The sequence below is a fragment of the Necator americanus genome, chromosome I (assembly GCF_031761385.1).
Source record: "Necator americanus strain Aroian chromosome I, whole genome shotgun sequence".
NCBI classification, from domain to species: domain Eukaryota; kingdom Metazoa; phylum Nematoda; class Chromadorea; order Rhabditida; family Ancylostomatidae; genus Necator; species Necator americanus.
In genome coordinates, this window is record NC_087371.1 from 17,937,146 (window position 1) to 18,064,418 (window position 127,273).

A 127,273-nucleotide genomic window follows, 5' to 3' on the forward strand; every position below is an offset into this window, starting at 1 on the left:
ACTCTTCTGGTCATAAGTTGGTGTTGTGAAGACGGATCGTTACAACTTCATTGTTCATGCGCATACAGATGTTAAGGTTTCGATCTAAAAAGGATTGGAAGAAGGATATGCGTTGTTGACGGGGAATCACAGCACGAGCCATCATGTCATCGTCACGTGTAATCCCAGGTTGTTGTTGAGTCGCAAGCAGGCAGAAATGAGTCATGCACGACTAATTCTTTTGGAGACGAGTTCATGGCGAAAAGCCAGCAGTGTTCTGCTCAGCGACAGCGGCCTGCTTGAGATTTTGAATTACTGCCGCTTGATCTACGTACTCGAATACGTTTGGAGCTGAGAACAACACACCCATTGTACCACCGGCAGTAGCTGAAAAAAGCTTTATGAATTAGAAATCTTTCTGGATAATTTAGAGAAATAACAATAAAACTCGAAAAACTATATAGAATCGAAACTGAAACAAACTGACCTGCAAAGAATATGTATAAAAGAAGCCGGTCCAGCACCATAGATACATATTTCCACTCGTCACATTGCTGTAATCAAATAATGGAACTTGGGCGTTAGAAGGAAATTGCAAATGTTGGTTTCCTCTAAAGGTGGGTTAGGGATATAGATTGTGAATGACCCTGAAAAACAGCGTGGAGAAGGATATTCATGTACGCTTTCCTACGATACATCTTACACCGCTACCTCTGAATACGCGTCAGTCCCCTTAGCAAACTATCTATTAGTTTTGCTTGAATAGTCTACTGGGAAAACCTCATTGATTGTCGTCCGCTCGCCTGTAGACGTGGCGCGTGCACAGATACGGCTCGTTATAAGGTGCTTAGTAGGAAAATTCGCGCAGAAAGTCGGTTTTCCACGTCATTTTTTCAGGAAGACTAGGGAGAATTGGGCGTCTTCATGCTCACACCTGTGATCTGCAATCCTAACTCAGTCCTTTCCTGGGGGATTCTAACATCGTCAATTTTATTATATACTTCAACTTCTTTTATGAATAATAAAATGAATAGTTGTTGAAAAGTCTACTGTACGCACCCTTTTGTAGTCGTTATCCCTCGTTAGATGACGAGTGATGTATTCAATTGCTTCCATTGCTTGAGTAGCCTCATTCGATAGACCAGGATCCTCCTCTTGACCACGTGCGTCGAGCACCTTAACACAGAGAATTCTCACATCCTAACCACATTCGAAGCTAGTGGAGAGGAAGCAAAGAAACAGAGCTTTTGAATGACCACCAGAAGTGATACTTGATATTTTCACTGCACTTTTTCTCCGTCTCTCCTTCTTCTAGATGATGACAGCAGTTCATTTTTAAAACGACCACAATTAAGACAAGATTCTTTTGAAAAATCGGTAGAAAAAATGACAACTACCTCCACATCTCCTGACTCAGTAGATGGTACTGATTTCAACCGCTGGCGTCGTATTGCGTTAAAAACACCGCGCATGCTTCTCCGTTCTCTTTTCGCTTCTCGAGCTCGTCTCATTTCTTGCTCTGTCGATTCGGGACGGCGCATTATTAAAAGCATGGGAAGATGCTATAGACTTATTTTTGAGTTGTGATAAGAGTAACATCACTTTAGAATAACAGTTTACCTTCAAAAATAGGGTTCTCACCCAGTTAGGCATCGTATGCGTGGCAGGTCCGCGGAAGTAAACATTTATAATAACGACAGTCACCTGCATATGTTCAGATTAAAAGAAGCGTCTTACACTGAAACACCGTCGGCAAATGCTCTTCGTTAGTAACCAACACACCATTATTGTGATCATGTTCATTACAAAAGTCATCAGCAAGTATTTCGCCATCAGTGGAATGGTAGACGACGTCGGTGGTAGAATCTAAACTGCTAATTTTGAGCCATCTAAGTACGCAGCGTTCTGAGACGTGAACTCTTATTGATTACTGAGCGAATGAACATTGTGGATTTATAAGAACGCAGATTGCAGAAGAAGATTCTGGATGCACGTCGATTGCTGCTTGAACTACTTACAGCACTTGTTTTAGTAGAAGTTTCTCCTTTTCTTACTTAAGTGGATATGTATTTTTTGCAATGTAAACATTATAGCAAATGGTGGATATGGTAAGACTTCCACTGATTATAAGAAATTAGAATGAGATACAAATGAATTGCTAGAAAATCTCCAATTATTTGAGAGGAAAAATGTCATTTCAAGAACTCAGGTATTGGAAGATCTCTTTCAAAGGACTCGTTGTCCAGAAGTATTTCCCCTGAGAAGAATATATTTCTAATTACTAGCACTACACATTAATATTTACAAGAGGCAAAAAGTTGGAAAGCTACTTCCACAATTGCCCCTCGCTCAACAGCGCATACATATAACATATATGCAACAACAGTATGAAGAAAACTTGTCTAGGATGGCAAAAATAAAAAAGTTTCACTGTCGCAATGGGGTACAGCAGGAATGATGATTCTTTCACAGAAAACGAAGGAAAAAAACTCGCAATTTTGCACTTTTTCCTTCTCTTTCAGAGAAAAGTTTCCGTTTTTTTATTGTGCAACTCGCTTGAACTTGATCACTGTCACTGGATTTCGGCATCAGTCCATTTACAAAGGCAGGCTCCATCGGCTAAGTTTACACCTGCATCTTCTACACGACTTTACCACGTTCTTTCTTTGTATCAATATATCACCACTATCGCCGCGTGCAAATCGATCCATCATCTTTCTCAAACCGTATTTCAGAGGATTACATATTGTAGAGTGGACAGGAGAAGAACATCCACATTATTTCAAAAAAAAGTCATCAGGGTCTGTAAGTGAAGCCTCTGTAAGGAAAATACCTTCGAAACCAGCAGAAGGAACACCACCAAGGCAAGAAGAATGCTTATGGCCAATGTGATTTTTTCCGACGCTTCACAAGGTAGATAAAACACCATCATGGAAAGAAATGCCATGAGTACTGTTGGCATGATTAAGATGACAGTGTAGAACAAAGTCTTCCTGAAAAGAAAACAATTCAAAAGTTCTGATTTTATTTAATTTTGATCTTCAGCTAATCGACCATTCCACTGTTTTTCACAAGTATCATCTTTCATCTAATGTCATCAACGGCTTTGAAATTTTCTCATGGATATGGATAATCTGTGGACACAAATCACCTTCTTATCCGAATCTGATAAGATATCTTCGATCTATCTTCGATAAGTAAACCTGGAACTTCCATCACATCCCATATACCACTGAAGGAATAGTCATTTAATTCTACCTGAAGACATCTGAGGTTATAGAACTCCTAAGTAAAATTCGCTGCTGTGAAAGTTTTTCATCAGGGAAGGTAAATGCAATAGTTGGGTCATAACAACCTGAAACCTAGCGCAGAGCTGCCCCGAAGCGCTGTGGTGGAGCCAAGGGTTGCGATCAAGGGGGAACCATCGCCGGCCCCACTCGGACACTGAGTCCCACTCGATCGCCACTGCTTGCTCCGCCGCGCAGCCGCCTACGCAATTGCAGCAGGCTGCAGGTTGCTTAAGTGGGACCATAACTGTCTTGACTCATAAATATACCTGACGTTTTCCCATGTGATATGAAATTTGCACCTCTTCTTTTCTGAACGTCCATGATCCGAATGTGAGTGAGCAAACTTGCTCTGGAATATTGTTTAGGTAGAAAAAAAATTTTCCGTAATTTCTCTTGTAGCCTGGATTAGATGAAATATCAAATGCAGATTAAACTCACCGTCAAATGGAAAATATTCAACATCAATAATGCAACTCGACTTGTAAACAGCAGGCGGAACCCATAGCATTTCCCCGGTATGTTCGACGACCACATTCGAATAAAATGATACGAGGTAGTTGCCGTCAGCACTGCAATTTTGTCCTCGTACATTTCAAATCATAGTTTTTCTGCTCTAGGTTTTAGAAATCGAGAAGCAAAATCATGCGCTGCAGCATCTCTTTACGATTTCGCACCATTATATTAACACTCAGAGGTTTTTTTTTCCTAAATTTTCTTTGAGTCAATTGGACAATAATTTTATTTATACTTTTCACGGCTTTTCACGGTTTTCGATGGAAAAATTGTAGTGGCCGCACACGTTCGCCCAAGTCGTTACTGTGCCTTTTCAGGTGGTCCACATGATAGCCTGACATTTTCTGATGCAGATCACTTCTCAAAGAACCAGCATCGTTGCTAGCACTCTTTGCAAAACAAGGATCAACAGCCCAAAATCATGATTGGTCTGCTTAGTCTATTGGAGAGCAATCTCTGGAAATCCTTGCTTTGGAACGTTTCCTTTCTGCTCTTGTTTATATTTACACGAACTAAGTTATTCACTGCTCTCACTCGTGGAGTCCACTGTATTTTTCTAGCAACGTAGTGATGTAAATGTTATATGCAATGTATACTTTAATACAATACATATTTTCACTCACTTGTTGAAAAGTACGATGTCAGGGAGCCAAACCTTATCTGGAGGAACTCGAATAGTCTCTAAAAAAGGAAAACTTATTGTTTTTCCAAGCGTTTGATCTGGCATTTCGCCAGTAAACGAACCAATATTTCCATACATTCGAGGATCCCATCGCATCTGATAGTCTATCCATCGCTGCAAAATGTCTAAGTATAATCGTTAGGGTCAATGTGGTGGAGTTTGCCAGTTATGAAGGAACGCTGTTACACAGAAAAAATTCCACAGCATGTGCCAAGAAAAAAAAACTCGTGTAGGCATAAGTGTCTCTATCTACGACTATGGATGTGAAGAGAAAACCTGTATGCATGCAAATATTTACAAAGAGGTACTTAATGTGAAATTTCCCCAACAATACTGATAGACCGTGTAGGTCTTTAAAACAGTGTTCTTCTTAGATCCCTTTGAAAATTCCGCACAAATACATATTTTTGAGGATGACTTTTATTCAACATACCATTGTTGGCCACACATTTGTATGCATAATTTGATTCTTTTCGTCGATGTTTATGAGCAGCACGAGAGCAAGACTGAATGCCACCTAAAAAGTTAATTTATTGTCGCGTTTGTGAAGTGACTGAAGGAAGAAGTTGAGAGACATATGTCTAACAATGCGCTAGTCTTTACTGTATTTTTTGGCTGTTCCTGAAGAAACAATTGCAGTTACTGTCCACAACGGTATTAACCTCGAGGTTTCTGTTTTTCTCTTCTTTTTCTTTTTTCTTTCTTCTCTCTTTCTTTCTTTTCTTTTTTTTCTTGTTTTTTTTTGAATAGTCATAAGATTCACCTCAATGGGAGGTGATGTGGCATTCGGAACAGGTCTTATTAGCGAGTTATATCCGTTGAAGAGGTCACCGACTAAGCGATCTTCATCGAAGGATGTTAGTGCGATGGGAATGAGAGCTGAAACGGTACCACAACGACAGTGAAGAGTGCGAATTGATGGAAAAAATCACGTGAATCAGGAAGAAAATCTTGCAACCAACGGACATCTTAGTTAAACAGAGAGAGCGGTTCTTGGTTTCTGTGAATCGTTTTTTCTTCAAAACAGCATGTTTCTGCATATTTCCTCCCCATCTGTACATCTAATTTCAAAACAAGAGGAGCAAAAAGTAGAACGAATGAGAAAAAAATACGAATGATATGGATGAGACTCTGCGCCAAATGAAACCCAATGTTCAACTCAAAATAGTTCTACATATATCCATTTATATCCCAACCTGCTGTTGAAAAAAAAAATAGTTTTGAGACACTGTAACGAATCCAGAATTGTTGTTTATTGTGGTCTTCCAGTTCTCGAGTTAAGAAGAAGTTAGATTCAGTTGGATAGAAGCTACAGGAAGGAAAATAGAGGAAGCCACGTTTCTCGCTTCTTGCTGGACATCCTTGAAGTCATAAAGCAGTTAGCGCATTGTCGTAATAAGGGAACTCGACAGTGCAATTTCCTGGCCCTTTTCCTTGAACGTGTCTTACGATTCGTGCAAATTTGATTTGTAGGGCCGTTGGCAATTGCCTTAAATGTGATGTTAATTAATCTTAATTATTCCATATTAATTAATCACTTATTCTGGTGGATTTATCCAATGATTTGAATCAATTACCACGTATGGATCTCATGATCACCTTGCCAGGAAATAGTTCCTAACACGTTGCCATTTTTCTTCGCTTTGGATTCGATCGATCTTCTTTCATCAGTCTTGATCCATCCACGCGTATTTCTAGTGTGTCTATGTTCCTTCCGAAATATTTATTGCAGAACCCATAATACAATCGCTCAAATCAAGAGATCAAAACGTTGCTGGAACTGTGAGGAGCCCATCGTTACTGGCATTCATATACTTTGCATTGAGCTGCTTTATGATCTGGAAGAAAAATTTATGCGTTGTGGAAATACGGAGTGAGAATTTATGAATGGGGATGAGGCTGTTACGGACCTGAAAAAAAAAGAATGAAGTTTCCGCAATCTTTAAAAGCTCGAACAAACCTTCTCCTGATCTACAAAATCGAAAACATGTGGAGCGGAACAGATTATCCCCAGTGTTCCACCCAACGTTACACCAAAGAACAACAACAATAGAAGTCTGTCGATAACCATCGCCACATATTTCCAGTCATCACGAATCTGAAGAAAGGGAGTGTGTTTTTTGGATTAAAAACATTCTTCAGTTTACTATTATATTATATTACACTATACCAGTCTGAACGTCCGGCTAAAGCCGGATCGCAATCAAAAATGAGATGTTGACGAGTTGAGTTCATTGTTAAATTTCGCTCAAGCATGGCTCTCATCACGTCTCCATCAACAGTTGTATTTGATGCCAATGGCGGTATCACGCAGTACACCCTAACCAATACTGGACAAACAAACCTCATTTACAAAATTAAATGCACCAACTTCGAACGTTATCGATTTAACACCTTGGAGGGATTTATTGCAGCAGGAGAAACGCAGAAAATTGAAATCAAACGAATGGTATGCTTACTCTCATTCTTTTACTGCTTTAAAACTCATGCATCTAATATGTCTTAGAAAGGACCTCCAGGAAGAGATCTCTTCTTTTTACACTACGCAGTCGCTCCACAAGGTTCAAAAAATCCACAGGAAGTATGCACTTACGTAAGACCAATAGCTCAAATATATGTACCCATGTATGCGTATCTCTAACTGTTGCATAAAGATGTTAGCCGGGCTTCAGACCTTCTGTGATGTTCGCTCCGCTCGCCATCACTGATTAATGAAAATAAATTAATAATAGTGACATTTTCTGTAAAATTAGAATTGCGTCTTTCTAACAACGTTTTCTTCTTTTTCTTAAAGGAAATTTAGGCTACAGATTCATAGTTTTCTTTGTAAACGTGTCAGTTCTACATTTCGAGAACATACAAACTTCACCTTTAAGCACTCTTTCGATACCCATGTAATATAGACACGACCTGGAATCATTACTCAAAGTATTGGTTTCCCTCTTGTTTCCCCCAACAGTTATCACAGAATGATGTTTCACGAAAAATGAAGTGAATGACATCATTGTACTGATAAAGATAGCGTTCCACATCAGATCATGTAAACAGTTGGCTACTATATAAGCAGCACTTAGCATTCGCGTTTCCTCTTTCTGAAGAAAAAAGGAGTCTTCGAGGTGAAAAGCAAAAAGTGGATACGACTACGAGATGCCCCACTAACCTTTTGCGACATGCACACGAAGTTATTGCGCACCATTTCCGCGGGATGCCGCGGGACCCTTCGCACCCACCTCTCTAGGTATCTGGTGCCGGCACACCAACCACTCCATATTATAGCTGCCTGGCCTCGGCGCACCAATCCGAAGCCGGTGGATCCGTCGCACAACCTTCTCTAGGTATCTGGCGCCGTCGTGCCAACCCGACGCCGGTGGACCCGTCGCACCCCCTTTTCGAATTTCGTGACTGACACACGCATGACGGAATAGCCCGTTATTATACATCGTGATCATGATCATAGAATTTATAGTAAGGAAAATGTTGCTCAATCCTTCGAAATATTCACTTGATAAGTACGTGATGTAACCTAATCGGTGACTCTATTCTTGAGGTGTTAATTGGAAAATTGTCACACTGTCAGCTCACGATATTATAGGTCGAATCTGATATTTAGAATATCTCTCAAACTGGGATCTTCACATAATGGAGCAGAGTAGAATCATTGATATTTATAAGAACACAGACTAAATTCATCCTCTGCGTAACCGAAGCGTTCGACGAATCAAAAAGTCAACTGTTGCTTCCAGAAGCCACTTAACAATTTTCCGACTATTCCGATACCAGCGGAAATTTCGCTGTACCATTCTCCGCCTATATGGACTGATCTCAAAATACAGGACGAAAACTTTTGATCGTTTTCTAGATACCTGTATAAAGTTAACAGTTAGAGAAAAGAGAACGTAATGTGGGAAAACTTCTGATTTGTAGTTAATTCTACGCTTGTAATAGGATTATCCAAATTGAAAATGAGCATTATTGATCCTGCTAAAGTAATTTCCTTTCAAAGTCTTGTTTTCTTATATATGTTAATTTTTGTCCACCGGGTGCAAATCTTGAACAGAACAGAGGCTGTTCTAAAATCCACACGCCAGTTGCCACTCGCTTTTTTAAAGGCATCACCCCCCGAATCTGAGGTGGTACAGATTTCAGGTGGAGTATTCGTATACGGGATGGGAGACTATGGAGAGGGGCTGATTCCGTCCATTTCTTCCTTATTGCCGTAAAAAACGGCCCGGAAGATGCAGCGCCGCACAAGGTAGTAGTAAGCCAGTCATAGTTGATATCGATTATCTGACCTGCCGAAAGATCCTGATCTCCCTGCGTAGTTTCAGACCGTTGTTCTTGTCTAAATATTTGAAACCGCAAGAAAAAAAAAATAAATTGTTGGGACTTTCGCAGCTTTGCAGCAGGCAAATGGCGAAGCTGCTAGGACGTGACTATCAATCGCAGGGCACTATTTCTACCTGTACCATTTCTATTTACAACGCGAGAAAACACGGAGATTTTTTTTGGAGATCAATGTTTAGCAACTGCAGAACCCACCATGTTTTAATAAATAAAGTATTATGATTTTTTTTGAGAGATCAATGCTGCCCTTAAAATGCATATTCTTAGGTACACTTATTGATTTAATGTATTGTTGCTGCAACTGTGCACAAATCTCCAAGACAAGATATAATTATTGGAAGATTTGTCACTTGAAGTAATTAACTATAGATTTTGACTGAAAATTTTCCATTTGACTTTCACCTTCTTCCAAAAAAAAACTCTGCGAACTTATTTGAAGAAGGAAAAAAGCTATGCTTTCTTTCTTCTCTATCAGTGCGGGGATTTCATGCTTAACCACTGCTATCAGAGATGAAATTCCTCGCACATGCACGGTTCTACAATGTCGATGTCAAATCCCACCTTTTTGTCACTCATTTCCGCCTTCATATGTTCTGCAATGTAAGCGATTGCCTCAACGGTAGTCTTCATCTCTCGACTGATCTTCGCAGCATATGTCTCCGTGTTTTCATTGATATCCTCCATGCAACATTCTTCTTGAGTCCCTTGCTGAAATTGTGGAAGCATACCATCAAATCATTGTGGAATCATACCACGCTGTTGGGATCCCACCACGAAAAGATGGGGTCAGTGATATAGTTCACGCACGACTGCAATATTCAATATGAACGCGACTGCACTTAATTCTCTCTAATAGTTCTGAGATACAGCGTGGGAAATTGACTTGCCTTTAAACATTTCCCTACGAGGCACCTTATTACGGGCCACATCTGCGAGCACAGGCGTGCGCGCCGCGTTTAGTGGGCGGATAGACATCGCACCAACCTACTGATTGTCTGCTCGTTCGCAGACGCAGCGCGCACGATTCTCTTCGCATACGTGACAAGTTGTTAGGTGCCTCGTAGTCGTAATTCCGTCGACCGTCCCGTTCCCGTCCTTCAGGACAATTGGGGGGTTTGAGCGTGTTCGCTCTCATACTCGTGATTTAAACGTCTAATATTGTCGTTTGGTGAAGGGTCCACACCGTCAATTTCGTTGTATGCTGCCTTCGATTTACTTCAGTCGTTAACCAGGAGCAATTCATGATTGTTTTATAAGCAACTGTAGAGCGAGGGAAGTTTGCCACTCACTTCAGCTGTTCGCTTTCTCTTCATTGATAATTTCCTTGACAATGAGCTTCGCCATTTGGAACAATTTTGGTGATGATTCTGCTGTAAAACATTAGTTTGTTGTTTACGGTCCGAAATCAAGGAATTATTAAAAGCGATACTTGCGTATCGATGGCAGAGTCTCGTCTTCGTGAAGAACTTCTTGCTACGTGTAAGAAAGGCACCATCGTTGCAGTCATTGATGGCATGACAAGACCTAAAACTCGCGCATTTTTGAAGCACAAAAATCCTTTGGCCGAGAACTTGTCCGACCATCATTCATTTGTCCGTTCAAGTTTTATCTGAAAAAATCGAGAAGCTACGAATTCACAAAAAAAAAGCTCCATAGGCTCCCTCTGATTGGAGGTTTAACATGACGTAGGATTTCATGTGGGTGTGGATATGGTAAAAAAAAAAGGGTAGAAAATAAAGTGCGAAGCTTTCTTTCACTTTCACTTCAGAACCATCTGTTGTTTAAAGATGAGTGTACATCCTAAACAGTGACTTGCGGGAGGAAACCGATGTACAACGTCAGTGTTTTCATCCTCTCGACGAGCCTGGTGCCGATTCATCAACTTTGAATTGCTCGACTGGCATTAGGGCGGTTGATGGCGCAGTTACAATCGCTCCTTTTGTTCACTGCGCTACTACCGCGCCGTTAATACAGTGTCACGGCGTGGAAAATATCAAAATTCTGTTTATTCTTTAATATTGTAGAGAAAGCAAAAGTCTTTTCCAAGATGTTCTGAGGATGCTCTTAGATCCGCGAAACTGGAAAAGGCCATCTGGTCGGGAATGAAAGTTCTGAACAGATGAGGTGAACGAAAATCTACCGATAAAGGCATCCGGCCTTGATGGGCACTTCAGGAGAGACATTGAACTTACCAGAGCATAACAACAATGAAAGGATTGATTCTATTTGAGGATCTGATGAAGGTCGTGCAGGCTATTTAGGTTCAGCTATGTTCCAGGACGACAAACTAATTCGCAGATGCCCCTCCAGGAGGTCTAATCAGGTAAGTCGCCAATTTTTCGGCTCCAATGTCCCTTCGAGTTCTTGTACTTCAGAAATAAAACTCACTTGCGTCGAATATTTCCGATGCACAGTACTCCTCCACGAAGTAACCGTTGAATATTGGTATTCTTTCCGGTCTTCTCATCATAAGCACTCGAGGAAGAAATTCCAGGAATATTTGCCTCACATAATTTGGCATTTCATGTGATATAGGGCTTCGAAAGTACACGTTTACAATTACAACAGTTACCTGAATAAAAAGTTTTGATTCTAGTTCCAAAAAAATTCTTGGAATTATTTCTTCTTCCTAGGATCAAATCACTAACCACAACTGTTGTTATGTTTAGCACAAAAGCCATCAATAAATATTTTCCCATGAGGGGAATATTAGAAGTTGGAGGTAGAATCTGGAAAAAGGAATGCTTTGTGAATGCAGTGAGAAATATACAGAAACGATTATTATACCTATATTAAAATTTCGGATTTAGAAAGAAAATTTAAATACTCAATGTTGTAGCCTCCTCACCTTTGATACCAGTAACAGGAACACAACGAGAGCAAGCAGTAGGTTTATAGTAAGCGAGATTTTCTCGGCAGAATCCGCCGGTAAATAGAATGCCATCATTGACAAAAAAGCCATGAGCACTGTTGGAATTATGAGAATAACCGTGTAAAATAGCGTTTTCCTTAAATGAAGTACTAATGTTTTGGATGTTAACGAAAATAAATTGTAACTACCTTCGAATAACAACATGAAAGACGATCTTGCTTTCTTTCGTCTCCCTTTTATTGATGAGATATCCGGGTACGTCTGAAATTCTTGGCTAACACAAAACGAAGACGTGAAATTTACAGCGTGGCTGACAAACGTCCCCCAGGGGTTCAGTCGTTAGACGTCGAGCAAAGAGCGCGACGTCTTAAAAATTGCGGAAAAGTTTTAGCATCATTCTGTACAACCAGAAAAAGGAGAAGAGGAATTGTCTGGAAATCCCCGAGGAAATCAGCCACTGGGTTTTTAACGATCATCTCAAAGCTATTATAAATCGAAGTGGTCAAATATGGAACGGGAGTACCGTTAGTTCTCTCAAGAAGTCTTCGAAAGGAGAAGTATGAAATATTATAAAGTAGTAGTATAGTTCCAATGCTAAGTTGGATTCGAAAAGCAACGAGACAAAGGATGTTTCCTCATCGGAATTTGTCCAGAAAAGTTCCCAGTGGACTAGTTTTCCCATGAAAGAGGAACTGTTTTGTTGTAAACTTCCAGTTAGCAGAGCTTTTCTTGAACAGAGATGTAAAGAAGCGATATAGACAGGATAAATAATTCACAAACCGATTACATCCCAAATTCCGCTGTAAGAGTAATCTGTTAATTGAACTGCTTGTATGTTGTTGTACCAATTAAGCACCACCTGAATGATAGAAAATAAAAAAGAAAAGTGATGAATTATGCTATCATATTCTTTTCCGCAATTATCTCACTTCGTCGGAGTTGTACGTCCACGAACCGAAAACAAGTGTGCAGCTCTGCTCGTCGAAAGGGAACCTGAACGAGCAAATCATACTGGGGTGAATTGTAGTGTATGTGAAGTACGACTGAATTTAGTCTATTACATTAGTTATTTCAGTCTGAGGTAATACAACCTCAACAGGGCAACCAATAAGGAGAATATATACGAAGATTTTACACGCAATTTTCTTTGATATATCTTTCGCGTTGTTGGCGATAGAAAAAAAAATAGAGAAAAATTGTCCTGAACGTTAAACACTCATATTTGCTGGAATTTTCAAGCTCTTTACTTTCCAAACGGTAGCACTTTCCAATTTTTCAAACACATCTTTATATGGGAACAGCATTTTTTGATCTTTTCAGGTTTTGTTTTTAGGAGAGTTGGATGAATTTAATACATCTCAGAATCGGCGACAAAGCAGTCGAGAGAGCCCTTTACCAGAATTTTGAACCACTTGCACCTAACGAACTTACATGCTGTATCAGGATCCAGAGAAACTCCAATACACATGTGAAATGATGAGAAAAAGCACTTGCTTCTCATCTGGGCCCAGTATTTTTTTCAGGATTTTCTAAAAGTTAGCATTTCTTGCCACGCGATTTCTGTCGGTTGTTGCAAAAAGGAGAACCCTCGTGAGCTTCGACGAGGCATATTTGTTATCGTATAGCAATTTAAATTGCTTACCATGGAGGGTCAGTGTGGAAGCGATCAAACGCTCCTATTTTGCTTACGTTATACACCAACCTAGCACTGTCGTTGATTTATTGAATTAATTAACTAGCCATTCGACATCTATGCGACAGCTGCTCTTGAACATCGCTGGCGGCACCCAGATGACATCTCCTGTCGAATCGACGAAGACATTGGAACGAAACGACACCTCATAGTTGCCGTCAGCACTAAAAACGACAGGCTGATTTCTGCTTAGATTACTACGGCGAAAAACGAGCATGATCCATGCAACTGTGCCTCACGCTTCAACTAAACGTGATATAACTAAGAATTGATCAAAAGTTCCTGCTACGATAATATGTGTGAGAAAAATGTTAGTATAAAATTAATGCGTAGGAGGTCCGAAAATAACGGAAAGGACCAAAAATTCTACAAAAAAAATCCAATAAAGATAGAGTCAATATAAGATCCAATAAAAAGTTTAAACTTGTCACATCGCGCTCAAGGAATGTGCATATTTGGACAGACACTTAACCAGTCAACTCAAATACACTACAAGTGAATCTCTCTACTAGAACCTTAAATGTTCCAGAATCTAATAACTTTGTGAACAAAGGGCGATTCAAAGGACAAGGAATGAGAAGGCCTTCAGCGTATCAATCCACTCGGATGGGTCAACGCGTTTTACTGCAATTAGTAATTGTTAGGGTTTTGGGGCGCGTTTTGGCCTATAAAATGACTTGCGGGGCCAGCAGATGATCAGGTCAATGTTTTTATCCTCCCAATTTATGAACCTCGGAGGGATGAAAGGTTTGGTTGACACCAAGGCGGTTTCGAACCATTGCGCGGGCACAGCGGTACTCTTACCCGACTGCCCTACACCTGCTGTGAAGGACGATTTTTGGCACCTAACTTTTCAAAATTATCTAAACTCAATTATTCAAATATTACAAACTGTGAACACACGCTTCTTCGAATTTACTAGTGGTTAACTCCTTCTGAACGTTTGTCTATGTGGCGCATGAGTTGTGCAACGATTCTGGATTAGAATTTGCTAGAACTTTTCGAAAGTTCGAAAAACACAATTCAAACTCAAAAAGTTCCGGCCATTAAAATTTCTCAGCATCTACTCGAGTAGTGATGTTCCTTCTGCACCATAATTCTCACTGTCATTGCGAGTATCTTATAAAGAGCGAGAACAATGAGTACATACAGCTGGAAGTAGCCAATCTGTCGCTATTTTTCGCGGCGAGAGTATAAACGAATTATTAGGGAGTCCTTTGCGCGGGATTCATTCACGTCGAAAAAAACCACAATAGCGCTCAACGCAAATCCATGGTAATGGAGAGATCTCGTATATTAGCCTTTCAAGATGCAACATAACGATTCTTTGCCAAGATTTTTGAAATGTATCCTCTTAGTTCATTATAGGTTTATTCGTAATAACCATTTCTTTTTCTCAATACATTTTTTCGCATCATTTTCACGAAGTTATATTCGCTGTTTGTGAGGAAATTCTGCAAAGAATGGTAGTAAATTCATATCCACATTCGTAGAAATGATTCCCGACTGAGTGGAAAGACGTTGATCCGTCGCTTCATTAAAGTCTAGGTGGATAAAAACACTGAAATTGGCGCACAATCGATTGGAAGTTCGAACCCGTGACAACCGTCCCTTCATCCCTCAACAACGTCAACAGATTAGTCCGGGCTCGTCTAGGTGGATAAAAACACTGAAATGGCGCATCGGCTAGCCTTTGCAAGTCATTGTAGTTACAGTTACACGTCCGTAAACTTCAAACGATTCTGAATTGATGTGAACATGGGCGCGCATCCCAAGCGGATTGGTCAACGCCAGACACTTTATCTTTTATTCTAATATTTCAGACTATGGGGAACTGCGGGAGTGGACTGCTGCTAATTTATCAACCTACTCTGAGATAGTGACATAATTAACAATCGTAGATCCTGTGCTATGACTATGGTCCACAAAATCGAACACTTTTTTCCACGTGAGTGTTGTCGTCAGCTCACCAGATCATCACACTTGACATCTAATAGTTTTTCTCTAATATTTGTAAACCAAGCTCCTTTGCTCTTCAAATTCCTTAGTTTTATTTTTTTCAGCTCAAAAAAATGACTAGAAAAGCAACAGGACCAGAACACGGAAGGACAACATTGAAGACTTCGTCACCGCTTTTTAATAATCAATCAAGAGCCTGTTGCTCTAGCCAAAGCCAGTAGAAACCCTTCATTTTCAGCGACTTTTCCAACGGGGGGCCGAAATTCTTTTCAAGGCTACCAGAAGTCCTTTCGATCAAGACGGCTTTCTTCACGGCACACTGCCACCACATCCACAAGCATGCTTTATGAGATTTCGCCTGCTGCCTGATTGTTCCCTACGGAAATTCGTCAATTTGCACATGCGAAACTGGCATGTCTCTTTGAGTCGTTGATTTGTGTGGGACAAAGGACGAGAGACAGAGCACTTCGCTAAGTGACGAGAGATAGGTGAAGAGAACCTGCACTGAATCTACTTGAAAGTACACTTACTTGTTGAATAGCACGATGTCGGGCAGCCAAACCCGATCGGAAGGCACATGAAGGTTGGAAATGTTACCTACAACTACGCTGAGATTATTTTATAAATTATTCACTATTTGGGTCCATATTTATATCTATAATTTTTTTATTCCGGTAATATACCTAAGATGATGTTTCCTCTCCAAAGAGGAGCGGAGCGGAAATAAAAGAAACTTCAAAGGTGTAGAACAAAGTAAAATTCTTGGCGTTAGTGATTTCTCATAAAACTTTGGTAGAATATCTTTTCCGGTAAGTCGAGTCGTTTGCTTCCAAAAATTCAAATACGATCATTTCTTGAATAAACAAGCAAATTTTCAAAAAAGGTGTCTGAGATGGGGTACTCTTCCAATCATTTCAAGCGACGTTTCCGTCATTTTGCTCTTTGTGGGATGCCATTCAACGGAGTTCCACATCAAAATTTCACTAAAAAGTCGAACCAAATAAGAATCTGCATCACTTTTCCCTATTGAAACCTTCCGTTGGTTTTCAAAATTGTCATGCTTGCGTGCCAGCTAAATTGAAAAGATGCTCGAACAGCATTAGTTTAGAAAAAGTAGAGGGAGCAAAAAAAGACGTAATGGGATGACATTCTACAGTATTGAAATACAGACTATCTAACTATATGATTAAAGAACACTTCTGATGATATCAGAATTTTTTTGGAAATGTCGCTCTTATTTCTAGAGAGTTGACCAAACTACATTAGGTTTAAAAATCCCGGTGACATTTTTCGAAGGATTAGGATGGATGAAAAAAGGAGATAATATCTTACCATAGTCGAGTGGATTCCAACGAAGCTGAAAATCGTTCCACTTCATTGTAAGCCATACGTTTGTTTGTAAAATCTGATTCTTCTCGTCCTTAATCAACGATTCACTCATTCAAAAAAGGAGAAAAAATTTTATCCAATGCTATCGTAATTATCCTTAAACAATCACTTAAGAAATTCAAGAAATTCTTTAGAAAAAGTGAAGAGGGAAATTTAGTCGAAGATTAAGGAATATACGACATATTTCTTTACTAAAGTGTTTTAAAAAAACAAAAACTGGAAAGTACCCACCACGTTGATAAGAAGAATCATAGCAACGCCGAAGTCAACCGTAACCGGAGGACTGTAATAAGTTTTTCAAGTTTCTTTATTATTAATTTTCTTTCACTTTTCCACCAAATACAAGGAATTCCGCAAAAGGAATGAAAAGGAGACTCCCCAAATCCTTTTCGATTTCAATAATTTCAAAGTCTATAGGGGAGGCAGCATTTCCTTCTATTATAGAAATTATTTTCCTCGCAACGCTAAGCGTTTTTTCTTAACTAATCCCCGAAGCCAACTATTAGTTCGGAATTCAACACCCTTTCACTGCACTTCTAAGACCTCTTCGCTCAAAACTGGCGTCGGAATCAATGGAAACAATGGACCACGATGCAACACAATCCAACTTCGCAGAAGAAGAAGCGTAAATCCACTGGGACCATCGCTCCTCCGCATATTTTATGCTCACTAGTTTTTTTTTGTGAACATTCCATCACGAAAGCGTGAAAGTGAAGGTGGTTTTGTTTTTAAATTATGATCACGCACACAAGGCTACCTCATTTTATTTTTGTTGAGAATAAAATGCGAATAAAGCAATTCCGTTAAAGGCGCCACCCCACGAATCTGAGGTGGTACTGATTTCAGGTGAAATATTTGTATACTGGATCGTAGATGAGGGGTGATTCCGTCCATTTCCAGGAGAGAGGGGTGATTCCGTCCATTTCTTCCTGGTTGCCGTAAAAAAACTACCGGAAAGATACCGCTTCGAGCGCTCGGGTGCGCTACTTTCTACGACGAGTTCGATTGGAGCGCGCCAGCCTTGTGCACAAGCCGCATCTTCCGGTCCGTTTTTTTACGGCGATTAGGAAGAAATGGACGGGATCACCCCACCTCTCCATAATCCACCATCCCGTATACGAATACTCCATCTGAAATCCGTACCACCTCAGTTTCGTGGGGTGATTCCTTTAATCAAACCAGTTTGATCAATTCATCGCGAAAATCTTCAGACATATTTTTCTCAGCAAATTTACAACTGTTACTTGATTACCAAAAGATTGCAAAATGCGAAGGAAACATCAACTTATCTATCTACCTATGGATTACTTGAATAGATCCGTTGGTTGTTCGATATCAGTGTTGTTCTTGATCTACTTGCAACTAATTCAGGCCTTGCGATCGCTTGTTTGGGACAAATTTTACAGTTTTCAATTCAACACTAAAAGAAGCACTGTGCTTCAATGTCATCGTGCAATATCACCATTTAACAAATTTCACTACGTCCTCAATCTATAGAAATAACTACTCGCTATTTCAAGATGAAATTTTGAAGAAAATTATTCAGGAACGTTTCAGTACATTTGGAAATCTTTCTTTTCTGTTTGCTGATTAAACGAACACAGTCTTTTTCTTTCAAATTCTTTACTCTGTATGCTATTCAGTCGCTTATCAACATGGTTCAATCTTCGTGGCAGATCCGTGACGTCATGCTATAAACGATGGCTCATTATTTTAACATTTTGAAAAGAAAGAGTAGATTGAAGAGTAAGACCTACTTAGATATGTATTTACACTGAAGGACGCGTTACAGAATGTGAGGAATCAAATCCGTTTGAGAGAACCTAATTGAGATCACTTTTTTGAAGATAAACCCTTGAACTAATTTTATGAGGGTAAAGCTCACGAACTTACGTCAATACCATTCAAGTTACGTCAAAGGCTAAATGATCTCCATGTTATACTCCGAGATTCTATCGAACAGAGTGTTTCGTGATGCGTTGACAAGTTAATAGACTCTCCCACTCGCTTTCTGAGGAATCATTCCGCAGGTCGAAGAAAAATGACAACTTTTGTGAAATAGCTGCACGTTTGCAGCTTTAATGTCCGGTTCCTTGTGATTTTAAGGCCCAAAAATGTTTTGTGCAGCTCTCTTGTCGAGGGATTCTCCAGCAGAATTCCTTTGCTAGAAGTGATTTATCTCAGGTTTATCAAAAATACATATTTCTTGCTTAACATCAGCACTTTTTTGCTTAAATAATCGAGAACAACCTATACTGGGTCGTTTCAAACACGATAGCAACATGTGATTCTTCGTGGAAAACAGAAAAAAGAAAATCCATCACACCGCTAGTTTTTTTTCTCTAAAATCTTCTTCTCTTTACGACATAATAAGATCACAGCGCTTCAATGATGCGCATTCAAAAACAACATGCAGTAAGGTGCAATCTTATCAAAACTCTTCCACACGAAGGTATTCCTCGGCACTTCTGGGTACAAATCATCGCTTATCACTCTCACATCAAGATGAACAGAAATGCGATAAGCGACGGATTGTAAAGACGAAAAACGAAGAAATGGTCCCAATTTGAAAAAAAAAACAGGAAATCTTAGAATCCAGGAAGAACAACTTTTGAAAGTCGTAGTTAGATGCTAGATGCAGGCGGAAATATTTGGCGTTTTGACAAGTGTCATTTCAGAAGTTTCTTGTTTGTCGGTAAGAAGTGCCTGATTTCTAATTTTTTTTTTGCATGACTTCGCTGCACCTTCTTCAAATATCACATCACGGGAAAAACCAGTACGTGGAAGGAGATAAAAGAAATTGTTATACTTTAAGCAAACTGGAAATCTGAAAAATGCAGGTTTTTCGCTCCATTTATACATACATTTCACTCCAGTGCTCGTATAGTGAAACACATGCAACTCTCAGGAGTTCAAGATTTTAAGGCTTCAAAGATTTACGAAATAAAAATCCCGAGTCCAATAGTTCAGTAGTGTCCTTGACTGACTTTACCAAAGGTAATGCTAGCAACTCCCAGCGCTTGAACATCTTAAGACGCAAAATTCTGGGCTCAGAATGGATAGATCAGCACAGATTTTCCCCCGAAGTAAAATTATTGATAAATACTCAAAACTCGTCGTTCCAGGTGACCTTCTCGTACATCTTAGAAGAAAATCAGGAAGACAACACGAAATAGGTGAGATAGTACGGGGCTAAAGAAAATGGACTGAGAAGAAAAGCGTTGCAGAAGAGATAACTGAGAGATTAAAGGTTAGTACTGATCGAATATGCGCATTTTCAGGTTCTCAGCGATTTTCAGACAAGGATCCAAAAGGGTCCTCAGAAAAATAGAGACGTTGAAAGGAAAAAGAAGTTTCGAAAAGAGGTTCTAATTAAAGAAATCGCGTGAACTGTCGTTGAAACGAGTACGAGATATGAGCGCTAGTATGTACTTATGTCTGCACGGACTACCGGATCGTGCGTGGAAGAGCGGAGGAGTGCAAAACCGAACGGATGAGTCTTATGCACAGGCCTCCGGTATCGCTCGTGTAAACAGAAGCACCGTTGACTATATTTATAAGCGATGAAATGTTCAACGTGTCAATCCACTTGGGAACGACTTTTACTCGGAATCGTTGAGGTTTTTGCGGCGCAGCTTGGCTTATGCAACAGTGGTTAGCGAGTCACTATCCTCCCGGACGAGTCTGGTGCCAATTTATCTACCTCGAAGTTGTTAAACGCTGGTTGACACTGTTGGAACCATCAACCGGGCGACCACAGCGGACATCTAACCGACAGCGCGACACCCACCCTGGTTATATTTATGGTAGTAATAATTCTCAGTGAAGGCAGATTCCCGTGCACGAATCAAGTATTTTGGAGTTATCCTTCTTTCGCAAAACAAACAAATTCTAAGTTCACTTCAATTCAATTTGATGCCTCTGATTTGAGCTGTCGAGTTTTTCTGATCTTGTGCAAAGGTTTAATTCACTATAAAACCAGTGCATTTGAAGAAATTAAACAATGTCTAAGCTGTTCGACTAAGCAGAGCTGTGTTTTCAGTTCTGACGGATCTGCACTTCAGACTTTATTTCAGTACACTTCGTCGAGATTTTTTGCTTTATTCGCGCTAACGATAAAGAGAAGTCCTATATCTGCAGTATGAAATTTCTTAGAAATACACCTGATACAACATCAGAAGTGTACTTTGATAAAATATCCTCCGAAATAGTTGTGAGGGCAAAACCCGCCATCAACACTATTCAGTGCACAATATTTTCGCCCACAAAAAGATATGTGGTTCCCTAAGCGGTTCTACATAACAAGTAATCTTCCAAATGAATGCAAATCATCAAAAATTAGCGAGTTCAGCAATTGATTACCACCAGTAATTATTTAGTAAAGTAATTCGACTAGCACGAGTTTTGAGGACATTTTCGTTCGATTGCGGCTCACCTGCTCACATTTTGCACTGGTCTAATCAAAGAATTATAGTCTCGAAAGAGATCAATCACCAGCCGCTCCTCGTCTTCACCGATTTCGATGTCCGCTGGAAAACACGAATTTAGTGAAGTAACTTGTTTTATGAGTGCAATTTTTAGCTCTTGTCACGACAGAGTGACAATACAGGTCCAGCAGCGCGGCAGGTAAATCTGACATTATCTTCGCACATGTGGAGTACGGTGGTTCACCTTGTCTAATTTGTTCCTTTCTTCTTTTCACAGCAGAGCAAACAACAACCTTCCTTCAAGCATAGCGGTTCTTACAACAATTTAAAGAATAAGTTAAGACGAACATGACTTTTCAAGATGTTCCGGTGGTTCACCTTGTCTTATTTTGTTATTTTCTCACAACAAAGCAGAAAATAAATAAACTTATTGGTCCTTACAATAATTTTCGAAATAAATATTTTCTTCCTAATATATTTGGAATATAAAAGACAAACCCTTGTACTCACAAGGTTCTGCCTTCTTTATTCTGAAAAATGTACTTTGAAAAATATGAATACAATGAGAATGAGGAGATATTTTACATCAACGATGACGCTACCGATTAGGTATCCCTCCTTTTAACAGCTGAACCTACATGCGCTGAACTTCGTCATTGAGTCTTCAACCACTACAATTTTTTCATCGTTAAAAGGTGTTTGCTGGATTCGTGCAGCGTTCGACGAATTTAGCGGATACGAATCGCAGTGTACGAGTCGAAAACAGAACAATAAAGGCAGAATTGTCAAATGCAGCATCAGAAGCGTGCAGCATTAGACGAGACGAGGAGAGATGACAACGCCAGATATGGAATATTCGTCTGCAACGCTTTCGGTCGACTTGAACTGAGAAAATCGTGTGGAAACTATGACACGCCCACTCGGTGTGAATTTGGTAGTTTTTTCGCCTACGAAATGGGCGTGGTCGGGCCCCCCAGTCCCACGGGGCTTCGGAGACAAACGGACGCCCAGTTGACATTTTGGCGGCGGCCGCTCCGGAGCAGCGCTCGTGATGGAATTCATGCGAAAAGGAAAAAACGTGCTTGGATAAAGAGAGCCTGAATTGTGGTAATCTAATCCGGTAGAGAGTTTCACCTCCATTGCCAGCAAAAAAATAACAATACATGCAAAGCATAGAAATGGAATTAGTTTAGGAAAGAAGTCATGGTGGAGAAAGCAACTCCCTTCATATTTTGTTCAAATCACACCTTAAATGAACAAGATACTGCCGTTTACAAATCGAAAAAAATTCCCCTAACAAGGAGTTTAAAAATTTTCCTTTCTTCAGTAACTTGTATGTTTTTGTTTTTGACTGGATTAAGACTTCATGGAACAAGAGATTTCTTCTAACCAGCCAAAGAATAAGCAGATAAGTTTTAGAAGGTCCGCCTTTCTTTTATTTTTTTTGACGTAGATCTACTCATTAGATTTATGGAACGACATTGTTCATTAACATAGAAACAGCTGTGCCCTACACTTCTATAGCGCATGTGCACTGAATTATGAAAACGTTGCTGTCGTCCACGAAACGTCGTCGACATCCTTTCAACGTTACTGACGCATAAGGAATGTCCCAGAAAACATTGACATTCCCAGAAAATGTAAAGAGCAAGGAGAGGTAGTGGTGCTCTAACACTTCTATGTAGTATTTTTGATATAGTGGGTCTCAAATACTGAAAAAAACTCTTTAAATTACACTTTATACTTATTCAGTAATGGCTAGTAGACCGCTGTAGTTAACTGAGCTACGGCAATCCACTTTTCTTCAGAAGTTACTACCTGAGATACTTCTTTATAGAGCTTTTCTTTCGGGATTTTTCTCCGTTTGCACTCAGCAAAAAAACTGATTCACCTATGGGAATAGAACCAGTAGCCTTCATTATTTCAATAATTGTTGAAATTTTAAGATACTGGACACAAAAAAGTAATTAGATTCTGCAGAAATCTATGAAAAAAGTAGTAATGTAATTAAAATATGTGAAATAATTCATTTGAAGGGTCTTGGATTTTCTGCGAAATGTGGAAATCGTTAGAGAAAAATTATTAAGCGTATATATACATATGTCCAAATTAAAACTAACTTCGGAGAAACTTACCATGAAAACGACAAAACAGACTTCCATTTTAAGGTACACACGCGTATATTAAAGAAAACAGTTAGGGTCTTTTTTGAAGTCAACAGAATACGAGGGTTGGTTCATGATTCATTGCTCTAAATTGCTTAACACATTAGCTTTCTTGGGGACCACCTCCGTCCGCAAGTTTTTCTGTTCACTTGTAGCAGATTGAAAGCAGTGAACCATGTCTGAGTTTTGTTTCCTCGCATGTCTCTATTTTCTTCAGTACGAAAACGTTACTCCTGGTGGAGGTGGTTGGATTCGCAATGTACTCCGATCAAGGGTGTAGCGCTCCGCTCTCGCATCTCGGAATATCAAAGTCCTCGATATTCTTTGTCTGTGATTGCATTAACCACAAAAACACTACCACTAAAGAAGTAGAGCGAATTTCCGGAGAAAATTTCTGTGCTATGCATGGCTACGGTTCCTCCATTACAAAACTGAGCAACAAGCGGAAGTCTTTCCTCTTGATGTTTTGAGCACTTTACGGACTCCGGTACTCAATCGCCTCATCTCCGCCGTTCTTGTGTTTCAAAGCGATATGAACGGAGGAGCGCGAGAACGGATGCAGAAAGGTGGTGGTAGATAAAGAGGCCACCAATAATGCCAATATCAATTGATCGAGTACAAGATCAACCTCAAGCGCTCTCTTTACTCGAGAATTTCACCGAATTCATAGTCATTCCTGTACAATTTTGTACATTTCGGAAGATACGCGTCATAAAAAACTCGATCTTCACAGAACACCAACCGAAAGTTTGACTCCAGAGGTGGCCTTGGAACTCTTGCCGTTGGACGGATAAGGTTTTTGCCTTCATGCATAACAATCACATCACAGGGTTACGTGAGAGGTGGATAATATTACGAAAATCAAAAGGAACAGTTTCCAGTTTGAGCAAACTAACTGTGATTCTTGAAAAAACTCTTTCCTAAGAAAAATTCTATCTTGTATAGAAATACTACTATGAAAAAAAAACCTTAAAAAAGCGAAGATTTCAGATTGCTCTTTTTATGTCATAGTGTGAAAATAAAGCCGGTTGAGATCACACCCTAAAATACTTAACATACTGAATTATAAACAATTATCACCCATAGGAAAGTATTCCACATTTGATAAATTTTCAAAAAGAAAATTCTGTGGAGCGGTCGTGTTAGGACCAGTGCACCGACCTCAGTGATGTTTTTTGCGGATGGCCGTCGGGTTTGAAGACACTTCTACGGCAGTCGTTGGTCCAGTTCTGCTACCATTGCTGACCGAAAGCCGTACGGCTGCGTTCAGCCTAACAGCTATCAATCGGGAAAGTCTGAGAAATTACTCAGCTCACAACTAACGGTTTACGATAGTGCTGGTAGGAGAGCAGTTTAACGATGATGTTTAACAATTCTCATTGCATGATCAGCAAATTTAGCGAAATTAGAGAATCATTATCTGCACTAGTTGTGAAATGCGATACTTTTCCCGAAGTAGAAAATGTCTGGGGATCAGTTTCCGAGGGTTTTTTTGAGAGCTGCGTTCGCACAACTTTGAGGTTCTAAGTGGATAAACAATAAAGGGAGACAAAGATGTGAGCCAATAATTTTCGCAACCTCATGAGTGCCAAAATAATGCAAACATTCGTCGGTATGTAACAGACTGTAACACATTACTTGAAAGAATAGTATTTGAATAAACAAGAGTGAACGTTGAAAAAAATGCATATGGTAAGAAACTCTTCGAACTGTGTTAAGCAAGTAGTTGCAGTAAGTATTTGAAGAATAAAATGATCACATTTCGAATGTACCCACGTTATTTTACCGAGTTTGTTATTGATTCTTTGGATGTTTGATAAAATGTGTACTTACAAAACATTACTCAGGATACTTACCTACAGAGAAATATCTGCCTCATTGATAGGTGCTAGAGTCGCCTCCTGCATTCGGGAAAAAAAGAATGCTGTTTATTACATCAGTTCAGAAAATCCGGTTAGTTATCAGATCCTGGAAAGTGAAGTAAAAGTGGGATTCGTTCTTATAATGTTCAGTTGTCCACAGATGGAGAACGACAAAACAATAAGAGTTAGCGATAATCTGAGAGTAAGGCGTACATAGATAATAGATCGGCTGGCCTGGAAACATTTTGTGAATTACACCACTTACCTGTTGATGGAATGACGAACTCCTCAGAGATCCTGCTCAACCTTTGCGAACGATAAGTAGCGAACAAACCAGGAGTGGAACTCCGGATATTCAATGGAAATCAAAGAAAAGAAAGCACAACGAAAAAAATATCCAGAGATGGAAGAGGCAAAAGAGCCGAGTTAAAAAATCAGTCGCGCTCGCGCCTATGCCAGTCGAACTGTGCGGATCAACTCGTTGAATTCATGGCGTTGCGCGATCTTTGATATTTCTACTCTACGATCTTTGGAATACACTCAAATTCTCTGTTTCTCTCCCAAGAACCTGAACTCGACTGTACGGATGAAATGAATTTGAATAACATGTAACCAGTGGAACTGAGACATCTACAGCGATTCGACCTCCAGCAAAATTCTTTAATTGCGGCAGAAACGAATCCAATGAGTGGATTGCGAGGTATTGACCTCGAGTATTTGATTTTGTAAAGAATTGGATGCTTTCGGAGGAAGTTATAACAAAACCCTGCAGGAAGCAGGAATCAACAACCACGTATAATAAACAAAAATAAATCAAACATTGCTCGACTTCACTACATTCTTCATTCCGCGTTTTGATTGCACATATAACAGAATGGGAAAAATTACTGGAACCATCTATAAATTACAGGAAAGTAATTTTACTGCTGATCACTCCACCGCAGGTTCAAATCCCACTAGAATGCGTCGAAGTGGCCATACCGAAGTCACAGTATCTTATTTCTATGCGTTTGCAGCAAAATTTCCTTTCTTAGACCTATTTTTGTGCGCTTACAGCAATTATCCTTGTTTCCATTGGAACCGCCATTTCGTTGAAGCTCTCTTTCCGTTGCTGGACCACTATCAATTTTCTGTCTTCATTTCATTTCACGAGAATTTGTACATCATACATATACAAAAGAATTATTCACTGAATTTAGAAGTTACATATTTTATCACTATATTTTGTTCTTTCAGTGTGTACATAGAATATGTGTTTCTTGGTATGGTTTCACTCATTTTCGATGAAACGTTTTCCATGAATCCTTCAACCGTTCAACGAAGACTCAAATTCTACTCTTTTCTCTTTGAATGTTTTCTGATCAGGTGGGAAAATTAGGCAAAAAAAAAACTCACTAAAGAAAAATGTGTTTCTGCTCTCTTTTTTGCAGAGGATTAGATTCGGTGTAAAAATCTTCAATTTCATGTTCGAAGAACCCAAACAGTGCTTCATTTTGGTGGTTTCTTGATGTACAGCTTTGTGTTACGGTGCAATAAAGCTCGTCTGAGAAAGACATTATTGTTTCTGTGTTCCTTACAAGTCCTTATGCTAAGACCGCTTCTTTTTACCGAGGGAGTATTTCGCTGTCTCTTCCTTTTCCTTTTTTTTCCTCACAAGTGAAATGCAGTGTCCCCAGTGGCTGCATCCATAAAATTATGAAGAAGGAACTCACAACATGCAGCGATTGTCGCCCACAGCATCGTCTCCTGCAATTAACAATAAATACAATTAACAAACAAACAATTAACGTATTCTTCTATTCTAAGAGGTGTTATGCTTGAAACATGAAAAAAACGCGGATGGAAAGGAAGGGTTTTTGGATGATTTAACTTAGATGATTGATAACCTTTTGCTAATATGAAAAATTTTTCTAAGAAGTTTCCGATGAAAGAGAAGCATCAGAAAGAGAATGTTTGTCTATTCAGCAATGATTACTTTGACGATCGCGAGCGGATCTCTCGCGGTTATGAATAACAGTAACCCCTAGAACGAGAAACCTTCAATCCTCTATTAGGATCCGTTAGCTAGCCGACCGAAAGATCGAAATCGATGGCTGGAAGCGAGTGCACTTCGATGAAGAGATCAACGGTAGCAATATGAGTGAAAATTTCATGACTGCACGGTTGTGTGGGAGGTGCTCAGATATTGTCTGTGCAATCAAATCCGCGTACTCTTCTCTTGCTCATCCTGTTGTTTTCGCTTCATATTCGCTATTATTATTACATTTTTTCATAAAAAGTAGGTAGAAACACAGTGGTATAGTACTAGTAAAAAAGGGGAACTACAGCATAACTTCTCTAAATTGATTTTCTTGCTTCATTTGTTTTCTCTCACATAAATACTGTGTCAAGTCCTTTTTTTGTTGAAGGTGCCAAGACTTAATATAGTCTTTTTGCTCCCTGCGGTTTCTGTACGCACCCTTTTCATTATGTCAGCTTTCAAAGGATTATCCTCGCATCCTCCACCACCAATCCACCCCGTTAACCATCTTTTAATCTCTTTAGAAGAAGGTAGATGCTAAAAATCTACTAAATCTTAATCTTGTGCACTGTTTCCATCGCGTTAATAGGAAAATAAGAATTCTGTCGTCATAAACAAACAAAAAGCGGTGCTCTTATGAAGGCTATAGCCTTTCCTTCAACGAAGAAAAGTGCAGTCTTAAGCAGCTTAGACCTTGACGACGATGAAAAGTGGACCTGCGCCTTCGGAAATCCCCTATTTCCGAAATCTTCTGGAGAATGAGTCGAAATCGCAGTCAACCTCGGGGCGTTTCGAAAACTTGGAGGTATCGCAAGGGCACACACGCTCTACAAATCACCATCACAGTGCAGAACATGCTAAAAATACATAATTGTTGCGAGATATCAACTCATTTTGAGTCTATGTGAACGCCAAGTCACATCGCTTTTGATGTTCTGGTACCGAAGAAAATTTCAACTTCTATTGAGCTTTTCATAAACTACAAGTGTGAGCATTCCGGTGAAGGAGGAAAAAAACGAAAGTTTTAGCATCCTTTTTCGACGCTTCTAGGGAAAATAGAGGAATTTTTTTTAAAGTATTCAGTAACATGGAAACAAAACCTTAGTGGAGACTTAGTTGACGAAAAAAAAAACGGTGAGAGTAGAGTTCTTTGACTGGTAATTGTGGATGTCGTTCGTGATAGCATAAGAAAATCAAAATTCAAATATTCATTGTTGAATGATAAGTTGTTTCCAAGTGAAATCTGTTGATATGACATATCTGCGCAGGAACTGAAGGACTTCTATGCTTATTAACAACTATGTACACGGCGAGCTCACGACGCGGGATGCGAACACTCTATTTTCAAGTCCCTCATCCCCGATAAAATCCCTTTTTCAAAAGAACCTCTTAAAAGTTGGTAAATAGTATCAAAATGCAAGAAAATTAGCGTAAAAGAGAAGCAAACTCTACTTTTGCATTCCATCTGACATTATCAAGAAGACGTATATGTAAATCATCCGAAATTGCAAATCTCCTCATCGAGACTGAACCTTTGCAGATTTCATGGTGCTCAGAACGCTTTAGGAATGATTCCTACATTAAATGCACGCAATTGTTCTACTGTTTGTTAGTTTTAGTAGTAAAAAGTGCTGTTCACCGTTCGCATTATTTTTCGTCGCTTTTTCGGAAAGTATTTGTGACATGACCTTTTTGAACTACTCAACAAGTATTCACTTACCGTTAAATTGTGCGATGCGAAAAACCTTACACGGGAATATTTGCCTATAATCTAGAACGGACTATACGTAGGAATATATCGCAAATATTGGCTTAATCCATAAATAATGCAGTTTTTTCCACGACGCTAGAGAAGTATTTTTCATATGGATGAATGGACTTCCGAAGAAGGGAGTTAGAAGTCTACCAGAATGAAAAGGATTGTATAGAAAATAAAGAAGTATATTCCCAGTTTAAGGTTTTTTCAATCTTGATTTCAAATTTGGAAGAAGAGGAGAATAACGTATTTATTATTCGTTAGACGACAAAATGTAAATCCACCCAGATCTCTGGTAAACGTTCGATGGCTAGAGACGCAAAGACAACAGTTCTCCTGTCACTTTTGAAGAAAAAACCGAAAAATTTTCTGTTCAATGGTACGTAATTCATGAAAAGAAATGGCCCTGTCATCGAAAAACCAGAACGCAAAAAACTGGAACGACGTGGAGACGCATTCCGCTAAGTGGCTGCAGAAAATACTCACTGGTGAGCTGTGGGAAAGCACTTTTCGATGGAGCCCCTCACTGTGTGCCGAACGATCCACTTTCTAGCACACTACACAACTGCAAGTTTACCAAGTGTCTGTCTTATTTGACTTTTCAAAAATGGACTCAGAAAATCCAAAGTTAAACCTGGCACACACTTTGAAGTTGTTTAATACGAGATCAACTAATATCCTTCTATTTCTGTTCATACTGTAAAGGTGTGAAGATCCTCCAAAAATCATGGATTTAAAGGAAGAATTAAGCCCCAGGAAGAGCTGCACCTATAAGGTGGCTCCTTATTTGTTTTATAATATTTTATTATCTATATTTTTAATCCACGTATTATTTTACTATTCAGTTTGTATTTGCTTATAATTTATTTGATAACCAGTGAATATTGCGGTATATATAATATACATTTCATTAGTCAACGTCACAAGTGCCGCATGCAAACGTCTACAGAAGACGAAAGATATCATCTACTTGATCTGATTCGGACAGCGTAACTTCTTGTATTTAATATCTGATAACTTGATAAGATAACAATAGCATAAGCGCTTGAGAAAAAAAAACTTTTTCTCAAGCGCTTATGCTATTGTTTATGGGACATTTTGAATAAAACGTCACTCTACACAGTCGCTTCCTGCTTAGATCACTGCTTCATGCGCCCAAGCCTGGTGGAACCATTCATGACGCTCGTTCGCATACGCCAGCTCTCCTGATGAATTCAATTTTAATCTTTTGTCAACGTTTGGAAATATTCGATAGATTTTCTCGTTAATAATTCCTCCTCACCAAACTACAGAGACGTTTCTCTGATTTGTTAGAAGCAGAAGACTGTTTCAGTCGATTTCCGTGGTAGCCGAAGAAAAAGTCGTATCCACCCCCCGGGTACGCCTTTCAGCAATTGCTAATTTTTGATTCAGTTCTATGGCTTAGGTATTCTTAATTTGCAGCTGTTTTACTTATGTCTTAGCATTATCATGACACAAAAAAATCTACCGAGGTAATTCGAACACGTAGTCAGACAGAAATTCTAATTGAAATTAGTTCCAAGTTAATTAACGCGCTGTGTATTTCTGCCTCGCAGTCAGTCCGTAATCCGGAATAGATCCCAAGTAATCCCGCAAATACTTCGAAACAAAACTAAGTAAGAGATATGAAATTGCTTTACATGCAAAAGACCATGGAATCCAAGCACATGCGAGGCGCAAAATTGTCCCTCCGACGCGAATCCCCACGGTTCATGGATCAAAAGCACCTCAATCTATGGCAGTTGAACCGACCCAGTCCATAACCTGCTATGGCACCTGACGGCCACTGTCTCAGACCAGGCATTCCTCAGGGAAGATTTTTAGGAAAAGAGTTTCAAGCTTGGGTCTGTGACCAAATTTGAACGAGTGGCTGAAAAAGCATGTTCGACGGCGCTGTTGTTAGCGGTGATGAGGATCGAGGTGAAGAGAGGAAAGCAAGGAACAGTGCCTGAGGAAACGACTGGGTTTTTCCTCTTGTGTAGTATGGAAAAGAACGAAACTCAACCTTAGGGATAATAGATGATACCGATCGCAAATGTGCGCAGATTTCCGTAAAAGGTTATCTCCCAGCAATGATCTTTTAAATAATTTTCCCCACTTTCGCTACATACCCAACGCGTACTACGATAACTGCGAAAATTTTTGATTGTGGACATACAGATTTGCAATGTAGACGGTGTAAAAAATACATTCTTTTTACGCGCTGATCTTAATTTTAACATCTTCCAAGAAATATCCGTTCTTTCTGAAGTTCTGTAGATTTCTGAGGTGGTCTTCAGGAAGAAATATCTAGGTATCTACACTTCTGTGAATACATATCTAGGTACCTAACGAGGATTCTTGGTATCTGTGTTTGTAAAACACCAGAGAAAGGAGAAGCCGGCAGCTTGCGCAGTTATCATGTTATATAATAACGCGCTTAGTCCGTGTGTATGCGTGTATGTGTGTATGTGTGTATGTGTGTATGTGTGTATGTGTGTGTATGTGTGTATGTGTGTATGTGTGTATGTGTGTGTATGCGTGTATGCGTGTATGTGTGTATGTGTGTATGTGTGTGTGTATGTGTGTATGTGTGTATGTATGTGTGTATGTATGTGTGTATGTGTGTGTATGTGTCTCAGTCAAGAAATTCCAAAAAGAGAGGGAGACGGGTACCACGGCATCGGATTGGTGTGCGGGAGCCCAACGCGGTGAAATTGGGTGAGACGGGTCCTACGACGTCGAATTTGTGCCCCGGAGCCAGATAGCTGCAAAATGGGGTGGGATGGGTCGCGGGGTCGGAATGGTGCGCGGGAGACCCTGCCCAGTAGAATGGGTTTCTGTGGCTCCATCACATGTCTATTTCCCAGCATGTCTCCATGATGCTGCAAACATCCTTTCTTCAAAAAGAGGAAACACACGTGCGAACGGCTGCCTAAATACAATGCATAGTAGCCAACAGTTTACGCGATCAGACGTAGAACGTAATTTTAATCACTACGGTAGTGATATTCACGTCTTCATGTTAGCACATCATTCTTTGCTAATAGTTAAGAACGGAGGAGACTCATACTTTGAATAATGTTTCCAAACTGTAGAGATTTGAGAGAAACACAGATGTAAAATCAAGTTTGATGGTTCTCCAAATATAGAACTGACGCGTTTAGAGAAAAACCGTAAAATCTTCCATCCATGCTTGAATTTTCGGGTAAAAAAATTGAAGAAAGCGTTGATAAAGCAATTCTACTCTTACAAAAAATGACGCTACTGTTATTTCCTGTTGATCGGTGAGGGCGAGCGAAGAGAACACCAAAAAAGCCTGAAGTCCGGCTTTAGCCAGACGTTCAGGCTGGTTATACATAAGCAGTGAATCCTTCGAGAACACAAGCCTATCTCTCCTCGTTGTTAACGCTTGGGAATTCATTTGCAAAACATGTGTTACAAAAGAATATGAAACGCTGCTGAAAAATCTGACATATTACACATAGCCGCGTTAATCTGTTAGGCGAAGGAAAAATTTACTAACAGAGGACAAAGTAAGAGGAAGCGAAAGGGGAATTGCTTGAGGTGGAGCAAATCCATTATACGTTGCTCCTCTTCTGGTAATGGAAAGCATACTCGATTTCAAGTGCTAGTCCGGTCGCACACACATCTGCGATAGGAAGATAGGCTCTTCAGACGGCAAATTGGAGCTCCTGCACTTCTACCCAATTTAATCTCAATTCTAACATTTTCGAACTGTAATGGTCCTCTTTAGACACACGATGGACGTTACGGCAGTTCACAACCATCCCTTCTTCAGAGATCCATAAAAACCATTCACAAACTCTTTTTATGCAATAGCAGAAAGAACAAGGAGAGAGGAACATTCAGAGAAAAATTTATTGTTGAACCTCCCCGATGAACTCATGCTGGAATTTGATTGGGATGAGCCAAAGGCAGTATTGCAGGGTTTTCAATTTACATCCTCTGGGATACAGAAATCAAGGCGTGGCTACATCCCTTTGCTTCTTGTTGTCACGGGATTGTAATCTAGGAAAAGGTGGAATATCTTGAACCTTAGGAAGAATAGTGATTAGTGGTGGCACTGTTAATTCACTCACTTTTCAGCATACCGGTTGGCTACGGTATGCGAAGAGAATTTTCTAATATAGAGTCCTGCACAGCTTGTTATGGATCGGAATGATTAATCTGTCGATTTGTTCAACATTTGTACTCTTATGGTGAATCTTTGATCTGTCCGCCTGATCTTTGACAAATTTACGGTCTGTGCGGATTAAAAAGGTTTGTCCAATACGATTAGGGTTGAAAATTTGTGAGATTTCGTCTACACAACTTCGTGTTCATCCCAAGCTTTAAAAAACTTCCGAACTTTGAACCTCCTCGTGGTTTGGTAGCTGTTTTTTTTATCTTGCCAGTTGTTACTTCGTGTATCTTCGTAGTTATCAAACATTCGCATCCACGGAATGCTACCGCACTCGCATGGCAGGGTTTCTAATGTTTCTTATACCAGCACCTCTCATTTTTCATTCAATATTTGTTCGCTGACAACCGGACTCGACTCTTAATGTAGCTGGCCCAACCAGTCCTAAATCCTACCTATTTCTGAATCCGTCACTAGAAAGTTGGTCTTAGACACACTTCTAATCCAGTGTGATAGGGTCCACGTCTGTGGGAGCAGACGCAGGCGCCGCAACTGCGAGCGAACGGACAATCAACGCACGAAACCCGCGTATTTTTCGTGAGACCCCAGCACCTTCAATCTCGACTGCTGCCTTTAACGAAGCGTGACTACTTGATGTCCCAAATGCTGAATACCCACCACCTTTCTTTTCTCTCGGAGTCTATTTTCGGCTAAGAAAGGAATAAAATTACTATAATTTCTGCTTTGCAACTTCAGTTACTTTCCTTTGAAATATTACTTTACCTGCGGGAGTGATAAGGTTAATCGGTAACGGTTACCTCAGTAATTATACAGTTCATACTCGGTGCATATAGCCAAAGTTTTTTCTCAGCTCTAACAAATGGGAATTCTCAGAAGTGTTAAGCGTTGCACTTTGAATTTCCTTGATTTGGTTCAGAAACGGGGAAGAAAACTTTAAAAAATGAAACTGGAACACTACTATTCTCAACAAATTATGATCTGATCACAAATGAGCCATTTGGAAGAACTCATTTGTTCCATTTGCATAATAATAAATGGGTATGTTCAAAGATTTAGGACGAGTGACTGCCTCCGTCCGTCGCGATGCCGAGGTCACGTCGCGGAGTAGTCGTCCGCATAAACTACTGTTCCCGACGTTGTTATTCAGTCCTCAAGTCAAGTTGTTAACCGAAGACGCACCCTCTCTTCCTCCGACTCCCATGGAAGAAGAAAAAGAAACCGTTTCTATGACACAACGAACAATTGTGGGCGGCGGGTGCCCACAGAGAGATTCCGTGGCTCGAGGCTGTCATAGAGGCCGTGAGTTCCCTACCAAAGCGCCTGGCATCAGTCAAACTTTACCTTACTGTGCATGTGGTTTGTTCTCCTGTGCTAGCCACTTGTTCCCCATCACTGAGTATAAAATAACTCTAGTTCTAGACCTCCTTAGTTCAAGGTTCCGAGTTGTTAGTACCTTAAAGTAGAGCCAGACATACATCTCCTCTTTATAACAATATATTACAGTAAGAAAATAGACAATAATGTTTTCTCTTGTGACTGATGAGCTACGTAGACTGATTGGAATTCTTTTACCAAATCATTAACAAAGAATAAATAACTTCTTCCGTAGAAGTGACTGCAAAGTTGCGGTTCTTTCCTTACAATTGAACCAACAGCGATCTTTCTAGTTGTTTACAGTCTGCTCCTTGGAAGATGTAATCAGCTGTAGTATAACAGTTACAACCAAAATGCATCCGCCCAGACACAGGTGCCAATTCATTAAAGGCACCACCCCACGAATCTTGAGTGGTGCGGGTTTCAGGTGGGTTATGCCTATATGGAGCCGTAGATTATGGATAGAAGGGTGATTCTATACATTTCTTCCCAATTGCCTTGAAAACGGCCCGGAAGATACGATTTCAAGCGTTCCGGCGCGCTATTTTCTACAACGAGTTCGATTGGAGCGCACCAGCCCTGTGCACGCGCCGCATCTTCCGGGTCGTTTTTTGCGGCAATTAGGAAGAAATGGACGGAATCACCTTCTCCATAATCTACGACTCCGCACAGGAACTCTCCACCTGAAATCCGCACCACCCCAAAGTCGTGGGGTGATGCCTTTAAAACAGAAGAAAATGTTCTTCGATGTTGCGAACGTGGAAGTTCCACTAGAAACCATCCTCTCCAGTATTCCATCCGTTGCTTGCAACATGACGCTCCACTGTCTTGGTTGAAGAGTGCAAAAAGTACTTCACACTAATACATCTTAATAAGCAAAGCTAAGCCGAGGGCTTACACTGTTCGAAGGCAAATTAAAAAAAGGAGAGGATTAGTCACAGGGTTTATGTCGCATCTTTATGTTGTAGATCTTTATTCACGAGGAACTGAACGATTAAGGGTGGAAAGCTTGAAATCTTTCCCTTGAGATTGATGTCGCAACTTTACGTGGACTACAAATAGGTTATAACAACATTTTTTCTGTTCTCTGTTTCGACTTGGAGAAAGAATGGTTTCGTTATTTTAGCGGGTCATTCTTTCTTCAAGTCGCTGATAAATGTGCATTAATAAACTAATAATTACATATAACTTCGTTAAAGAAGGCGATCAAGAGGTCGTTATAGAGCACTTCACTAATGAAGGAAGTAAATAACTTCATGATTTTACCAACTTCTCATGATGAGATCATGGTCAATATCCACGCTCACGTCAACATCCATTTTGACACCAACTACACGGTCTTAAGACACTCTGTTGTTTTTCTTTTGTTCACAGTAACTTAAAAAGAGACGTTGAGCTCACGTTCAATGTCAAGTTATCAGTTTAGAACGATTTTATTATAGTTCTCTCTTATAACGAATCATTTTGTACAAACATTAAACAAAGAAAGCCGCGGCGGGCGAAGAACAATAAGTAACTCTCACCACCACGACGATATGACAAAATCTACTCCTAACTATTTCAAGAACCTACATCGAACAAATAATAGCGAAAAGAAAATAGATATCTTCATCGAAACAAATAGTTTCCTAGTATCGATTCAAATAAACAGCGTGTGTGGGTCGTAATATTGTGAAGTTTCACCGAATAATGAGCAGGTTGAGCAAAAATATGAAAAGCCTAAGATCGAGGGAGTCATTGGAGGGTATAGTTTAAGGCAACGTGTGTTATGGCAGTGAAATGTTTTGACATTGTTGCATTTTGGTTAACTAGTAATGGTTAACTAGTTACAACTGCGACTCTAAGGATTTCATGGTTGTTTTTTTTTTGTCTCCGCAAGAAATGGAATAAAAATAGCTATTGATGACAGAAGCTCCAGCGGTTGCGCGCGCACGGTCGGAAACGATTCCGAAAAATTCCAAGGAAGAAAACGATGAGAAAATGGCAGAATAAGAAAACCCGTGGACGTGACCCTAGTGGAACAGAATGTGAAAGGCAGATTTCAAATGGCTTTGGAAAAATGCCATGATTCATCGGAATTCGCGGCCCGCATCCAGCCGGCACACCGCTTTTTTCATGCCAGAGGTACCGTGGTGTCATAAATCGAAGGTGCTCGAGCAATGATAAGAACAGTGCCGAGCGCACAAGCGAATGTGAACAGCAACAGAAATACCCGATCCATCACCACTGAGACGTATTTCCAGTCTTCTATTACCTACAAAAAATTTCCCGTAAACTGAAACTGAAAATTTTCCGTAAACTGAAAGAATTTAAAAAAAAACGTTGAGGAGATGACAGAACAAAAAACCTCAGTGCTAGGAAAAATGAATACTGGTTTTTTCAGTGTATCCAGTGAAAATAGGACCGCACCTGTTTGTCGTCTTCCTCGTTCTTTAAGTGATCCGCTATATAAGCCACACTTTCCACAGCAGATCGTACAGGCGAGACCTCTCTGAAAAGAAGGGAATAAATTAGTTGAAAAAGATGCTGCATTATTTTTAGGATAAGCACTCAGCCGAGGTAATCACTTGAAGTATAAAAATAAAAAAGCGTACCGCTGGAACGAGGAGTACGATGTCTCCTCAGCGGATCCTGCCGCAAATGACGTTCGAAATGTTGGTGACAAAAGGTCCATATTCTAAGAAGTAACAATTTTAGATAGTGAAAATTAAGGATCACATCATCATGTGGTCCCAATTTGCATGCCTGCCTTACTTGTTCAGCCAATGCGCTCGCGAATTGACTGTTTCCGTGCGGTGTGCTGAAAGTTGTCCGCGAGTCCTTCTTTTGCTGAAAAAAAAACATATGAAGAACGAGTGAAATTAGTAAAATAAAAATGAAGAATCTCAAATGATATCCCAAGCGCTACCTTATTCCCAGGTTGAGGAGGTCGTTTCATCAAAAGGTACTTGGGAAGAACTTCAATGAAAAAATGCCGAACGCATTCTGGCATGTTGTGAGTGGTTGGCGATCGGTAATGGACATTCTGAAAAATAAATAATTGGAAGAAAAAGCTTTTTACTCCGCTCAGGATTTACATAAATGTAAATCTGCGACAAACAAAGAATAACTACCAAAAATAACCACAAAGATTACAAACTCACCAATGTAACCACCGTGACAACTACACTGAGAGTGACCAGCACCATGGTGAAAAGAAGGTATTTACCTATCAAAGGTATGACGAGAGATGTCGACGGAATGATCTCGACTGAAAAAAGATTCATGGTTGATAGTATAGAAACGTCTAGAATAATTTCGCATCTCACCCAACAACAGAAAGAACACAGTAAGGGAGATGAGGATGGAGATACATAACGATATTTTTTCCCCTCCGTCCGACGGCAAATAGAAGACGAGGGCTGTGAGAAAACTAAAAAGAAGCAACAACAAATATAGAAACCAAAAAGAAAACAGCCTAGAAGAAACCAAGAGAAATAGCGCTCAAAAAACCGCTTACCTTATACCTACTGAGGGAAAAATCAGATTCACAGTATAAAAGAGCGTTTTTCGCCGCAGATGAATTTCATAGGTGATATCTATGAAAGGACTCTCGCAACAAGGATAGCTGTAAAATGCAAAAATAACGTTTTTTTTCGAAAGGAACACAGAAAATGTAATTATGCATGACTTGGAGTGGATTTTCATCACATTTGGACAGTTTCGGAGATAGAGGGAGATTATTTTTTTTAAATAACGAAGTTCGAGACCGAGTTCGGATCAGATGAGATCTTTCTGAGCACGGAAATTATTAGAAACATGGTTACATTCTACGAAATAATGAGCATTTTATGTCCTCACAGCACGCGTTGTTCTGCTAAGCTCCCGAAATGAACCTATATGCTTCCTTCTGTTCACCACCTTTTTGTCTTCGAGGGCCTGGGAAATGTCCCCGAAGACGACTAGGGATATAAAAGTGCTTGAAATAAAATTTATTCGACAATATGAGGTGTATTTTTTTACTGAGATAATTGTACTATGGCACGAGGACCGAGTGCAATCCATATAGAAACAAAAACTAGCCAGAAAAAATGCAGCAAAATCGGAGAAGTGGCGAGTTTTTGAAAGCATTTCCATTTACTTTTTTTTTACTAACAACATGCTACGGTCTCTGGATCGAACTTCGACCACATCCTAATCAGATGTTGCAAAGAAATGAGGAACAGCGAGCCGAATCTGCGATTCGCGAGCATCTCTGCTCGGACAAAAATATAGAATAGAAATGCTTTGATCGAGAAGGAAGTGCAGTTCATCATCACCCTCCCCTGCATGTCCCCCGTACGTCAATCCCCGGATTATTAAGGGTCACGACGGGCGGGGGCATTCTTCGAATGGATGTGTTCGTTGACTCGTCATCTTGTTTAAAAGACGATTCGCCGCCGGCGGACGTTTGACGGAAAAAATGAATTCATTGCGCGGTCGCGAAAAATCATTTCGTTGCCGTTCTCTGGAGAATTCGACCCTATCGGCCGTTGTCCAAACGAACACCCCCAATCGATGCACGTGCACATCATATTAATATTGTTTCGGTGAAGCTAGTACAATAGTAGTGTACTTGCCTGGAATACTGAAAAGTGATTACGATGGAATGAGATAAATACAGCACAACAGTTGATAGCAATTCTTTCTTAAGACTGATTTTGTAAGAACTATGCAGAAAACATCATGGGTGGCAGATTTCCGGAAACATTTTTCACAAAGATCTTGGCTCTGGCTGTATAAATTTAATGATCCATCACAAAAACCGACAGAATGCATAATAACTTAAGGTATACGAATTTTATGGGACTGACTTATTATGGACTTTATGTTTGTGAAGCTCTGGATGAATGCGTAAAAAAGTTTTGATCCATCTGGTTCAATTTGTTATGAGGTCAATGTTTGTTTATTGGATTGTAACGAAGGAGAATTTCTTGAGCTCCTCTGGAATCAGTGGTTCTGCTCCGACTTTATTTGGTTCTAGATTTTTCGAAAAAAAAGCACACGCAGAATACCCTATCCACATATGACCGAGAGATGAAGTTGTTGACGGTATAGAAAATCTGTGGTTAAAACAAAAATATGATTTGTGCCAATCATCAGTCACACAACCCCAGCAACGAAAGTTCGCAGGAATTGATTCCTCTTGAAGGACTTAAAATTTATCACCACTATCTATCTTTGTCAGAATTTATAGGTAGCAGAGGCTTCAAATGTGCAATGACTATGAGAAACTTCGTGATTTCATCTAAAAATAAATTTTGACTACTAAACGTCGCTGCACGAAATTAAAAAAAAATTCGTTAGCCTCCTTCGGCGGCGTCACCTTCACGTGGACAAATCTGTGAACACATCGAGATCAGTTATCCTAATTTGCTTCGGATGAGGGACCATAAAGCAAAGCTGCTGAAAAACGTTTCGTAAAACAATCCTTCGTTTTTTGTGTTCCCGTTCATTTCAGCTATATAAATGCACTGGCTAAAAAGAACTAGCATTTTCATCGTTTCATAGAAATATGATATGAAATATATGTGGGAGAGCAGACGTTTATTCAAACAGGAACGCGTTTTGGTCCCTTTTTCGCAGCTTTGCGAGCGATCGAAGGCAAAAGCAAGAAGGAGAGATTCATATATTCATTTACTTATTTATCTATTTCATTCATTTATTCATGTATCTATAACATTTTTCCGCCTTATTACGCAACTAGATTCCGAAGTACGTAGTTTCGTTCGAACTCTTGTGAAAACGGAAATAAAACGTACCGTTTAGAGTGTCGCTTGCCCGGCACTTTAAGGATGTCCCATTCGACGCTGGGGTAATAATCACTTAGATCAATACCTGAAAAAAGATATTTCTTATCGGAGTTTTGACACAAGGACTTTTAGCACTATTTCACATCAGCAAACCCCATCAATGTCTTAAAAGCTAGGAAAAAATGAGTAGAGTACGAATGAGAAGTTCTACGGAACGCGATCTATCATTTTTTTCAAGGCATAACTTCATTTGCACATTATTACCTACGAATACAGTACTTGTATTGTAGTCACTAAATGTGTTTGTATATGCTTCAGAATCTGATTTTATATTGTTTAATCCGATTACCTTAGGTATTAGTCACGAATATGAAATCAATTCGGAACTATGGCTCTGCCTTAAAACCTTAGCTACAGAAAACCACGACGGCTATATCTCGAATATCTTTCGTCATGTCCTTTCCGGGATCTACTTCATTATTGTTCCAAGAACTGAATGCAATTTTCTTGCATATTTGTATGCCTCATCCCAAGAAGCATACTGATGTGCATGGTTATATGATGAAGACTCATGCCTTATCCAGCTACTTTACAGGATCTCTCAATGATTCCTCCATGGAACTAATGTGAACACTCTTTCTATGTAAACCAAAAAAGGAAAAGCAGAAGAGGACAGCATCCATTGCATCTTGATTAGAGACATAGGGAAGATTTATCGACGTCAAGAGGAAGAGGAACTCAACTTCAGCAAGCATCAACTGTTAACGATTTTTAGGAGTTTTAGGATGTGAGAGAGTTCCTCACTAAAATTCCATGTCATTAAGATCACAATTCTCATTAATGCTGGCTGCAAACTGGTATTGGTATTATGGTAGTTAGCACTGTAAATAACATCAAAAAACATTCCAATTGTGCACATTAAGGGCACAAAAAATCCTTTGTAACTGATACAATTCAGTGAATAATATGTTACTATGTAGAATCGCGTCAGACTTCAAAGAAAAAAAGTAAAAAGAAAGCCCCTGTAAAGCGTGATCCACTTCCTCTTCTAGTAGGCCTAAGTCGTACACAGGACTGGTCCATGTTCGTTGTGTTCTCCTTGTTATATGGTCGGGTCAAAACGACATGAAACATGGACATTTGCGCAAGCGGCTGCGCTCAAAGCGGAGCGGTGGAGCGTAGCGGTTGGGATCGTGTAAGGATCCACGCTACCGCCACACACCTCTGCAGTTCGCCATGGTCCCACCTCGATTCCAACCGCTGTCTCCACGACACCGCTTCCGAGAGCGGCCGCTTGCGCAACGGTCCGTGCTTCATGTCGTTTTGACCCAGCTATATTTTCAGCATTTACTTGCTGGATCTGTTTTGTATTCCTTGCCACATCTTTTTTGGAACGCCATTCAGTGCAATAAATGAACAAAAGTCTCTGGCGTCGCAATCAGCTTGGGATGCACTAAGGCTGCACGCGGAGCTGACAGCCGCGCGGGCGGCCTCGCACGCCCGGCTCTGCGCTTGGTGGTTATTGAGCGTTCACAACCGTGCGCTCAATAACCACCAAATAGCAAACCGCGCGGCAGTGAACTCTGTGGGCAGCCTAGGGCGTTTACTGCATTTCGGCATAGTTGAGGTTTACGAACGCGTGCCAGGTTCCGAACCATCGACCGTGCGGCCCCAGCGCACTTTTCACCGACTGCGCTGCACATACTCCATAAATAAATAAATATGTTCGAATTCTCCTGAGCTATTCATCTTTTCTTGACGAAGATTTTAGTTAAGCATCACTTATTTAGTTCATCGGACTGCATGCACTCATTGTTAAATGCATAGAGTACTTTTTCTTCCGGGGATTTCTGGACAAATCCTAAGAGATTACGGTGGAATTTCGTAGAGACAATGCAACGCATCCCAAATGTATAGTTATAGTTTTGTGCCGACAACAAGAATAATGCGACGGATGTGTTCAGTTAATGTAGCGAACAAAGTAATGAAAAAAGTATTGAGGAAAGAACGTCTTAAGTTTTCGAGATTTTTTTTCTGTACATTTCTCTGCAGTACGTGAATCCTTTCCGCGCTTAAGGACAGTGCAATTTACGAAAATAGAAGTGTAACACTTTATTATTTCAACAGCCAAGCAACGAAAAAAAGAAAAGAAAAAAGGGCAGAGTAGCGGACGAGATCACCGGTGACCAATAGCTCAAACTCAGACACAGTCGGCTTATAATAGATGCCAGTCTCGACCTTCATAGAAGAAATCCAAAAGTTTTTGAATCAATTCACGAAGAGCAGCAAATTTTGGAAAACAGGTTCCAAGGAACAATTTCTCCTTGTTGGACGCTAAATTTTTATAATTCATTTGCTTCAGAGGAGGAAATGAGGACAACTGAATCAGGATTGTAAAGCACTTGCGCATAGACAGATTACAAGGCACTAGATATAATTAATGGTAATTAATTTGTTTAACGCTAATTGTAATTAGAAGTAGGGGTGTTTCTGAATGAGCAACAATAGAACAATGGCAGATAGACAAACTAGGAGCGAATTTAAATTGTAAAAGTTTGATATACTTGAAAATTTCACTTACTCTATATTCGAAATTGTTTAGAAGCACAGATCTGCAAGAAACTCGAGACAGTAAGGAAGGTCTTTCAGTGGTTATTTTTGAGAATGCACGATAATCTACACATCTTTCGAGAAAATGAGGACAGTATAATGTTCCAAGAAAATTTTTAGCGGCAAGGTGTGAACATTGGTTGCTAATGGTAAGTCCCCTTTTAAAGATTTCTTAGCAGACTCATAAGGGCATTACTAATTGAAGAAAAGTAAAAATGAAAATTTTTGCCAGTATTAAATTTTATTTGTTTAATTCATTTGTCTTTGCGAACATAGAAACGACTAAACGTCGTTGAAAAAACAAATGTCATAAATTGCTCACAGAAATTGTAAGCGCAGCGATTTTTCTTAGAAGATCGTTTCCAGAAGTTTTTTTTTACTTGTTTTGCACTTGGTTGTCAGATATCCGTAACAGATAACGATGTTGTCAATAAGCTTTTGCAAAACTCATGTAAGATCCCATGGGATATCTACGGATAGGACAATATAAACGAAAAACTCTCTGCAGATGTAGCTATGGCTTTCAACATTCGCCGAGAAAATTGCACGGTAGGCATATTTTCGTATGTGCACAAAAGAGGTAGAGAAGAAGGAGAAATAAAAAAAAAACATTAAAAGTATTGTATTTCAATGGTTGAATGTAAGAACTGCAGATGTGAAAACAGCATGGACTCTGGTGGTGAGCAAAGCATTCGTTCGCAAAACAGTCGCTGGAGTGTTCTTCGGGAAATTTTTCTGGTTTTATGGATAGAATATATCAATAATATTGTGACAAACCAACGAAAGTTCTATTTGAGCGATATGTACTTACTACAGTAGGGGAGAATGTTGTACATGTGGTAGGATGCGAGAGTATCATTGTCTTTACCTATGAGATTTCAAATTTTTACGAATTAAAACGATAGGACGTTGCATTCGCGTTCGATCAAATGAATCCACAAACCTTCGTTAACTATCCAGACCGACTCTTGTACAGGGCCATCAACGCCTTCGACAATCTCAATGGTTTCCTCTTGGAGATGCTCATCCTTATGTATTAAATCCACCTCCAATCCACCATATGTCCAAGAGCCTGGAAGGAAAAACCTCTGGTTTTAATCGTTGCCTCCAATAGGAAACAGCAATAACAGTAGGTCAGATCGTATCGATTAGTGCATCTCACAGTACGGTCAACAGTAAAAAAACGGTTAAAATCCAAAAATTTACTAAAATAGTCATTCCATTTGAACACTTCACCAAACGCCACCCGTTCGACCAAAATACTACTGGCTACTCCTCATAAATATTCATGACCTTGACGCATAGAGTAAATATGGACTCGTATCCATACGCCTAGGTTCCAAAAGGAGGTAGCAACATCTGTCGAAGACAAATGGAGCCTTTTGGAACCTAGGCGTATGGATACGAGTCCATATTTACTCTATGAGAAAAAGAGCTTTTGAAAAAGTTAAACCAGCGAGGAAGGCATCTAGTCGGCTGTCGAACTCACCAAATTTCATTTCACATTGTTGTCGGTCGAAGGGAAAAAACTCGACATCTATTTGGCACATACTGCAAACACGTGTTGATAGTAATAGATGAAAACAAATTAATACTTGAAGATGAAAACTTGGTTTCAAAAATAAAATAGGAGGAATGCAACATAAAATTAACCTCTTATAAATAGCTGGTGGAGCCCATTCAACAGTACCATTGTAAGAAAGCTTAGCTTTAGTCATAATGGTAACCTGATAGTTTCCATCAGCGCTAAAAAATTACTTGTACTTGCTTTTGTACTTACTTCTTGAGAAGAAAACTTGGGAAATAAAACCATCAACAGTAACCTAAACCCTAGTTATTTGTACAATATAAGAGCAAAGCTAAAAAAAAATACACTTTGGTACTCACTTATTATATAGCACAATATCAGGCAACCATATCGTATCGGAAGGCACGTAGAGGACGTCTACACCACCGTAGTCATCAGGATTCCACCGTAATTTGTAATCTGTCCAACTCTGAACATATCAAATTCAGAACAGTATGCACCAATACGTGTGTTAGCTGAAATTAGCACATATTTCTATCCTAACGTGGATCTGCTCCCTCGAAATTCAAGGAAAATTAATAAAAATCGGGAACTACACCAAGGCGAGTTAAATGTTTTCTAATCTCCTCAAATTAAAAGTAAAAAGACGAAAGGGAGCCGAAAGGGGAAAACTTCCAGTCTTATCTTTAACAATTTTACATTCTGAACAAAAATCACGGACTTGACGATATTTTATGTACTTCCCAAGACTAAATACTACTGAAGGAGTATCGTTAAAAAATTCTTTGGTTGCCCACATTTTTAGAGGTTAGTACAATTTTTCAATGCTTCAAAGGTATGGTTCGAAAAGAATCAAAACAGTTCCTACTGTTATTTCATTTGTTTCTAAGAAGAATGACAATAAATGCAATCGAATGCTACAGATATTAAAGGTTGTAGTTTATACGTGTGCGAAATATGAAGAATAGAGCAAAATGGATGCAGTAGAAATCATGTTGAAAATTCCTGGAAAAGGAAATTGGTTTGAGAATTACAAATTTTTTGAAGAGTAGCCATATTTTTTTAATGATAACGATGGATCATCTTAGCAAAACCTATAATGTTTTGTGATAGTGTGCCTGCGCGGTTTTTAGATGAAACCCTTTTTTGCCTGACGTTTCGGCCTTTTCTCAATGTTCCGCGCGAAAACAAAATTTCTCTTTGTCTTCCTTATCTCTGACAGTGTCAGTGCCGCTGTTCAGCGCAGCATCATCCAGGCCCAGTTACAAGATGACGTGATCTCGGTAAATAACCCAAATGCAAACATCAAAAGCCAGCCTGTTAGAAACAAATTATATGATATCTGTGAAAGATGTGTTCTTTGTCCTTACGAAAAAACAGGCGACTGCGCACAAATGGGGGTAACATATGAGATTGAGTGCTTGATGTGCGGTGCAAGGAAAATTAATAAAAATCGGGAACTACACCGAGACGAGTTGTTTACGTTGGGGAGACCGGCAGGAATGTTGAAGTGAGGATTAATGAACACATGGCAGGAAAGCGACGAAAAAGTTTGATAACACCACTAGGAAGGCGCAGACATGAGGCCCAAAATGGAAACGATTATGATGTGAAATGCGTTGTACTGGCTCACGAAACAGAAATATCGGCAAGGAAGACGTTGGAGGCGTTTTGGATTAGTAAGAGAAACCCTTCAAAGAATAATAGGATTGAATGCTTGTCGATAACGAATGAGTTCTTGCCATTTGTACCGCTCTGTGACCTATAACCGCCTGATATTCTGTGTGTAGATCAAATCATCTGTATCGTCGCTGGTGACCTACACGCAGCAATACTCATTCGCTGGTACACTGAGTGACAAGTGCGTGCTACCAGCCGCGCCACATCCGGTGGAACAATACGCAAGACTATTTTCAATGCATATGGGTTCTGTTTTCACTACCTTGAACGACTATCGAAACACTGACCCAGGGTAGTGTGGCACTTGACGGGATAAACGTAGAATTGTTCAAATATTTAAGCATCTGAAAACGGCGAAAAACCCAAAACGTTATGCAAAAAAAGGTTCCATCTAAAAACCTCGCAGGTGCACTATCACAAAACATAGACAGAATATGCCGAGGTTTCAAGACAAGAGGACATTCGAACTAAAACCTATAATTTTAGTTAACACTTATTTTTACCCAACTATAAATCAATGATGACCCCAGTGCAGTGATATCAGCTGAACTTACCCGCTTCCTTGGGAGGTTTTAGAGAGGAAAGCGCCGACTATCCGTTACCGGATCGTCTAGTGTGGCCTCCGCTAGTTTTAGGTTCTGAGCACATTATCCGAAGGAAGAGTTTGAGTAAGTACAAAATTATGGACTAATTCCAACAGAAGACCCAAATGTGTAGAACGAATCAAACATCCTCTTGAACGAAGCGGAGGAAGGTGGAGGGGATGTGAGTAAAGTAGAGGTAGATAGCGAGGTACAACAGACGCGTTTCATTCCCTGGGCTGAACACATTAAGGAATATTTGCTCGAACAATCTTCGCAATCAGAGGAAGTCCGTAAAAATCAATGTTTCTCAAGCTTCTTCTCATTCTCTTTCAATAAATACAACAACTGGTGATAGAGAGCTGGTATGCTCCACATATCAGAAGTTGGTGATGTAGGAAAATGTTCTTGAAATGGCCACCTTAGGTTAGTAATGCAAGTAATGTAATGCAATGCATGTAATGACTAAGAGTGATTAAGTACAAAAGCGACGACAAGGAATTAGATAATTTCGAGGGAAACCTTCAGGATTACTCTTATGAAACTACATAGCAAAGGTCCCATCTTTTTTGAGAGTACAGAGTTTCATTTGGAAAGGGGCTAAAGAAACCAGGGCTGACACGCACGTACAAAACAGACGTTTTGAAGGATCTTGAAAACAGAAGTTTAACTTCTTCCGAAGACTTTACTTATTTTCACATACGAAGAGCAGTAAATACGTGAAATAAACGTATCAAAACTACTGTATTTCAAGAGCAGCAATACTGAAATAAATTTATTCTTTTCCTATCCCAAATAATATCGCTTCCTTTTTATCAGAAAGGATTTTTGGCAAGAGGTTCTGTACGAGTTGTTCACGGAATGTTCTTATGTTCCCAAAGAAAAGAACTGGTACATGCAGACATTGCAACATTGGAGAAGCAAGCAGGCTTTTTTTTAAATTGTACTTTGTTGTGAGCTACATAAACTCACGTTCATTAGGAATATCCAACAAAAATCTTCAAAGGATGAAAGTTTCCAGAATTTTCAACAAACAGAATGAAAAATAAGATTTTACGTGTCATTTGTAACTACAGTTATGATTTCCTGGGTTCATGAGAGGAGATTTAACTCAGCCACTAAGCGTAGTATCGGTAATTTAAAAACTAGGAGGAAGAATTCGTGTGTCAAAAGTGCGATAAACAATTCTAATTGGCATCTTCAGCCAAACTAAAGGATTTGTCCTTTCATACCCGCATCATTTTCACATACTCAATTTCCCTCTTGCCTAGGGTTCAAACTCCAAATTAACAACTTTCAAACGCTGTTTTATGCATGTCTTCCCTGTCAAATCTGAGAATTGGCGTTTTTCGATGACAAAAGCGCTGCGTTCCGAGCATTTTGCGTTGGAAACAAGTAGAAATGTGAACATACTGGTTGTAAAGCCTATTCACACAGAATCTACAACATGCTTTATTAAATCAGTGTCATATCAAAAATAAATCACTTAAGAAGCATTCACAAGATAGTCCGAAGAATGGTGATTTTCAGGAATATTTGAATTAAAAGAACGTAGAATGAGCATGGGTTTGAAAGTTTACGTCTTTCCAATCCGACCAACTGAAAATTTAGAATCTGCCGGTGAACTGGCACCTCTTCTTAGACCTACGCTCGAGCGATGCTATCGTTTGCGTTCTGTTCGAGGAGGTCACAATGTCCCCTGACGAATGCGTTCTAAAGCGCTGAGCTTTGTTTCTATGACTGCGCGCAAGTCACTGGTGGATTGAATCCCGACCAACGACCACTTAGTTGAACGCAAACTATAGCATCATGTATCGCTGGCAAAGGCAAGAAAAAGGGTGCCGGGCCACCTTGAAACTCTAAATTTTCTGTTGATCAAATTGGAAGAATCCCAACACCCAACGTTATGCATGTTCTGTTCCTCTACTTCAACTTTCTTTTTTTTTTCGAAAACCAGAAACTTTGATGCGAATCCTCTCCCAGTGATTCAGATATGACAGGTGATTTAATCAGCTCCTGGATGACAGATTAAGAAGCTCGTCTTCTTCTCGAATCCTAATGTCCTTCTTGTTAGATCCTAACGAGGCATAGCTTGTTCTAAACGAAGCTTTGTTCAATCGTTTCTTTTCTATAAGCAAAAAGTTTCAGCTCAAAGTGTTGATTAGCTTCGAGAAATCTGCCGAAATTATGAATTCTTTCATCACGTCATTCATCATGATCAGGAGATGGTGGCAAAAAGAAATTGAGCAAAAGTTCTTCATAATTTCAAAAAAAAATACGATGATTAGGAGAGAAACTATGTATTTATTCGCATTCGTTAGGATGTTTTGCTTCCGAAACGCACCAAGAAACTGTACTGAACATTTCCCACTTTTTTAGAACGGAGTTTCTTCCCTTGTGAACAAACGGGTCAAATTTGCACTTGAAAGTTTCTCATACACCTCCAGGTTGTTCCGATGACAGAAAACAATCCGATTTTTCTGTTTTCTCGATGAAATACTCAACTTTTTCCGTATGTAACATACGTCAGAACGAAGGAAAATTTTGCAAGCGACGACAACGCCTGGATTCACGTTCAACCGAAACAGCGCATATGTCACGTGCAGCGCGCATTCTCAATTAGGTTTTTTTCCACGTTGGTTTGGACGCTTTGAAAGCAAAATATAAAACAGAAGCACTAAGTGAGTTGAAGCAACGATGCATGAACGCACCGGATGTTCTTCTGCTAGGATTTGACATCCGAAGATGGAGCACGAACAACCGGGGAAAGAATTAGAGTTGAGGCAAGTGATGCATGGCTGTTTTTTCATTCAGGAAATCCAGGACATTTTCTGACGAATTCGCGAAAGAGAGGGAGATAGCTATTACAAGATTAAGACTAAATAACTATTAACCAAACATATTAACTAACAGCATGCTCAGATTATTAGAGATTACTAATCTTTGAAGGTCCCGTTATGCAACGTTGCTTTAATTAATAGAGCTCTGTAAAGAAGAGAAAAGAGTATTCGAAAAATCGCCTTTTTCGAAGATCCATGTGAGCTTTCGAATAACTATATACCCAAATATTATAAAGTACAAAACTCAAGAAACGCACAACTGCCCCATATATTCAAATGAATAAAAATAATTAAAGCGTTGCAAAAAATAAAGTACTAGGAATATACATGAATGCTCACATGTTGCAGCCAGACATTCGTCGTCATGATTTGATTCTTCTCATGCTGAAAAAAAGCGAATAAAGACAAATTTATCCGGGCATCCGAACCCTCACTCAAGTCTCGACATATGATCTTGGCGGCTAATCACCGAAAATCTCTCAACGCTGACGCAGGAGTACAAATTGGCAGGCGTACGGGAAGATTTGAAGAGTGCTGTCAAATCGTCGAGCGCGCCAACAGCTTCACAACCGCATATGAACGATCATACGACGATTGATGTCACGAATTAATGCGATCCAGAGCAATCCACTCATAATTTCCTTCTGGTACTTGAAACGACCTCACATTGTTGCGTGTGAGATGCGAGCCAAGACATTTCCACCACGAAAAAAAGAGGGCACTTACCACGTCGAGCAGTTGGCTGAGTTTCAACTTAAAGCGGACGACGAGCGTATCGCTATTGTTGTCGACAGGTCGGACGAGTTTGTTGTAGTCGGCCAGCAAGTCCTCGAAAAGACGATTTGCGTCGCGATTCGCGTGCGATATCGCGTACATCGCCACCGCCCACGCTATCACGAACACTTGTCGCGTCAGCATTCGGCCCCATCCACTAGAAATGGAGTTAGACAATGGATGGAAGAATGGCGAGCTGCTGTCGTATGTGCTCACCTTCTATCTGTTGGTGACCGGTCGGCTACATGTGGCCATCAACTCGCCTGAATTTGGGTCTAATAAACGAAGTTGAGCGCTGAACAGACGAGGAAATTAGAAGAGGAATCAATAGGCATAACACCCGATGGAGAATACGACACTCGAAAATTTCAATAGACGTCACGCGAAGGGTCTGCACCTTGTGTAGAGTGGATGAAATTGATTTTTCCCCATATGGGATGAGGTAAGCAAGCGAATAGCACGAGGGAGAGGAAAAAAGAAAGATTGGAGGATCTAGGAGTAGTTAGAAGAGAAGGATTCGCAACAAGCAGAAAACCATTTGCCGTATGAGAGTGCGCGTAAATAGCGCAATGGTTACTCCCAGGAGACAGCAATCAACATAACGCTTTCAAAGGAGGTCTTCATGAGAGTGCACTCACTACTTCTGCCGAGCACGAAAAACGACCCGTGTATTAAGGAAAGGTGGAGCTCCACGAGTGACAAGACGACAAAGACTTCCGCGCTTGGATTTCACATGTCAATTATCCTTACTATCTGCCCAAAGAAAAATTTTACTCCCAAAAACTTGAGGAGGGTTTACTGTAACATCTGAAGTTATCAGTCTTACACTGAACGAAGATACAACAACATGTCTCTTCTTCTTTCACAGTACCTAATTTTTAAAATTGATTGTTCAGCTCTTTTTTTGCAGAAAGAGAAGAAGGAAGATTGAACTTAGAAATCTCTCTGAGCGATGATCAGAGGGATTTTTCTCACGCTGATTGAATAATAAACAATCTTGGATAGTCTTAAATCAACTACACAAATCATCAAAGATTGATCAATTGTTCAATAAATTATGACTAGGAAAGAACACATTTTTTTCGGGCTCAAGCCAGATATTCTCCACACTACCATCATTTCTATGTCTCGTGCCGTTATTCATATGGGACCACTAAACAATTCCGGTTACTAAGGCAGTAGCTTCGTTTCTGCTATAGCAAAAACATACTAGAATTCAACGATTATAATTTGAAAGCGATCAACATTTTCTCTCCTTTTTTGACTTTTACGGTGGGATCTCGAAAGCCTGGTTCTCCTAGGAAAACCAGTTAAACAAATATCTTGACAATGTCCCCTTAAAGAAATTTCTGAGAAGAAGGAAAATTCCAACCAATTCTCCGTATTTTCTTGACCGACTCTGTTAAACATCGGGGAGCTGTATATCTTTCTTTCATGAATCCGAGCGTTGTTTTTCTCCCAAATCGTTTAATATTTCAGGTTTTTTTTGTTAATTTATTGAACTCGAAACTCAGCGAGATTTCTTCTGGAATGAAAAGAACCATAATTCTGTTGGATAGGAAAGGCGCTCAAGGCGCAAAGTGTTCTGCGCTCATAAAATGTTGAGGAAAAGGTGATTTCCATTTTCTGGGATGAGTTATTGTCTAAACTACCGTAGCTACGTCTAGTGGCTAGTCGCGTCATCGAAAATGCGAACCAAAAGGATTTTGCAAGTGATACGGCAATATTGGAATGGATGATATTTATTTACTTTGAGAAATAACTGAATAAAAAAGGTACTGAAATTTGAGAACCAGCAACTGACACTTAGTAGAGGGATTTCCACTGTGAATCCCTACATCCACTGCTCTTCCTCTCTCTTACTAAGAGAATGTGGATGAGAAATGAGAATTCAATGTGAAGAAGACGGTATCTTTTCGTTGCAAGAGTGTAAAAGATGGGCGACAACGGGACGCTGTTTAAGCCCTGAGTAAGCCCGTTAGGCAGGCTTAGTTCAGTGGGACGTTGAAGACCAGCGCGCATCGAGTCGTCGAAGTAAGACAAAGCATTCACACGAGAGCAACGAAACGGATCTCCTGTTAAACAGGGGACACTAAAGAATAAACGTCAAACCAAAACATACTTACTGTACTTAAAAAAACAATACTAGAAGAAGAGAAGTAAGAATAGTAAATTTGCAGCTTTTTTAAAATAAATATTGGAGAAAGTGCACGACGTCGATCAATCCTTATAGGGATGCGCCCACGCATTCAACTTAAGTTCAGAACCGTTTGAGGTTTATGAACGCGTGTGGAACTTCAGAATGACTTGCGGGGCGAACCAAGCTGTCAAGTCAATGTTTCTCTCTTCTCAGACAACTTATCTAGTACCAATTTAGCGACCTCGGATGGATGAAAGACTGGTTTGGCACTGGGACGGCTCTCAAATACATCGACTGAGTGGTCACAGCGGAACATCTTACCAACTGCGCCACATCTGCCCCATTTTATTTTAATATATAAGTTTTTAAATGAAATTTTCCTTGAACATAGATTGATGTTCAAGTGCCCCTAAAATACTGCAGACTAAATCACAATTTCATAAAAAAAGGAGTCTTTAGTGACGATGTGCTCAAGCAATGAAATTCTGCGAAAAAAATAGCCTAAGGTCTGCCAGGCTTATCTAAAACGAAAACGAGCGCTAAAGTAAATACTAAGTCGATTTGATAGGGAAAGACCTCTAGAGGTTAGTCGCATCTGTGTATGTGCACATGTGCACATGGTTTTCTACAACGTCAGATCTAAAAGCTTGATCATCACGTAAAGTCCTACAAATAAGAATCAAGCTCCGGGTAAAGAGCCTTCGAAACCTAACCAATAACTGATTCAATTATCTGGATAGATGAAGGTGTACATGCTTTTGCGAAATTTTATTCGCAAGAGCCTTCGGAACATTCAGTGAGATTCCTTGTTCCTTTCCCCTAGCCTCAAAATTTTTACTGATAAACAAAAATGATTGTGGAAGATTTATGACGAAGCAAGAGTAATAAATTCCAAATTTCTTAACTTTATGGTTTCTGGAGTTGGTTTTTGGAATTTCTTAAACACATATTGGAGAATTTGGACTGGAGCATCATTCTTAAACTTCGCAAGATTCAAGATATATATATATATATACCTTGGATTATAAACGAAAAATAACTGTGTTCATAACTGTTAAGGTGTAAATTAATAAATTGTAATTAATGTAAACTATTTTTAAGCTATGAATACAAAATATATAGGTTGGCTTATATTTCTGCTCGCAAATGGTCCTTCTTACACATATGAATAAATAACTTTGCAAATGCAGATCATCTTCCATACTTAAACTTTCACAGCTAAAAGCAGACGGCGAAATTATTCCTATGGAGCACACACCCTTCTGAGATGTTTAATCCTTAATTTCTGATCACTTCATATACTACTGTTACCAAAAACCCACAAAAAAGACAATAAACAAACACTAAAGAGCATACTGAGCGCCAAGAAAAAGGTGCTTAAAACGTTTAAAAAATTTCGACAAAAAAAAACACGGAACAACTCCAACAACTGTGGCGTTTGTTTTCGAGGTAGAAGGCAGCAAAAAAATTCCGAGTGTTCCCCGCTGAGCGAGTGTGTTGCCATCTGTCGTCGCTTAGTGCGCTTCTCCATCTCGTTTCGCCGATCATTCACGTTATTTCCCCAACTAACCGCTGACCAGATACTTCTGTGTGCTCCGTCTCTTTCCTTCCATCATTCTCATCCCCTCTTTTCTCTCTCCCCGTTTCTCATACCCCAACAGCAACATTCCAGCTAATTCCCACCAACAACAGTGTCGTCGTCACAGCCGCCGCCGCTGTCCTGTGCTTAGCATTTAATTTGCGTTTCTTTGTTGACAGGAGGGAAAATTTGGAACTCCTGAGGGAGAATCCACGACGTCCACGAGAGCTAAACATGGATGTCGCCCACGCGGACTGCATTCTGCCAAAGACGACATAGCCACAGGACGACTTCTCAGGATATCTGATGTCCCGGTATCAAAAAATCACAAGGCCGCAGGAAAATGAGAAAAAAAAACAATTAAAATTTCACGGTCGAGAAGAGACCTATACTCATTCAGCGATCTTCTGAATTCAAAATAAATTTGAACTGACGGAAATTCTTTTTACATTCCATACAGATGAAAAACTGAGAGGATACGTGATAATAATTAGTTGTTACATCCTTTGAATTGCATCCACCTAGTATTCTGACCCATTTCAATACACTACATTCATTAAAGTCACTAAGGATTCCTAAATGGAAAAAAAAGATCGAGAAGGCACAAAAAATGATAAACAAGCGGTATACCTTTCTTTCAACGTGTTGCTAATTGCAGCATTGCATCAAGAAGATGCATTTTCAACAGTCAGAGTCTTGAAGAATAAAGGAAGTGAGCGGTTTTACCTGTATATTTCCTTTTAAAATTGCTGATAAAACCGGTAAAAGCACAACAAAGACAGTGAAGAAGCCGAAAAGGAAAGAAAAGGAATTAGAAACCAACACAAAAATTGAGAATCTCGTCCGAAAAACCCAAGAAGGGGAGCCGGAAAATCTCGGAAATCGAATAAAAATTGGAAGCGCCGACTTCTGGGTCGCGCCATCGCTCACAATCGCATTAAATCAGTTAACAGCAAATTTCACTATACAATATACGTCACATTCTCCAGTCCAGAATTACTCTTCTCGAATGTTTCCTCAACTTCTATGGTGTTTCATGATTCCTTAAGAATTCTGGGAATAGCATGTCCACCTAGTTTTTACTTTAGAAAACTATTTTCTACACGGAAATGTGTGTTCACAGAATCAAGCAGCATTAAGATTTATTCTACTGTAGCATATAAGAAGCATTACTCATTCAGGAAAAAAGAATTCGCATTTACTTAGGCGGAAATCCAAAAACGAAATGCGTCATGCTTTCTGCAAGTTCTGCACGACGCCGATACCTATCCGCGAACAACGGAAGCCGAAGAAACAGGAAACTATGCTCAAATGAGCACAAGGATGGATAGGAAAAGAAATCGCTAGCTAGCTATGAACGACCAACTGATTCTAAGCTGTGACGAAGTCTTGTGAAGGCAAAAACTGGAAATCAGGTCAATTATCGGTTAGAAGAAAGGAAAGCAGCATCGTCCTTTACAAATCCAAAGTGCAGAAATTCTTCCTGTGGTCAATTCCTGTTCCTGTACTTTCTCGCATCCTTTTGAAGATTAATGGCCACCAAAAACGACTTATCGACGATACCCCCTATTTTCTTTGATGATTCCTATGATCGAAATTGTTGAGGTGGGCCGGTCGCTGCCACCAGCACCATCACCGCCGCTCGAATGTGCGAGCGGAGGGGCACGACTAGGCGATGCTCATCGAGGACTCAAAATCGATGACGGCGGTTCTGGTCGCTACGCCAATCGCATGCTATTTCGCACAATGAAATGCTGCGTAAAACGTTCTGTCCCTGGAATTTTTCGTACTACTTCCTGCAATCCTGGACGACAACGAAGCTGTTCAGTATCCGGATGAAATTCTGGGAGCAAGTTCTCGATTTAAAAGATTTTCTAAAAAACTAGTATCCACTGCGTTGCATCCATTATGACAGTCACTCGTTCTTCACATATAGATGATTTACACTTACACGCGCTATAACGCCTTTTTTGCTTGATCAGCAACAGCTGAGTCATGTCAACATGAGACAACTTCACTCAATCCCTTATCTGACAGCACGAACAACGACAAGCAACTTAAGTTCAACTTTAAGTGCATTGTACGTTCACATATCTGAACTAAAAAAGAAACTAGGTTGTAGTCCTTTAGCGCTTTTGAATTACACTACGGTTAATGAACTCTCAGACTTGTAGTGAAAAGGGATAAAATGAGGTGGAAGTTTTAATGTTATTGCTAAGACCCATAATGGATGCCATGAAAAAATTCTATGGTTATGGGTTGAAGGGCGACATAACGGCGAATTCTGTCCACACACAAATGTGCAATGCTGAAAAATGGCACATTCTGTGCAATGGGACTCGTTTGTTACAACAAGCAAATCCCGGTAATGTGTCATTTGCTTTTGGGAAAGATAAAAAAGAAGTTATATTGGACTTATTCATTGCATCGAGCCAACAGTCCCAAACTCTTAATAATGAGATTTTCCTAAGAATGGCTAAATGTACTTCACACACAGTTTTAACAGTAATAGAGCAACAATATCGTGACATCCTGACTCAATAGGATGATTTTTTCTGTTAATCATAATCTTGACAAAAGCACTGTACTTTTACTTGCAAACTCTGAGTCTTCTTTTCATTGGAGACTGTTCCAAAAAACGACAGAAGGACAAACAGAAGGCACGAGAGAACCGAGTTCCGTGAAGAAAAAAATACAAGAAAATCTGGAACTATTTCCGCGAGATTTTGTTGGATGTTGCTTTCAGAGCGAAGTAAAAATGATTGACGGAGGAAACAAGAGATCAAAAAATGAAGCCGCGAGTAGAAGGAATACATCAGACAACTATTTTTGACCATGGAGTGAAACAAATGCGAATTGAGGACTTCCATAAAAACATCCTAGCTTGTCACGAGACGGGATAAAAACACTGAGGTTCGAAATAGTGGGATTTTTTGTTGCGATGTTGCTCTACAAGGAGAGAGTTATTGGAGAGGGAAAGTTATCCACAGAAAAGAACAAAGACTAAAATTAGAATGGGTTGTAAGAAATCCTAGAAACCACTTCTGTATGGTCATGATTTATTAAGGTTCCAGCGGTTCCACAACGTCCCGCAGAAATCAATATTGTACGATAATTTGGTTAGGAGAACCATGAAAAAAGTCCTGACATCATCAAGCAGAAGAGGAAAATAAGCGAAATTTGTTTACCCCATGAACTAGACGAAACTAATTTCCTGGCCACGAAAAATAAAAGCCTAAAAACGACTGAAAGAGTTCGAATGGCAGCCAAACACGTCCGTCATTTCTGTCAGAATGGCCGAACATGCGGAAGAAAGCCGTCGTGGCTAAGATCGAAACGTCCGCCCACTTCCAGCGGTGGTGGCGGAGCTGCTGCAGCAGAAACGCGCACGCACACATCCGAAATGGATGATTTCCATTTGGGCATGAGAGCCTCAACCTTCCATGTAATTACTTATCTCGACGACGTTACCATACGCACTTGTGCGGAGCGTTTATACTCGCCGAGCTACTCCTAAGTTCAACCTCACTTCACGAATTTCGCTGTAACATTTTAGTGGGTGGGATTTAACAACAAGTTTCAGGCATACTGGATCTCGCTCCAGAAATATAAATAAATAGATGAGCCGAATTTGAAAGGAAATAAATGCCACTTGAAAATACAGGTTTCACCTAGACTTGACCTCATTTTAAAAACTATAAAATCTACTATCTAAAAAAAAAAGAATAAACCATAACTCAAAATAGACGAAATGTTTTCAGAGCAAGATGAAAACTTCGGAAAGTATTTTTTTTGCTCAGGCGCATCGTACATCCTACTTATACAAATAATATAAAGGATGATAAGATAAGTTGATGATGAGCACTGACTATCGCTAAACATTCTGAACGCATATTGATCTTAACAATTGAACTAAACTAATGATCGATATTGATAACTGCTCCATTGGTAACATAATTAAAGTACAAGTAAAGTAAGGGGAATGGGATAAGGGAGAAAATACCTGACTGGATCAAGTAGCCAATGTAGCCTGACCTTTCCTATATATTCAAGAAATTAAGGGGCTTTCACGAGGCCTCAACGTCGATAAGTGCTTTAAAAAAGGCATCGGCTATTTCATGCCTCAATGAGTTTTATAAGGATTAGATTTTTCCAGGGCCAGAATTCATATTTAGGATCAAATTGCTTAACTGAAATCGGTTCGCGTTAGAAACTTTTTTCGCCCCCGTAGCACTCAAACTGCGGGAATGACCGGCAGGCGAAAGCACTGGAGTTTCTCGAACGGGAATATGCAGAAACAAATAGTTGTGAGGGTGGCGAAGGCAAGTGGTTGTTGTTGTTGTTGACAGTGGGAGGTTTGGCTTATTTCCTATTTCACAATCGAGGGACGAGTGAAGTCGACTACGAACAATAAGATCAGATTGAATTGATGCGGTGTAGTCTAGGTGGATGGGCTTTGTAGATAGAACGAAACTGCCATTTAGACTCTATTGTAGAAGTAAATAAGTTACAGTCAGCAATCACCTTTTAGGGAAGGAGGGAGAGAGACCAAATACATATGGATTCCGTCTTAGATGCAGTGAAAAGTCCAAGTTATTCTAGTTCTGCGGGCACAATTGCCGATGCAGCGACGGCACGAGAGATAGCATAGACTAGGACAGAAAGAGGGGATTTAGGAGAGGTTTCCCTTGACAAGTAAGAGTAATTCAGAAGAAGAGGAGTAGAATAACTCTGTATTCGGACGTTGTAACTAAATGAATGTAGCGATAGCGAAACACTTAAGGTCCAGGTCAGTCGCAGGACATCCATGATAAACACAAAGGATAAGAAAGAACTTTTAGCAGGAATGGAGCGGACATCAGCCAGGAGAAACTATTCAAAAAATGCAACACGCTCTTTTTCCCCGTGAATATGTTTCACGTGCTCAACGTTCGCCAGCTTCTTGAGTTTTTTAAGACATGGCTCTGTCAAAAAAGGATGCAGTCGACATTCTGGTTCCTCCCACAAATCGTAGAATAGAACCAAAGAGAATACCTGGAAACCTCATGAAGTTGACGATTTTGATTTTCCACTGGTTGGTAAATGAATGTTTTCTATTTCACAATTAGTTCAGAAGTTAACCTGAATCGATTTGAAGCAGCAAAGCGGAATTCATAAAACAGACAAAATTTGACATATAGAAGAAACCTTTTAACTGAGTTATCGAAAAAAGTACTGCTAGATGTATTATGTACTTTTCCAAAAGAACTCTAGTGCTGAAATAGCAGCTGAGCAGTTGCGTGAACGGCCACTTTCAACTGCACAAAAAACTCTTATAAATAGAAAGTGAAGTCCCTTGCACTTCAACATGCAATGAGGTTAGCTGGTGGAAACGATGAGAGATATTGAAATTTTGCATGCCGCATTTATGGAAGTGGAAAAAATTTCTACGTGGGGATGTCCAAGAGTTCTTTCAGGTGCATGGTACTCGAAAGCTCTCTAATGCATCAAAAATAAACTCGAAAATTCTGTGAAGACTCAAGTGGAAAGTCCATGGTAGAGTTGAAAAATAAAAGAATTTCTCGTAAAATACGACCAATAAGGCGATTTCAGTGTTCCATACTACTAAAAGAGCTCGTCTTCTGAGAATGGGCATAAATTTGCCCTCCACATTTCTACTAATAGTCTTCTGGAAAAGTAGGAGCGGATAAAATGTTCTACAATGGTTTGATCGTTCTGAATTGCTCTCTAGTGTGTTTTGTCATGGAATTATAACAGAGAAGTGTGGAAGGAATAATTTAAAAATGGAAAGAAGAAGTGAAAAAAAGAAAACGTTGGAGTAGCTACTAGTTACAAATCTAGAAGTGCTATAGAAGAACTACTAGCAAAGAAACGTACATAAGTAAAGTTTCAATGAAACTTTGAACCTTTTCTTCAGATCCTAAAAATGCAAGTGTACCGTGGAAACAAACGCTTAATACGAAATAATAGCTGCACTGAAATTTTACTTCGTTCTCAGGTTGTCACGATATCCATCAGATACCCAATTAGAAGTGCACCAGCCATTTTGAATCGCTTAAAAAGTCTCATATTTGGACCAACCTTCTTCGCATTACTAGTCATTAGTGAATGGGCTCAAAATTTCGGAGAAATATACTCTATGAAATTTTATCCCGACATGAATTTTATCCAATATATACTTAACTCGTTCCCTCTTGGCATAATGAGTACTTATCTTGCGTGGATAGCCAAGGTGCATTGAGGAATACGGTATCTCTCAAACTGACCAGAAAATTGTAATTGATGGATTTGCAATTGAAGCAGGATCGTAAGCATAATCGTTAGATGACAATATTCAATCCACATGGCGCTACTAACCTTAGTCCTCAAAAATTGGATTAAAGTCACCTGAGCACGAGCAATATCCTCATAAAGGATTCGGCAAACTTGAGTTGGGAAAGATTATTTTAATTGAAACTCTTCAGACCCCATTCCAACAATTATAAATGGTTACGGTGCTGAATCCCTATTTATTGTAGCCACCACTAATCAGAAACCGGAAATGGGCACCGGAATCGGCCTACTTATGCAGAACTCTCGCACATATCCCTACCACCACTTAATATTCTCCTGATTGAAAGGAAGATCACTAACCTCCAGCAAAACGAACTACTTCACTACTCTGGAACTATGTACTCTGGAACTAATTAGACTGCATGAAAGTCTAGTTGAGCCTACAAAATGCAGCCTTTCTCCATGGATTTTGCATTCTATTTCTTTTTTTGCTATTAACGGGTTTTACCTCCATTTTGAAAAAAATTAAGGTAAAGAATCAGAGTTAAATGCAGGTCTCCTTTGTTTTGCAGGTCGAAATTTCCCTTTCTCACTATGATTTACTAAAAGATGAAGGTCTGAAATACTACCTACATAACTTTATAAGGCAATAATTTCTAATACAATAAAAACAAAATAAAGCAATAAATTCTTAGCACACAGGTGAAGATAGCGTGTACGACGAAATCCACTTGTTTCTATTCCTTGGAGTTCTACATCTTCCACCCTTTCCCTTACTAATCAGTAGAGGAATTTTTTTCTGTTCTCAGAGCGAATTTTTTTCTTTACAGCGCCACTACGTCACACCCTCGCATCCCTCCTTCGCTTCCACTCCGATCATCAAAGATTTTAAAATGAGAGTTGGCGGATCATACGAAAAAAATCGCTCCACTTAACGCTTGTTGTGAAATACTTAGGCTTTCATGATTTGATTCAGGGAGTAGATTTACAGTAAGTAATGACAGCGGAAGTGGTTCATTGATGCGGGATTGTGAATTTTCCCGGATTTTGAGAAGTTTCAAGGGAAATAACAAGATCTCACTACCCATCTAAAATTATCGGATTATCACTATCCATCTGATCCACATGAAACTTAGACATTAGAAAATAATTAGGAGTGAATAGAGTACCACGAACGTCCAAAGCAGTGAGTGGTCATAAATAAAGCACACGCGATTTTTACTAAGACATAAAAACGCGGCGCTCCTACCAGAACAAAATCATAACGTTTGGATCTTAGATGAGACATCTACGGTTCGAAGAGGCGAGTTTTCTTAGATGTGGAACTACAAATTACTATCAAAACAGCAAAGATCACAAATTATGTAGATAGATACACTTACAACTGCTTTGTAAGGCTAAAATATTTGAAGAATTCGGAAAAATCTAGATAGGTGCGACCAAGGGAAAGAACATATGCGCGAAGAATGAAAATTTGCGATCCATCACACTGCTTTTTAGTGTAACAAAATATTAATGGAATGATCTCTGCTCGACATTTGTTTTCGATAAAATGGACGTCGGCGCATCGTCGAACGGTCATCGTTGCCTCTTTCCCAACTATTGATCACAGTGGAAAAAAGGTAGATCTCATGATACTGCTTGTGGTGAGCTGCCAAATATTGTTTCACCATTATCTGTGTGGCAAGGAAAATTTCTTGAAAGGATAGAGCAACTCAAATGCAAAAATGTCTGCACTTCTTGCAGACATTTTTGCATTTGAGTTGCTCTATCCTTTGAAGATCCTTAAAGATGCACCAACAGTAGAATCGCTAACTCTTCGACAAAAGAAGGAACAGCGTAGATCCGCTTCTTTTTCTTCTTTTTTCACAACACACCACAGTGTGATCTCTATTATAAAATTCATACACCAGTATTCACTCATTCATTAAAATTCATACACCAATCTCGCAGCAGCTTCTAGACATCAGTAGGTGTGTCATCAGGACCGGTTGCCCTGTACGACTTCATTTTTACGAGGGCAGCACTGAATTCGACTGCAGTCATTGGTAAACAGGACCCTCGACGCTGGGAACAGCTGGGATGGGAAAATGGCACAACTCTTCGTTACAAAATTGATTCTAGTACTCTCGCCACCTCTCCAGGATCTGACCAGAACGACGCAGCACGGCGCCATCAGCTCCCTTAACGATTTTTGTGTGGTCCATATCTAACGCTGAGCGGTGACGCGCTCTGACTAAACGATACCCTGCCCGCTCGCCTCCTCTGGTATCAATTTCGCACACAGCCGTGTAGTGGTTAGACTTCCCCTTGGAGACGGCCTTCTCAGCCTTCCGCTTCGCCGCTAGGTAGGCACCACAATCTTCAGGCTGACGTGTCCTCCACCAGAGCTTATATTTGGACTTCTGCAAGGTCCGACGGTTGGGCGTCCTTTCCCCTGCACGGATTCGAGTGCTGGCCGACGACGAAAGCTTTGAAAAGAGTGTTACATGTTATGGAGATGTGGATATAGAGGTGGACGATAGGTGTAACGCTAAAAGACAAAGTATCCAACGACACTTTGCGCTCCGTCTTCGGCGTCGTCCCGATAACTGAAAAGACGAATGAGGCGTGACTGAGATGGTTTGGTCACGTCTCGCGGCGAGAGGAAAATTCTGTTGCAAAAACCGCTATGAAGCTCGATGTTTCAAGCGTTAGGCCGCGCGGGAGCCCCAGGTTTCGCTGGTTGGACTGTGCGACGCTGGATATGACAGATGCGCTTGTGTACGGCTGATGCGATGGATCGAACCAAATGGAAGACAAGAAGCAGAAAAGCGGACCCTGCAACAACGCGGGAAAAACGCTAGGAAGAAGACGAAGGAGACCTACCACCAAAACGTTTTTTTGAAGAAATTATCTGCAGCTGCACATTAGCATGGCTGATTCCGGAATAATTGCGCTCCAAGGATACATGATTTTTGATGTGAATATATTTTCGGATAAGTAAAATAATAGTAACATATCTGTAATCTACATACTATTGCGAACAATTTGATATCTCTCACAGCTGTAACATCATAACTATGAAGATGTTAAAAAATGGACAAAAGTTACATGCTTCAGATCCATGAACGATCGACATTAGTAGCTTGAAAATTATTATTACTTCCTACGTCATTTGTTTGCTCCAATCCAAAAAAAAAATCATTCAATCATAATTATTTCCTTGACCTGATGACTTTACCTTGATTTCGTAAAGACATACTGTAGAAAAAGTCGGAACAATTCATAGGAGAAAGACTGCATTGCATTGTGCCGACAGAAGGTAAACCGACTTTGTTAGGGATTTACCAGCTGCCAAAAATCACAATAAGTAATGTAGAACACCGAAGATGTAACTTTAGCTGCAAGAAAACAACAAATTCTGTTGAGCTGGAAAGTCGAGAGACAAGGACATCCTACAACAAGTAGTTTTCTCGCAGATTTTGTAAGAAAATAATTTTTAAGCCACTAATCTCTAAGTCAATCGTTTCTGGAGTTGAAACTTGTTACTTTTGTCAATTTTTCAACATTTTCAGAGGTTTGATATTACAGCTGTCAGAGATATCAAATTGTTCGCAATTGTATGTAGATTACAGACATGTAACTATCACTTTACTTTTCGAGAAATATATTCACGTCAAAAATTAGATATCCTTGGGGCGCAATTATCTCGGACTCAGCCATGCTAATGTGTAACCGCAGATAATTTTTTCAAAAAGTATTTTAGTGGTAGGTATTAAGACTTTTAATTATATCCAATCGATGGAGCTCGTACACACGAATCTATTGGTCGATGAATTTTATAACAGAGATCAAATTGTGGCGTTTTTTGAGAAAAAGACCGAAAAGATCCACGTCTTTTCCGTCTTCTGAAGAATTAGCGATACTACTGGATATGCACATAGTTCGAAAGCGCAGCAACCACAACACAACGTGATGCGCACTCATCAGTAGGTCACCGATGAACTTTCTGCAGTTTTTTTTTTGGTAGAAGTTTCAGTCAAACCTTTAAAGAGTTTTTTCCTCACGAAATATGGATGTGCTCAAACTGAAACAGCGTGATTTGTTCATCAGTGCAGGACTATGAACTTGTTGGGCGGATAAAAAGTAAAACACTTGATTGCGGAAAATGTTTTCTCTGCAGCCGCGTTTCGTTGATGATAGGCTGATCGATGTAGCAGCACAAATTCACTCAACTAAAAATGTTATTGTCTATGGTACTAAATCAAATTCAGATGAGAAACTGAACCCTGCAAAGGAAGATGAAAAGGAACAAGATGAACAACTCGTTCCAGAGAAAGTACCAGTGGAGTGATGCGGAGCGAAAAATAATAAGAAGGAGTAACATTAATTAAACTCGAAAGCTATGTCATCAACAGAAACATTTCGAGAAGGAAAAACTGAAATCACTTCAACTGAGCATGCCGCAGAGCTTCTGAAGGAACGACATCGTTAGCTGCCACGAATGGACTGCGCCAGTTTTTAAGCTGAAGAAATTAAATGCGAAATTTTTTTTGCTCGAAAAAAAATGTTTTGTTTTTGAGTGCGAATGATGTAATTTAGTAAATAAATAAATAAGCAATGGAAAGGAGTCATAAAAAGCCAGCCGGTACTTGATACTGCGAGGATGATGCGACCGGCTGACACAGGACGTGCATAGAATATTCTCGATTTCTGCTCGGGAAATACAGAAGCTCCAATTCCATGCGTCTCTGTGGTCTCATTCACCAATGCAGTACATAACGAAGATGCTAATGGTTCACTTGATCATTCCTTGTAAACACCGATCACAGCCGATATTAGGGTTGGTGCGCTCGCGGTTATTGTTTTTCTTTGTCCTAGTTTTGCCACTGTTACTACATCTTTGTTCCTCATACTTTGGACACATAAGTTAATAAGTAAATAGATTTCGTTTTTGTCCGAAATGCGGAAATTTCCTATGGCTAAGGATACCTTAGGATCTGTGAACGTGGATCAATGACGATTTTATAGCTACGACAAGAAAACTAGTAACAAGAGAAAAATTCTGGTTATTAACATGCGTTTGAATTACATAATTTCTCTCACAAACCAAAGTATGAAATGCGAGTGAAATACAGTTGAAGAACAAATAAAAATCATAGAAATAAGGTGAAACTGTAGGACGTTCACTCGATCGATAATCGACTCAAGCACTCAGGGATAGTTGTAATTGTGCAGGTTGCGAAGCAGCATGAGTGGAGTGTATGCGCCTCGAAGGTGTAAAGTAGCAGTTAGAGAAGCAGATGAGAAAGACAGAGAAGATATCGGATCGACATCCAGTATCAGGTGTGAAAATTAATGAGTTAACTGTTGACTGTTGAGTAATGATGCTTAGAAGGGAAAGAAAACATTATTACCGAAGTTCTAGCGAGAAAGATGAGAAATATGCACTTATTTTCCGGATAGTTTCTGTAAAAAAGTAGTCTTCCATGTTTCATGGGAGCTTAGCCTAGAGGAGTTCTCTAAATCCATTCGACCAGCTGTTTATAATCGCCTAAGAAGGAGAAAGGCGTTAATAATTCGGCAACAGCGCAGAAACACAATGTTTCCACTTTTTCTGGAGAACGTAGGAATGCGAAAAGCATTTCCACCAGACGACTCAGTCTTCAACAGGGGAAATAACTGTAGTATCGAGTAGAACGCACCAACGACTTTTTCCCAATAATTTCTTCTGATACATGCTAGATTCCTGCTGAATTCCTATCCAATACATTCGTATAGATTCGTGCAGTTTTGATCCATGCTGTCTTTCCTGTTTTATCCAATGTTGTGAAGTAGAATGAACACATTAACAAACAGATAAACACATACATTTCGAAAAATTAAGTTTCATTAAAGTGAAAGGAGAAGATGTTTAATCATTTTTTCCGTTGTCGCTAGATTGGTGTACATCAATTGATTTTCTCATTCAGCACATGAGTAGATTTTCGTTCCTTAGGAATTTTGGAACAGTCAGAATTATAAGAGATCATTTATATTATAAGAGAGTAAGTAGACACCAGGGAAAAACACCAGAACTCTTCATGAATTCTCTGAGTTATAAGAAAGTAAGATGCTGAGCATGTACCTATCGCCGCACATGACCTTTATTTGAACACACCAAGGAGTGCAAGCCCAGCCGCACATATATGTGCACCGGGAAGGGAACGTCTACCTTGTAGCTGTAAAGCTGGAGCATTCAGGATTCATCGCCCAAACTTTGAGGACGAAAACCTCTCAATTATGATTTTACTTCTCAGGTCAGTACCACCCTGACACATCTCTAGATCACACATCCACCCAATCGGAACTTGGGTAGGAAATTCGGTGCAAATGAGCTGAGCTTAAAAAGAAATCATGCGCCCTTGGATTGTATAAGTCATTACTGAGCTAACAGGTAGTACTGTAATGGTGAATGTCAAAATGAAAGAAACGTCAATGGGTCATTTATTCCTGACAAAGTGTATTGCACTTCTTGCTTTTTGCTTTGCTACATGGCTAAAAATTCGCTTACATTACCATGTCCTTTGTGGTAGCAACGCCATTCAGGTTTATTGTTGAATTCCAAAGAAGAAAGCTTTGCACTTGTGGTGCTTTTCAAAGGAAAACAATGTGCGGCAAAATAAAAACAATAGAGCTGATCTAGAAGAGAGCATCGGCGAGCGTCGCGTGGAGTCCCTTAGGGAATGACCGGAGTTCTGAATAATTTCATGCAGCAAATAATGAAGTACCAGTCGCCACTGTGATTCCTTAATAACTATAGCTTCGCAAGTTGCAGATTCTTTACGTTTGCTTGCGCCGAAGTATCGCCTTACATCCAAACTTTACTGGGATTCCCACTCGTCTACTATGACAACGAGAAGCTAAGCGGTCGCTTGGATTATCCGTTTTTGCCTGGATTGAGAAGTTCTGATACCAAGAAAAAAGTATTTGTTGGGAAAACTGCACATGAAAGGCTGGGAATTAATCGAAACAGATAAAATGAAAAGAGTTTAATTTTAATTCTGACTTCAAGAATTTACTGGAAATAAATAAGTGAAATGGAAGTGAAAAGTTATTGTGCTCTAATCACCATTATTTCATCAGACACCGATGAAATATTTTAGAGAAGGATTTAATTCCACAGTCCGAAATTCAACAGATAAAACAACTAAAATAAATGGAACAATAAAGAATAACAAATTGAACAAAACAAAACATATTAAAATTATCTTCTTTTCATACGTTTTCATTCGATGGAAAGATGAAATAGTTTTACAGACGTTAGAAAAATAGGAAATGAAGCAAACCGACTCCGACTAGATGTTTACATATTAATTTACTTATTTACTATAACGCTGAACTAAAACAGATAGGTTTTTGTCCAGAACAATGAAATCCATTAGAAATTACATTTACATGGATTAAATATTGAATAAACAAGGGTTAAATTAATTAATAAGGATTATATAATAAAAAAACTTTTGCATTGCGCAATGAGTTGGGTCGACCTCATCTTTCTCAGTAAACAACATATACTTCCGAAAATTTGTTGGAACACCGAAATAAATAAATCCAGCTTGTTAAAAAGTAGTAGTACGTGAAAGACGTATACATATAATAGGTACTAGACGGTACTTCTGTTTATAAGTATATAATTTCAAACTTTTGAAATTGAAAACTACAGTTTTCATTCTGCAAAAAATCACCCAGAAGAAAGTCTGTGATAATGTTGATTGGAAGTAAAAAAGTATTAAAATTTAAAAAAAAATTAAAATAACAAAACAAAAGGAATGGTGACAAAATAACAAATTTAAAAAAAAAACTCATTAAAATCACCTTTTTCCATATCAATGAAAAATGGCAAAGTTTTCCAGTACCTCTAAAAAGTCATATACTAGGACCTTGTTATGTGCTGTTCTCAAGGGAAAGATTCATCTAACGCATTGGATTTTTTCTAAATATGAGAAATCGACTTCATTTTTCCAAGAAATATCCATAACATAAAGACTGCGCGGCTGCATTGGTACAAAGTCCAGAATACACATGGCTGTTCATCACAAAGAACGTCCAGGTTCAACGTTCACGTAGAAGACATCTAACTATGTGGACGGTAATCGGTAGTATATCTGCATTTTTGAGTGCATAGAGGAAAGGACGGTGCCTGATTAAGGAGCTAGATAACAGCGTGCAAAGCTGACTGTCTCTTTAGTAAGGAAGAAGACCTTGGACGTGGATGGATCGAGAAATAAATCGATAAAACAGCGACGGAAGTGAATGTTACTGAGATGCTGAGTGCTGAGTGCAGACAGATGTTACCGATGTTCGAAAGTTGACAATACGTGCTGTCATTTGGAATCACATGTCTATCATGTGAAGAAAACTCGCTGAACGCAGAATCCCACGAATTTATATGTAATAAATCTTGCTGGAGTATGTCCGAGAGTAGTTCTTTTTGATCTCGCACCGGGACTCCTCAATCTCAACGAAAAACAAACATTTTCAGTTCTAGTGAACAGAAAGGATAATGTGCTCGGCGTTGTTCCCTTTGAAATGCGTCATTTGCAGCCCTAATTTGTACTAATGAGCCAATTAATAATTAATAAATCATTACACAATCATATGCTAAATCAGTATGGTAAATGTATAAAAAATTTAAGGTAGGTGAGACATGCAATGAAACCACTGTTTTTTTCTAGGTGGAATATCTGTGCAGCCAGCTTTATAAAAAGTTGATCCTGAGTATTGCCCATGTTCGACTGTCTTTGAGTCTCGGCATGTTGAAACGTAGTTTTTAATTGATTTTCTTGAGCTGTAGCCAAGATTGGTATTGATCGTCTTTGTTAAACAACAGCTAACGTTTCGGCGTTATCGCCTTCGTCGGAGCCTGAAAATTCAAAGCCATTAGTGATTTGTCCTTTCAAACGCCTCATCACCCTACAGGAAGCATCCAAACGGTAGGCAAACAACTCAAACAGCAACACATTGGCAGGTGCTTACCTCATTAGCTAGACTTGGTAACACAGCAGACCACCACGTACCACAAACACGAGTCACAAGGGTTTTATATAGGGACCTGATGGCCCGCCCCGTAGATCAAATCCCGGTTATCCAAAATGCCTCTAATGTTCTGCATGCTGTGATCTCGGACTCGTAGGATAATATACGAACTTCTACCTCTACTTCGGAGTCTGGATGACATATTCTACGGTGTGCTCCAAGTGGGGTGAAGGTTTTTGATTTTGCGAGTCCATCTAGATGCTCCTTGACCCTAATACACAGTGGGCGTCCCGTTTCCCCTATATAATCGTCACCGCACAATCTGCACGTGATACGATACACCACTCCTGATATCATGCAATCACCCTCTCTGCCATACGGGCAAATCACGCAGCTGGGAGTTGTGCAGAGTCGATCATACCCACAGTTACGTACTAGCTGACCCTTGAGGTTCGATGAAGGTATTTCCACAACCCTTAAGTCATTCTCTAGACCCGCTTTTCTTAGACAGCTCCGTACCACTCTGCTCATATCATTAGATATATAAGGTAAACAGAAAGGGATCTTTTCTGGGCCATCCACTACGTTGGATCTTGTCTTGGATGTCGTGCTTGTCGGGTAGCACCATCCCCAGTTGGATACCCATTGGATATTGCCACTTTATGGGCCAGATTTACAGACCATGTTCTTTCCTGGCTACTCGCAAGTAAATGTGTACATTCAAGAAAGCCAACCAGTTGTCTATCGGTCTCTCCCTTGTGAACTTAATGTGCGGACACTGCTGGTTGAGAGGATTGCAGCACGTGTCTAGTTCTGCTTGTGTTGAGTAGACGACGCAACAATCATCTACGTAGCGATAATACAGCAGTGGTTTGCGGTCTATTATAGGCTTTTCGATCTTGGCCATGAAAACAATGGCAAGAGCGGGTGCCAGCCTTTGTCCCATAGCTAGGCCTCTACATTGTCGGTGGTACTGTCCCGACCATCGGAAAGTAGAGCAATTCAGGCATTCATTTATCAGTGTCATGGTCTGCCTAATGCTCAATCCATACATGTTCAATGAAGCCTGGCGCTGCGTGAGCAGTTCGTGAACAGCTTGCATCGCTGCATCGTTTGAAACGTTCGTATAGAGTGACGTAACCTCAAAGGTCTCTACTACACATTCACGCTCAAACGAGGTACTGCGAAGATGTTTTAGGAAGTTGTACATTATAGTTATCTGGCGATAGCTATAATCTATGGAGTGACTGCTGAGGTGCGCAGGGACATATTTGAGCAGCTGATTTAGGATTATGTTGAGCAGCCAGGAAACTCTATCCCATTTCTTTACGGCAATTGGGAAGAAATATACGCAATCACCCTCCTCTCCATAATCTACGACCCCGTACAGGCATAACCCGCTTGGATCCCGCACCACCCCAGATTCGTGGGGTGATTCCATTAGGATGAAGAGAAAAATTTGCCTCTAATGCAAAAAGGAGGAGTTCGATAACGAATCTCAAATGGTCAAATAATCTCGAACGGGTTAGCTGGATCAAGTATCTTCTGGATAGATGTGGTGGCGGATGCGCATCGTCACCAGCCTTTCTACCATTTCATTTCTACAATTCGACAGTGAAGCAGGTCTAGCATATATTATATCAACAACATTATCCACCAGTCTATACATAATTATGAAGAAAACATTTTTGGAGATAAAGAAAGCATACAAAATAGAAATCGGATAAATCTCGCCAAAATCCACAAAATACGACGAATTTAACGACAGCATCTGCTTTTGGTGAGTAGTGAAAAAAGAGAAGACAGGGAAATACGAAAACAATGTGTGACAACGAAGAGAATTGTCTAGTTTCTTGAGATGTTCAATATCCGTTGTTAGTGTTGTTAGAAATTTGTTAGTGACTGGCGCTGAATGCGAATACTAGAAGAGTACGGTGGAATTCTAAGCTGCAAACGAAAACGAAAAAAGCTGGGAATAAGGGAAGCTTTTTGTAACCTGATATGAATGAGATGGTCATCTTATACAAAAAAAACAACGGTAGGAACAGAATGACTACGAAAACGAAGCGCTTCCGAAGAGAAACAAATCAACGTTTTAGACCTCCTCCACGTAATGGTATTCTTTCCTCATTTTCTCCCTGATCCTCCTCAGAGAAATCGACCCAACTGTGTGCAAACCATATATAGAACCCATAAGGATAGGAAGAAAGGAAGTAATATCCTCTCGGGAAACTGCTACTCAATTCTACGAGGGGTTTGCCAATTAACCATCCATTAATGTGAGCGAGGAATAAGGATCTGTATATTAACCAGGAGCATTAATACCATTCTGTCATTTCGTCCAAGTACACAGCGCTAGTAGTCGAAGCTGATACTATGTACTGTTACCGTTTCGTTAGTTTTTGGTGGATAATTTTAAATGCAAGGAATATGTAGGATATGTGTATTAACCAAGAGCATTTGACCAATTCAAAGCAGGAAGAGGAAAAGTAAAGGAGAAGAATCCGTTGAGCGGCAACGGTGGCTGCACGGAAATTCAGTGCCATTGAAGCGGACGCGGCGATGGCTGTTGTAACGTGTGACGGAGGTGTCACAACCATCGAGATTAATTGCAACAAACAAAGCGATGGTTATTTCATATCTGCCCACTTTTTTTGTTTTCTCCTATTTTGTCAACATCAGAAATTATTCTCATGAAATATATGTAGAGGTGAGTGATATGAAAAACGCATCCAGAAACTCACATGTTAGACATAAACGTAAAAGAATTGCCTTTTGTTTCGCTCCTCAAAAATTACTGTTCAAAAACAGTAATTTTTGAGGAAGCGTAGCAAGGAAAAATTTGGAGCGTTGCAATGTTTCAGACTCCATGTTGGACGTTAATTAATTTTAAACTAAGTTGTTGACTGCACGCTATATAAACGAAACATATCAGCAGAAAAAAACATCAGTTACAACCGATTCCTTTAATATGATATCAATATATATATATATATATATATATATATATATATGTATATATATATGTATATATATATATATATATATATATGTCAAAACTGAATTGTTGTCACAATTCTGTTTCAGATTGTCGCCACCAAAAAAAGGAAAAGCTCTTAAGGACAATGACAAATAATTCGAGATTTTGATTATTAATCTGGCTGTTAGGGCGGGTGTGGCGCACTCGGTTAGAGGTCCATCTTTCTTTCTCGCGAGTCTTCTCCGAGAAAAACGACAGACTTTTCCAGGGCTGTATAGGTATGAGAAAAAAATAAAATGTTCGTATTCTACACTTAAAGGCATCACTCCACGAATCTGGAGTGGTACGGATTTTCGGTGGAGTATTTGTATACGGGGTCGTAGATTATGGGGAGGAGGGTGATTCCGTCCATTTCTTCCTAATTGCCGTAAATAACGGCCCGGAAGATACGGCTTCGAGCGTTCCGGCGCACTATTTTCTACAAAGAGTTCGATTGGAGCGCGCCAGTCCTGTGCGGCCCCTCATCTTCCGGGCCGTTTTTTACGGCAATTAGGAATAAATTGACGGAATCACACTCCTCTCCATAATCTGCTATCCCGTTTACGAATACTCCACTTGAAAAAATCCGTACCACCTCAGATTCGTGGGGTGATGCCTTTAAGTGCAGTTGATTGTCGAGTTAATTTAAATTAATTTAGTTCGCGGTAACAGCCAGATTAAAGGATAAAGGATAAAGTCACTGGCGTATCAATCCTCTCGGGATGCGCCAACGCGTTTTACTGGAATTCGTGATCGTTGAGGTTTTGGAACGCGTGATGGCCTATACAAATGACTTGCAGGGGCCAGCCGATGATCAACTCAGTGTTTTTATCCTCGCACACAAGTCTGGTACCAATTTATCGACCCCGGAGGGATGAAAGGCTTGGTTTGCACTAGGGCGGTTTTGAACCTTTGACCGTGTGGCTACAACCCTCCTCCCCATAATCTACGACCCCGTATACAAATACTCCCCCGGAAATCCGTACCACTCCAGATTCGTGGGGTGATGCCTTTAAGTGTAGAATACGAACATTTTTTTCACACCTATACAGCCCTGAAAAAGTCTGTCGTTTTTCTCGGAGAAGACTCGCGAGAAAGAAAGATGCTTTTGAAATGAGAAAATTGAGATTGAGAATTGAAAAATAGGAATTTCTAATGCTCGTGACTAGTAGCCAAGCCCAAAGTCATACCTCAAATAGCACTGCTTTACGTAAGAGCTTCTTCCTTTTGTTGTGGCTATCAATGCTGCATGTATTTATGAGTGGTCGATGTCTAATGAAGCGACAACTTCTTTCAAAAGGGATAAAATAAGCGAACTGTAGAACACTCGTAATGCTGGTTATTTAAAAACATGAGATATCATGGCTTCCTGAAAATCAGCGACCATTCCTTAAAAAATCAGAAACAAATAATAGCAGTGAAGAAAGAAATAAGAAAATTTTTGTTTGAGGTGAAGAGCTGCATCTAAAAGCAGGTGATATAGCTCACTTCTATCATTTGTACCACAAAAATGCGAGCTTTACTGAAAGAACGCTATTCCAACGCTACAATATTGTTAGGAGTACCGATGCGGGAAGGAAAACAAAAAGTTGGACGAGTTTACAGGTAATCAATGATTCCTAACGAACTCTTCCGTGAACCTCACTATGAAATTAACTCGCTGAAGAAAACAAAACCGGCAGCAGTAAAAGAAGAGGAATCTTAACAGCATTAAAGGACTTTCTAAACCGAGTTACCAGCATACCGGTCTCTACATACATATGTCCATACTTCGATCGTCATTTTTGGAACTTACAGTCTCCAGAAGTGCGAAAGTTCGACTTTCCTTGAATCTTGGCATAGAGATTGCAACTTGTTGATAGTCGAATTTAAGCAACAGCCAAGATTGTTAACAAAATTTATTACGGCTAACGTTTCGGCGTACAGTCTCCATTCTAACTACACGCAAAGAATTACGCTTGCGAAATTCCAGAAATATCAGGAGAGGACTATTTGTCTTCCTTCAAGAGAAAAAAATCGCGAGAAGATAATTTCAGGAGATCACATCTGTCTTAAATATTATTCATAAAAAGCCACTCACCCTTGGTTATACCTACTTACCTTCACGTAATAATCGGTCGAAGAATCACAAAACAACACAGCACATAGAATAAACATTTATTCTGTGACAAATCAACAAACAAGGGTCTACATGGTTCCGCACACGGTATCGCGGTGGCCACAAGTTCATGGGAGTGTGCGAAATCAAAGATGATGATTTGTACACTACAAACACACCATTTGACAACGGAATTCGCAGATTCTGATTTAGATCAGCAAATGTTTGTGTATATCACTGTATATCACTGTCATAGATCTGGAAATAAAGTTTATTGCCTATTTTACTGCCCAAACTCACGATAAGAATCTGTTGGTGCGTTGCCACCGAGGAATTGGTACAGTTTTTGCATTTTATCGATGAGACAACTACTACTCGGTCTCTGTCATCTATTCATTGCAATTTGGGCTTCTACCTGCTCCAAAGGAGATGGCTATAACACTCAGAATCATTGCATTCATGTTGAGACCGAGCCAATGTAGGTATTTTTGCCTTATTACTCTCTGTCGGGTACCGATACCTTTTGTTTGAAAAAACAAGCGAACTTTCATGTCAAGCTGTTATTCGGAGTGCGCAAGAACTCAAGCGGAAACTTCGCATTCTTTTACACTTTAATCATAAGCATCATAGGTTACATTTTATTAACATATACAAAACTTCAAAAGCAATCAACTTTTCCCCTGTATCATTTCGCGATTTAGGACTTGGAGAGACTCTGAATCGTTTTGTGTTGCACGTGGCGGTCATCTCACTTCTGTACGGAATCAGTTCGACAACAATTTGATCCAATGTGCGTGACACTCTTTTAGTCCGTCTTCAGAAAAGAACCACATTTTTACTATTTCCTGGTCTAATCACAACCACAGATTTCAAATACCAACGGTTGGCCTAGGAGTTTATTAAGTTCTTATTCACAATTACTGCAGAGAAGTTTTGAACAGTTAAAAGCACCTCCCTTAGTTTCTTTCCGTTGTACACAGTTCATGTTCAGAGCACGTGTTCCATCCTCCTTTTACTATTCATTACCGTAGTTGTAGATTCCCCATTATTTTCTGATTATTTCGAAGTGAGAAATGAACAAGGGTACATATTTTGTCCTGCTAAATTTTCAATGTTACTAGATAACGTTGTCAGGAATCATATAAATAGTTTCCGCCATATTTAGTGGTGTTAGCTATTGAAAAATTATCATGAAATAGGAAAGAGCGTGGGCATGCAGTGTGATTACCAAATCAGCTAATTTTCTTAGCTCTTGGCGAGTCTACCAATTGCAAGTACTATTGGACGGGAGGTTACTGTAGCGGTGGAAACTGTTCGTGGACTGATGGAACCCCTTTTCAGTACACGTTCTGGGACAAAGGTAAATGTTTTCTCTGTTGGCAAATTATATCCGTTTAATAACGATAAGAATCTTTGGGTGTTTTTCTTGCATTTGAAATCACAACACGTGGTGCTCCCAAATTTGTTTTTCTTTTGCTAATTTCGAAGCGGTCAGTAAATTGTCTCTAACTGTTAGTTTTTTCACTTCATACCTTCAGAAAGTAAAACGGAAGTTCCAAATTTAGTTTTTTTTTAACTGCAAGAAGAACAATAAGTCATACTAAAAATTATCTGCAACAATTACACTTGTGCATCATTTTGGAAAGTACCCTGCCGATGTCAACTACTACACTTTTCGAAATTATCGTTTGATATTATCAACATAATCCGACAAAAAATGTTCGAGAAGTTGGGAAGGATTCGGTTAAAATAATGCGGGCAGTGATAAACCTGAACTTTTGCTATCTTTTCATACTGCCTATTTAAAATGACTTCTGAAAATTATAAAAATCCTTCAAAAAATCCCTTTGGGAATGCACTTGATCATTTGGAAAGAAGCTTTGACGGAGCAAGTATTCTTGCTATCCAGACTTACAGTATTCCTTCAGGACAACCAGATTCGAACCAGTGTATTTCTTCATACGTTGGCACAGGTGAGTATTCTGCCTAAGTAATTTTGTGAACAACCCAACAGTTTCTGGAGTAGTTACATTATTCAATCGATCGTTGAACAGGCCCTGATTCATGATCAAAAAAGAATGTTGAGGAGAATGGCACACTATCGATTGTGGGACAAAGGAATGTTTCGTCTGCGAAACTCTTCAAGCAATGACTGATTGCGCTGATTGGTATAATGTTGGATACAAGGAGTAAGATACATAAAAATTAGGGAACGGAAATTAACAACTGGACTCTGGAGTTTCTTCAGTAGTGGAGAATACAGAATAGTCCTCAACAACGTTTCTTACAACGTCCTTTGCGACATGAACAACGGCGGAGGATGGACCGTATTCCAGAGGTTTGTGTTCTGTGATGACTTTGCTTCAAAAAAAGCATAGATAGGGCACCAACTAGTGAACTCTGTGTAGTAGAACGATGGTATCACTGCTCTCTTATCTCTTATCTCACCAGATGATTGTCGCAAGGTAATTGAAGGCAGCATAACGCAAACTTTACGACGTTGAGAGCTCTCCACGAAAAGATAGGATAGATAGATCATATCGTGCAAATAATGAGTATGAGTACAATTGCACTCAGTTCCCCTTAATTATCGTGAAGAACAGCGTGAGAAGCAGTCTTTCCGACTGAGTTCTCCTACGAGGCATCTAACAACGCATCACGTACGTATGTGAGAGGGCGCATGCGCGCCGCGTCTGCTAGAGAGCGGGAGAAACACTGCCAGCGGCCCATTTATCGTCCGCTCGCTCCCAGACGCAGTGTGCGCGTATCGTCAATTTCGTAGCATGCCTCCTTTAAAAGCAATCTGAGGTGGTATGGATTTCAGATGGAGTATTTGTATACGGGATCGCATCGGCGTAAAAAACGGCCCGGAAGATGCGGCGCGTGCACAAGGCTGGCGCGCTCCAATCGGACTCGTTGTAGAAAATAGCGTGCCGGAACGCTCGAAGCCGTATCCTCCGGACCGTTTTTTACGGCAATTAGGAAAAAATCGACGGGATCACGCTCCCCCTCCTTAATTGCCTTTAACTATGAGCATTTCAGGTTATTTCGAATTTACTGCGGAAATTGTAAGCGATCTATAAGCTCATTTTTAAGTAGATCCTGCTGCAGAACAGACTCGTAGAATAAGTGGGATCAGAAACACCTAGAAATAAGTTAAGTTTTTTTTTCCGAGAAAACACCTTGAATTAGCAGAGAAAACTAAGATGTTAGGAATAATCGAGTTGAGAGATCCTCACTGGATTGCAGCAGAGTGGACGGGAACGAATCATTCTGGGATCGAAAATGGGATGAGTACAAAAATGGATTCAATACAGAGCAAATGAATAAAGTAAGGGATTTTTCGCTTCATTCTTCGATAACGCTAACATTATGTAACCATCGCAGAACTCAAACTTCTGGCTAGGACTCGAAGCACTTCATCAGCTCTCGATCAAAGATGTTGATGTGACGTTAAGAATAGAAATGAATGGTGATAGAACACCAGGATCCGAAAATCCTAACGACTTCTGGTTTGTCGAATATACTGAGTTCAAGGTTTGTGGATACATCACTAACTGAAGAGGATTCAGACAATCTCCATTAGAACATAAGATGTTTATCATAAGATTAAGTTGCGTATCCAAACTATGTGCATATTATTTGAGTACGCCACATTAAGTTCCTAGAACGACCATGAGGAAATAGTTATTGAATGTACGAAAATCCCCTACCAAACTACTACGAGTAGGTAGTGATTCACCTGAGAAGAATAATCCTCAGCTAGAAGTCTGACGAGATCCAAACAATTATAAGTTGTACCAAAAAGTGTCATTTTCCGCCGAATCATAACTAAATAATCCTCTACTGTACTTTTCTCAACAACCATCGAAACAAATCATTATTAACCACCTTTGGTGATCAAAGGCAAATCTTTGAATTAGGATTTGAAATACAAAGACAAAAGAATGAAAATGATTTTTGATCAGAAAGAAAATTAAATAACATTCATTCATGTACGAAAAAATGGCACTCGTCAACTGTTGTCCTCAAAAATCGTTGAATTCGAGAAAGGGCTCAACCTATTTGTTATTGCTGTTCTCTTAGTTGTAGGATATACTTTGAAATTTTAATTAGGTTAGGAATGATTTTGTACTTATCAGAAGTACGTTTGTGAAGTCGCAGATGCTACAACCAGGATTGACATCCATTTTCGCGCACAAGACCTCTCTGTTGATTTATTTTGGATGCAGTTATGAGATAGTCACAACAAAACACAAAAGAGGACCATAAAACTCGTTTAAAATCCAATTTCTGCAAGTCACCTATCCTACATATCTAGTCACTAGTAGCTCGTAAACACAGGTGGGACCTGAAGAGACGAATTACACGCTACAGAACATGTATGTGGACTGGGAACATGTCCAAGGAAACGCATCCACAGGGTGGTATGTGTATTAGCTCTTTTCGAAAACCATTTCTTCGATTTATAATAATCACGCAATATTCATTTCATGTACGACATGACGTACTCCGTTGGAGCCCAGTTCTCAACTGTCGACCGAATCAACGACCCTCAGCCAAACTGTGTGACAAAGTATAAGTTGGGGTAAGTAGCGGCATACGATTACTACTTTGGATTTTTTTTAACCAGTGTTTACTTCTCTCCATCCCCTCACAAGTATTTATGATTTAGATTCTCAAGCACTTCTTTACACTTTTTCTTAATTCTTTTCTTTCTTATGCTTATGTAATAATACTGTTATGTGAGAGTGTTTACTATAAAATGCAGAAATAATGTAAGTGAAAGTTGTTGAGAAATTTGAAAGCCCTCTCCTGACGGGTTTGAAGAACTTTCGGGCGTGCAAAAAATACTGAAATAAAGAATGCATGCATAATCTCAATAATCGTTCGCATGCAATAAGATTAACTGTTTGAATGAACCTGGTGTTACATGCACTAGCCCTAGAAGCTACTAAAAGGTCATCGAGGCGTGACTTCAGAGCGCGGCATCCATTCAGGGTTGGAGTAGTTCGCAGAGGCGTGTATTGTGAACAATATGGAAACGTTGTGCATTTCATTCCTCACTGGCTTCTGCACCAGTTACAATACGATAAAAGCGCACTTTGTTTGTTTTGCTTTTTTTATCGTGGAATATTTGAAGATGCCATTTCAGTCTAATTTGTACCGCTTACTTAGAACTTCTTTTATAATAGTCGCTAACACTTGCTGCCCATATGATAAGCATAAGTTGAAACACCATCATGACGTCAATCAAGAAAAATTTGTCATTTCGGAAAACAAGACCTTTCTCCGAACTTAATGGGACAGAAACACCCTCATGCAAAAACTAATAGTATTATTAAGCGTCTGCTATTTGCACACAACATAAGCACTAATGAAAGGAAAGAAACACAGTTTAAGTGGTATCATTCCGTTAAACAAAAATGTCATTATATTGACAATGATATTTCCTTATTCCTTTTAGCTGCTTCATTTTCGACGTTTGAGGAGTCCTATCTACTAATTTAAAATGAACAGTTGAGAGATTTGCATTTGTTTCATCAGCGCTTCCGTATTTACATGTGAATAAAACAGCGGTCTATTCCTTCATGTATTTTGTTTCAATTTGGACATCACTCAAACTGTTCTTTTTCGCGGAGCTCGTTCTTAATTTCTGCACAAATGGGTTCTCGTCCCATTCAAATTTGAAAAAAGTAGTATTATTACCGAAACAAACAGTACCCTTGTCACTGAAATGGCTTATATTTCTTGACAGATTCTATGCTGAGCATCTTCCCTTCTGCTTAATAACATGGGGCGTATGGCAATCCTCCTCTGGAATAGGCAAAAGTTACTAAGGTCCGGGCTAGTGCTACTAAGGTCGGGGCTCTAAAACCTAAGCATTGGTCTTAGGGGATCATTTATGCTAAGGTTACTAATATGTGGAGTGGATTAACTCCGATTGATTGAATGATAATATGCAGAACATTTCCAGATTGTGATTCCAGATTCCACAATATATGCGCCGCAAGTCACTTCAGCCCAAACAGGAAGGGCCTGATGGGAACTTGCGCCGCCGATGTGTTCTAGTAGCTTGTACCAGCACTTGTGTTGATCGTTTACGCAACAAATACTTACGCAACCAGAGCAAACTCTAAGAATTAAAAAAGAGAAACTTGTACCAAATGCATGTGAGAGAAATATTAAAGAAACAGTGGGAATTGATACATTTTAGAGGATGGTGGCTGCGAAACTGTGCCCTGTCATCACTGAATGGGGACTATGTGATAACAGACCCTAATAATGGATATGGTAAGTCTCAATTACACTCATAGACAAAGGACGAGAACCATATTTCTCGCAATGACTTAGAATCGCTAAAAAAAAACACTTTCTCTTAAGGTATGTTTTGGATTGTCAATGGGCTCGACGACATCATTCATCCTCGTGAGACGTTAATGATGCTTAGACCGACACCAAAATAATTCACTGTCCCTACATCACATCCTAATCATAATAAAAGCACATTTTATACACAAGTGACTACATAAACACCCAACTGCATACAAGACATTGCCACTGGCTGTCAAAGGCTTAATTGGCAAAAAACTACAGATGAAAGTGTTGACGAAGATACTGTAAAATTCATATGAGATCCTGTAATAATTAATACAGCTGGATAATACAGGCGTGAACTTGAGGCTCTCTTTAAAGCCATTTCTAAGATATGTTCCTACTCATGATTCCCGCATGATTTAAGCCTTCCTATGGATAAAAAAGACTATATATCCAGAAGACGCATACCCGAATGGTATTGACAACAAAAATGATCACCTAAAGAAGCATGCAACGTAAGCAAAAGGAATCAAAATTTGTTAAAGCAGACGAGCAAGAGCTATATAAAGTAATGACAACGATGTTATGAGACAGAATCTGACAGACCAAACGCGATAGAGAACAGCGCCTTGTCAGCCAATACGACTATGGTTTTTCGAGTGTCGCATGTTGCTGGAATGGCTCGGATTGTGGCAACAGTGGCGCTCGAGGGATATTTTATCATCGCCTGAAGAATCAGTGTATTTAATGACTTCCAAGCTAACGTGAAAGGAGTAACTCACGTCCGTTCTCCTTCCGGACCAGTCGTGTGCATCGAATCGTTTCTTGTCCTCGTTGAATACAACAGAAAAAAGTGAATTCTTTAACGAGAACAAACAATTCGTCCACATCGTTGATGACATTTGGCAGTCTGTTAACCATTGAGCCATTTCTATACATCGGACCTGGAAGTCAAACAAAGTTTAAAAGAGAATCGTGGTAAGGTTACACAATTTTGAAGCAAATTTGACTCAACTATCGCACTGGTATTGTATTAGAGGAGCAGACCAGCACAAACAGAAGAAAGGAATGAAAAGCAAAGAAAAGAAAAAAAAAGATAAACATTGTAACAGTGCACTCTATAGCATTAGTTGGCCATTGCATGCAGCGTCACATCGGAACCGCTTTTTATATCGGCCTAAGCGCATGGATTTCACATTTCACATCATATCTTCCACGGAGGTGTTTTGGATTCACGTCGAGGGCCCAAAAATCCCTTGTAAGGAGGAATGTTTTCGATTACGGGACTCTCCTTTTTTGGCTATTGTTTTATTATACAAGTCACCTCACTACGGAAATTTAGCAGCTTTATGAAAAATATTCCCTGGTCCTAAAACGCGGTTTGCACTTCCACCTCCAACTATCACATCCATAGGCGGACTTGACACTTTCTTCGTTGGGGAGACAAAAGTTTTGTTTAGATGAATCACTACTGATTTCACATCTTCACTCTACGAAGAAGGGGAACTCGTCAAAACGTAAGGCAATTACAAAGATTATAACAATCTTATGCGCGGTTCAACTCAACTCAAAGAAAGATATGAAGGATAGATAGATAAAACCATGGGCGCATTAAGAAAATGACGAGGTGATAAGGGGTACTAACCTCATCATTATCGTCATCCACCTCAAGCCGATAAAGACGATGAGAAATCCCTGGATGACGTCCACCAGGTGAGAATGTTACTGCGAAGTGTAAAGACAACTCGTCGAAGCTTACAGATCTCATTTTATCAAATTGATCTACAGCAACTTCATATTAGAACAGGAACTAACTGAAAACACCGTGTGGAAAAAGAAATTACTAACCGTCAGTGTTGTTCAGTAAAGGAAACACCTTCTCATTTCTGAATGCTATCAACTTTTTGAAAGAAGCAACCAACAAAGTCGAAGAAGTCGGATCAAAACTACAATAAAAAGGAAAAGATACAATGCAGTTTTCAAGCAAACAAATTCATGCAAAAACGAAAACAAACCCTGTGAAAATTATTGGCAGATGACCAACACCTTGTGTGTAGTCGCGAATTGGTTCAGTTGAGTCAGAATCCACGGCGTACTCGAAAACACGGCCGTCGCCAAGCCCCAATGCAATCTAAAACAGCATTGTATAAAACGAGGGAACTAGAAGCTTTTTTGAGACCTCCGACCTTATTAACAGCTGTCCAGCAACCAGTCCACACTGGTTTGTCATTTGGCATTTTCCACTGACGACGAATAGTTCCATTCATTGAAATAATGGCGCGTTTATCCTCCCCTCCTAAACTGATCTTTCTTTAAAGATGTAATCAAAGGGTTATAAAGCTACAATCAGATACAAAGGACTTGAAGACCGGTCCGATTGCGTAAGGGGCTGTCCTCGGTGCGATGCGGTGGAGCTAGCGGTTGAGACGCTTGCTGTAATCGGACTGCAGGGATGAGTAGGAGTCCCACCTCTATCTTACCCGCTTATGCAATTTCACCGGCTTTAGGTCGTTTTGATCCGACTATAACTTCTATAAAATTCATTGCGAATAAAACTGGGAGGCCTATCCAGAAAAAAAGGAGAAAGTTCCACGAGCTGAGCATTAAACACCAGCTTCACAGAATCTTTCACAAAAAGTATTAACAAAGAGGCATGGAAACTGCATAATATTACTAACGGAATTTTTGGACGATGATTGGAAACTTATCAAAAAAAAAGATCGACACCAACCCGATAAAAGGAGACTTGATTCGAAAGGAGAAAAAACAACAACCCTTGACCTTCCACTGTGTAGAGGATAACATTCACGAAGCTTGAATTCTTGGCGAGTCTACAACACAATTTATGTACTACGGTATGAACGAACTTGAAAAATCAACGACTGATTGAACAACTGACAATAGTAAGCATGCGAATGCCATAAGGACTGAAAATGTTGCGTGCTTGCGAACAAGCTACCCCTACAGCCCAAACTTCTCCATTGAAATCCATAGCGCGAGCATCTGAAGACAATTAAGACTAGTTTATAATGACTTGTTGTTCATATGATGACTTACGTACCGGCATTTGAAGAACCATTCATAAGTGCCTCCTTCCGCTCCGGATTCATGAACATGCGGCCTCCTCTAGGGTTCACGATAAGTTGAGGAGTAGCGTTTATGACATCTCTGAGAACAGCAACAGCATTACTTGACTTGGATGTCATTAAGAAGAAGAAAAACATGAATAAATCAACTCACTGTTTCCCCTCTTGGAGTCTTTTCACTAGATCCGAGATTTCACGGTCTTTCCTTGCTAATTCTACCTCGAGTCCTGATACTTTAATATGTAAAGCAGCGTTGGAATTGCGTAACATTTCCACCTCAGTTGTGTCGGTGACCTGAAATATTATTACGCGAGTGCTTCAAAAACAAAAGATAATCGGGAGGACTTAAATAGCTGAAGTCCCCCGTTGCGAACGATTCCATGATTTCACTCAAATATACGATTTGAGGAAAATTAACCTTTACTGCGTTTGCGTAGTGTTTCCGAATGTCTTTAATGGTCGTCTTTGTCTTACACGTAGGACAAACAGCGTTTCGACCTGAATAAGAATCAATACTTCGAAAGTTCCCCAAGATAGTCATCCCACTCAACATTGTAACGAAATAATACTGTAACAAGTTTCTGAAAGCACTCGTAGTACTTCGTTAGAAGAAACGCACAAAAGAAAGCAAGCATTATTTATTGACAAATATGATGGCAAAGAAGGAGTAAGAAATACGAAGTATCGATGAAATCAAATTCCAAACCTTCGCTACGTATCCATCGTGCAATGCATGAATAGCCGAAAAAGTGTCCGCATTTGACAGAGGCTAGGCGGTGCTCACCGGCACTAGTGTAATCCTGAAGAAAGCATGGAAGCACTGTAACACATTCATTCATTCTGTGAACATTCTCTCAAAGATCAGCTCATACAAAAACATATACAATATGAAGTAATAATCCACTAGACTGAAGTGCTGAAGCAAGAAATAAAATCTGACGCAAACCTCGTAACATATTGTGCAACCATCGTCTGCGCTATCATCATCACCAAGAGCTGATGCGGTTGCAGAAGGAGCCGGGTTTGATGAAACTCTGTAAACAGGACCATTCCACAGAAAGAACATCAACAGCTGCGACAGCAGTACAAATGGCAAATTAAATTATAGCATTTTAATAGTGCAGAAGTCAATATACTGATAACGATACCTAGTCACAAACCCAAATACGCAAAAAGAACACTTGCCCTGGCTTAGCTTCATCATTGTCGTCCGATGCAAAGTTGTCTGTTCTCCTTCGCTTGGGACGATTAACAATGTCCTCACTATCTGAATCTGAGAGAGCGTTGCGTGATTCAGCATTTGATGGCTGAAACAAATAAAAGTTTATAGCTGGGAGAGATGGACCGCATTACAAAAAATGTCAAGAAATAACATTTGAATGCATGAAAATGTAAAGAAGATACAACATTTTAATACTCCTACCAGAACTGCACCTCCTTCAACAATTTGAACATCATCCTCCTAAAATGAGCGTGAGCTACAAGAATTGTACAAAATTTTAAGAAAATTGCACGCACATTGTCATGATTGTCCATAATAATAGACTCAGAGTCGCCACGTACCTCTTCTTCCTCAGACTGTAATGGGTTTATGAAGAGGAACGAAATCATAAGTTACGAGGAAAGAAAACTCAGAAACTGCAAATTCTTAACCTCGTTCTCTTGCTCACTGTTAGGGGAATTGTTTCCTCTCGACGTCCTCAGCGGATACCGCGTTGACACACAAAAAATAAACTATTCACAGCAGATAATAAACTTCCATTAAACGTGACAAACTTACCGATTTTGATTTCTACGATCTCTAGAACGGGTGTGATAAGAAGTTCGTCCCCGCGGCTCGAAATCTAAAAGTTAAAAATAACAGATCAAAAACTTTGGTGTCATTTCTGTGCCCACTTTCGTCGTCGGAATCGGTATCCGAACTCGTGCTTTCAGTCGTTGTTGATGTAGTGTCCTCAGTTGAATTTGTAACAAAATCTTCAGAACTGGACGAGGAAGAGAACCTTTGCCTCCGATTCGCTCTGCAGAAGCGTTGAAACAAATTCAACTATGGATTGATGACAAATGTAAAGATTCCCCTCCTGCTATAAGAAAACAACAGTTTCCTTTGAATCTGATTCAGTGAAACATGAGCACACTGTGATACAATTACCTAAATATATCCACAAGAAGTCCACTTATTGAACGAGCTGCTGCTTCTGCTCGTGATGACCTCGTCCTTGGCATCTCAACTTTCCCAATCCATCCACGAAGGTTCCTCCAACAAAAGTCAGATCCTAGAAGTAGAGGCGACAAATCGATAGAGTTTTTTAAAAGGACACTGATTATGAAGGACACAAGCAAATAAACACACGAACACAACAACATAACGATGCAACCCCCGTACTCCTTCACGAGAGTGTTTTCTGGCGTTTGAATATTCGCAAAAAAGAAATGCAATCGGTCGCAAGAATCTCGTTCGAGCGCGTCATCTTTCACCTTACTTTACGGACGGGCTTACGGGAATTGATGCTTATTTCACTGTCTACATGTGAATAGAGAACATAGTACAGAATGTAAAGAAAATGAAGCAATTACCTGATCGGTGAGGAACTTATACTCGTCTGCTCCAGGACCACAAAATATTTACTGTATGTCCCTTATTTGTTGACAGGATGCTATGTCCAAGCGTTGTGCGCTTGACTGCACTACATACTTCTGGTATATCCTATAAGGTTCTGAAGATTCTTGTAGAATGCAGTGTACAGTCGCCGCCTAGTATGTTCAACCGGATACGCCCGCGACGACGACACTGCCGCAACGCATGTTTTTCCCGTGCTCCATACACTCTCCATCTCTGTGCCCCGTCCAGCCAAGGCCGAATTAAGTTCGAGCGGATGAACACTTTTCGCTACAACATCAATAACGGCTGTAGGAATGCATGCATGGACGGACAAGAGCACCTCTCAAGAAAGGATGAGGGCAGCAAGAAAGAAGGCAGCTTTCAAAAAAAGAGGAGAAAAGAAGATACAACTGAACTGCTCGAAGATATCGGGAACGTACGGGATTAGGAGATGAATTCTGAAAAAGTGCAGTTGTTAAACCTATTCTTTAGGCGATGATGAATGCGTAGCGACAAGAAAAAGGACTTTTCCTCCCCTCTGTGGGTGATCTAATTGTTTTCATGTAAATGTCATGGAAATGACCATGAATAGTAAAATAGTAGAGGTCTCATTGGGTGCCATTCCCAAAAAGCACGAACTATGTGGATTGAAATGTGAGCCGTTGTAGATCCACGGATTTTATGACGATATACTACGGAGATCTATTTTCTGTATTATTTTGTCTGATCAAAAATCCACTCCGCCTGTTTCTAGATGACATTTCATAACATTGCAGATTCTGTGTGTACTCATTATCGTTTATCCCGCTTTACTCTCTTCTCTTTTACTGACGAAGTAAACCTTTGCACTGGGTTGAGTGACTAAACTGACTTTCATTTGATCACTATCAAAATGAGAGCCACCACACGAAACTGACAATGCTGGGGTTTCCGCGGGAAAGTGTCGAGTTTGACGTGTAGCGAGTGTGGGCGGCGTCCCTCAATCCCCCCTAAAGGCATCACCCCACGAATCTGACGGATTTCAGGTGGAGTATTCGTATACGGGATCGTAGATTATGGAGAGGAGGGTGATTCCGTCCATTCTTTCCTAATTCCCGTTAAAAACGGCCCGGAAGATACGGCTTCGAGCGTCCCGGCACGCTATTTTCTACAACGAGTCGGATTAGAGGGCGCCAGCCTTGTGCACGCGCCGCATCTTCCGGGCCGTTTTTTACGGCCATTAGGAAGAAATGGACGGAGCCACTCCCCTCTACATAATCTACTATGCTGTATACGAATACTCCACCTGAAATCCGTACCACCTCAGATTCGTGGGGTGATGCCTTTAATCGTCCTGAAAAACGGTGTGGGAGCAGCGTTTCCTCCCTCCTTAGAACCCGCCCTCCCCCCACCCTTGTACACTCTCCGGTTCAGCCAGCAGCATCACTAATTTTCGACCGCCCGCTCGTGGATGCGGCGCGTGCACGCAGATCTCTGATGCTCCTAATCCATCTGATTTCTGGATTCGTGGAGGATGTTCCACATTCTCGTTGTGACATTTGAAAACTATGTTCAAAGCTATAACTATTACAGAACGAGAACTCGTAAATTTCTCTTAATGCTTCCTTCAAGGTCCAAAAAATTTTCAACTAGTACTGGCACAAAGTGGGTCCTTCAACCTTCATTGCATCCATATGCATAGTTTCATCTGAGAGGCAGTAGTGTGTCGGTAGTGTTTTGTTGAGATTTCTCCACGCTTCGATGTTGGTAAGGGTGTGGATCACGAGTATGAAATTGATCACAGTCATTCTTCACTCCACAAAATCAAAGAAGATGTATTTATTGTAACTCCAACGGCGTAATCCAGGGAATTTTTTTGTAAACTTTATGGATTTCGCTTCAGAGTGTTTCGCCTCAGAAAACAGCTGTTCGCGGCTTCTTATCGTGGCTGTGTTTATGAAAAAGCTCATCTTTGGTAAAACTATAAGTTGATTGATGGTCGTCAATTATGTATATATTATATATTATAAGGATTATCATTATTATATTATTATTATACTTATTATTTTATATTATAAGGACCTCAGATACGAGAACTTGTCAACTATTGCATCACAAACTCAATAAATGAATCAAAAATTGAGGCCTTGAAGAAAGCTACTCCCCTTTGGTTACGAATTCCCAATTCCTTATTTCCGGTATTTTCGTCAAAATTACCGATCTTCTACATGTGCCGACGACTGGCCCGTCGTGTCTGATCAGACTGTCACTTTCGAAGATTTAAGTCCACAGACAATCCTTCAACAGGGATTGTTTTCAAGGTTGAAAATTGTGCATTCAATTGGAGATCCATACATCGACGGCTTGCCGTCAGCCAAAGAGCTAAAGTAGAACTTGTTTTTTATAGTTCGTATCTGGGTTGTTTCTGGGCCTACTGGATACAGTCATTGACAGCTTCCTTTTATGATGATTGCTTCACATATAGAAAATATATATTCAACTTTTTATTCTAGTGGAAGAGAAAATACAATTAAAGATGTGGTGCATCTTTCTATACATACAACATACACAACTTTTTTACATCGTTAATCACATTGGTAACAAAGATCTCATGAGATAAATAAGCAATATTACAGCACATCTGAAAGCACCAAACCGAGTGCTTTTATTTTGTGCAAGAGTGGAATCTTTTCATCTAAAACTATAAATGTCGAGTTGAAATGAAGGCCCGTAAAAATTGTGTCAGATCTTTTTTCGGCTTCGCATCACGTCGAGGCCGCTCTTAGCATGGACCTCAGAGAGGTTTTGAGCTATCTGAGCCGAATATAAAACATTCATTAGCTTCTAATAACCTGGATTTTCTAACTGGAAGAAAGGTAAAACTTCCCGTATACCGGACTTATCTGGAGGATATAATCTAGACGGTGGAAACAATATGAAGCCAGTGAAATGGCAGTAGTAGATATATTAACAACACATTACGTGGTCGCACAGCGAATTCTGGGCAACCTAGGCGCCAAGCTAAGATCACTACTGGGAAGAGCTACAGTATAACTTCGATGGTTCAGTACTACGTCGGAATTCACTGTTTTCCGTTCTCCTTTCCATCGCCGTTGTCAATTGCAGCTTTCTCAGCTTCCGCTTTCTTTCGCTCTTCTTCTTCTGAAAAAAAACTCAAGTTTCCGCATTGCTTTATCATAATTGTTCTCAAAAAGTATATCGATAAGTCAAGTCAACTCTCAAGGTGCAGCTAATCTGTAGATGAATTCACCTAAAGGATATATTTGACGGCTTAAGTAAGTGTAGAAGGACAGCGTGTTCACGAGCATGGCCGCGATCACGCTCAATTCCTTCCGTCCAGATTAAAGACATCACCCTACGAATCTGAGGTGGTACGGATTTCAGGTGGAGTATTCGTATATGGCACAGTAGATTATGGAGAGGGGGGGGGGGGGGGGGGTGATTCATCCTTTTCTTCCTAATTGCCGTAAAAACAGCCCGGAAGATGCGGCGCGTGCACAAGATTGGCGCGCTCCAATCTGACTCGTTGTAGAAAATAGCGTGCCGGAACGGTCGAAGCCGTATCTTCCACGCCGTTTTTTACGGCAATTAGGAAGAAATGGACGGGATCACCTTCCTCTCCATAATCTACGATCCCGTATACGAATACTCCACCTGAAATCCGTATCACCTCAGATTCGTGGGCTGATGCCTTTAACGGCGTTGTTGCACCGGATCCCCTAGAGGCACCCAGCAAAGCAGCGTCAGTAGGCCGTCGATCGCCCGCTCGCTCACAGATGCGGCGCGTATGCCTGCACTCGTATAAGTAACGCGTTTTTAGGTGATTCGTAGCGACATTCAATGCGACAAAGCACGTCATTTTTTCTGCATAATTAGGGGGATCTGAGCGTGCGTTCACACTTGTAAGCTACACCTCTAATCCTTTCTACTTTTGGAGAGACCCTAACACTCTCAATTTCGTGATGTGCTGTCTACAAAGAAAATAGAAGCTAAAAAATCTCTCTTTCACACAACAGCGCTCCCTGAGTGAGATGAAAATTTGCAGGAAGTGACGCGAAAGTGTACTTCATTCTAATTTTGATTCACTTCATTTTGATTTTTTTATTTGATTTCATTCGGATTTAAAACTCTATTACATGTTCAATATTCTCTGAAGTATGTAATGGAGCATGTATAACATTTTCTCGTCGCGATAAATGGTTCATTCATGGTGCGTGCGCCGAATGAAATAGCCACATAGAACCTTAGAAAATAATTTAAGTGTACAAAATTATGAAGTTTTCATTGCACTCTTCATCTATTGTAATGTGATTTTTAACCACAAGTGCGAAACAAAAAGGAAAGTCAGTTGCTGCCAAAGTCATCACCGCCTATCTTCCTCACATTTGCATAGAATTCCCGGAGGAAAAAAAACTTAAGTGGACTTAATGAATCTCTTTCTTTATTCTTTTTTCTGAGAAACATCTTTATGAACTAGAACCCCTTCTAAGCTTTTCAGGCCACTGGAAATTTTATAAGCAGTTCGATGTGGACCACGAAAATCACGCATATTTTGAGTACAGACCATATTCGTAGTACATACAAGGATAGCTCACCTTTAGCTGCACGTTCTTTCCAACAGGCTTTGTTGTCGTGTAAGAATTTCATCCATGGAGTGGGGATTTCAAGTTTTCCACAATAGCTTAGTGGGAGGCGGCGTATATTAGAAGGAGATACTGAGGAGTTACGCCTGTAATTAGAAATTTTTGATAGTCTTCCACAGTGTTTCTGTTGCTGTAGACAGTCAACAACCACATTAAATTCAGTCGTACGAACTGAAATTTGAATAAAGGCGTAAATAGAACGAAAATGAACGAACGCATCAGGTAATGGGCTAAGCGAAACACTTGGACTTGTGGATTCGTTGTGATCGCCATTTGGAGGGAAGAGACTGTCAGTCGGAGGTAATGACACCAATGGTTCAACCATTTTTGTCAGCAGCTCACCGCAAACCAGCATAGTTGGTTCAACGATAAAGTCAATGAAACCTGAAATCAGCATTACTTTCGAAATGGCGCTGGATCGATTTCATTCCATCCGTTCTAAATTCTCACGATTCACAGGCGATGAAAGCGACACATACCAATTTGACTGTCCGCTACGTGAACGGTATGTCGATCACACAGCGGTGAATATGGCAGCCCCATGGATGCTTCGAGATCTCCTGAATTTTAGCGATAATTGACTTATTTCGTTAGAAGTTAGTGAATAAACTAAGTCTCTTAACTTTCCTTCTTAACACGCTAAAGAAATTACAAACTTTATAATTCAGCAGCTTTAAGGGAATATGGCTGTTGTGTGTGGATCAGAAGAAGCTGTTGTTTGATTTTCATGGAATTTTCTCTCTTTTGTGAAACCGAAAAGCAGCGTATGCTCGCTTCTCCTCACAGACATATGTGTCTCTACTTTCAATCTCGATATCTCCCTCTAAATAAGAATGTTTCATTATTAGTTTTTAAACCAATAAATATTCAAAGGCTGGGGTACATATTATTTGCTACTGTTCACTGGAACACTTTACAACGTAAAATAAGGTAAAAATATGCTAGTTTTTGCAAATAGGAAACAAGATATCAGGTCTCACTACTTTGTGTTTCCTGGACTCCACATATCACCAAATTAATGAATGTTCAGAAACGGCACACCTTGTCTGAAGAATTCCTCAAGCACCCCTTCGGTCCATCTTTCGTGCAGCACCCATGGTTTCGAAGGGTGAGAAATGTCGCATGCGTGGACTATCAAACACAGTGCTTTGTTCTTGTCAATCCTGAAAAGAAGAGCAGAGGAAACTGCACGAAACCTTCTGACTCGTTCGACACGCAAATAGTAGTTACCCTTCCGGGAGTGAAAGCATATTCTTCATTGTTTTGATCTGCACAAAGTGAGTTGACATGTCTGTCGCCAGAACGATCTCAATCACCATGTTACGTAGATCTCTGCAAGAAAATATGCAGTAGTGAATAGGAGGAAAGAAGCTGAAGACTCTTCGCAGTACCGGAACTCATCCCTTGTGAGGTGGTTGAAAATATTCTTGTCCTCGTCTTTCATAAGGCGATAACATGAGGAAACGTGGTGATTCTCCAGTACACTTCGATCGTTGTAGAGCAGAGCGAAATTCGACCTTTAATGGTCAAATTAATTATATTAAGTCATTCTAGTCTCTAAAATATTTCTTTATCGCTAGTTGAGCTAGGGAAAGAGCTGTTCGTGGCGAAAAAAGCCGCCATTGAGGCTATTCAGAACGTAAATCGATCGTGAATAGAGGAGTTCTGCACTTGCATGAAAAAAGGTTGCAACTAGTGCTTGAAATATTCTTTTTTACTTTACGAGGTCGATTTTAGCCTCACCCGCTTTTTCTTGCCAACAAAAATGTCAGAGGATACGTGGTGTTACACAGTTGTAGGTAACGATAATGTTATGTTATGCACACTGCACATTATATATATATATATATATATATATATATATATATACCTTAAAGATCATTGCTGCATATTCTAATAATATCGAAATTTTACCCGGATTGAATATGGAAGTTGTTAGTGTGACCTGTGTGCTCGTAGTCATGAATAAGGGCGCCAAAAAGTACAGCAAGCAATTCCAAATCACCGAGACTATTCTGAAAAAAAAGGAAAATTCATTTACGAGCAAATCTCATGGGAAAGGAGAAGTTTGATTCTATTATTATACATGACAACGGGTTTGAACTGCCTTTGTGTCTCAAAAACATCTCACGAGGCGGCTAAAACTCCTGCGTGATGCATTTCTATAAAGGCGATCTCTACGGTGTCAGTTTGGGGTCAGAAGTTGTGACAGACAGTGTGGTGTCCTAGAGATGCACTGGAATGCCCACGGCTGAAAGAGGGTTAATACTGGTGAATCCGAGCGGATTTATCCCACGGCTGTGGCGGCCCTAGGTCTAATGTCAACCTTAATATTATAGATGCTTCCGTACGTATGCCCTACTGTGCCTTACCCACACCGTGTTTGAGATAATCTTCCTCCTGATCTCAGAATCTATTACTTCCGGAAAAGGGATGAAGTGTTGTTAGTTACAGACACAGTTTTGGTTGCGTAGCAGAAATCTGCAAAAAGTTCCCATGTCTTAAACTGCAGCAAGCACCAAGGGAAGTCTGAATGCAGGGCGTTGGCAGAACATGTGTAACATAAACGATGGTGATGCTTGATACGCTTCAACGGCAATCCTTGGACCAATGAGTGACTGGATACCACACGATGCCGAACGCAGTACAGGAAAGTCGCCGATCCGATGTTCACACTTGTTTACAAAGGCATTTAAGGAAACTACGATGCTCCTCCATTCTCTCGCCGGGAACCACTGCACAACGCTTGCGCAAGGGAATGGGAATATTACCGGCACCCGCTCGAGCAAACCGGCGAAAAAGGGGAACATGGATGACACAGGCGATAGCGATAAAACTCACCGCAAGTCCAGTCTGACTAAGCATGAAATGTGAAGACTGTGTGACGTCTGCAGCATGCACCACGTTGTGATATGGATTGTTGTGTTTGGTGTAACCTTGTTCCAAAGCAAGCAGATAGTTCTCAAGCGAAGTGAGAGGAATCTAAACATAATTTAAGTCTATAGCACCTTAACTAGGTTTTCTAAGAGGTGGCAAAAAGTAATTTCAAAGATTACAAAGAAAGTTCATTGGATATGAAATTTGTTAAATTTGCAGGATACCAGAGTAGAGAAGAGTTTAGATTAATTTCGAATACGTGGATCTAACTTCCGCCTTTTTTTGCTATATCGACTAATATCTCTTCGCAAAAAAACATCTTCGAAGAAGAATAGAATTATTATTTAGGTGTAATCTTACAAGGAGAAAAAAAAAACACTATGAAAAATGGAGTTCTCAAATTGTGGGCAAATACGGAACCAGAAATGGCAAACTTGGTTCTCACAAATCCATATGTTTCTTTTTATCTTAAATTAGGTCTACCAGGAAGTTCTGCCCGTTTTTGGAATGAAACAAAATTCAAATCTTCTCTGCTGTCAATAAATTTAATTGAATAATATAAACTCCATTATTATTAATGACCTGTTGCCAGCGTGAAGGCAATTTGTATATCCAGGTTGTGAAAAATGTTTCATATTTTGACGCGAAAAATTGAACCACTGCTTCTTTGACATCTTCATTTTTTAATTTTTTCCCATTAAAAGATTTTGTAAGGTCAAAAAAGTGATAGTCGGAGGGTGCTAAGTCCGAGGGATATGGTGGATGCGACAGAATCTCCTTGCCTAGTTCTACAATTTTTTGACGAGTCCCCAAAATAGTGTGTGGCCTGGCATAATAATGATACAGTATGATGTCCTTTCTATTGAACCCTCTCTTCTTGGACTGCTGTCTTTGAGTCATCCAGTTGCTAACAATACTTCTCCGAATTGATATCTTCGTTAGAGTTTAAAAGCTCATAATGTATTGATCCTAGAATGTCCCACCATATACACAACATTCTCTTACTCGGAGTCAAGTTTGGTATTGAGGTGGGAGGGCTCTCAGAAAGCTCCTACCAGAAACTTTACTTTCACCGGGCACTTTCAATAAATTTCTACATGCTTCTGTAGCATTTCTTCCTTGTTGGAATTCGCATGGAATGCAGTGGTGTAAATGAACTTCATCAGAGCCTAAGGGTTCACTATCGCTTCCCACTCAACGAAAACGTGAATCAACTGCGTTTTATTCAATTAGCCACGCCAGTGTGTGTGCATCAAGCGACAAAGGAAGGCAGCCAAACACGCGCCAAATCAAGGTGTGCTTAAGTGTCGGGCTTGTTGTAAGACAGAACTTCCCGGTAGTTCCCGGTGTAAGACAGAACTTCCCGGTAGACCTAGTAGTTCATAGAAAAATGAGAATTTAGCAGATGAGGAAAATGTTGTTCACCTTGAATCGATCCATGAATCCGTATCGATTGAAAAGCTCAAACCCGACGTATTTCAAAGCATGTCCTTCTGAGACCTCGTTTAAATGGAATGGATTGAAAGACCATGAATTAATCTCCTATAATGATGTGAACCACGTTAGTCTTGTGTATTCCAGTAGTTTAGCTCTTTTTACTCTTTTTATTTGAGTAACAATATAACCTATGAATTATTTCTATGAAAGTTCAAAAGTTCAAAATACCCTTAAAATTGGTTGATAACATTTTCGGACTGGCTCACCCTAAGCAGTTCAGCAATTTCAGGCGGAATGGGACATTGTACGCTTTGCTGTTTACGGAAGAGCCTGGAAACGCAACACCAGTGCCAAATCAAGACAGCGAGATATCGATCAAGTCCACTCCTCAGAAAAAACAAGAACTCGAGGATTTGATGTCGAACTCACTTATCGAAGAAGATACCGGTCCGGATGGCATTTGCCACCGATTTGAATTTCGGTTTTTCCCGCTTTTTACCGGCGTTTTGTCGTGTAAAGGTGGCCGCTAGCCATTCGCGTACCTGAATCCAAAGACGTGAGCTGTACGATTCAATTAATGTCGAGGTGTGAAGTTGCAAATGCTTAGCCGACCGTACGCACTGGGAAAAGATTAGACTTGCCTCGTCAGGAACGGTTTCCGGCGTGACTTCAGCAAGATCATCGTCTTCGTCGCATATCCGTCTGAAAACAAGCGATAAACACTGCAGTATTGCGTAGCTCTTTTTTTCCCAAAGTTAATCAGCCAAGAAAGTGAAAACAGCAGGCGTTATCGTATGCCATTCAAGAATAAAACACAGAAACCAGATAAGTGCTCATGGATCACTGCTTGCGGAATTTCACGAATCACATTTGTGAGAATTTCACATCCATATTCTTTGTCGGCGAATTCGTTTACGCATAAAACTTCGAACTCAACACGGTACTGTCTCATGAAAAAGAGTTGTATTTTTTGCGCAAGACTTGATATACTATGCGCTCTCGGAAAAAGTTATTGTCTGGAAAAAAGACATGACTTGCTGCGTAGTCTTAACAGAAAATTTGATGAAATTCAGGTGAGAATTTCTCAAAAAATGAACTATAATCTCAGATAGGTAGTTCCTTATTTTTCTACGTAGGAAAACCTGCTCTAGAGCACCAACTTCGATTAAATCCTCAAAAAATTCTAGAAGGAAGTGACTGGCATAGAAGCTTTCCAGAAGATTTGATAACGTTAGCTTGGTTGACCACGAAACCTTAGATCAGTTTACAGCAAACAACTAATAAAAGTGGACTAACCATAGCCGAGAAAAAAATATGCCTTAACATTTATATGCTATTCTGCTTATTTTCTATCTCATACCAACCAAGAAAGGCAACATATGTTTTACCTGGTTTCGTCCATGTAAGCCGTTTCCAGCACCAACGCCGCATATTCGATATTTCTCTTCAGATCTTCTAACGGTAATTGACCACTATTTAGTTGATGTAGGATGTAACGGAGCCTAAAAGTGTGGATTCTGACGGATCTGCGGATATCACTGCAGACTATTGCTTTCTTGCTCTCCTCTCTAATTTCTCTCGATACCTGCATGAATGTTTTCTAAGAACTAATTGGTAGAAGCCGAATGTGTCACCAACGAGCATCATTTTCCCCTTAATTAGATGATCACAGGCGACAGTGCATGACGAGGTATACGGAAGAAGAACGTCATGTTATCTGCTCGTGAGCCGATAGAAGAGATGACGCAAAACCGGCTCACTAATCCACAGTCTATTCAAGGAAATGAGTTCACATTGCAGGAAGCACCCAAGGAACAAATAGCCAGAATATTCACTTGAAGTCATCTCCAACCGTACTCTCATAAAATAAATCAAGTGGAAAGCAGAAACACTGACGGTAATAACCCGCAGAACTTCAGGATATCACTCAAGTGCTTGAAAAACGCAAAAAAAAAAACAAAGAGGGGCACAAAACGAGAGAAGAACCAATCCAAAAGCGTCCAACAGCGTCCAAAAACGTGGATCCCGCCAACTGGGTGTGATGATAGCCAAATTCCCATCCTCAAGACTATTTGGCATCCAGAAGCGATAGGTTGTCCAGGCAACCGACTGCTAATCTCCTCTGCCCCACTCATCACTTATTTTTCGAGCGTCCGAGAATCCGTGCGCGTATTGACCGATTATAGCAGATTGAGTTTAATGAGAAGTTGATGTGTGGATCTAGTTCTCACACTTCAGAAATAGAACAACTGCAAAAGTAATCACAAATAAATAGTTTAAATAATTTTCAGCAAAATTAAAATGTATTTGGATTTGATAAATCACTAACGCAGTCAATCATTCTATTTCTCATGGCATCTGCTGAGATATGAATGACTCAGACGCATATTTGTACGCATCTTATCATCTTATCAATATCTCATCGAAACTACAAAATTCGAAGTCAGATACGAAAAAACGTGCATTATGAACAAAATACATAGGTACTTTTTACTTCTTAAATTCATTCCAATGGCAAAACGATAGGAACTCTATAATGAGATGTTGCGTTGGGAAAAAAATGAAATGTTCTGAAACGAGAAAAACACGAAAGGCGTCCGGATGCGAAAGAGAAAAATGAAATTAGTAGTAGAGTAAGACATACGACACTCAACAAAACACGTATTCGCCTCTTCTGCTAAACTCAGTGCTAATCCCTGGTAAACAGAGATAACGTAATATCCTGAGACTCCGAAGATTAGCTCATAAAAAAACTGTCAGCTGAAACTGAAAGCACTGTGCATAGAGGAGAGTTAGAAATGAGCCTCGTCAATATGTCTGATTTGTTTGAGTATTCGAAAAACAGTGATCCGGCATAGTGTTTAGCAGAGATGATTAGCACTTTTTCAATGCATATAGTAAATAATGTAGCTTTCAAGTATTCTATGGAATAATGTACATAATCAACTTTTTTATGACATTTCGTCAGAAATACGTAATGGATATACTGTAAAAAAAACTGGATAACGTAGCCAAAAGTGTCCGATTATAGAGGGTACGAAGAAAAAAAACAATCAAAGACTTTTGAACAGTGTTTAAATTGCGCTAGAAATAGCTTTACATGTACTAAATACCTAGATATGTGTTATTAATAAAGCAAAAGTACATGTCGTGCGTGTAATTGCTCCGTGATTTTCATAGAAATCTTATTTTTCGCCTTTTCTTTGTTTATTCAAAGATGTATGTAGATCAAGACCGACAATAAGTTGACGGAGGTTGTAGTTTTGTCGTTAATACTATTTAAAAATGATCTGGCCGTCTCCTTCCTTTCTTGCATCTATAAAAGTCTTTTGAATATGCAAAGTAAGGAATCGAGAAACAGAGGAAAACTCAACACTTTCCGAAAGCAGAAAATAATCCTGCTAAGGGAAATATTAGAAGAAAAGAAGAGCAACGGAATTTATTTGATTACGCTTGGACTCTCTGTATTCATGAAGTGCAGAAAATTCCTTCAAAAACCTTTTATAGAATACACAATATTCAAAGTTCCCGAACTTCCTCCCTTTTATGTAATTTCAGTAAAAGGTTTAGCTGGAATATTTTCCTGGCGAGTTTTCCGAAGCACAAAATATGACTAACGAATTTTGGAAGAAATTTCAACGCTTCGCGGCCATATTTTAGTGCAAGGAACCTCGAACAAAACAAAACTGGAAAAATCTTGCCAGAAATGAGCAGAGTAAATAATTCGCTATTCAAGAATGGCAACAAATGTCTGAGGCAAGAACTCGTCCCGGGTTTTCCATCGGATTTGCAACCGCCAAAGTGAGAGCATTATAAGATCAACGACACCTCGAACTTGTTGTGCACACTTACACTTCACAGAAGTGTGTCCTGAGAAATGATGTTGAAAAAAGCCCGGAACCGAAAGAATTTTAAAGCTTCTGTCCTCAAAGACGGTTGCCGCATTCTACATTCTACGCGAAAAAAGTAAGTCTTGTCAATATTGGAAGACAGTCACATCGTAGAAGAAAGAGCAATTTTCCTTGCAAACTTTCTGATTTTTGTCATGTCTAGACTGCTAGCCTTCGTAGGACGATTAAGAGGACAAAAATAAATCGTGGTTCTTGCAGGAGAACGAAGAGAAGTTGACGAATTCCGCAAGAACACCGAAATCGCCTAGGAATCCATTTTAGCTTCATAACCGAAGATGATATGGATTGGTGTTTTTGGGGGACAAGCTCCTGCAAAAGTCACCAAACTCACACTTCACTCAAACTTCTGGTGACTTTGAAAGAATCGTAAAACTCTGATAGATCCGTTCATGACTCATCAATCAAATTTTCTTGACGTATTTTTCTTTCAATGAGGGTTCCAATTCAAGTTGAACTCATGGTGATTCTCTATGAACGCGATAATCAGATTATGATACGACATTCCTTAATGAGAGCATTGTTAATGATACTCAAAAATCATACATCACTACTCGTACCTTCATTTCCAAATTAACGAACATTCGGCTGTTCGAAGAATCCAAACAGCCACAAGAATTGCGGATTTTTGGAATACCAGTTTCTATCTGATTGTTCACATGGCTAGTGAGTGAATACACAAATTATTGTATCACGGACAGAGAAATTACCGCCTCGTGAAGTAAGCATTTGGGATTTTAGGAGCTAAAGTGGGTTTAAAAACCGTGCTGCTCACTACTCTGACTTCCATTTCTCGCAGCATTAATGGCTAGAAACTCACTTTTCTATGGTATCAAGAGCGGCAGTGACATCAAACTGTCGTTCAGTGGGTACAGGTTCAGTCTTCCGTACCAATGTCGTCGGCCGTTTGGCGGCATCCACTGGAAGCATTAAGTTACTTTCTACGAAAACCATCAACGAAGGGATTTTTATATCCTGTCAAAAGAACAAACAACATCTCACTTTCGTGTGCTTTGTTTGTTTTCACAACGATTTTCAATACTCAATGAAGACAATTGAGGTGTGAAAATTGCGCTGCTTCCATAAGGAATGATAGATAGGATTTGATAATATTGTTTACGTTTTTCCAAGAATTGTTTGAAAAAAAAACTAAACCGAATACCAGATGTTTTCAAGAAATCGAGCGATTACTCACGAAAACACAGCTGTTTCACCTCCGTTGTTCAATACATTGCGTAACACAACAAATTAACTGTCTTAAAGATAGAACATGGTTTGGCGTGAAAAATTTCCGAGAAAAACCTCCTGAAATCCCGGGTTTTTACGTGTCCTAGTAATAATGAGCGCACTTCATGATGTCTATTTTCTACAGTTTGCCTTTCTGACTAAAAACGACTTCTGAATCCTTGAATGTTATCTTCATTCGAAGGGACAAGACTGGGACGGCAAAACTTACCTTAGTCTTACTGTATTATATCCAGCTAAGTGTTCAATCTCATTCTCATTGCGCAAAAAAGCAAGCCGAAAGTCCTTTGTAGATCTGATTTCAGCTTTCGTTGTACTTTTCTTTCAAACAATTTTGATAAATTCAGAGCTCACAACCCTTTCACTGCGTACTTTTTTTGGGAAAAGGTTTAGGAGTGGAAGCAGTAGAATCAGAAGATAATAAAACGCACTACGTAGTAATGTTTAGACAAGAATAGGTAAATCATAAGAGTAATAGTAATAGTATTAACTTAATAACACAATAATTAATACTAATATTGTTGTTGATTATACGGACAGAGTAAGAGAAAAGCAGTAAGCTTTTCGGATATCTGCTCACTGAAAATATGGAATTAAAATTATAATTAAAATTTCTTTTCGCTGTTTCGCTGTCTGATCGGAAATTCAGGAATGCATATACACTATAATTGCAAACCACTTACATGTACGTGGATTCTTGCAAGAAGAGCAGTGATTTAAAAAGTTTCTCAAATCTAAAGACATTAATATCTGCGGACAGCGTGGAAAGGAGACCAAGAATTTGGGTAACGAGGCCTCTTTGCGGCTTCATTGAAATTTCTCCCGTAGATAAATAGTAACAGTTTTTGGAAAAGGTATCTGGTCTGAAAGAAGACTCACTGATCGCTCATTCGTTGTAGCATCCCATTGTGTTTGAGCATTAGACGAATTACTGTAGCAAGAAAGAAAAGAAAAGATGCACCAGGAAATTTAGCAGAAAGGTCTAGAAATGCAGGGTCATAAAAATCAATTCATGGATCACGACACGAAGCCACATAATTTTATTAAGGGCAACTCATAAAATGAAACAACATGGAAAAGGTGGGAAATGCAACAAAAAATTGGGATAAGTCATGAGAAAATTGACAAAGAGGCCAATAATTCGTTTGAGTTTTAGGGAAGTAAGGCTTTAATCAATCACGGAATAAAATTTCCATGCATAGAAAATAGTTAACGGAAAAAATAGGGAGAAGAGAAATGAAGCATTGATCAGAAACAGGAAAACCAGGATTTCATAGAGGGAAAAGAACACCTTTAACGCTATTTTGGGAAGGAAACGATCACGTTGATTTGCCAGTTATAGGCAAATCAACGTGATCGTTTCTTTCCCAACATAGCGTTATTTCTACAGTTATAGGCTCGAAACCAGAAAGTTTTCAGCCCTTAGCAAAACTACAAAGTAGGCAAAGGGTGATGCCTTCAAAGAAAACTTTGCTCTAATAGTTTCGTAAGGATAAAAATAAGATCTCATGAAGCTCTATAAAAAAAGGAGTCGAGAAAAGCGCATATTCAGGGGGGGGGGACGAAATTTGTTAGACGTATTCAGTTTTCGGTGTGGAAGCACAATGATTTATTGGCTTCTCAACATATAACACAACCTAAAGAATTTTAGTTTAAAGACAAAAGAATAAGGTAAGCAACAAAAACGTGTGTTTTTTCAACTGCTGCTGGATTCCCAACAGTATCCGTGGAACAGAAGAAGCAGGGGAAAATGAGGACGACGTGTATCTTCAAATATCCTCGAGGCGGGCACTCATAAGGGACTCCTAAGCACTCAGTCCCAAAATTGCACTTCGAGGAAGACGAGACATAATTTTTTTCTCTTACACATTTCTGCAACTAAAATGCAATTTCAGCGCATACATTGATGCAGACAAAAACACTGGACCTTTTTGTAGTTTTTAAATGTAAAACTATATTAAAAAAAAAGTGTTTTTAAGACAGCTTGAGTGTACGCGTACTCCACAGAACTCGATTCCAACACTCAACAATCAACCTACATGTTTTTAGTTGTTTGAATGTGCAATCGGTTAGGAATAAAACTTTCGGGGCATTCTTCTTCCTGTTCAGTTCTTCTCGTCTTTTACACTCACTCGCATGCTGCTCAGTTATGACAACGTCCTGATCACATCGATCAAGGATCAAGAAACAAGGAGTAGAAAAAGACTATTAGGATATGACATAGGTGAAGACGACTGGCTGACTTCCCAGAGAGACCAGACATCATCTAAGGCAGAGGACTTGCTACATGATTTTTGGCGGAGAAGTCGTTCAGGATTATTCCTTAACCACTGTCGGACTAATCCATACTGATAAATTTCAGCAACTCAGGGAGCAACTTTATCAGGCACAATAACCAAACGACTACGAGGAGGCACCTAACCAAAGGTCACACTAATCTCTCGACATCGTTGCCGCTGATAGAAGACGTTGTGAAGTGGTCTTGATTTGCTGCTCAGTTATGCAAATGCCCCATTTCGCGTATTGACCTACGGAAAAGCGAGAGAGGATCTGCAGGAAAGGGAATCACATTCGAGACGGAATATTGCATTTCTGAGTGAGAGAGAAAAAACGAGTGGCAGAGAGGAAAAACGAAATGGGACAAGTTCGTTCACGCTGCCCTCGTCCTCAAACAAACGACGCGATGCGCAGCTGATCTCAGCTGATTGATGCCAGAAAACTAAGTCAATAGTGTAGGTCTGCACATGTGTACTCAAGGCGGAGATCGCTGATAGCTTATCGAAAATTGCGTTTGATTATGTGCTAGCAATGCAGCAAATTTAACGTTTGGTGATGTTGAATTGCACTGAACTTTGAACCATAAGAAATGCTCAACGTCTTCACATAAAGAAACGCACTTAAAGGGCAAAACAGTTTTCTTTGAGCAAGAAACACATCAGTTTCCCACCTTCTCGCTTTTCCCATCCAAACAATACTACCTCAACCGAATCGAATCATATAACATAAGACAAGATTCATGTGTGGAATCAGATAGAGTGCTGAGTGTTGACACGAGGCAGACAGGTGTCCAGTAGGGAGGGAGGGAGGTGGCATGAGCCAAAGTCAGGTGCTCTTCCGATTTCAATGTCAAACATTGGAATTTCATAGCTAGCAATTTTGGAAGTAAAAAAGACAAGAAAGAGTAAATGGGTCACGTTTAGCCTTAGGATACATCTTTTAACTTCTTTACAGAATTTACGAGTTCGGCACCTTTCATCACCCAACGACAGTGAAGATGATAAGTGCGGATTTCTTCGTCTTCTTCTTGCTTCATCTTCTTGAGTTACTTGGGAAATCAAAATCATAGAGAGTTGCTAACTTTGAACTAACTCAACTTTCTAAACTGAATTCTAACGTTAGTTTCTTTTTTTAATCCATCTTAATCTCTACAACCGCCCTTATGCTTATAGATGTGTTCATACTTGTCGTAGAAATAGCAGCAAGATTATTACGACGTGAACGCGGCATCGCAAAGCTATATAATACCGGCTAGTGGATGTGCACACACCTCTTTTGGCAACAATACAGCTTTCAGCCCGAGATGGATACCGAACTCGAGGTGGATCTAAAAAATCTGGGGACGCTAGCCGGTTATTGGGTCAACCCATCACTATTTCAGGCACCTGAGGAATGAGAAGAAATAAGGGATGCAAATTAGCTTACATACGCCAAAAGTGAGAATTGCGCAGCTGTCAAATTCCGTTAGAATGATGTTTCGCACAAAGTACTTCTAGGAAAGAAAGCGCTTTATCTAACGTGTCACAAAAATGATTAATTTTCGAAAAAATGAGATGTACATATAAAGGCGGTGGAACATCCACAGAATAGCAAGGAATTTCCAATTTCCGCCAATGCACGTTTGACTCTCTCATTTTGTCAGAAACCTCAATTTCTAAGTATCCTCCGACCACTAAATGTCAGAAAGCAACTTTTCTCCTCAGCAGATTTGTGTGAAAATTTGAGGACTTTTCTTTTCAGTTAAAGCCACCATGCTGGAAGTTCTCCAATGTTTGGTATTTTCTAGTAGCAGATACAACACCGCTACCAACTTATGTCCCGAAATCCATCAACGACGGATTAATCCGTTGCAAACCGTTTCTGGGAATTATTAGGAGTGGCTAAAAATCAAATTTTGAAAGTTCTATTCGAAAGCAAATGAGTTGCTGATTTCAAATATACTTTCAGAAGTTTTGGTTAGTTTTGACAAATGTGTGACTTGAAGACACGTAAAATTTCCTTAACCTCCATAATTACTTTCACACCACCGCAATCTTGCCATAGGCGCAGATAAATCTCGGAAGGAAGAGGTGCCCCATAGGATTCACGCCGATTTCTCAAAATTGAGCAAAACGTTGGATATACTTGTAATCAGGAAGTTATTTAGAACATTTTGTTATTCTACATCATATATGTGTTCGAAATCTCCATCCTCTTCGGAAATTGGCATAGGTGCTACACGGAACTTACCAAACAAACAATTTGTTCTTGAAACAACAGTCCAAATTGCAAGTTTTTGTTTATTTTTAGTTTTCGAATGTCAAACTCGCAACTTTGCTCTATTTCGTTATCTGTTCCGATCTTTGGGCAGCTGTCAACGGCTCATAATGGAACCTCAACCCATGTGATTCGGTACATGATTGGGACTTAGGAATTAGGTTACAAGATGTGGTTAACTATGAGTATAACACCAAGAACTTCTGCAAGTACGGCCTCTAAACTAAGTGACCGTATCCACATGTAATTCCACTTCACAGACTGTATTGCAGTTGCGGTCCACAACTGTACTTCTCATGTTCTCATTTTTTCAGGGAAAAAATTGAGGAAGGATGTGGACTGACTCACATTAACTTCCCGCTTATAATCCAACGTTTTCGCGAACTCCATAGAAAGTGGCAGGCGAGCGGGCAAAAGATGATTATTCAAATAAGGCATGATTTCGAAGCGCCCGTTAGCGAGAGCAAGTAGCTCTTCGAAGAAGAAGTTGCTCAACCAGATCTAGCACGAAACCCCTCAGGAAATGACTATTCGTTCGAAGTGGATTCAGCTTCCTTTGATGCATACCTAGGAATGAATTTTGTGATTAAAGCAGATAATATCGGTAATGACTAGTAAACTAATGTACACACAGAGAATAGTTGAGCTCGGCAGTGTGTACTTGAGAAATGACCCAAAATTATCGGCCCCAGTTCGCAGAAGAGTAATGAACTCTATATTTTCCCCCTAATACGCATTTTTTCTTATCATATTAAACTATGTATGTTCCATATAGTAACGATTTTTTTATTGCAATATCTTCAAAGAATGACCTTGTTAAGTTCCAATGAATGCAAAATTAGTTAAAGAGATCATTCGTTCAAATTTCGATTTTGATAATTTTTAAAAGTCAGCAAAATTCGAGTAGCAGCCTAGCTTCCCACGTTCCATAAATGCAGTGAAATGACATTGAAACAAAACAACCACTAGACAGATTAATCTTATGCTTACGACGTCCTAGAAACATAAAAGTAATTGTGTTCCTTGCTGATGACGCTGATGGCTTTTTTTCGTGGGAATGGAACAATTCATCTTATTCCCTTCTTTGCACTACAGTATGCTACAGGAACGAGTAATTTTAACATCGTAAGATCAGTCCAGTTGGCTCAGAACCAGTAGAAATGATCGATGCACTGCGGTGTTCCACCCATAGACCGAAGGAAATTTAGGGTGTGATGTCAGCTACGCACTGTTCTGCACTCACTTGACCGGTATAGGAGCTCTCCTTCGGAATGGTCATTGCAACCACTATAGTTGGAGATAGAAGGTAACATAAAAAAAACTTCGTACAAAGAATTGCGGTTAAGAAATCCCCCTATGCTAGTTTGCCGGGGGATTTCGATAGTGACGTTCTAGATAATGAAACTCTTCTGAAATCGAGAGCGTTCCGAAGAGTTGGGAGGAGCACTAGTAATGAAAGATATCATCACATGGAAAGATCGTTGGACCGATCTTTCCATGTGTACGTTTCATACAGTGTTCGTTTCAATTTAAATGAAAATTATGAAAATACCCTATTTATGATAGAAACCGACAACTACATATGTAGCAACATCTAAAGCAGCATGAAAATATTTCGGGGACACGTAAAGAAACAGATTATAGGGGAATTTGGGACAAGTCAGCAACGATGAATCTTCAGCGGAATTGTAAATCACTTGCATTACCATAGAACTCCCACTACATGCTTGTCACATGATCACAGGATTTCCACAGATTACCAACAGCTTTGAAAATAGCCTAATGGAGCTCAGTGGCAAGTAATCTCATCAAACAACTGTCGAGAGTAATTTCATGCTTGGAGGATCTCTTCTAAAGCAAATACATACAGTAGTCCACAATTTACGTGAAAGTTCCTTCTAACACTGACGAGATCACAGTGTCCTCCAGCAGTCATATTTAATCTCATTACATCACGAATTTTATGAATTTCAGATGAACCCCGGAAGACGTTCGATGATGAAAAGAAGTGCAATTTTTGAGCAAAGCAGCAAGAATGTTGTTCACAATTTATTTCGGCTAACTTCTCGATGTTGACAAGGGCACGAGCAATCTATCCACTCAAAGACCTTGCACTTCAGAAGATATGATGAAATGAAGAGATAGCCCAAAAGTAACGTCAGGGAAGAGAGTTCGTCAACGCTCGCATGACAAAATCGCGAGTGCTTTCTTGAAAGGGGTACTATTATGACTTTGTCTGTGTTGGGCACTTAAAGTGGTGAATGGTTCAGGATTTCCAAGTGCTTCTTCAATCGAAAACTAACCTAGGTTAGGTAACTCGCAAAGCCTTTAGTAGGCGTGATTGTGAACTCGCTGCCTCCTCAGATACACAGGCGCTTCGCCCACTACTCATACTGCTGAGCTTTTCATCGCACTCTGTTGCATTTGTCGTTGAAATCCAAAGAAAACACTTTCTTGTCTGGCCTACGGTGTTACCGCAGCGCTCTCTGATAAAACCCCGATATGAATTAGGAACATTCGCTGGGTACCCATTAGACTCAGCGATATGCTAGCCGTATTTATAACGGCATTGCTTGCTTAGGCATCTCCTAAGCATTGCTATGCCTTCAAAGTTTCCAATTCCTGAATCCTCTGTATTCCACGGGTTTGCGAGATGGTGATAAATCACCATGTTTTTAGAATTCCGTTTCCGGCACCGCTGAAAAAACGAGGCGTCCGCAGAGAAAATGTGTGTGCTTCTCATGTAAACATTTTATGAAGGTTGATTGATATATTGCAACGTATTGCACTGGAAACTCTGAACCCCTCTACTTTGATACTGTAAGAGATTACTTCGGTACTTTCGGTGTTTCACCTGGATTGGCTCTGCAGTTTTGCAGAGGGGGAATTCATTCTATGACACGTAAATAATCTCGAATACTTGCAAAACCTTGATTATGAATAGAAGAAGATGGAAATAAATGAGGCTCATCCTTCTCCAGCCAGCTCTCCCCCACTATTCGTTGTGGTGATTGAAAATCCGCCTGACACAGCCATTACGAATTAAGAGTAACGGTATCCTTTCACAGTTTCCATAACCATAAACTGGCTTAGGGCGCCATTAGAGCTTTATGTTTCGGTTCTTACACTCTAACGAGTACATTAATAAACTATGTTGAAAAACTCAGAAAACAATTGACGCAAAAGTGAGTAGTCATGCCCGTAATTTGAACCCAAGCGACCACAACCCAGGAATGAACCATAAAGGCACAGATAATAAATTTACATCCTGTTGTTCTGTACAAAAATCGCGCCATTTGAAGGTGGACGCTAGTAATCAGGGCAGGACAATTTCTGAGAACTATCTGTCACAGCGTCAGAGTAACTGCATAATCTGAACTGTAGTTAAATAACGAAGAAAGCAACGAAATGCACGTCTACGGGAAGATACCTCTACGTTAAGCTCATGTACGTAGTTACAATTTCGATTTCCCCAAAACAGTATAGGAGGAAGAAGATTAGAGAAATTTGAGTCGATCGGACTCGATCGTACTGTTATAAAACTTTCAATTGAACAGGATAAAAAAGAAAACATCTTAAAAACGACAAAAAGCGCATAGCAGCTTCATTTCGTACAATGTCGAGAGACTGTCATCATCGAAAATAATTCCAAACTCGAGCGACTACTCTCAAACTTCATTACTGAATTCAGTTAGATGTAGTTCTTGAGGGAAATTCTTCTGAGAAACGGCAATCCAACACTACATTAAACTACATTAAACTCGACTGCGTATTTTCATCTTCTGCTTGTCAAATGACAAAAAATCACTTGAAGTAAAAAATGACAAAAGAATTCCTTAAAAGGAATCAGTGTTAGGCCTTTCCTGGCTTTGATAAGAACAATAACATCAGAAGATTGACATCTTCTCGAGACTGGATGACGTGCTTTAGAAGAATAAAGAAAGTTTCCTGTTTCTATGTGAGCATGGACGGCAACCGCCAGAATTTTCTATTTTCCGGATTTGAGAGGCACTGTATCCAGTGCTGTTAAAAAATAGTTCTACTATTAGTGATTGTTTGCACAGTTCGTCTATACATAGTTGTAATGGCATCTTTAAAATTTCTTCAATATTTCACAATGATGCATTTTGAAAGAAATGAGAGAAGACGTTCGGTGTAAAAATATACATAGTCCAAGAAGTTGGGAGGCAAAAAGATTAAGAGGGCTAGACAGGATGTATAAGATTGATTTTGACCTGATCCAAGCGTAAGAGGCTCAACGACCGCAAATTATTAATAAGCGATCAAAGGATTTTCCTTGAACGTGTTTAAAGGAATAGCAAATGTATTGCTTTCAGCACCAACGTCGTATCGCTTACAGTGGAAAAAATGGGAGCGCAACAATCATACATAAAAAACATATAAAATGAAGAAAAGAGTGGTACTGTTTAATTCGGAATGCAACAAAAATGCTGCTGAACCCGACATTTCTTTTTGGGACCCTGAAAGTTTACGCAAGTCTTTGTTGCTTCGATGTCGTGTCGAAAGAAGAGAACGGCATTGAAAAAGTTCGAAACGCACAAACAAATTAGCATCGCTTCTGACAGCAGTCGCGAATTTCGCCGAGATCGAGATCTTTACTGAGGATGAAAGATGGGTTTTATACATGTTTTCACTAATTTTTAATAATTTATTGACACACGTACTCAGAGTCAACAAAATAAATGATTGTTTAATATTTATTATTTATTATTATTCATTTATTATTATCATCTATGTTCAATCGGTTAACGAAGTTAAATTTTAAATATCAAGCACTTACAATGAATTATCTCTCAAAGAATACGGTTACGGACGGACCCCATCACGCCGATTATATCTACTCACTACTCTCGTTGTACTTTTTCAATTATTTGGAGTTCTACGCTGCGAGAGAAATACGGAAATGTCACTCATATTCGGCTCCGATTGCCATCTTCACAAAATCTCTCTTCCGCAAGCAAAATCGCTGTGCATTCCAAAGATTCTGATTTTTGGTGGAAATTCGTTAACCAAATCGAGTCGTGAAGCAAGTAAAGCACCAAGTTCTCTCGTCGCAATCCAGAATAATGTAGGACGATAACGAATGAATATAAGAAGAGTGAAAAACAAATCCAAAAACAAAGCAGTTGAAGACATAACACAATGTCGTGAACAATGCTGCTTGTTGAATGCCCACTGGGAGGATGTATGGGAAAAGGAGGAGCTCGCCTCGAATCGAGGGAGCAAAGAAGCAAGGATAACAAGGAACTGAATGAATACTTCTAACCAGCAAAAAATCCGATTTCGATGGCCTTCGCCGTGCCTTGTGTCTTATAGAAAACAGCGAACCAACCACGGGGAAAAAACTTCCACTGACATGGTCGTCGGCCGTGAAAAAAATCTAATTGTTATATCATATGTCTTGCATTTTGTGAATGTTGTATTTTAACGGCTGAACTAGAGTTTAAAAATAACTTGAGAAATGATCACATTGTTCTCTTGAATTTTCTCAGGAGAAACATGAGATCCACGGTGTGCTGTCCGACGGATGTGAATATTTTGACAGAAGTGAAGAGACCCGCTCAACACAAAACGTTTTATTCCTCTGAGACTAAGTAGATGATAATCAAGAATAAAAATACGATAAATGCAAGCAAACACAGACCAGAGCCCGTCAGCTCGTCGACTTTTCATCACGGTTTACTGGAAATAGGAAAAGCACCACAATATTTTCTTTTGATATGCATAGTCATGACATGTGTCATGTGTCAGATGATGTTATGAGTACAGCCCAACAATTGAGTAACACAATTGCCGTTCTGTCAGCGATGCCGATGAAATACAGCGTAGTTCACATTAATATTGACACCTTGCCGTGTTCTGCGGAGACATCTCTAATAGAAAATTCGCTTCGAGGCCTACGTATTTTCAGCTTGTTTTGGGGAAGAGGATGAAGTTTTAGGGCAGCTGACGTCTATCATCACGCATATAACGATTATCCTCAAGACACATCTTTTTCTGAAGAAAACATCTTCTCAAACCTTAGACTGCAAAAAAAAAACCTTTCGTAGAGCCGATAAGACGACTATAGAGAAGGTAAAGTTTTCTGAAAAAAAATTTAAATTAAGTGCAATCGATGGTAGGAGAGCAAGGAACGAGATTCCGAAATGAAGTCTCTTTTCAAGTTCTTCGAGAAAATGAGGTTGGAGTCGTCGGTGTTCAAGAAATCTTCAAAAAATAAAGACCCGCTTCCTAGAGCTAGAAGCTTTCCCAGATGTAAATGCAACCGCTACCGATTTTCTGAAGACTTCAGGCTTATAACTTAAGAAATATTAATAGCGGCTATCTCATTCTCTCCTGAACACCAAAAAAACCGCTCATTATCTCATTTGACGTCATTAAGAATTACTTGAACAAGTACAAAGAATCCACAATTTAAGCACAGCCACAAGTCAAGATGCAGTCAACTTCTGGGAAAGAAGAAAATCGGTTCAGCAATGCATGAGAATATACTTTAAAGAAAAAAATAGCATTTTTGCAAGAACTCAGTTACTATTCCTCGAAAATCCATAAAATTCACCCACCTTCAACATTCTGAGTCCGTTCCTCCACTGTTTCCCACGAGTCCGGCTCGTTTTCAGGAGGTGGAGGAATGTGTGAGAAATTGTCTGAGTGCAACTTCGCTTTCTCGAAAATTGTGCTGTCCGAGTTCGACAAAGAGCTGCCAGCCCAACAGTTTATGGCATGTCGAAATGGAGAACAACACGATTTACTCATGCAATCTTAAAAGACTTGAATTGCGACCTCAGAAAAAGAACGAAATTCGGGCTGGTCCGCGGCAAACAGAAAACGATCACTGAAACATGTCTTTTGCTGAAGAACTATGCACATATTTTGGAAGAGAAAAGTTTTTATCCGCCATAATGGGTAAGGTAAATCGAAAGTGGAGATGACAGCGAATGCGAGTGTCCAGATGCAAATGTAGAGATACAGAACAGATAAAAAAGCTGGCTATGTAAGCAGAAATGAAGGAAACGTAAAGTCAACACTCCTCTCACTGTACCCCATAATTTGGTAAGGAATAGGTTCTTAAGGCAAATATGCAAACACTTTCAATTTTGGTGCCATTTGTGCAGCGGATGAACGGCTTCTTCGCATACAGCTCATAGTGGAGGAATCAAGAATAGGGTGGTGCAGCATGAGCCATTTTTCGCATAAGTGGACTTTGATCCTTTTGATTTTACCGCTCCCAATTCTAGCACTTGTTGCTTCCATAGCACATAATTACGTCTTCTATTTCTTCTAATCGCTACAGAAGGGATCACTTCCGGTATTGAAAGTTATGGATTAAATATGAAATAAAACATAACAACTGAAAGCACATCCATAAACTATCAACTTAAAAGAAGCGCTAACCTGGTACAAGTAGAGATTCTTGCTCATCTCTTTAAAAGAAAAATACAACTTGCGTGACAACGTAACGAATAGGATCTCAAATAGACAATAGAATAGAAAAATAGAATAAAATCGCTATGGAAATATGAAAAATTCAGAATTAGAAGTTTACAATTAGTGGTCACGGTTACAACGGCTCTGTTCTGGATCTTCCGTGTTTTTTTAAGTATGCTGTTAAATTCATGTATTTATAAGCAATTTCCACTCGGAAATTTCTCTCCAATTGAATTCTGGGGAGCGAAAAGTATTGAGGGAATTCCCGGAGGAATTGCAGCTGTTTTGGAGATTCCGCCTCTCAGACTTTGTAACTGAGCGGATCTAATATCATGGAAAGAAGAAAACACATGCTAAATGATGCTAATAATAATAATAATAATAATAATAATAATAATAATAGTAATAATAATATTTTACAATGAAATAAACTACCGAGTGATTTTTTTTTTCAAAAATCTGGGGATTTTTTTCTTGTAAGTGAGGTAGGATTGATGTGAGTGATGCAACTGGCGAATCCGTCACTACGACAGGCACGTCTGATGCGGCGAATCGCTCCGATTCGAAATTCTATTACTGGTAATTTTATCGCCACTGCGACGTGAGCGCTGACTCTATCAGACTCAGGCATTATGAATCTTCCCAGCAGTAGAATTTCTCCGAAAGAATTTAACAATATTTAGACATTTTTGATGATTCTGATCGTTTAAATGAGGGAAGCGCAGATTTTTTTCAAGGAATTTCCAGTAGTAGATTAATTGCAATCGAACTCTGAAACCGAGTGCAAGCTCATCTCTGACCTCACTCCTCATACCATGTCCTTCTTTCCTCCTATGAGTTAGTGATCATTCACCATTAATGAATAAAGAGGTATTCTAGGTACTTATTAATCCCGTTTACCACATTCTCATGACCATCGTTCTTTTAATCACATGCTTCAAAGTAGTAATTCTACAAAGCTATGAATTTTCACGTTTCTATTTTGAGATGTCAATTATTTTTGTTTACCTTGACACGCACTTGCGTATTCGAAGCTCACCACTGCACCACAATACTATGTTTCAAGTTTGGATGCTCTAAATTTCTTCCTCAAATGCTCCCCTCATCCCCTCAGCAACCTTCTCATTTCTCGGAGATATCAAAAAAGCAGAACTTTCCACTGTTCGAAAATATGGGATGCATGCGAAAGTAAACATTGTAGAAAAGGCTGCAAAAGTGGACATATTACCGAATATTAGAATCTAAATTGGACTTGAAATCTCAATATCTTGAATTTACGTACGAAAAAAAATAATATCATAGTTTCTTGGCGTCGGTAACAGTTTTCATTACCCCTTTGTTTTGGCATATTTTCTCATGAATCTATTGAAAAAATTAAATTTTCCATCTCTCTCTCTAGAGAAAAAAAATTCTAGAGGAAAACTTTTCTCACACTGCACAATAAAAAACAAAATAAATTAAAGTCATTTTTAAATTGTACACATAATCATTTCCTGCTACAAGAAGCTGAGTGCTTCTGAGTGCTCTCCGCTGGGTCAGCTGTGGTGGGGGTGTACATGTCAACGACTTGGTATCGGCTCTTTACAGATTTTTATGAGTATCTGCGACCAGAGAGGGCGGGTGTGGCGCAGTCGGTTAGAGGTCCGTTGTAGCCGCACTGTTGATGGCTCGAAACTGCCCTAGTGCAAATCAGGCCTTTCATCCCTCCGGGGTTGATACCAGACTCATCTGAGGGAATAAAACACTGACTTAGCTATGGGCTGCTCCCCGCAAATCATTGTACCGGCCAACACGCGTTCTACAACATCAGCGATTACGGATTGCATTAAAACGAGTTGGCTCATTCCAAGTGGATCGATACGAGAATGACTTTTTTATCCTTTGTATCAGGTGACCTTTTCCAGGAAAGAAACATACGACAAAAGTGAGACAGATCACAGAAAACAACGAATATGGATTATTACTGTGTACGTTACGTAAACAAAGGTGCATGTAGGTACTTGTGCGTATATCTAACATTTCAACATCAAAGTGATAATAGGTGAATCTGGCATTCATTTCGCGTTCCATTTTTATTTCATTCGTCAATTTCCCACATTCATAGAATATCACACTTGGGAATGTGGTTAAATTAGGTAAAGAATACGTGAATAGCTTTCACCATAGCCACTGCATAGCCATCAGTATTTGCGCATTTCTCGAATGACTGCTGTCTGCAATAGTGCAGAGAAAAATGCCAAAAGAATGTGTGAAGAGCGAGCTCCTACATCGATGTAATCAGCATAGGAGGTGAAACACCCGAAGAAGAAGTGCAAAGGAGTGATTCTCCAAAAAGAATAATTCTCTACACTTAACTGCCTTATACATGTGGAAGAGAATAAAGTGCACAGCGTTGATCAACTGACACGCAAATCTCCTACGCACTCGACTGTTCGACTTCAATTCAAAACCGCTTAAGGTTTTTGGACGTGTGTCAGCTTTGCGATGACTTGTGAAGGCAAACTAGTGGGTCAAGCCAGTGGTTTTTTCAGTATTTTCTCATTTTCCCAGGGAAAGTTAGTAGGGATGAAAGGCTTTGTTGGCATTACAGCGGTTTCGAACCAACAATCGTGCACTCACAACCGATCCTCTCTTTACGTCCATTCTAAAAACACCCCCTGCATTATTTTCGATAAAAATAATTGCTGCATGTTTTGAATACACGTTGATGCCCCTTGGGTTTTATTTAACTTCGACAATGTTTACCAAGCAGAATTAAGTGAGCAGTTCTGATCCAGACAGTTGATGTGCATCCAGTCTTGCTGAATACATCTAACGACAAATAGTGTATGTATGTATGCATATCTGATTATTTTAGTAATGTTTGTTAATTTAAGTTTATTAAAGCAATGTCAGTCGCCTGACGCTATACTGGCGAAAAAGCTAGTTCTTTTGACGCTGAGAAGAACCTCTACATTCGAAAATGTTATGCACAGAAGTTTTCGTGTGCTCTCACCAAATTCACGGTGTTCCCGCTTCTGTCCCCACCGGTCCGGTACAATAAATTCATTTGGATTCAGAATAAGACGGAAAAAGTACAGAAATCAGAAAGATGGTAATACATAGAAAGAAGCAATAGAAAGAAGAGTTCTACTTGAGATACGGTAGTTCATTCCCCAAAGGATTTCCGTTGTCAGAGGTTTGAGTTAAGCTTGAATCATGCGTATGTGCATGTCTAGTTGGGAAGTGCAAAAGGCAGAAATTTCGGGGACAGTGGTAAAACGGAAGTATACGGAGGACACTTTTGCCGCTTAATCCCCTCAAAGCTCAGCGCGAAAGGAGCTATCGGAAGAGGTTCGGGCCGGTAGATCACCCGCTCCTTTCCTGGCATGTCCGCCATGCCGACGATGAACGCTAATTGAGAAAACGCGAACGGGCGCTGGTGTGGAAAAAATGGACGAGAGCTGAAATTTGCATGTTTAAGTTGAATCACTTTGTTTTTACTAGTTGAGCAGAGAGTTGATTCCTGAGTTCCACCTAAAACAACACCATTAAGCAGCTGCTCCGTCTTCTTGTAGGTGTTTTTCAAAAAATAAGTATAGACAGATGATAATTCATTTTTCCTTGTGCAAAAGGTCCCGCAATACTGGAAAACAACTACAAACTCGAACGCAAACGGTCGTTAAAGAAACGAGGGAAATCCAGAAATCTGCCAAAACTATGAACCAATGATGAGGCTCCGTATCTAATGAAGCACACTGTTTACACGCATTCGAAAGTAGTGTCTGGCCAAAATGGTCAATTAGCGCTTTGATGGATTGAAGGGCACGAGTTCCAGTGCGTAAGGGCTCTCGGCCGCACTCGCTCGCTCTGAAAATTGGGCTATAATTAGATTTTAGATTTTAAGCAGTGGAACATATGTAGAGTTCCGATTCGCTTTTTTCCCACTTATCTGAAAAAAAAATTACAACCGCATAAAATTTATTGTGGAGGGAGGGATTGTCAAGGGAGAAATTATTATCAATGTTATCATAAAAAGAAAGAAGAAAGAAGAAAAATGGCTGCACTTTCCACTTTTTCGTTATTCACAGCCTAGCTCGAAACAATGAGAAAGTAGGGGAATTTTACCCATAGAAGCCTTGGAATTCTTCGGGAACGTTTTTAATTTTTTCTGTGAGTTGGACCTCTTCATTAGGAGAAATGCTAAAAATAAACTAAGCTTATCGTCATTCTTTTCTCAGACTTCAGCGACAAAATGACGTTCTGTCGACAATATCATTTTCTGCCTATACCCTAATATGCTTTACACTTGTTGCTGACTTTTCATCAAGGGCAACGACTGGAAAATTACGTTATTGAAAGCAAGAAAAATTTGAATCAAATCATTGGTACGAAAGATGCAATACAAAGACGTAAACGTATTCAAAAATATGACCGAAACGTATGGTACAAAAAGAGATCGCGAGCTTCGAGTTGGAGAAGTCGTAATGATTCTCCAGGTCCGAATTGGTTTTTTGGGATTCTGTTGAACGGCTAGAGAGAAGAAGTCTCATCAGAACGTGTTAACAAAAGCAAACGCAGTCGAGGACTGGATGAAAATTCCAATCGTCGGTTTTTTTGCTTCTATGGAAGGCGTGGTTTTATGCGATTTCGTGAAGAACTCTTTTGATGGAGCTTCATCGCCTGAATGCACAGCTATAATTGGTGAATGGAAGAGCCGAAGCCTAGCCGTGCAGCTGTGGGCACGAGAGAAAATTGGTATAAAACGATGCAACGGTAAACACCGTGGAGCAGCAGCACGAGCTCATGAGGCTAGCAGAAAGACAAAACAATTCGTCATCAGATTACTAGAAAACAGTGAAAATTCAAACGCTGAGAGGGAGTGAAGAACAAAGAAATGAGGAGTGAAGAGGAATGTGAGAAGACTGCTTTGAAGATGTTTGTCATTCAATCCAGTGGTCCCATGTGGATTCCAGAAGAGCATACACCATGAAGGAAGACAAAAATAGGCAGCAACAACTAACACTTTTTTGAATTTAAGGGTTGATGAAAAGGCCGTTAAAGTTTGAAGATGAAAAACAAGCAAAAAGTTGGGAAGAGAATTGCGATTTCATTCAAGTCCAGATGAGGTTATTTCCTCAGATTCCGGGAGAGAAGCCAAAACATTAAAAAGGATGGCGAGTTCGAAGAAATTCTAAGGAAAGCGCAAATAAGTCCCATTATCTTAATTTGCATGGCTCATCACTTCATAAAGTTCACATCAGTCAGCCCTTTCCCAACTTATAATGAGAAGCGCTTTTTTATCTGAAAATTTTACGTTTACAATCATTTTCACCTCATCAATGCAAGAAATTGAAGCTTCTTTTTGGCTTTTTGTTATTCTTACATCATAGGTTACAATTTTATCCTTTGGTGGTTTGGTTAGCGCTGCATCACGTTTGTGAATCGTTCTTCTTTGACGACAAAAATCAAATAATTATGTATCATTCGAAAATAAGGAAGTAATTAATTCAATTATCGTTATCTTACGCCTAATGTGAGTGCAGAAATAGTGTCAAGGAATGCGGATACAACTTCGAGTAGAGTGAATTAAGAAGAAATGCTAATCCAACAATGATATGAACCTTTCTGTGGCGAAAATGCAGTAATCCCGTCGTAATAGCATTTTGATTAGTAGTATGTATGTCGTTATGATGTTTTGATATGTGTTTTGAGCACTGGTTGAATAGTTTTCGGAGCATAAAAATATAAGATCTCCAGAGCGGAGCAAACATCTAGGGGTAATTCTGGAAGAAACTGGTAAGATTAATTTCAATGCATCTCTCGAAATTGTTCGCTTAGGTTCGCTTAGGCAGAAAAGAGAAGAAATCAAAGTATCTAATCGTGCTGAAAAGTTATAGGTGTGACTAATTCTGATTAACTCTTGAGAAGAAGAAACAATTCAGCGAGAATTGCCCGAATTTCTACGAACAAGAGTAGTGTTCGTGATTTTTGTTCGGCTTCGAGGCCCGCATATTTTTATGGTGATGACAGATTCCTTTGTAGGAATGCGCATCCATCGAAAAATCCCTCTCTTCAAGCAAATTGGCCTTACGAATAACGTAAACGACATTTCCTTATATTCTCAGCCGAGACGCTAAAAAATAAGGTGAAATAGGATTCAGCGATGAGCGAACGCATCAAAAACGACATGTTTTTCTCTTTTGCGTTTGAATCTGAGAAATAAATCATCTAGAACTTTCAGAGTGTTTTTTTCCTAGTGTCTACGTAGGTTTGAAATAACCTTTTCATGCTAACACTTCCTTGCTTCCATAAGATTATGAATTTTTGACAACATAATGAAGTCAAATCGACTGCTTAACACCACTTTGTTGCTAACTGCTCAAATTTTTGACGAAATTGTTTCTTCTCGGAACGTTTTTTGATCCAATGTTTTTTGAATCACTTCTGCAGTTTTCATTCTCTTTGTCAAAATTTTCCAACATTTTTTTCGGGCACTTCAGAGATCAGCCTGTAAATATATAAAAATAAATGAAATACACATTTCAGAAAAAAAGAAGAACCAGTACACCTATAGAATTCTCTCGACATCTGCAGAAAATTATTTGCTTATGAGGTTTTAGTGAGAAAAGCTTGAGTGAGTCTGTATTTGCGAAAAAGAGGAGCGAAAGAGGTGAGGTGTTGAGACTCAGGCGAGATTCTATCTGCAGGTATTCTGCGTATGTGAGCCGAATGAGCACTAAATTGTTGTTCACCGCATCGCCAATTCAATGCAATTATCACTGTAATTCAGGTGTTCTTTACGCAATTCCTGTTCATAAGACCAGAATGAGCCTATTCGAAGAATTCAGGTTGTTTCTTGTAGAGATATCATGCAAAAGCTCAAAGAAGGTTCAAATTTTCTCCTTTCTTAGGAAGTAAGTCATACATACATATAGTCGGTAACTGAAGTGCATTTTTACGAATAGGAGGAACGAAGGTGTGTGAATGCCGTTCGCCTGCTCGCTTTCCTTAACCAATTAATGGATTTCATTTGTTTTTTTCCACAACACCGTCGGTTAAATGACTCAAGGGTAAGTTAAAAAGTGGCAGGAGCAACGAAGTTGTCGCTAGAAGTGATAGGTACGAAGTAGTAATCCATGGTTAAAAGAACTCGGAGGGAGAGGTCTGAAAACGGGAAGATACAACTTTGGTTACGTATATCGTCCGGGATTGAAAGAATGTAGATAGGCATTTATAAATTTAAAGAAAATTTAGCTAAAGAAGCGCTCCAGTTACCACTCATTTTCACCTGGACAACGCGAATCAGTCTAGATTCAGGAAAAATTTTCCAAAAAAAATCCCAGCCTGATCATATTTCCAGCCTTCCAAAGTGACACATAAAATTTGTATTCGTTTTTTTTTCCAGAATCGGTTTCTCAAAAAGGACAAGAACTGGGATAAACTGCCTACCCTTCTATTCTGAAAAAAGTTTCTTTAAATAATGTAATTCAGCAACTAGTGCAAAAATGAAATACTTGATATTAACTATTCCGAAGAGAGATCCTCGAAATGGAAAGTTCTATCTTCTTTTGAGTAATCGCAGTTGTTCCAGAGAAGGTGAATCAAGATGGTGGTAAATGAGACTCTGACTGGCAACACAATGAAGAAAGAAAGATTTTCAGAAAAAAAACCAACTTCGCAATTGTATGAGCCAGTTACAGAAAGGGAATCTCAACTTAGAAGGCAGACCCGTGATTGCAGCACACTAAGAAGCAGTCAAATTGGAAGCCGGTACACCTTTGGGCAAATCAGAAGAAGAGTTGCAAGAAAAGCAAAAAAAAAAACAAAAAACTTCCAGAAATTTCTTAGTTTAATATTAGGCACGTTATGTTAAGTGAAGTTGCTCTGTCATCAACTGCTCTACTATTTCCAGTTGCATTAACACAAAAAAAGTTGAAGATGGGCAAATAACCATAGGGGTGTGTAAAAGGATCTTGTTGCTAAGGAGCCCTAAAAGAATTCAGCTTGCCTGTGGAATTCAAGGGAAGGGCGCACCTTTCCATGGAAAGAGAACGAAGACGAAAATTTCACGCTAATTCAAAATTTTAGCATGTACTTAAGGAGAAGGACTGACTCATTCTTTTCTAGGTCTAATAATCGAAGGTTGCCGAAAATCTTCTGTTCTCATGTATATTTTGTATTATATGTATAGGCGATATTAAGAAAAAATAAGCAGAGAAAATAAAATTATCTGAAATTGTTGCAGATTGAAGGGTGTCTAGCCCGTAGGAAAATCTAGTCGCTGATATTTAAAAAGCAACGAAAGTGCCTCTCGCTCACCATCTCCGCCCCCCGTACTCCTCCCCCCAGTCTTTTTACCCGAGAGAACTAGGATAGGTTTCTTACCCTTTGCACTTTTTTATTGGATGAGGAAGGAGGAAGTTACATAGGACACGCATGAAAATAGTGAATAGACTAGAAATAATGAAACTATTGATGTAAATTTTGCAGACGTTCGCTATCTGGACTACATTTTCACCCTTATTTTTTTCATCAAATCAAATTGTCATTTATTCTCACGGATATGAACCACAGCCATGAAAAGGCTTATGCGATCATGGATCGAAAAGTACGTCTCTAACGGAAAAAGAATTTGGTCATAGTGAACTGAATGCGATTCATAGTTGAATGTTCTCCTCCGCATTTATCACCGTCGTTTTACGTGACATCTGGTACGTGTTGGGGAGAGCCGCGAATAGCGACCGACAAAATATTTCCTGCTATTATCAAGGAGAATACGTAATACTTTCGGACAAGAAAAAACTCAGCATGTTGTGAACCTTCACTACCGCTGGGTCAAGAGGGGAATTCTTTTTCTTGTATTTTAGAGACGAAGAAGAGGAGCTGGAGCTGCTTCAGAGATAATGGAAAATAACAAGTGACCCGGTTAGCAATGTTCTGCTGCGGTGCTTTCTCCCAAGAATTCTCCTTTGAGAAGTCTTGGAAGTTGTTTTCTGTTGAGAAAAAGTCAGATGGTCAGAAGGGACGGTTGGAGTTGTCGTAAAGCGTATGCAGGTTTGTAAAAGAATCAAGATGGAAATACAAGAGATAGGTCGCTGGAAATAAATATTTGAGAAAGCATTGAAAGCAAAACATTAAAAACAGCGAGAATATAAATCAGTAGACGAACGTTATGAGCACTAATAAGTAATACAAGTATATAGCACGATGTACGTTTTAAACAATGATCTATTCGCAAGAACGTTCTCCAATAATGTCTCCAAAAGAAACAAAATAAGCATTCACATCTCTGGCCTATAAACGTACTCTTTGATAGGAAGGGTTAGGGAGCAACCAAAGAGCCGCGAAGAGATGTTTATGAAGGATAGGACGATCTGATGCAGCCACGAATGCTAATTGATCAGCTTGACTCTCAGCTGTACGCCGCAACCAGATCTGGACCTCAATAAATGAACCATCTGCAAAGCATGAGAGGAGTCAACGGAACAGATTCCCGGTCTGAATGGTCAGTCAAGAGATCAAGAGGTAGGTGAATGTTCATCATTTTTCGCGATTGTTTCAACTGTCCCGGATAATTCGGCTTCTCTTCACATCGGCTAGTCCTCACAGTCATTGTATAGGTCAGTTACACTTTCGTCAACCTCAAATGATTCTGGTTTGAAGTGTGTTGCAGTTATTGGTTCATCTGCTAAATTCAAGCCAAATTCTTAATTTCAAACAGTTTTATTATTGGTTCCTGTGAAAGAGAATGATTGAAAATGGAATCGAGATGTTAAATGTAGCTGCCGACAACGATTTTTTGTGAGGGTATCAAATAACGGAAAACTGCACAATTAAGACGAATCTAGGGAAGTTCCCAGTGTGAAAAGTTTCACACACATTCATTGAATGAGCAAAAATTCAAACCCCAATGTTTAGTCAATGCAGTGCAAAGAAATACATAATGGATTACTAATGAATCATGAATGAAGAGTACTCGTAATTCTACTGCAATTCCACACAGTCACAGAGGGCAATCACTGCTCGACGTCACTGCTTTCGAGAACAAGAGATTTTTGAGCGATTCCCGGTAGTTTACAGGAGTTATTCCATCTACAGCTGTACCTGGTTCCCAGAAGAAGACGGTAAAGTGGTGTGAATCAGTAGAATTGCTATGCTTATCTTCATGAAATCTCCTGCTAACAGAATTCCTCTGGTGTTCTTTCTCGAAATGAGATGACCACATAATCATACAACCAATTTTTCAAGCCAACACACAGTCAAACACATCATTTCACTTGTTTTAATGCGTCTTCATCCACTTTTGGACACTGACACTCTTTGCTCTCTGCAACCTCTGCGGAAGATTAAATAAACTTCGCGTATTTATACCTACAATCACAATCGCAATCGCAAAGTTTGCAGAATAACGTCTGAAACCAAAAAAAAAAGTATTCTTGAAAACATCTGGTGATATTTTGGAAAATACGGTGATGACTGAAGTAAGACGTAACCGAGAACCTTTACTTTTATGCACTTAATGTTATCACTAACTATATAAAGAAGGATTATCTTCTCTCATTCCTTGAAAGCTGTGGATATTCGCATTAGGATTTCTTCCAATTTTTTCTTCTAAAAAAACCTCAAAATCTCCAGATTTTAGTAAGTTAGCGATTCTTGACTTTTTTCATTTGTGAAATCCAGCAGGTTAGAGAGAACTCGTCTGTTCTGTAACGATAGAGCCACAGTCTCGGACAGTCTCGATCGGACCGTGTCAGCCATGAACGAAAGATGCAACACTTCACAACTTGTCGTCCGATTTTTCAGCTGACCTTGCGCGAAGTGGGTTCGAATAACTTCTTCAAACTGAGAACACGTTCACAAATGGGAAAAACCCTTACTACTACTGACCAAATTGAAGTCTTCAGCGCTGAGACAGAAAATGTTCTTTATGAGTGAAGAGGTACCAATGGCAATCGTACTTTGGGAGCGAGACCAAGTATATTTGGCAATTGCAGCGAAATTGAAAGCAACACATTTTCAACTCTTCTCGGAGTTTTTGGCACATCACACCCTGCTCCTTTGCTACCGTAATCGATGCAAAAAAGGCCAGATATGGTGAAAAGATAGCGACGGAAACACGTTAAGAAAATGATTTGACGAGGCAATAGCAACTTCATTTACTTTAAAGCAGAGTTTTTTGCACATTCAAAACCCCGAAAGTTCGCAACCTTGAAGGCAAAGTGAACAGTAAGGAAACTGACGATGTTGCAGTCTCTGTGAGGAAATATAGAGATCGAGGCGTAGGTTGTTACTTTGAGCGTGACCTCGCCTGATTCGCTCTAATCGTCCTGAAAACGATGATGGAACTGCACCAGTTCCTTCGAGTTACGTCAGAGCGCGACTTCCATGCACACGCTTCGGCTACTTCAGCAGTATATTTTAGACCTTGGTTTTACTTGAATAGACTGTTGAGGAGACCTCATTAACTTTCGACCGCTCGTTCTTGGATGCGGCGTGTGTACAAGAGTGGTGTGTTTCCACATACCTCGTAGGAACGAACGTTGCTTCACACGCTGTTTCTCGACGAACGATTAGGGAGAATTAAGCGTGGCCACGCTTCACACTCCTAACTTGCAATCCACACTCCACATTTGTCCACAGAAACCATAATATCGGCAGTTTCGTGATAGGTTGCCTTTAAATCTACTGTATTCTCCCAGAAACATGAAAAAAACATAATTTAAGGAGCTACGTTGTAAAGCGACTAAAAAAGACGGATTTTCTTCTTTCTTGATAGTTTCAATTGAGGAAACTCATCAGACATGTCCCTAGTTTCAAATTTACTGTCCAATTTCAATTTCATTAGCAATAGCATTCAGTGTCCTAGAAAGAATGTCGCAATATCAAGGAGCATGAAGCTTAGCGAATATTGGACTGGATACTACTGGATACTTAGCGAGCGTAGCTGGCGTACCTATGTCATTTCATACCCTATGTCAGTATAGGGTATGAAATGACTTTATTTGCGTTGTTCCCTTCAGCCACCCGTCGACCTCCTACTATCTTTTGTTGATTCAATGTCGTACTCTTATTGCTGTTGTGTTCCATAGTATAGCCGCTCGCATAGACACTTCTTGGTTCTCTTCTAGATGCCTTTAATTCAAAGTCTTCCTCACTTCCACTTTCCACTCCCTTTAGACTCCTGTTATTCATCTTTTATTTGCTTATTGTTTCCATGTTTAGTCGCTACCCCTTTATTATTCTTCAAAGTTGTAGTCTCATTAATCTTTATCTTCCTCATTAGGTTCCTTAGTAGTTTCACCGTTTAACATTACCCTTTTTAGTTCTTGTCTATTTCGCAATAACCAGATAGTTCTTTCGTTTACTTTAGCCCCTCAGCTTTTTCAGTCATTTAGTTCTTTTCTTGTTATTCACCCAGGCAGTAGCCACTAGTTGAGTATTATTTGTAACGACCTTTCTTTTCTTTAGTAGTTTCTTATGTTACTTATTAGCCTTAATACCCATCCTTCTTTTACTTCTCGTGTCTTGTTAGTGTAACGTATGCCATCTTAATGGTTTCAAGTGGTTAAAAGGCAAGACGCTGGACCGCTATGTGGTGGCTAGCCCAGCGCGAGTCCTCAGGATTCGAGCAGTCGGCTTTGGGTCCAATCCACCAATGCCCGTCACTCTTCTTCGGAGCGGAACCGGGGCACGACAGGTTTCATTAGTCCCAATAGATCACTAAATATATTGTGGCACAAGAAAACATAAAATTTAGGGTAGAAAAGAATAAATAGTAAAGTAAAAGGAAAACATATTAGAATTCGTACTTGTTGGAGGAGGAGCTCGGAAATTAATTAACTACCATAATTATCGCCTCAACGCCGAGAAACACGTTACGCGTCACATCAAACATCAAATGTGTGAAAATTGAAGTGAAGTAATCAGTTAAAACTCCTCCTCTCTTCAGACAACGCGACGAATAAGACAAGGGTGTCTTGGGGACGGCAACAGCAGCCTTGCGAAATGTTCCAGAATGTCGAAATGTACAACATTAAGAAAACGGATGTCTGGGCGTATCACTATAAAGAATTATTGGAAACATAGGACATAAGACAATTAGAAGGAGAAACAACTTTGAAAGTGCCGTGATTTTTCAAAGAAAAAGCATACATTTACATCAAACACTGGGAAATGTGGAACTATACTAGCACAGCATTTCAGAAAAAGTCTAGTTGAAAAGTATGATTCAAATCACTCATTCTCTCGTTTCTTTCTCGTTCTAGACTTCTTGAGTCAACTCAGAAAAACTGTTTTTACGAGACATTTTCGTTTCTTGAAGTGTTATCTATATGTGTCGAGTCTAAAGAACCAGAAGAAAGTGCACAATACATATTCCCCAGAGAATAAAAACTAAACAAACTTTTCGAGAAAAGTAGCACTATAAAAAATAATGAAGAGTTCTATGTAAAGAGTTAAGAGTAAACATCTGGAGACCTTATAAATGAAGATTCGTCACATTTCGAGGAGAATGTACGCACCTAGACCCAGATTTTTCAAAAAGAGCCGAGAATTCTTTCTAGGGAAATGACGCAGTAATGAGGGGAATGTTTGTCTGGAACAACTAAGCGAAAAGTTTTAATGAGGTGTGGCTCACAGAAAAAGACACCTTGTTTGACGTAAGCGTTGCAACCTTGGATTCTCATTCATGAGAAAGAGATTTGGAACCAACAACCAGCTACAGTAGGCGCGTGCATTAAAAATAGGCAGCTGTCAAAAAGTTACCGAACGCTTCTTGAAAAAGATCCCGCTTCAAAAGTAAACCTCGCATTCTCACTTTGGCTTCGTCTGCTCGCTGATCGTTGGATTTAAATGAACTCAGTACTATTTTTCTATTCCGAACCGTACGATTTTGGAGAAAACTCCAAAAATAACCCTTTGCTACTTTTGGGCTTTTCTAAGTGCTTTTAGGCTTTTAGGTGACTTTTTGTAAAGATTTCTTTGGAGCGATAGAATTTTGAAAATTACATTCTTAAGGAGTAGTAAAAAAAACTATTTGTTCTTGTTACAAGAACGATGGTGAATACTGGATTTGAAACTGAATCCTCACAGACTTCAAGTTACAAAAAAATTATAATTTCTGCTGTAAAGTCCGACGAACGCACAGCCGTGCAAACAACGTCTCCAGTTTAGGTGAGCGGACCAAATTGTATACTGCGATCTAGTGATGAACATTAAAAGGAGGAAAAAAGAATTACATGACTGTATAGAAATGATCATTTAAAACGATCATTTAAATGGGGTGAGAAATGAACGCAAGTGCATCCCGAGAGATAACCTTCTGATTTTGCGATTCTGTTGAGCGATTGAGAATACCAATGCGCATGACCCACATAATTCCGTCAAGATATTTCCTAAAGGTTCGTCACCTTTGTCCTCTTCGCCATTCGCCTTTTGGGATTCATTATAGTAGCAAAGGAATCGAGAACAATACACCACATTTTCACCTCTCTCTGAGATAGGAGACAACCTTCAGGAAGGGTTGAGCATGTGTCATTTTGTACTTTTCTGCAGGTATGAAGTTGTATGCGGTTTAGTAATATACTTAAAGCATTAATATGGCATCAATCACATAACATGCAAATGGATATCACTGAATCTTCGGTGAACGTCCAAAGGAAATTCAGAGTTGTTGAGGAATAAAAGTAGACCAGAGAAATTAAGGTACAAAAGTGCACGCAAAGTAATAAATAACTTTTTTTATACATCCTGTGAAACATTATTCTATTAACCGGTTGTTACTGACATATTTCAAGAAAGACGTGAAC

At 39.7% G+C, this 127,273-nt stretch overlaps 9 protein-coding genes across 16 annotated transcripts; 3 read left to right on the plus strand and 6 right to left on the minus strand.

The window, feature by feature from the left end:
• Positions 1 to 232: 232 nt before the first annotated feature.
• On the minus strand, positions 233 to 12,690 carry RB195_006005 (uncharacterized protein; the record flags this gene model as incomplete). Of its 3 annotated transcripts, XM_064178853.1 has the most annotated exons (25): positions 233 to 366; positions 467 to 533; positions 1,039 to 1,155; positions 1,377 to 1,541; positions 1,600 to 1,683; positions 1,762 to 1,845; positions 2,813 to 2,972; positions 3,131 to 3,237; positions 3,536 to 3,618; positions 3,708 to 3,838; positions 4,406 to 4,463; positions 4,527 to 4,578; positions 4,898 to 4,981; positions 5,228 to 5,343; positions 6,266 to 6,374; positions 6,425 to 6,562; positions 9,370 to 9,516; positions 10,098 to 10,178; positions 10,238 to 10,332; positions 11,197 to 11,380; positions 11,457 to 11,537; positions 11,657 to 11,816; positions 11,869 to 11,941; positions 12,461 to 12,539; positions 12,610 to 12,690. In XM_064178853.1, 25 exons carry the CDS (start codon positions 12,688 to 12,690, stop codon positions 233 to 235), a joined length of 2,670 nt encoding a protein of 889 aa, XP_064035858.1. The 3 variants fall into 3 exon arrangements, with proteins under 3 accessions (XP_064035858.1, XP_064035859.1, XP_064035861.1); XM_064178854.1 differs by lacking the exons at positions 5,228 to 5,343; positions 6,266 to 6,374; positions 9,370 to 9,516; ... (6 more) ...; positions 12,461 to 12,539; positions 12,610 to 12,690 and having other exon boundaries at positions 6,425 to 6,535; XM_064178855.1 differs by lacking the exons at positions 233 to 366; positions 467 to 533; positions 1,039 to 1,155; ... (11 more) ...; positions 6,266 to 6,374; positions 6,425 to 6,562 and having other exon boundaries at positions 9,313 to 9,516.
• On the plus strand, positions 6,719 to 7,105 carry RB195_006006 (uncharacterized protein; the record flags this gene model as incomplete). Its single annotated transcript, XM_064178856.1, has 2 exons — positions 6,719 to 6,913; positions 6,971 to 7,105. The coding sequence occupies 2 exons, from the start codon at positions 6,719 to 6,721 to the stop codon at positions 7,103 to 7,105; spliced, it is 330 nt and encodes a 109-aa protein (XP_064035860.1).
• Positions 12,691 to 13,407: 717 nt separating the features above from the next.
• On the minus strand, positions 13,408 to 21,946 carry RB195_006007 (uncharacterized protein; the record flags this gene model as incomplete). Of its 2 annotated transcripts, XM_064178857.1 has the most annotated exons (6): positions 13,408 to 13,537; positions 15,863 to 15,929; positions 16,665 to 16,752; positions 16,953 to 17,004; positions 21,157 to 21,250; positions 21,787 to 21,946. In XM_064178857.1, 6 exons carry the CDS (start codon positions 21,944 to 21,946, stop codon positions 13,408 to 13,410), a joined length of 591 nt encoding a protein of 196 aa, XP_064035862.1. The 2 variants fall into 2 exon arrangements, with proteins under 2 accessions (XP_064035862.1, XP_064035863.1); XM_064178858.1 differs by lacking the exons at positions 16,953 to 17,004; positions 21,157 to 21,250; positions 21,787 to 21,946 and having other exon boundaries at positions 16,665 to 16,773.
• A 14,657-nt stretch (positions 21,947 to 36,603) lies between these two features.
• RB195_006008 (uncharacterized protein) lies at positions 36,604 to 54,081 on the minus strand (the record flags this gene model as incomplete). Of its 2 annotated transcripts, XM_064178860.1 has the most annotated exons (17): positions 36,604 to 36,744; positions 36,900 to 36,981; positions 37,085 to 37,167; positions 37,245 to 37,319; positions 37,399 to 37,515; positions 37,634 to 37,740; positions 37,799 to 37,902; positions 37,990 to 38,097; positions 40,271 to 40,346; positions 43,815 to 43,943; positions 44,361 to 44,422; positions 44,525 to 44,617; positions 44,759 to 44,868; positions 49,840 to 49,884; positions 50,227 to 50,431; positions 50,491 to 50,515; positions 53,985 to 54,081. In XM_064178860.1, the coding sequence occupies 17 exons, from the start codon at positions 54,079 to 54,081 to the stop codon at positions 36,604 to 36,606; spliced, it is 1,659 nt and encodes a 552-aa protein (XP_064035864.1). The 2 variants fall into 2 exon arrangements, with proteins under 2 accessions (XP_064035864.1, XP_064035865.1); XM_064178859.1 differs by lacking the exons at positions 50,491 to 50,515; positions 53,985 to 54,081 and having other exon boundaries at positions 50,227 to 50,418.
• A 15,039-nt stretch (positions 54,082 to 69,120) lies between these two features.
• On the minus strand, positions 69,121 to 70,476 carry RB195_006009 (uncharacterized protein; the record flags this gene model as incomplete). Of its 2 annotated transcripts, XM_064178862.1 has the most annotated exons (3): positions 69,121 to 69,153; positions 69,267 to 69,342; positions 70,001 to 70,212. In XM_064178862.1, 3 exons carry the CDS (start codon positions 70,210 to 70,212, stop codon positions 69,121 to 69,123), a joined length of 321 nt encoding a protein of 106 aa, XP_064035866.1. The 2 variants fall into 2 exon arrangements, with proteins under 2 accessions (XP_064035866.1, XP_064035867.1); XM_064178861.1 differs by lacking the exons at positions 69,121 to 69,153; positions 69,267 to 69,342 and having other exon boundaries at positions 69,940 to 70,476.
• A 4,266-nt stretch (positions 70,477 to 74,742) lies between these two features.
• Positions 74,743 to 80,850, plus strand: RB195_006010 (uncharacterized protein; the record flags this gene model as incomplete). 3 transcript variants are annotated; one of them, XM_013440395.2, is made up of 9 exons in its annotated part: positions 74,743 to 74,861; positions 75,085 to 75,173; positions 75,633 to 75,743; positions 76,312 to 76,356; positions 76,470 to 76,572; positions 76,632 to 76,721; positions 77,633 to 77,714; positions 77,771 to 77,920; positions 78,728 to 78,823. In XM_013440395.2, 9 exons carry the CDS (start codon positions 74,743 to 74,745, stop codon positions 78,821 to 78,823), a joined length of 885 nt encoding a protein of 294 aa, XP_013295849.2. The 3 variants fall into 3 exon arrangements, with proteins under 3 accessions (XP_013295849.2, XP_064035868.1, XP_064035869.1); XM_064178863.1 differs by lacking the exons at positions 76,470 to 76,572; positions 76,632 to 76,721; positions 77,633 to 77,714; positions 77,771 to 77,920; positions 78,728 to 78,823 and adding an exon at positions 76,438 to 76,451; XM_064178864.1 differs by lacking the exons at positions 74,743 to 74,861; positions 75,085 to 75,173; positions 75,633 to 75,743; ... (4 more) ...; positions 77,771 to 77,920; positions 78,728 to 78,823 and adding exons at positions 78,886 to 78,971; positions 80,601 to 80,677; positions 80,768 to 80,850.
• A 434-nt stretch (positions 80,851 to 81,284) lies between these two features.
• Positions 81,285 to 86,013, minus strand: RB195_006011 (uncharacterized protein; the record flags this gene model as incomplete). The annotated part of the gene is made up of 20 exons (XM_064178865.1): positions 81,285 to 81,428; positions 81,484 to 81,645; positions 82,347 to 82,483; positions 82,550 to 82,647; positions 82,717 to 82,832; positions 82,888 to 82,997; positions 83,433 to 83,532; positions 83,601 to 83,704; positions 83,763 to 83,869; positions 83,942 to 84,081; positions 84,206 to 84,285; positions 84,494 to 84,587; positions 84,734 to 84,821; positions 84,973 to 85,094; positions 85,211 to 85,249; positions 85,306 to 85,365; positions 85,441 to 85,486; positions 85,568 to 85,631; positions 85,684 to 85,808; positions 85,940 to 86,013. 20 exons carry the CDS (start codon positions 86,011 to 86,013, stop codon positions 81,285 to 81,287), a joined length of 2,010 nt encoding a protein of 669 aa, XP_064035870.1.
• A 3,437-nt stretch (positions 86,014 to 89,450) lies between these two features.
• RB195_006012 (uncharacterized protein) lies at positions 89,451 to 111,809 on the minus strand (the record flags this gene model as incomplete). Its single annotated transcript, XM_064178866.1, has 16 exons — positions 89,451 to 89,530; positions 90,985 to 91,118; positions 91,248 to 91,416; positions 91,512 to 91,592; positions 92,074 to 92,195; positions 92,263 to 92,364; positions 92,424 to 92,549; positions 92,947 to 93,047; positions 93,874 to 94,014; positions 95,335 to 95,451; positions 95,613 to 95,676; positions 95,776 to 95,888; positions 95,988 to 96,048; positions 96,735 to 96,848; positions 100,075 to 100,174; positions 111,617 to 111,809. The coding sequence occupies 16 exons, from the start codon at positions 111,807 to 111,809 to the stop codon at positions 89,451 to 89,453; spliced, it is 1,818 nt and encodes a 605-aa protein (XP_064035871.1).
• A 5,276-nt stretch (positions 111,810 to 117,085) lies between these two features.
• RB195_006013 (uncharacterized protein) lies at positions 117,086 to 117,346 on the plus strand (the record flags this gene model as incomplete). Its single annotated transcript, XM_064178868.1, has 1 exon — positions 117,086 to 117,346. The coding sequence occupies one exon, from the start codon at positions 117,086 to 117,088 to the stop codon at positions 117,344 to 117,346; it is 261 nt and encodes an 86-aa protein (XP_064035872.1).
• Positions 117,347 to 127,273: the final 9,927 nt, after the last annotated feature.